Raw genomic sequence first — 117,164 nt, forward strand, 5'->3', positions numbered from 1 at the left:
GTCTGCATTCACTTCAATTATAGATGCCATCTAAACCTCCCAGGACAAGGACAGCATGGGATGACAATCAGAATAAAGCTTCCTCTACTCTTCAATTGCAAGTGAAGCTACCTCAACACTGTCCCCAACAAACACTGCCAAGACAGAGACTGCATTGGGTTAGATACAGAGTAAAACTTCCTCTACACTTCCCCATTCATACAGTCCCAGGGGAAGGACAGCAAAGGGTTAAATAAACAGTAGAGCTTCTTCCATTCTGACTGACACTTAGTCCGTACTATACCAATCCTCAAGGAAAATTCAGAACTGAGACTATTATCTGGTACTGAATTCACACATCCTAATGGGAATGACAGCAACAGAAAATCATGTCGTGACACACAGATAAAACACACACAATGTACAACAAAACTAGACTGTTATTGGGATCAAAGACATTGAAATGACAGGAGACATAGTCCCTGCAGTGATCCAAATGTGAGCTGAACAAATTTCACACTTGAACAATATTCCCTGAGAATGCAATGTCCACCTCACTGCTGTCTATTCAGTTCCTCTGCTCTCGTTCAGGGCCTAGGTGCGGCTGACCACATTGTGGCGTGGGGGTTAAGAGGTTGGACAGTTAAGGTCAACTTGGATTGAGGGCATCCTTTGTCATGCCAGTGAGGTCAAGGGTCGCTCATTTACTCAACTTATAATCGGGGACAAGGGGATGTCAGGCTGGGCTTGTATCAGTTTGAGTTTTCAAGAAACAGATGATCCAATGGAGCTGTATAACATCTGGAGAGGACTTATTGTAAATGTAATGTCAACTCAATTCTAGCCAGAGACTAGTCTCTCATTTAAGATAGGAGAGTTTTTTATTTCTCTCAAGTGTTCTCGAGTCTTTGAAATTCACTTCTTTAGAGACCAGCATGTGGTGGTGGGTAACGAACTGGTTCTGGGTTGGACGGTCAGTCAATGTTGACTCGATGGGCTGAATGGCTTACTTGCACGCAATTGGCCTATATCAATCAAGAATATGCACTTGCTTTATGGTTACCGACATCAAATTACATGAGTGGTTTTGGTTATTTCATCTCTTATTATTGTATTCAACCAACTACAGCATCTAGAAACTTGCTTAATTACTATATCCAATATCTGCAGAGTACTTTTTCTTTTTGTCAAGACCATTATCTTGAACTCCGACGTGTGACCTCCTCATTGCTGTCAAAGTTCTTTATTTGTCTCTACATTGTCATGTTTTTACTTTGTCGAATGTCCTCCTGGCATTTACAGTTAAGACCCTATATTCTGCCCTCGTCAACATTTTCCCTTACAATTCTCTACTAAGGATTTCATGACAAACCTCAGAGTGTGGTGAGACTGCGGAACTCACTACCACAGTGAATAGTTGGAGTGGAATACACTACAACTGAGGGTAAGCAACCCAATACAACTGAATGTCACTGTCACCAGATCCACAACACAGTGAAATTTAAACATGCAATGTCCCTCAATTTCTCAACTGTCCCGAACCAGACTTGATGAAGAACAGATCTTGCACATCAACATTATAATTTAAACAACAACCAAATTATAAATATGGCAAATTTTCTCGGACAAAGTTAAAGATGATAATCTCATTAATAGCAATTATTTAAACCCTTTGATCAAATCCCCCACCATCTCAGAGACAGAGACTTTAGCGGCAAATTAAGAAAGATTTTTTTTTTAAACTTACCATTTCAAGCAAACAGTTTCCAACAATGGATTGCCAAGCCTTTGTGCAATCTTTGGACTATGACTGTTTCACAGACACGTAACTGTAAATCTAATTTAAAAGTCACTGCTGAATGTGAATAGACACCCCAGTATTCAGCCATTTCTTACAGGCTGGGACTCATTCCCAGAAAGAGCCAACAATTCTTTAACTGGACAGTAGAATCTAGAGAGAACAGCTCCTGGTCTCAAAGAGCAGCAGTGCCCAATGGAAGCAAAGTTGCAGGGGTGGGGGAGCACGACCGCATAAAACAAAAAAAAAGACCGACTCTCCCATTATCAGTACTGTCAGAATGTGCAGGAGTTCAGTCCTCGCAGTGGCCCACAGCAGCTTCACCAGCAGAATCAGATTGTTGGGAGCACTGGTGTGCGCGCTGGTGCTTCTGCAAGGTGCAGAATGATGAGAACCTCCGCTTCCACTCGGGGCAGGTGAACAGCCTCTCCCCGGTATGGCCCCATCTGTGCCTCAGCAGTTGGGAGGAATTGCTGAAGGCCTTCCATCACTCTGGGCAGGGGAAGGGCCTCTCCCCCGTATGGACCCGAAGGTGGGATGCCTGGGTAAAGTCCTTCCCGCACTTGAGGCAGGAGAATGGGCTCTCCCCGGTGTGGACCCAATGTTGCCTCAGCAGGGCAGAGGTATCATTGAAGGCCTTCCCGTACTTGGAGCAGCTGAAGGGCTTCTCTAATATGTGAACCCGGCGGTGGGTCAGTAGGACAGAGGAATAGCTGAAGGTCTTCCCGCATTTGGGGCAGGAGAATGGCCTCTCGCCTGTGTGGACCCCCTGGTGGCTCTGCAGAGAGTAGGAATGCTGAAGGTCTTTCCGCACTCAGGGCAGGAGAACAGTCTCACCCCGGTGTGACTGAGCCCATGAGTCTCCAGGTCAGATGGGAAACGGAAGCCTTTCCTACATTTGCCACATTTTCATGGTTTCTCCACGGGATGGGATTCCTTGGGTTTCTCAATGACAGAAGCTTCAGCTGCACACAAACGCGTGGACAGCACCTCCCTGCCGTGAATTCCACTTCCCAGTCTGTATAAGATTTACTGGCTCCACAATCAGAGTGCTGCAACAGTCGGGTCTCTCTTTCAGTCTCACTGATGCTGAAAACGTACTGAAAGAGGAATCAAAAAGCTTGGTTCCTTTTCACAGAATCATAGTCGAAACTTGTTATAGTCCCGATGGATTCAGTGACTGCCAGACATTGACGTGAAATTGAGGACTGCAAATGCTGGAGATTCAGAGTCAAAGCACAGCAGATCAGGCAGCATCTGAGGAGCAGCAGAGTCAATGTTTCAGGCAAAGCTCTTCATCTATTGATATTGAAACGTCCATCTTCAGATCTTCAAATAATCTGTAAAAAGAGATGACAAAAGTCATTACAGTCAGTCCAGGTTATAAATTCCCAACAAGCAATTCTACTTTCTGCAGAACATTCTTTTCTTTTTCCACAAAATTGAAAGCACCATCCCACCCCCTCTCACCCCTCTATTCTCACTCCGCTCAAACTAATCCTCCCGACGGTACTGATTCAGGATCTTACAGAGACCGAAAAGTGAAAACATCAAGACAGACACCTTAGAATTTTAGATACCTCCACCTGAAAGTTAGTATCTTTCACGACATCTAGGAGTGAGTAAGTCTGATTTTGGGAAGCAAAAAAAAGTGTTAATTCAGGATGGACCTTCAATGCAGCTTCTTGAGAAACAACCAGACACGAAATGGTTAACATCTGGGGAGGTGGAAGTGGGGAGATGGAGGAAATGAGATATCAAGGCATTGACACCGACACCAGACAGAAACTGAACACACAGGCAGGGCAAACATTACGGGCAAGCCAGAGTCACAGAGATACACTGCACAGAGACAGGTCCTTCAGTCCAACTCATCCGTGCCGACCAGATAGCCTAAATTAATCTCGTCTCATTTACCAGCACTTGGCCCATATTCCTCTGAACTCTTCCTATTCATATACCCATCCAGATGCCTTTTAAATGTTATAATTGGACCTACATCCATCACTTCCTCCGGCAGATCATTCCTTACACTTGCCTCCCTCACCTCAAACATATTATCCTCCTGTTCTGGAGTTCTCCCATCCCAGGGAAATGACCTTGTCTATTTACCCTATCCATGCCTCTCATGATTCTATAAATGTCTGTAAGATCACCCCTCAGCCTCTGGTATACCGGGGAAAACAGCTCAAGCAATGCACTGCGTTTCCTTTTAGCTTCACACTCACAGAACCTTACTCCCGTGTAAAACATTGTTTCCCTCCCCCACACGGTCCATGGGAAAAGCCAAGACTGCTGAGACTCTGGAGTTGGGGGAATGCCACGTAGAATTCCTGCAATGTGGAAACACGCCATTCAGCCCAACAAGTCCTCATCGACCATCCAAAGCGTAACTCATGTGGACACATTCCCCCTATCCCATTCCACTACACTTACTGCACACTATGGGCCCATTTAGTATGGCCACTTTTCCCGAAACTGAACACCTTTAGATGTTGGGAGGAAACTAGAGCACCCGGAGGAAACCCAGCAGACCCGGCAGAGAGAATGGGCAAACTCCACACAGAGAGTCGCCCCAAGGCTGGAATGGAAAGTAGATCCCTGGCGCTGTAAGGCAGCAGTGCGAACCACTGATGCATCGTGCTGCCCATGTGTGCAGAAAGAGGTGGGGGCTGGGAACTTTGTTAATTGTACTACGCAGTGGATTGTTGTGTAAGGTTAAATCTCACGGCATCCAGGGAGAGCTAACCAACTGGGCACAAAATTTAGAAGCGCGTTGTTGGAGATGCTGGAATCCTTCCTGAAAACAACAAATGCTGGAGATCACAGTGGGTCAGGCAGCGCTGTGCTACTCTATGACTGGACAGTGTGGACGTGGAGATGATGTTTCCACTAGGAGAAGGGTTGAGGATGCCAAGTCATTGAGGGCATTTAAAACAGAGATAGGTTCTTGATTAATAAGGGGTCAAGGGTTATGAGGAGAGGGCAGCAGAATGGGATAGAGAAACATATCAGCCATGATCGACTGGTGGAGCAGACTCGATGGGCCAAATGGCCTCATCCTGCTCCTGAGTATTGTGGTCTTAAAGCTGGGCAGGTGACTTAAGGGGTTCTCACAAACTATTTCAGAATCCTGAAGAGGGGTTGTTGGAATCGAAACTTTAACTCTGCTTTCTCTCCACAGATGCTTCCAGTCCTGCTGAGTTTTTCCCGTGTTCTCAGTTTTTGTTTCAAATTTCCAGCATCCACAGTTCTTTGTCTTATTTATCACAGTCATTTCTTGCCCTTCCCAAGTGTCGGAACCTCATCTCCCTGATCTACAAACTGTTCACTTACCCTAGAAATGACCACTACCTCCTTATCAAAGTAGATCACTTTGTTGCAAAATGATTGTTCAATTCTGTGACCAAAATTATTGCATTCGTAATTACTTACACCAGGGACTCTCAATATCTCAGGCCAGAACACAGCTAGATTGTTTCAGACAGTACATTTATGTGATTTGATACAATTCCCTATTCCCGACATTACCAGCGTGTTGCAGGGAATGGAGGGTTTGAGTTAAGAAGAAGCTGGGACATTTGTCCAATGGAGCCGAGGAAGTTGACAGTTAACCTTATAGAGTTTTTTAAAATCAGAAAGGGTATAGATAAGGTCTCATTCCCAGGAGGCTCAGAATATTTTATTGCTCCAGATGGTGCAAAAGGGGGTCAAAGCTTCAACAGAAATCGAGCAGAGCTGAGAACAGACAACATTTAACTCTGTGGGAACAGGGAGATCAGAGGACACAGAAATCAGGACCTGAAATCCGAGCTGACACCAGACTACCATGTTATCAGTGCTTTGATTAGCAGTGCCCACCCTCCACCTTTACTGAGCCTCTCAGTCGACTTGAATGCCACGTATCCCCTCGATATTCCGGATCCAATCCTTGTCATTCTGAAGCCATATCTCTGTAAGGAGTCTCAGATCATAATTATTCTCTACAATGTGTGCAGTCAATTAATTCGCTTTTGTTACAATGCAGCACACATTCACAGACTGAGCTTTTAGTCTTATTTTTTGTGAAGGTTAGAATCCAGTTTTGATTGCTAGTACATTTATTCTTCTTGTCCCTTTCTCTCATTCTCTGGTGTTTGGTTTCCACATCACTCCATTGCTCACTGGCCTTGATTTGGACTGGCTGTGGTAAATTGCCCAGTGTTTAGGGATGTGCAGGTTAGGTGGGTTGGCCATGGGAAACGCAGGGTTATCGTTTCAAAGTAATTGAAGGAGTAGGCTATTTGGCCCATCGACCCTGCTCCGTCATTCATTAAAATCATGGCGGATCGATCAATCGTCTCAGCACCTCCTAATTGCATTATCCCAACTTCCCTTAATTCCCTTTCCACGCAAAAAACCCATCCAACAGTGTCTTAATGAAGCTGCCTCGACTGCTTCCTTGAGCACAGAATTCCATTAATTTACCATTAACCACATAGGTCCTGCCCTGAGTTGCCTCATCAAAATGCAACAGCTCATATTTGTCTAAATTAAACTCCATCCACTACTCCTTGGCCCATCGGCTCATCTGATCAATTATAATTTATATTAAACTTTCTTTCCTACGTTCTTCCCTAAAAGCTGAAAATCTCCACCCCACACTCTCACCCTCCATTCTCACTTTGTTGAATCTAATCACGGATGTCCTCATCCTGAAGGGTTTGGTTCATGCTGATGAACAGGCCCACATTCAAGGGGGATCTAACTGAAACGTGCAGAACATTGAACGCCCTGGACAGATTGGATATTGGGAAGATGTTTTCATTGGGAGGAGAGACTAATACCCATGGGCATAGCCTTAGCATAAAGGGAGAATGGAGATTAGGAGAAATTTCTTTAGCCAGAGAGTGGTGAATCTATGGAATTCATTGTCACAGAAAACTGTGGAGGCCAGGTCACTGAGTATGTTGAACATTGAGATAGAGATGTACAGCACAGAAACAGACTGTTTGGTCCAACTTGTCCATGCCGACTAACTATCCCAACCCAATCTAGTCCCACCTGACAGCACACGGCCCCATATCCCTCCAAACCATTCCTATTCATACACCTACCCAAATGCATTTTAAATGTTGCAATCGTACTAGCCTTCACCACTTCCTCTGGCAGATCATTCAATAAACGCACCATCCTCTGCGTGAAAAAGTTGCCTCTTAGGTCTCTTTTGTATCTTTCCCCTCTAACACGAAACCCATTCCCTCTCGGTCTGGACTCACCCACCCCAGGAAAAGACTTTGTCTATTAATCCTATCCATGCCCCTCATGTTTTTATACATGTACAGTTACAACGTTTAAAAGACATTTGGATAAGTACATGAATACGAAAGTTTCGAAGGTTTATGGGCCAAACACTGGTCGGTGGGCCGAGTTTAGTTTGAGAACATACTCAGCACGGACTAGTTGGATGAAGGGTCTGTTCAGTGCTGTCAGACTCTGTGAATGACCTGTACTGGTCTTAAAACCATTTTCTTACCTCCCCCGATAAGCATCCACTTCTTTGTTGTTCAAAACTCAGATGAACTTAGCCTTAAATATGTTCAATGACTCCACTTCTGAACTCAATTCCTCTTCGTAATATACCACTTGCCTGCTGCATCTGCCCGACAACTGGCATTGACTGGTTTGGAAGGAATCTGAGACCCCTTAGTACATCCATACATCATTCCTGATGAAGGGCTTGTTCCCGAAACGTTCCCTGTCCTTCTCCTCAGATGCTACCTGTTGTGCTTTTCCAGTGCCACATTTTTCGACTTTCACCTCCAGTCCTCACTTCCTCCACATTCCAATATGTCACCATTTCAACAATGCACTGCTTTTCTTTTAAACAGCAAAGGCTATAACTTCACATTGCCGCACTGCACTTGCCATGTGTTTGTCAATTGAGACACAGACCTGGACCAACTTCGGGAAGAGGCAAAACACTGAGTTCTGAACAAAAACCGTAGCACACTCAAAACGTCGGCTCTGTTTACCTTTCCACTGATGCTACTCGACCCGTTGGCTTTCTGCAGTATTCGCTGTGTTTGTTCGACACAAATGCTGCTTTCCATTAAAGAACTTCAATCCCTGTCCTCTGGTAACTGACCCGAGTCAGTGGCAATAGGTTCTTCTGATCATTAAGGTAAAAACAATGACTGCAGATGCTGAAAACCAAATACTGGATTAGTGGTGCTGGAAGAGCACAGCAGTTCAGGCAGCATCCAACGAGCATCGAAATCGACGTTTCGGGCAAAAGCCCTTCATCAGGAATAAAGGCAGCGAGCCTGAAGCATGGAGAGATAAGCTAGAGGAGGGTGGGGGTGAGGAGAGAGTAGCATAGAGTACAATGGGTGAGTGGGGGAGGAGATGAAGGTGACAGGTCAAGGAGGAGAGGGTGGAGTGGATAGGTGGAAAAGAAGATAGGCAGGTCGGACAAGTCAAGGAGACAGTAACTGAGCTGGAAGTTTGAAACTAGGCAAATGTGGCTGTGGTACCGAGTTTGTTTCACAACATGGTTGAAGAGCTTCAGAGCAGAGGAAATGACCTGGGAGTTGCAGTGGGAGAGGGACCCCCAGAGATTCTTGTCGAGAGAGGAGGAAAAATTCTTCAAGGCAGGCATCCTTGCAAGAGGATTCGCAGTCGGGTTTAAATCAACGAGGTAAAAACAATGACTGCAGATGCTGAAAACCAAATTAGTGGTGCTGGAAGAGCACAGCAGTTCAGGCAGCATCCAACGAGCAGCGAAAACACCACGTCTTCTCCCATCATTGACAACAGCCGCTGGAAATCTCCAGTTAACCATCTTTGCTCCAAAGAGAACATTCCCAAACTTGGGAATGTCTCCACAAAATGGAAATTGCTCATCCCTGAACATGATGCATGTGTTACAATGGGGAAGAGGTTTTGGCAAAATATTGTCAGTTAGCAGGTGGAAAAATGTTCAGGAAGTAAAACACAAATCCCAGTCTCCAGCTTTGTGAATCTTTTGAAACTCTTTGGGAAGTGGAATTCGAGGAGAATGAAGGATGAACTGTCCGACTGAGCAGAGACAGTCCAGACACCGTCCCCTTGTTTAAGAGGCCGATTGACTCTGATATTCTCCGGAGATGAACTGACCCGAGACATTGAAAGAATTCTCTGCACATCAGGAATTCAAACCCATTCTCGGCTCGGGGCCAATGAGAAAATTCGGGAAGAGGCAAAACACTGAAAGGCTTGGAGGGCGATGGCCCCGGTGTAGGAGAGCTCGTTCCTAGTGTCATGGATGTGCCTGCAGATGGTGGGATCAGGCTGTCCCCATGTCTCCATAATGAATGTCCAAGGCTTTATTATGGAAAATTAAAACTGAGAGAAGATAATGGTAATTTTGGGCGGGGCGGGTTGAATTATGAATTGAATAGTAGGTTCCTCAAAGACACTTTGCCAGCCGCGCTGGGACCTGTCTCTGTGGCGCAATTGGTCAGCGCGTTCGGCTGTTAACCGAAAGGTTGGTGGTTCGAGACCACCCAGGGACGGAGTGCTACTTGTTCTCGCTCCTACCGCTTTCTTGGCTGCGAATGTGCACGTTTTTCATGGTTTCAGGGAAATGTTTCCCAAACGGAAATCTTTTCCACTGAGGCAGCACAAACGGGTTTCTGAATTGATTGAATTTCGAACGTAAAGGACTGCGGATGCTGAGAATCCGAGACAGAAAGCGAAACTGCTGGAAAAACTCAGCAGGTTTGGCTGTACTTGGATGAGGTAAAAAACGAGTTCTGAAATGTTGTCTCTGATTCTCTTTCCACAGATGCTGCCTGACCTGCTGAGTTGCTCCTGCAATTTCTGTTTTTGACTGAACGTCCATTTCATCTTTCGGGATGAAACACCCAGACTCGCCATTTGCAGATATTTAACCCTTTCGAAAACTGTGAAGTGATTGGATTCAAACAAACTCAGCAATGATTTACTCTTTCGCAGCTCCACAGGCAGATAGACCTGGGAAATGAAGCTGTCAGTGTGGTTCTGTATTGGTGGGCCGAGTGGTGAATGCGATGGACATGAAATCCATTGCGGTTCCCACACGCAGGTGTGATCCCTGCCGACTTCAGTTGAGAAACGACATCAAAAGAAAAGGGAGATTGCTCCACGGTTTTTTTTTAAAATGCAATCAGTGGACGGGTTGAAATATTTCAATCACATTGGCACTGGTCGGGAATCTGCCTGAAAGGGTGGAACAAGCAGATACCCACAGAGCTGCTATTGAGGCGATGAGCCAAGAGTTTGGAAATGAAACTAGAACAGTGAGGGGCGTGAAGTCGTGATCGAAGTTAAGCAGGCACCTGAGGATAAAGGTGTTTTATTTCCCGGTTAAAGATACTGCTTCACAAAGTTGGGACTATGGAAGGGAAGCAGTGACGGTGATTATCTTTGGCTGTTCCTCTTGTGAATGTTCCCATTGCTGCGCATGTCCGTGTTAACGTCAGAACTCTGCAGCATGGTGGCGTTAGATACGCACAGTGCCAGGGGCGCAATGGATGACGCATCTGACTCCACCTACCTGTTTGAAATGCAGCTCACAGCTTCTTCACATACCCCAATTAATCTTTCTCATTGTCCTGAAGCCGGCACACGGTTTGAATTCCTGATCTGCAGGAACGAGACTCTTTTCACTGTCTCGCGTCGGGAAATGTCCCTGAGAACATCAGAGTCAAGTCATAGCGCTGTCAGAGGAGAGGAAGCTGAAATAGCCCCACACGCTGCTCACGGGCACATTTCACTTTCCCCAACACACTGCCCCAACCACTGCGCCTCCTGGGAGTGGAAAGGAAACAAACACCAAAACCCAGTCTCAGCTTTGTAAATCTTCAGGAAATAAGAAAACTGTTCATCCCTTCGGATCTTCCATCCTGGGCTGACAGCCTTGATTTTAAATGGATGTCCAGTCAGTGCCGACTCGTTTTGGCTGAAAAAAATCTTCCTTATCTCATCCCAGCATTTCTTGCCAGAGAGACCTGTGTGGCAGAGTTCATGTATATATTTCCTTGTATGGTATTTTGTAAATAACATTCGTTTGCTGGTTGTTTGTATCGGGTATTTCAGGTTCATTCGCCGCTGTTTAAGTGTGTTGGGAGGTTTGTGGGCTACCATGATGCTGAGAGGTTTGATTTGTCTGGACATCATTTCCCAGATGTCTTTAATGTTAAGTAATGTGCTAGGGTTTCTGTAGACGTTGTGTCTACTTGTGTCTGTTTGTTGATGTGAAATCGGCACACTGGGTTTATTGGGTAGGCAAAAGTGAGGACTGTAGATGCTGGAAACCAGAGTTTAGATCAGAGTGGTGCTGGAAAAGCACAGCAGGTCTGACAACTTCCGAGAAGCAGGAAAATCGACGTTTCGGGCAAAAGCCCTTCATCAGGAATAGAAGCAGGACGCTTCCAGGGGTGGCGAGATAAATTGGGGGGGTGCTGGGCCAAAGGTAGCAAAGAGTACAATAGGTGAATGGGGTTGGGGACGTAGGTGACAGGTCAGAGAGGAGGGTGGAGCGGATAGGTGGGAAGGGAGATTGACAGGTCCTGAGGACAGCGCTCAGATGGAAGGTTGGAACTCAGCTAAGGTGGGGGGAGTGGAAATGAGGAAACTGGTGCAGTCCACATCGATGTCCTGGGGTTGAATGTATCCGAGGCAGAAGTTGGGGCGTTCTTCCCCCAGACATCGGGTGGGGAGGGAGCGGCGATGGAGGAGGCCCAGGTCCTGCATGTCCCTGGCAGAGTGGGAGGGGAGGTTGAAATGTTGGGCCACAGGGCGATGGGGTTGATTATTGCGGGTGTCCTGGAGATGTTCCCTCAAACGCTGTGACTTGATTCTGCGACGGGGCTCCAGTCTCCCCAATGTAGGGGAGACCGCATCGGGAGCAATGGATACATGAAACAACTTTGGTGGAAGCCTTCGAACTCCCGTGACCCGGGTTCGATTTCCGGGCAGGGAAGCAATTTTCAGTAGAGAAGTCAAACTTCGCTGCCATCTCCCTGGTGGTCTAGTGGTTCGGATTCGGCGCTTTCACCGCTGCGGCCCGGGTTCGATTCCCGGTCAGGGAAGCAATGTGCAGTGTATTTTTTGGGCTGCCCATTCTCCTTAAATGCGCTGTAGAGTTACTAATTGGTCTTCGGAGTCACTGGGTGCTGCACTGTTTTGTGGTTCGTTGGAATAGTACCCTCGTTCAGATTTGTTTGTAGGTGTAGGGATGATTACTTCTGTAGCTAAGTACTTGGTTCGTGTGTGTTGCTTTCCTGCAGAGGCTGTTTTGAATTTATCATTGACTGGTCGGTCTACTGTGACATCCAGAAATGGCACTTTGTTGTTGTTCTCCTCTTTTGTGAATTTTATGCCAGGAAGGAGATTGTTGATGGTGTTGTAGGTTTCCTCTAATTTGTTTCATTTTTTGATGACAGAAGTGTTTCATGGGCGTTTCGTTGATTTGTTTGTAGGGCTTGTTACTGAATATGAAGTGGGAGGTAAGGTACAGTTCCACGAGGTTGACAGTGTTATCTTTGCAGGCTGAAGTTGGTTCTGTGTTTTTGTATTTAGTTCTTCGAGTAGTGTCTTCAGTTTTCTTTGGCGACGTTGATGTTAATGGATGTGAACAGGGCTGTTATGTCAAAGGACAACATTATTCCATCCTCTTCTGTCTTCGTGTCTTTGGTGTTCGGGAATTCTTGGATGGAGTAAATGGAGTGGAGTGAATCTTCGACTTGGTGTTTTAGTCCTCAGTGGAGGCCTTTGACTAGTCTGTATATTGGTGTTCCAAGTAGTGAGACGATGGCCTGAGGGGGGCTCCTAGTTTGAAAAAGAGGAGAACAACAATAAACTGCATTCTTAGATGTCACAGTAGAGCGAACAGTCAATGGGGAACTTCAAACTAGCATCTACAGAAAACCAACACTCAAAAACCAAATACTTAACCACAGAAGCAATCATCCCAACACCCACAAACGAAGCTGCATCAGGACATTATTTCAACGAGCCACTGACTAGTCGGTATATTGGTGTACCAAGTGGTGAGACTTTGGGTCTGAGGGGGGCTCCTGGTGTGAATTGGAGGAGAAAATTAACACAGTGCCATTTCTAGATGTCACAGTAGAGCGAACAGTCAATGGGGAACTTCAAACTAGCGTCGACAGAAAAACAACACACACAAATACTTAACCACGGAAGCAATCATCCCAACACCCACAAACGAAGATTCAACAGGACATTATTTCAACGAGCCGCGACACACTGCAGCACAGAGAAATTACGAATTACAAGAGAGAAATACGTATATAATATATTTAAGGAGAACGCGTCCCAAAAAAACCCAATCCGCCGATTTCTCAGTGATGCTTCCAAGCTCACTCTCAAAAATTCGGTTTGTCCCTCCATTCTTTCCTGTTTGTTTTTTGTGGGTTTTGAAAGCGTTCCCAAAGCGTTCCCAATCCTCTGACTGAGTATTGGAGTTGGGAAGGTAAAAACAATGACTGCAGATGCTGGAAACCAGATTCTGGATTAGTGGTGCTGGAAGAGCACAGCAGTTCAGGCAGCATCCAAGTAGCTTCGAAATCGACGTTTCGGGCAAAAGCCCTTCGTCAGGAATAAAGGCAGTGAGCCTGAAGCATGGAGAGATAAGCTTATCTCTCCATGCTTCAGGCTCACTGCCTTTGTTCCTGACGAAGAACTTTTGCCCGAAACGTCGATTTCGAAGCTGCTTGGATGCTGCCTTAATTGGAGTTGCGAAGTTATGTTGTGGCTGTATAGGACATTGGTGAGACCACTTTTAGAATATTGTGTGCAATTCTGGTGTCCCTCCAATCAGAAGGATATTGTGAAATTTGAAAGGGTTCTGAAGCACCAATGGGTCCACAGAGGGGAAGAGGCCCTTCTGCTGCCCTGAGTGTGGGAAGGCCTTCAGTGATTCCTCTGCCCTGCTGACGCACAAGTTGGTCCACACCGTGGAAGGCTGTTCTCCGGCCCCAAGTGCGAGATGGCCTTCAGCAGTTCTTCCCACCTGCTGAGACACCAGTGGGTCCACACTGAGAGGCCGTTCTTCTGCCCCACCTGCAGGAGGGGCATTGCTCTTTCCTCTGACGTACTGGCCCATTGGTGTGTCCAAATGGTAGAGAGGTCGTTCAGTTGCCCTATGTGCAGGAAGGCCTTCAGCAATTCCTCGGCCCTGCTGAGGCACCAGTCTATCCACACCGGGGAGAAGCCGTTCTCCTGCCCCGAATGTGGGAAGGTCTTTACCCACTCCTCCACACTGCTGAATCACCAGCTGGACCACACGGGGGTTTGGGGGGTGGGGGGGGGAGAGTGGCGGAGGAGGGGAGGCCATTCTGCTGCCCTAAGTGTGGGAAAGCCTTCAGCAATTCCTCCGCCCTGCTGAAGCACCAGTGTGTCCACCCTGGGGAGAGACCCTTCAGCTGGCCCGAGTGTGGGAAGAGGTTCATGTTTTCCTGCAACTTGCGGAAGTACTAGCGGGGGCAACAGCGCTCCCAGCAATCAGATCCCACCAGTGACGCTGCCTTTGGTCACCCCCCAGGACTGAATCTGCAGCCATTTCTGACAGTGGGTGCAGTGGGAGAGTAGGTGAGCTATTATTTTTTTCTGCTGGAATGCAATTGCCTCCCCTACACCACACAAACCCAACCCCAAGGTAGCTCAGGGTTAGCACTGCTGCATCATGGCACCAGGAACTCAAGAATAATTCCACCCTTGGGGTTCTGTGTGCAATTTATGGAGGGTTGGAAAATGGATCTGAGTGGGTTAGTCTTCGGAAGATCAGTGCAGATGTGTTCGGCTGAAGGACCTGTTTTTCCACATTGTGGGGGTGCTATGATTCTATGAGCTTTGCCTTCAGTGGACACTGTTGCTCATTGAGCCCGGGACTGCACATTGCCAATGAAATGATCCAGAGAAACCTAAGACCGCAAGACCATCGGAGAAGAAGTTTGGCCTTCTCTGCCATTCGTTAGTAACAAAAGTATTGGATGAGATTAGCTACAGTGTGGAAACAGGCCATTTGTCCCAACAAGTCCACACCGACCCTCCGAAGTGTAACCCATCCAGACCCATTTCCCTCTGACTAATGTACCTAACTCTATGGGCAATTAAGCATGGCCAATCCACAAGACCTGCACATCTTTGGTTTATGGAAGAAAACAGGACCACCCAGAGAAAACCCACGCAGACATTGGGAGAATGTGCACACTCCTCACAGACTGCCACCCAAGGCTGGAATAAAACCTGGGTCCCTGGCACTGTGAGGCTGCAGGTGTAACCACTGAGCCACTACATATTGCAACCCGAGTTTGGCAAGCCGGGGGTTGGGTGAATACAGCAAGCCAGGCAGCACCAGGATGTGGAGTAGTCAGCGTTTTGGGTATTAACCCTTCTTCATGACTGAAAGAGTGACTTATCTATGAGAAAAGATTTACATGAATGTTGCTGGGGGTTGGAGGGTTTGAGCTGCAGGGAGCGGCTGAATAACGTGGGGTTGTTTTCACTGGAGCATCGGAGGCAGAGAAGTGACCTAATAGCGGTTACAAAATCATGAGGGGCATGGACAGGGTAATAGACAAGGTCTTTTCCCTGGGCTGGGGGAGTCCAGAACTAGAGGGCATAGGTTTAGGGTGAGAGGCGAAATATATAAAAAGGGACGACTTCTTCATGCAGAGGGTGGTACTTATATGAAATGAGCTGCCAGAGTATGTGGGTCAGGTGTTGTCAAATGGGAGTAGATTAATTTCGGATATCAGGTCAGCATGGACAAGTTGGACCAAAGGGTCTGTTTCCATGCTGTACGTGTCTCTGACTACTGGTCCTGATGTAAGTTTAAAATAGAGTCCAAGTAACTTTGAATAGTTCAATCTTGTTGAGCTCAACTACTGAAAAGTTTCAGATGAATCCCTCTGAGAGATACTGTTTAAACATGCTGAGTTGGACAAAGTATCCCATCAAGTTCAACACAAACCCAGAGATGAAGAGGTCAGAAGTCAGAACACCAAGGGGACCAAAACTGATCACAATATTCCAGGTGCATCCTCATCAACGTCCTGTATAACTACAACATAACTTGCCAACATCTATACTCAATTCCCTAACTGATGAAGGCCAGTGTGCTGAAACCTTTCTTCACTACCTTGTGTACCGATGTTGTCAGAGATATAGGACCTACTTTAAACTGATGCAGAATCCAGCTGCTGAGAGCCCAGAAGCAGAGTAGAGCTGCGTGAGTGTGCTGGGCTTTAGATTTGGATACCACCTCTCCACACCTCTAGAGACCTCAGGTCTGTAGCTTGCCTTCTTATCTTTGAGGGTTTTCCACCTGTTTGAAACAGCCTGTCCTGCAATTAACCCCTTTATGCCAAGGCGTTCCTTCTACGGGCAGAATTAATTGTCCTTCTGTCACACAGTTATTAAACACCATTATCTCATCTGTCCAAAGGAACTGCTCATTGTTTTGCCTCCTCCTTCCCAGCGATAGTTAATGTATGTTATTTGTTAACTCCCTTGTAGCAGTTTCTCATTGGCCCTTTCGTTTCTTGGTCCAGAAAGAGTTATTGCTGACTCATGAAGTTTTCAAAGTTGTGGAGTTTACAGGACCACACCATATTCCTCTCTGCCTCCCCCAGGAATAACGATTGCTCCTGAGGTACTCACAGTTCCTGACGTTCCTTGATATCCCCAAATACAATCCATACGTCAGGAAATCACTGGTGCTGCCCTGACATAGATAGTCAATGTTTGAACAGAAGATTATGGGGAGAAAATGCAGAAATCCGAAATGCAAAGAGACTTGGGAGTTCAAGTCCAGGATTTTCTCAAAGTAAACTTGCAGGTTGAGTTGCACTTTCCCCTGCAAGTGCCGAATGTGTGACACCAGCTCATTTACCTATTCCCTCCTCGCTATCCAAGGGGCCAAACTTACATTCCAGGTGAAGTGGCCCTTTACCTGCACTTCCCACAACCCAGTCTACTGCATTTGCTGCTCACAATGTTGCCTCATCTACATTGGGGAAAACGAAGCCTAAACTGGGTGACTGCTGCACAGAACATCTACGTTCTGCCTGCAAAAAAGACCCTGAGCTTCCAGTTGCCTGCCAATTCCACACCCCACCCTGTTCCCTGGCCAACATCTCTGTCTCAGGTTTGCTGTTGTGTTCCAGCGAAGCTCAGCACCAGCAGAACGAAGAGCACCGAATATTGCACTTGGGGACCACACATCCCTCTGGTCGCAATATCCAATTCAATAATTCTAGGACATGAACTCCATAGTATCCTCGTCCCTTCCACACACACCAAACCTTGTTATCACATAGTCTGTCATTCCACACTACTTCGCCACGAACAGTCTCCATTAACAGTTATTCACCCTCTCACGCAGATCGTTATCAACTCCTTTTTCTGTCCAACAGTTCTTCCCTCGCTTTGGGCTCTGTCCTGATCTCCGCCTTCCTCCCACAATATCTCCTGCATATAAACCGACATGTTCCCAATCACCATCAGTTCTGTGGAAGGGTCACCGGCAACTCCTGTTTTTTGTTCCTGATATACAGCATCCGCAATTCTTTCAGATTTTTATTGAGAGAGAGTTGGAAATTGTTTCGAGAGACAGAAGGAGAAGGGGGAGAAACAGAACAGACATGAACGTAAAATCATTGTAGTGCGATCACTTCCCTTCAGCATGAATAAAGCGCATGGGTCATCTGTGAGCTTGTGGCGCAACGGTAACGCGTCTGACTCCACCTCAGAAGGTTGTGTCAGGATCACTACAATCAACGTCTAACATTTCCAATGAAGAAAAGAGTACGTTCACTCCGTATATCTGTTGTGTCAAAAGTTGTGGACACTTTCGATCATGCATGAATCTTTGCTGTCAGTTTGATTTGTGAACACTGTGTCAGGGAGGTGGTGTGCCTATTGTTTGGGGAAATGCTGAGCTCCCTGCAATATGACAAGTCGAACACAAACTGTTCATCACGGGATTTGAACACACAGCCGCTTCGTTCAGTTGGTGACCGCGCAGTGTGAATCACATTATACCGATACTTTTACAACAGAATCCAGAGATTTCCATCCAGGTTTTAGTCACATCAAACTGCCACGTAATGATGTTATGGCCTCAGTAAACTATAATAACGTGAAGATCGCTGGGATGATTTTCTACATCGGACTGCAATCGAAACACAGATCATTGTTTCCAGTTTTGGTGGAACAAAATACATCGTATTGGTGGATAATTACAGTTTGTGCAAACACAGCTAGCCATCGATAAATATTAATCCTGTTCACTTCAATGGCAAAATTTCAATTCAGAAACCAAGTGCACTTGGCTGTTTGTAACAGAGACAACATGACAAAATGGCTCTTAGGAGGAGAAATGGGACATTGAGGAGAAGTGAAATGTTTGCTTTTGGTCACCTCCACAATTGTTAGAAAACCAGGTTGAAAGGATTCTTAAAAGGTGGCTGAAGGAGTGGTGAGGGATAACACATCAGACAGCGCAAAGTGGAAGACCACTTTCTAGTGGAAGAAAAAGACATTCCTTATTTCTGAAAGAACTGGGAAACAGAAGAGGGGATGAAATCTGACTTGGGAGCTATTTCCTATTTTTTGAGGATGTTGCTTCATCACAGTCTTGGTTTAGAGCATAAGCTCTTCATCAGGAATAAAGGGTGGCCCAAGGGGGCTGAGAGATAAATGGGAAGGAAGTGGGGCTGGAGGGAAGGCAGCTGGGAGTGCAATAGGTAGATGGAGGTAGGGATTGATGGTGATAGGTCAGAGATGAGGGTGGAGCAAATAGGTGAGAAGCAAGGTGGACAGGTATGACAGGTCAAGAGGTTGGTGTCGAATTGGAAGGTTGGATCTGGGACAAGGTGGGGGAGAGGAAATAAGGAAACTGATGAAATCTGCATTGATACCATGTAGTTGGAGGGTCCTAAAGCAGAAGTTGAGGTGTTTTTCCTACAAGTGTCGGGTCGGAAGAGGTTGGCAGTGGAGGAGGCCCAGGACTTGCATGTCCTTGGTGGAATGGAAGGGGGAGTTAAAGTGGTAAAAACAATGACTGCAGATGCTGAAAACCAAATACTGGAATAGTGGTGCTGGAAGAGCACAGCAGTTCAGACAGCATCCAACGAGCAGCGAAATCGACGTTTCGGGCAAAAGCCCTTCATCAGGAATAAGGCAGTGAGTCTGAAACGTGGAGAGATAAGCAAGAGGAGGGTGGGATAAAGTGTTCAGCCACAGGGCGGTGTGTCGGTTAGAATTAGAGTCCAAGAGTTGTTCCCTGAAATATTCGGTTAGTTGGCATCCAGTTTCCCCACTGTGGTTGAGACCATATTGCGAGCAATGGACATGATCTTATAAATAGATTGCATAAGTCTTAGCCTGCCAGAATTATTTTCTTTTATTAAATTAAAGAAAATTTTTATTCAATTGGATGACTGCATGAAACGGTTTGTTGGTCAGATTTGAATCATCACTCCCAAATGAGACGATGCCATGAATATCAGTGAACTGCTCTTTTTGTTAAAAACCACAAGTTCTTGATTTATTTTCACAACTTACTGGTATTTACACCTGCACATTCAATGTCAAACTCTGACATCAGAAATTAAATTACAGCATTAATTTTGACTTGAAATATTCGAACAAACAAATTAATGGCACACAGTGAATCGCAAGTCTGATTAATCTGAAATTAAATTTGACCAAAAAAATATAAAATCAAGATGGGAGATAAGAAATGGGGGAATGGCAGAAGGCGAGAAATGCAGCATCATAGAAAGTGCTCCCTCAGAGTGTGCATTTTACCAACTACCACTGCTAAATATAAACACTCTGATATGATCCTTCGGTTTTAATGAACACCATAGCCCCATACAGTAGGTACCATTTAAATGAGTTAAAAATACAAGCATTGAGCAAATCCAGCTTCCAGCCTTACCCCCGCCTCCCCACCCCCCCCCCCCCCCCCCGCCCCCTCTCGCTCCTTGGAGCTTGGACCTTCCTCCAGCGCCGGGGGGTTGTTGAATTCCTGGGCTCCAGCGGCCACGCCTCCACTGAAGAAGCTTTGGGAAGCAGATGCAAAGGCAAGATGCAGGACAGAGAACCTTTGTATATGAAAGCAGCTTACAGAGACATTGAGCAACAGAATCACATGGTTTTTACCCATCGTCCTCTGGGTTATCGACCCAGCACACTCACGCAGCACTACTCTACTTCTGTGCTCCCAGCAGCTGGATCGTGGATCAGTTTAAAGTAGGTCCTATATCTCTGATTACATCAGTACACAAGGCAGTGAAGAAAGGTTTCAGCACACTGGCCTTCATCAGTTAGGGAATTGAGTATAGATGTTGGCAAGTTATGTTGTAGTTATACAGGACGTTGATGAGGCTGCACCTGGAATATTGTGATCAGTTTTGGTCCCCTTGGTGTTCTGACTTCTGACTTCTTCAACTCTGGGTTTGTGTTGAACTTGATGGGATACTTTGTCCAACTCAGCATGTTTAAACAGTATCTCTCAGAGGGATTCATCTGAAACTTTTCAGGAGGTGAGCTCAACAAGATTGAACTATTCAAAGTTACTGGGACTCTATTTTAAACTTACATCAGGACTAGTAGTCAGAGACACGTACAGCATGGAAACAGACCCTTCGGTCCAACTTGTCCATGCTGACCTGATATCCTATATTAATCTACTCCCATTTGACAGCACCTGACCCATATACTCTGGCAGCTCATTTCATATATATACCACCCTCTGCATGAAGAAGTTGTCCTTTTAATTTGTTTCGCCTCTTACCCTAAACTTATGCCCTCTAGTTCTGGACTCCCCTACCCAAGGAAAGGACATTGTCTATTACACTGTCCATGCCCCTCATGATTTTATAACCGCTATTAGGTCACTTCTCTGCCTCCGATGCTCCAGTGAAAACAACCCCATGCTATTCAGCCGCTCCCTGCAGCTCAAGCCCTCCAACCCCCAGCAACATTCATGTAAATCTTTTCTCATAGATAAGTCACTCTTTCAGTCATGAAGAAGGGTTTATACCCAAAACGCTGATTACTCCACATCCTGGTGCTGCCTGGCTTGCTGTATTCTCCCAACCCCCGGCTTGCCAACTTCGGGTTGCAATATGTAGTGGCTCAGTGATTACCACTGCAGCCTCACAGTGCTGGGGACCCAGATTTGATTCCAGCCTTGGGTGGCTGTTTGTGAGGATTTTGCACTTTCCCCCAATGTCTGAGTGAGTTTTCTCTGGGTGGTCCTGTTTTCTTCCATAAACCAAAGATGTGCAGGTCATGTGGATGGGCCATGCTTAATTGCCCATAGAGTTAGGTACATTAGTCAGAGGGAAATGTGTCTGGATGGTTTACACTTCGGAGGGTCGATGTGGACTTGTTGGAATGAATGGCCTGTTTCCACACTGTAGCTAATCTCATCCAATACTTTTGTTACTAACGAATGGCAGAGTCGGCCAAACTTCTTCTCCGATGGTCTTGCGGTCTTAGGTTTCTCTGGTTCATTTCATTAGCAATGTGCAGTCCCGGGCTCAATGAGCAACAGTGTCCACTGAAGGCAAAGCTGACAGAATCACAGAACCCCCACAATGTGGAAACAGGTCCTTCAGCCGAACACATCTGCACTGATCTTCCGAAAACTAACCCACTCAGATCCATTTTCCTACCCTCCTTAACTTGCACACAGACTCCCAAGGGTGGAATTATTCCTGGGTTCCTGGTGCCATGAGGCAGCAGTGCTAACCCTGAGCCATCATGGAGTTGTGATTGTGGGGTGTCGGGAAGGCAAAGGCAGTCCAGCAGAAGACTAAAACAGCCCACCTACTCTCCCACTGCACCCACTGTCAGAACTGGCAGGAGGTTCAGACCTGGGAGGTGACTGAAGGCATCATCACTGGTAGGATCTGATTGCTGGGAGCGCTGGTGCCCCCGCTGGTGCTTCCGCAAGTTGTAGGAAAACATGAACCTCTTCCCACACTCGGTCCAGCTGGAGGGCATCTCCCAGGTGTGGGCACATTGGTGCTTCAGGAGGGCAAAGGAATTGCTGAAGGCTTTCCCACACTTAGGGCAGCAGAATGGCCTCCCCTCCTCCGCCACTCTCCCCCCCCCCACCCCACCCCCAAACCCCCGTGTGGTCCAGCTGGAGATTCAGCAGTGTGGAGGAGCAGGTAAAGACCTTCCCACATTCGGGGCAGGAGAACGGCTTCTCCCCGGTGTGGATAGACTGGTGCCTCAGCAGGGCCGAGGAATTGCTGAAGGCCTTCCTGCACATAGGCAACTGAACGACCTCTCTACCATTTGGACACACCAATGGGCCAGTACGTCAGAGGAAAGAGCAATGCCCCTCCTGCAGTTGGGGCAGAAGAACGGCCTCTCAGTGTGGACCCACTGGTGTCTCAACAGGTGGGAATAACTGCTGAAGGCCATCTCGCACTTGGGGCCGGAGAACAGCCTTCCCTGGTGTGGACCAACTTGTGCGTCAGCAGGGCAGAGGAATCACTGAAGGCCTTCCCACACTCAGGGCAGCAGAAGGGCCTCTTCCCCTCTGTGGACCCATTGGTGCTTCAGAACCCTTTCAAATTTCACAATATCCTTCTGATTGGAGGAACACCAGAATTGCACAGAATATTCTAAAAGTGGTCTCACCAATGTCCTTTACAGCCACAACATAACTTCCCAACTCCAATTCAGGCAGCATTGAAGCAGCTTCGAAATCGACGTTTCAGGCAAAAGCCCTTCGTCAGGAATAAAGGCAGTGAGCCTGAAGCATGGAGAGATAAGCTTATCTCTCCATGCTTCAGGCTCACTGCCTTTATTCCTGACGAAGGGCTTTTCCCTGAAACGTCGATTTCGAAGCTCCTTGGATGCTGCCTGAACTGCTGTGCTCTTCCAGCACCACTAATCCAGCATCTGGTTTCCAGCATCTGCAGTCATTGTTTTTACCTTCCCAACTCCAATACTCAGTCAGAGGATTGGGAACGCTTTCAAAACCCACAAAAAACAAACAGGAAAGAATGGAGGGACAAACCGAATTTTTGAGAGTGAGCTTGGAAGCATCAGTGAGAAATCGGCGGAATGGGTTTATTGCGGACGCGTTCTCCTTAAATAGACTATATACGTATTTCTCTTGTGGTCTTCGTAGTTTCTCTGTGCTGCAGTGTGTCGTGGCTCGTTGAAATAATGTCCTGATGCAGCTTCGTTTGTGGATGTTGGGATGATTGCTTCTGTGGTTAAGTATTTGGTTTGTGTGTGTTGTTTTTATGTAGATGCTAGTTTGAAGTTCCCCATTGACTGTTCGCTCTACTGTGACATCTAAGAATGGCAGTTTATTGTTGTTCTCCTCCTTTTCAAACCAGGAGCCCCCCTCAGGCCATAGTCTCACTACTTGGAGCACCAGTATACAGACTAGTCAAAGGCCTCCACTAAGGACTAAAACACCAAGTCGAAGATTCATGCCACTCCATTTACTCCATCTAAGAATTCCTGAACACCAAAGACACGAAGATAGAAGAGGATGGAATAATGTTGTCCTTTGACATAACAGCCCTGTTCACATCCATTAACATCAACGTGGCCAAATAAAACTGAAGACACTACTCGAAGAACTAAAGACGAAAACACAGAACCAACTTCAGCAGCAAAGATAACACTGTCAACCTCGTGGAAGTGTGCCTTACCACCCACTTCATATTCAGTAACAAGCCCTACAAACAAATCAACGAAACGCCCATGAAACACTTCTGTCATCAAAAAATGAAACAAATTAGAGGAAACCTACAACACCATCAACAATCTCCTTACTGGCATAAAATTCACAAAAGAGGAGAACAACAACAAAGTGCCATTTCTGGATGTCACAGTTGACCGAACAATCAATGATAAATTCAAAACAGCATCTACAGGAAAACAGCGCACGTGAACCAAGTACTTAGCTACAGAAGTAATCATCCCTACACATACAAACAAATCTGAACAAGGACACTATTTCAACGAAACACGACGCAGTGCAGCACCCAGTAACTGCACAGCGCTTTTAAGGAGAATGGATAGCCAAGCAACACACTGAAAATTGCTTCCCTGACCGGGAATTGAACCCGGGCCGCGGCGGTGAAAGCGCCGAATCCTAACCACTAGACCACCAGGGAGACATAGGCAAAGTTTGACAGCTCTCCTGAAAATTGCTTCCCTGCCCGGAAGGCGAACCCGGGTCACGAAGTTGGAAGGCTAACACCAATGTCATTTCGTGTATCCATTGCTCCCGATGCGGTCTCTTCTACATTGGGGAGACTGGAGCCCCGCCGCAGAGTCAAGTCACAGCGTTTGAGGGAACATCTCCAGGACATCCGCAACAATCAACCCCAGCGCCCTGTGGCCCAACATTTCAACCTCCCCTTCCCACTCTGCCAGGGACATGCATGTCCTGGGCATCCTCCATCGCCGCTCCCTCCCCACCCGATGCCTTGAGGAAGAACGCCCCAACTTCTGCCTCGGATACATTCATCCCCAGAGCATCAATGTGGTCTGCACCAGTTTCCTCATTTCCCCTCCCCCCACCTTACCTCAGTTCCAACCTTCCAGCTAAGCGCTGTCCTCATGACCTGTCCTCCCTGCCAATCTCCCTCCCCAGCTATCCGCTCCACCCTCCTCTCTGATCTGTCACCTCCAACCCCACCCCCATTCACCTATTGTACTTTTTGCTACCTTCGGCCCAGCACACCCCACCCCCAATTTATCTCTCCACCCTGGAGGTGTCCTGCCTCTATTCCTGATGAAGGGCTTTTGCCCGAAACATCGACTTTCCTGCTCCTCGGAAGCTGTCTGACCTGCTGTGCTTTTCCAGCACCACTCTGATCTAAACTCTGGTTTCCAGCATCTGCAGTCCTCACTTTTGCCTACCCAATAAACCCAGTGTGCCGATTTCACATCAACAAAATGACACAAGCAGACACAACGTCTGCAGAAACCCTAGCCACATTACTTTACATTAAAGACATCTGGGAAATGATGTCCAGACAACTCAACCCTCTCAGCATCATGGTAGCCCACAAACCGCCCAACACACTTAAACAGCCTCTAATGAACCTGAAATACCCGATACAAACAAGCAGCAAACGAATGTTATTTACAAAATACCATACAAGGAAATATATACATGAACTCTGCCGCACAGTTCTCTGTAGCAAGAAATGCTATGATGAGAAAAGGAAGATTTTTTTTTAGCCAAAACGAATCGGCACTGACTGGACAGCCATTTAAAATCAACGCTGTCAGCCCAGGATGGAAGACCCGAAGGGATGTACAGTTTTCTTATTTCCTGAAGATTTATAAAGCTGAGACTGGGTTTTGGAGTTTGTTCCCTTTCCACTCCCAAGAGCCGCAGTGTTGGGGCGGTGAGTTGGGGAAAGTGAAATGTGCCCATGAGCAGCGTGTGGGACTTTTTCAGCTTCCCCTCCTCTGACAGCGCGGTGACTTGACTCTGATGTTCTCAGGGACACTTACTGACGCGACACAGTGAAAAGAGTCTCATTCCCGCAGATCAGGAATTCAAACCGTATGCCGGCTTCAGGACAATGAGAAAGATTAATTGGGGTGTGTGAAGAAGCTGTGAGCCGCATTTCAAACAGGTAGGCGGAGTCAGATGCGTCATCCATTGCGCCCCCGGCACTGTGCGGACCTGACGCCGCCATGCTGCAGAGTTCTGACGTTAACACGGACATGCGCAGCAATGGGAACATTCACAAGGTGAACAACCAAAGATAATCACCGTCACAGATTCCCTTCCATAATCCCAACTTTGTGAAGCAGTATCTTTCACTGGCAAATAAAACACCTTTGTCCTCAGGTGCCTGCTTAACTTCGATCACGACTTCACGCCCCTCACTGTTCGATCTCATTTCCAAACTCTTGGCTCATCGCCTCAATAGCAGCTCTGTGGGTCTCTGCTTGTTCCACCCCGACAGGCAGTGGGCTACAAATTCCCGACCAGTCCCAATGTGATTGAAATACTTCAACCCCTCCACTGATTTGCATCTTTAAAAAAACCGTGGAGCAATCTCCCTTTCTTTTTGACGTCGTTTCTCAACTGTAGTCGGCAGGGTTCACACCTGCGTGGGGAAACCGCAATGGATTTCATGTCCATCGCATTCACCACTCGGCCCACCAATACAGAACCACACTGACAGCTTCATTTCCCAGGACTCTCTGCCTGTGGAGCTGAGAAAAAGTGAATCCTTGCAGAGTTTGTTTGAATTCAATCACTTCTCAGGTTTCGAAAGGGTTCAATATCTGCAAATGGCGAGTCTGCGTGTTTCATCCCGGTAGATGAAATGGACGTTCAGTTAAAAACAAAAACAGAAATTGCAGGTCAGGCAGCATCTGTGGAAAGAGAATCAGAGACAACATTTCAGAACTCGTTTTTTTCCTCATCCAGGTCCAGCCAAACCTGCTGAGTTTCTCCAGCAGTTTCGCTTTCTGTCTCGGATTCTCAGCATCCGCAGTCATTTATGTTAGAAATTCAATCAATTCAGAAACCCCTTTGTGCTGCCTCAGTGGAATAGATTTCCGTTTGGGAAACATTTTCCTGACACCATTAAAAACGTGCACTTTCGCAGGCAAGAAAGCGGTAGGAGCGAGAACAAGGAACACGCCGTCCCTGGGTGGTCTCGAACCACCAACCTTTCGGTTAACAGCCGAACGCGCTGACCAATTGCGACACAGAGACAGGGGCAAGAGCTGCGTGCACAGTGTCTTTGAGGAACCTACTAATCAATTCATAATTCAACCCGCCCCGCCCAAAATTACCATTGTCTTCTATCAGTTTTACTTTCCATAATAAAGCCTTGGACATTCATTCTGGAGACATGGGGACAGCCTGATCCCACCATCTGCAGGTACATCATGTCACGAGGAACGAGCTCTCCACCACCGGGGCCATCGCCCTCCGAGCCTTTCAGTGTTTTGCCTCTTCCTGAATTTTCTCATTGGCGCCGAGCCGAGAAGGGGTTTGAATTCCTGATGTGCAGAGAATTCTTTCAATGTCTCGGGTCAGTTCAGGTCCCGAGAATATCAGAGTCAATCAGCCTCTTAAACAAGGGGATGGTGTCTGGACTGTCTCTGCTCAGTCCGTCAGTTCATCCTTCATTCTCCTCTAATTCCACTTCCCAAAGAGTTTCGAAAGATTCACAAAGCTGGAGACTGGGATTTGTGTTTTACTTCCTGAACATTTTTCCACCTGCTAACTGACGATATTTTGACAAAACCTCTTCCCCATTGTAACATTTGCATCATGTCCAGGGATGAGCAATTTCCAATCCCAAGTTTGGGAATGTTCTCTTTGGAGCAAAGAAGGTGAACTGGAGATTTCCAGGGGCTGTTGGCAATGATGGGAGAAGACCTGGTGTGAATGGGCAGGTTAATGATCAGAAGAACCTATTGCCACTGACTAGGGTCAGTTACCAGAGGACAGGGATTGAAGTTCTTTCATGGAAAGCAGCATTTGTGTCGAACAAACATAGCGAATACTGCAGAAAGCCAACGGGTCGAGCAGCATCCGTGGAAAGGGAAACAGAGCCGACGTTTTGAGTGTGCTACGGTTTTTGTTCAGAACTCAGTCTTTTGCCTCTTCCCGAAGTTGGTCCAGGTCTGTGTCTCAATTGGCAAACACATGGCAAGTGCAGTTCCGCAATGTGAAGTTATAGCCTTTGCTGTTTTAAAAAAAGCAGTGCATTGTTAAAATGATTATATATTGGAATGTGGAGAAAGTGAGGACTAGAGGTGAAAGTCGAAAAATGTGGCACTGGAAAAGCACAACAGGTCAGGCAGCATCTGAGGAACAGGACAGGGAACGTTTCGGGCACAAGTCCTTCATCAGGAATGATGTATGGATGTACTAAGGGGTCTCAGAGTCCCTCCACACCAGTCAATGCCAGCTGTCGGGCAGATGCAGCAGGCAATGAGCAAGGCAAGTGGTATATTACCAAGAGGAATTGAGTTCAGAAGTGGGGTCATTGAACATATTCAAGGCGAAGTTCATCTGAGTTTTGAACAACAAAGAAGTGGATGCTTATCGGGGGAGGTAAGAAAATGCTTTTAAGACCAGTACAGATCAGTCACAGAGTCAGACAGTACTGAACAGACCCTTCATCCAACGAGTCCATGCTGAGTATGTTCTCAAACTAAACTCGTCCCACCTACCAGTGTTTGGCCCATAACCCTTCCAACCTTTCGTATTCATGTACTTATCCAAATGTCTTTTGAACGTCGTAACTGTACGTGTATAAAATCATGAGGGGCATGGATAGGATTAATAAACAAAGTCGTTTCCTGGGGTGGGGGTGTCCAGAAGGAGAGGGCATGGGTTTCGCGTTAGAGGGGAAAGATACAAAAGAGATCTAAGGGGCAACTTTTTGACGCAGAGAATGGTACGTTTATTGAATGATCTGCCAGAGGAAGTGTTGAAGGCTAGTACGATTGCAACATTTAAAAGGCATTTGGGTAGGTGTATGAATAGGAAGGGTTTGGAGGGATATGGGGCCGTGTGCTGTCAGGTGGGACTAGATTGGGTTGTGATAGTTGGTCAGCATGGACAAGTTGGACCAAACAGTCTGTTTCTATGCTGTACATCTCTACCTCAATGTTCAACATACGCAGTGACCTGGCCTCCACAGTTTTCTGTGACAATGAATTCCATAGATTCACCACTCTCTGGCTAAAGAAGTTTCTCCTAATCTCCATTCTCCCTTTATGCTAAGGCTATGCCCATGGGTATAGCCTCCCAATGAAAGCATCTTCCCAATGTCCACTCTATCCAGGCCGTTCAATGTTCTGTACGTTTCAGTTAGATCTCCCTTGAATGTGGGCCTGTTAATCAGCATGAATCAAACCCTTCAGGATGAGGACATCCGTGATTAGACTCAACAAAGTGAGAATGGAGGGTGAGAGTGTGGGATGGAGATTTTCAGCTTTTAGGGAATAAGGTAGGAAAGAAAGTTTAATATAAATTATAATTGATCAGATGAGCCAATGGGCCAAGGAGTAGTGGATGGAGTTTAATTTAGACAAATATGAGCTGTTGCATTTTGATGAGGCAACTCAGGGCAGGACCTATGCGGTTAATGGTAAATTAATGGAATTCTGTGCTCAAAGAAGCAGTCGAGGCAGCTTCATTAAGACACTGTTGGATGGGTTTTTTTTTTTTGCGTGGTAAGGGAATTAAGGGAAGTTGGGATAATGCAATTAGGAGGAGCTGAGACTATTGATCGATCCGCCATGATTGTAATGAATGGCGGAGCAGGGTCGATGGGCCAAATGGCCTACTCCTTCTATTACTTTGAAACGATAACCCTGCGTTTCCCATGGTCAACCCACCTAACCTGCACATCCCTGGACACTAGGCAATTTAGCATAGCCAATCGAAATCAAGAGCAGTGAGCAATGTAGTGATGTGGAAACCAAACACCAGAGAATGAGAGAAAGGGACAAGGAGAATAAATGTACGAGCAATCAAAACTGGATTCTCACCATCACAAAAAATAAAACTAAAAGCTGCATTGTAAAAAAAGCGAATTAATTGACTGCACACATTGAAGAGAATAATTATGATCTGAGACTCCTTACAGAGATATGGCTTCAGAATGACAAGGATTGGATCCAGAATTTTGAGGGGATACGTGGCATTCAATTCGAGTGAGAGGCTCAGTAAAGGTAGAGGGTGGGCACTGCTAATCAAAGCACTGATAACATGGTAGTCTGGTGTCAGCTCGGATTTCAGGTCCTGATTTCTCTGTCCTCTGATCTCCCTGTTCCCACAGAGTTAAATGTTGTCTGTTCTCAGCTCTGCTCGATTTCTGTTGAAGCTTTGACCCCCTTTTACACCTTCTGGAGCAACAAAATATTCTGAGCCTCCTGGAAATGACACCTTATCTATACCTCTCCTGTTTTTAAAAATCTCGATAAAGTTATCTGTCAACTTGCTCGGCTGCGTTGGAAAAATGTCCCAGCTTCTTCTTAATTCAAACCCTCCATTCCCAGCAACACGCTGGCAAAGTAAGGAATAGGGAATTGCATCAAATCACATAAATGTACTGTCTGAAATAATCGAGCTGTGCTCTGGCCTGAGATATTGAGAGTCCCTGGTGTAAGTAATTACGAATGCAATAATTTTGGTCACAGAATTGAACAATCATTTTGCAACAAAGGGGTCTACTTTGATAAGGAGGTAGCGGTCATTTCTAGGGTAAGTGAACAGTTTGTAGATCAGGGAGATGAAGTTCCAGACACTTGTGAAGGGCTAGAATTGAATTTGATAAATAAGACAAAGAACTGTGGATGCTGGAAATCTGAAACAAAAACTGAGAACACTGGAAAAACTCAGCAGGACTGGAAGCATCTGTGGAGAGAAAGCAGAGTTAAAATTTCGAGTCCAACAACTCCTCTTCAGGATTCTGAAATAGTTAAAGCCTGGCAGTAAGTTCAGGTAACCTTTACTGCGACCCAACTTTGTTCCAGCTTCAGATCTCCACATCACAAGGCGTACAAAAAGTAGCTTTTTTTAAAAAAAAGCACCTCAAGCTCAAAGTGCGCACACTCACCCCCCACTCCCCCCACCACACTTTCTTTATTATTGGTTCGTTGAGTTGTCCCTTTATTACTGGATCCTTCGTACAGCCGGGTAAAGCATGCAGCTGGGACGACTGAGTGAATCCTTTCGCGCAACGGCAGTTTCCATCACTGAAAAGGACATGACTGAATCAGATGGGTTTTTGCCCTCTAAAAACCGGTTTCATCCTTAGATTCTGAAGTCCAGATTACTGACCGAATCCCAATTCTGCCATCTGCCGCGACGGGATTCGAACCTGGGAGTCCCCAGAGCTGGGTTATTAGCGGCGCTCGGCCATCGCTCCTTCCATCCCCCTGCGATGGCACGTGAACGCGCTGGTGCTTCCACCGGTGGGAGGAGCAGGTGAAGTCCTTCCGGCACTGACAACAGGTGAACGGCCTCTCTCCGGTGTGGACCCACTGGTGGGTCAGCAGTGCAGCTGACTGAGTGAACCCCCTCCCGTACATGGGGCACGTGAATGGCTTCTCTCACTTGTGGACCCACTGGTGCGTCTCCAGATGGCTGATCCGACTGAAGCCCTTCCTGCACACCGAGCAGGTGAATGGCCTCTCCCCGCTGTGAATACGTCTGTGGGTTTCCAACACGGATGGGGAAGGGAATCCTTTCCCTCAGTCCCCACATTTCCACAGATTCCCCATTGGGGGATCTTTCCTTGTGTTGGTCTGGGTTTGAAATTACAATCAGACCGGGGACATAGTCATTCCCACTGTGAGGGATGAGACTTTGATTCCCCAAAGCTGAGTAAATGGTGTGAAGCACTTTTCACAGTCAACGCACTGAATCTCCCTCACTCGGTGTCTCAGTATTCTTCCTGCCACACCAGTGTCCAAAATCTCTCAAGCAAACAAAAGCAACAATGTCTTCTTGATTGGAATGGCTGCTGATATTCAAGTCCCAATGAATCAAGTGGCTCTGTCAGAAGTTGATGTATCATTTGTTTTCAGATTTCTTTCGGCATGTCTTCCTGCAAAAAAAAATCACAAAATAAGTGGTCATTGTCAGTACACTTAAACGAGCATAACATAGGTGGCAGTTCGTGTAGTTTGCCAGATGCCTGGTGATCACATAATACCCAGCACACAGAAACCTGAAATCCCTCATGCAGCCAGATAGGCTCAGGTGTGTTTAGAGGAAAACTTCATTCAAATCTAATCTAATCTTAAACTAAATACGTGTACATATATATATCAATATGCCAATCCTTTCAATGCGGCTCAGTTCCATGAGAAACTACACTTTTAATTGTGAACATGAGGAAAAAAGCAATCATTTTCCAGGGTGCAAACTGCATATGTGACAAACTGAGGGAATACACAAGGAAAATACCTAAAAGGGAGATAGAAAGTATTTGAACACCTTTGCAGAATCTGCTCCCTCTCTGGATTCACTCCAGTTGCTACAAGTAAACCTCCCTGGAGGGTCAGGCAGCCCTGCATCGGGAAGCACTGGGATGGTCAACTACGACCAGTTTACATGGAGAACACATCTCCACATTAAACAGCCTCGAGGCAAACTTCCCTTCCTTCCACTTAAAGCTCAAGACCCCTCAAAGCGAAATTCCCCAGGTAAGTTTGGAAGAATTTCTTCCAGGTGTTCACTAATCATTTCTATGAGCACTTTGTTCAAGTTTGAATATTGCGAGTTTTGAAAATTAGTGATTCTTAGGGAAATCACAGTTCGAAAAACAGAATGTGGGAATTTAGACAGAGTTTATTTTTGCACATCGACGATGTGTCTGCACAACAGCATATGACACGACAGGAGTGAAGATCTCCTGACGTCATTCTCAAACGTGCCTGCCACACGCCAGATGAAAAGCTGAATACTTCTCTGGAAAAACGGCCGAACAATGCAGGAGAATGGCACAACGGGTGTGTGTTGGGACCGTAACCCAAAAGAGAGACCATTCTCTCCTATTCATTCAATGTCGTCTTTAGCAGCTTTCCCGTATAACAGCGCTCTGTTCTGCACCTTGCCTTCTCATCTGCTTCCCAAAAAAGCTTCGACATAAATATTTCACAATGATATACTGGCCCAATGTGTACAGTTGAGTTGACAACCTCTGAGTGGTCTCCTGTTCTCTGTCTCCTATGTTGAGGAGGGCAATGCTTGTCACTGGTCACTCGGGTGTCAGAGAAAAGTTTCGAAACAGTGGAGGGAGCCCGATTCCTGGGGACGGGACAAACAGCAGCAGGGAGACAGAATGAGAAGCAGCTGTTCTGGAAACTCTTCGTCACTTGCAATTCTTAGAGCAATGTCAAATGTATTTCACACTGAGGAAGTCTCAGCTGGCTCAAGAGGTGTGTGGTGGATGCGGAAAGAGCCGCTGCTTGGCTTGATGGTCTAGGGGCATGATTCCCAGGTAGAGTCTTTAATTGTGCAGACTTGGGTGCGGTCCGGGTTTCAAATCCTAGACGGGACTGCGTCTCTTGGCTTGATTTGTGCAAAAATGCCCCATTAATTTTCTCAAAAAGCACCTTCGTTAAACGAGGTTGGGCTCCCTGGAGGACCAATGGGACAGAAAGCAGCGAAGTGAAATGATTGGAGATAGCGTTGAATAAGTTGACGTGAGTGGTGCAGTGTTTGAGGGATGTCAGCGATGAGGGTCGATTGGAAATTTGCGACAGGTCTCTTCGGGGTACAGAAGTTTGAATACTGGCCCGATTGAAGCTTTTCAAGTCATGCGAAGTCTAGACAGAGAAAGTAATGTCATCAACATGTTCCCACGCCTGAAAGGATCGGCAACGATTCGCCAGAGATTTAAAGTCATGAGGAAAAAACCAAAAGTGACATCAGGAAGAATGCTTTCGTACAGGCAGTGGTTGAGGTCAGCAAATCCCTAACTGACACTGACAAAGAGGCAGATTCAGTAGACGCAAACGGGAATTCGGTGGTCATGTTTAAAGTAACAATGTGCAGAATTACATGGAGAAGGCAAGAGAATGATACGAATAGAGACCCACGTTTACTTACTGTGTCGACCCAGCAGAGCAAAGGTGGGCCGCATGGCGTCTATTCAGAGTGAAATCACAAGAGAATGTGGGAAGTTAGAAAAAGTTTACATTTACACAGCCTCCATACGTCTGCGCAACAGCTTATAAGACGACAGCAGTGGAGATCTTTGACATCAGTCTGGAACGTGCATGCCTCGCGCCAGACGAAAGGCTGAAGAGACCTGTGGAGCGGCACGCCGAGCGTAGGTGCAGAGTGGCGCAGCGGGAGAGTGCTGGGCCCATAGCCCAGAGGTCGTTGGGTCGAAACCGTCTTCTGCTGTTGTTCAGTGCCTCCTTGAGCGACCTTCCTCGGTGATGGTACTCTGTTCAGCATCTTGCCTTTCAAACGACCTCCTGAGCGTCGAAATGCCCCGTATCATCCCGAGAATGTCGCGACTCTCACACCGCTCAAGTAGCGCTTTTTTGGAGGTCTGAGTGGTCTTCTGTTCTCAGCTGCTTCGGGAGGTGGCTGTACCCATGGCTGGTGGCGCGTTAGTCTGGGATATGATTCTAGCTTTGGGTCTTCGAGCATATGCAGCCGTGTGATAGTTCCCGGGTTCCAATCCCAGGCGAACCATCATTCCTTAAATTGACCTGAGCAAAAATGCCCGATGAATTTTCTCAAAGGCCGCTTCGTTAAATAAGATCGGACTGCCTGAATTAGAGACGGCGTGGAGCTGCCATTGCAGTGAACACGGCGAAGGGAAACACGTGTTGAAAGTGAGAACAAGTATTGCAGATTTTTCGCCCACGCAATCCGTGTCTGAATGAAACCTCCACCTGTATTACGCTCAATTCTGAGGGTGATACTTTAGGAAGCGGAGAAGTGAAGTAATTGTTGAACCAGCAGATCTGAGGTGGGCTGCGTAACCTCAGTCTGCGCATTTTGTCATTCTGAGTGAAATCGGAGTTGGACCAATAGAACGTAGGAAATATGACAACGGATATATTCTGCCCAACAGGATACTCCATCACATCAATGAAGGTGTTTTGACATCATTCTCGAAGGTACATGACACAATGCAGATTCAAAACGGAGTATTCCTTTGAATCACTGAGTAATTTGTTTACAGTTATTCAGTTGAGGTGAGCGGAGTTGCGCGTTTGGAGCCACTCCAGTTGATAGTTCGAAGCCGTTTTCTCCAGTGTGATAGCCCCATCAGCACTCCAATTTGCTGTGCTTCCAGTCAGTAGATGCAGATTACTATCCCATACTGATACACAGGCCACGATGACCCAGCTGTGGTGTCAAGCTTGTGAAGGGCTGAGTGCTCTTCTCCTGTTTTCTCTCTGGCTGCTATGATCCGAATCATCAAACCTCTCTTCTCCGAGATAGGAATAAACTGGTGAAGGTGAAACACATCAGTTGTGGTATGATCCATGCGCAGGAGGCCCTGCAGTAATTCCCCCCGCTGTTTCACACAGCAGCATCCTCTCGGTGAATTACACTTGGCAAAAAAATCGATTGAACCAAATCAGTGTCCGCCATTGGATTTTCCTGACACCGTTTATAAAATTCAGGCTCACCGTTAATGTGGAGAGGGGCCGTCAGACTGTCGTTTCCGCTCCTTCTGTTGAATAAAGATAATTTTAACTGTGTCCAGTGAGAGGAAAGGATTTGCTTTTGGTGGGAAACATTTCTATCTGAACTCGCTGTCTCTCCCCTGATAGATTGAAACATAAAGCTGGGAGTCTCTGGATTATGTTGTGAAAATATCGGTATTGTGTTATTCACACCGCGCTGTCACCAACTGAACGAAGCGGCTGCCCAGAGGGAGACGGCTGTGTTTAAATCCCGTGATGAACTGGGGGAGCTGAGCATTTAGCCAAACAATGAGCACACCACCTCCCTGACACAGTGTTCACAAATCAAACTGACAGCAAAGCTTCACGTGTGATCGAAAGTTTCCGTCAAGAAGATTTGACTCAACAGGTATCCGGATTGAACGTGCTCCTTTCTTGATTTGAAACGTAAGAAGTTGACGTCAGTGAGCCTGACGTGATTCGAACACGCAACCTTCTGATCTGGAGTCAGACGCGCTACCGTTGCGCCACAAGCTCACGGATGACCTACTAGCTCTATTCATGCTTAAGGAAGGTGATCGCACTGCAATGATTTTACGTTGTGAGGAACAACGGAGATCAACAGTTCATGTCTGTTCTGTCTCTCCCCCTTCTCCTTCTGTCTCTCGAAACAATTTCCAACTCTACCTCACTAAAAAGCTGAAAGAACTGCGGATGCTGTATATCAGAAACAAAAAACAGGAGTTGCCAGTGACCCTTCCACAGAACTGATGGTGATTGGGAAAACGTTGGTTTATATGCAGGAGATATTGTGGGAGGAAGGCGGATGCAGTAAATGATAGATCAGGACAGAGCCCAAAGCGAGGGAAGAACTGTTGGACAGGAAAGGGAGTTGATAACGATCTGCGTGGGAGGGTGAATGGAGACTGTTCGTGGCCAAGAATAGGTAGTGTGTAATGACAGACTATGTGATAACAAGGCTTGGTGTGTGTGGAAGGGACGAGGATACTATGGATTTCAGGCCCTAGAATTATTGAATTCGATATTGGGACCGGAGGATGTATGGTCCCCAAGTGAAATATTCGGTGCTCTTCGTTCTGCTGGTGCTGAACTTCGCTGGAACACCATAGCAAACCTGAGACATAGATATTGGCCAGGGAACAGGGGAGGGTGTGGAACTGGCAGGCAACTGGAAGCTCAGGTTCTTTTTGCGGGCAGAACGTAGATGTTCTGTGCAGCAGTCACCCAGTTTTAGGCTTCGTTTTCCCCATTGTAGATGAGACCACACTGTGAGCAGCAAATGCAGTAGATTGGGTTGTAGGAAGAGCAGGCAAAGTGCTGCTTCACCGGGAAGGTAGGTTTGGGCCCTTGGATAGTGAGGAGGGAGCAGGTAAATGGGCTGGTGTCACACATTCGGCAGTTGCAAGGTAAAGTGCCGTTGGACTATTGGGTTAGGGTTGATAGGAATGAAGGGAGAGTTGACCCAAGGTATAACTCCTGCCCATTGACTTATCCGCCAAATAGAGAAATTTGTTAAGTGTGTACTAGGAAATTTTCTAATTCACAATGAGGATCTACATACTGGCGAGGGTGCAAAACCGAAGGGTCAGCGACCATAATTGTATTAACATTACAATAGTGATTGAAAATAATATATCAGATCTAAAGGTTGAAGTTCTAAGTTGGAGGAGGACTCAAGTATGAGGCAAGATCTTTCAAAAGCTGATTGGGGGCAGTTGTTCGCAGGTTAAAGGACTGCTGGAAAATGGGAAGCCTTCAAATATGAGATATCAAGAATCCACACACAGTATATTCCTGTTCGGGTGAAAGGAAAGGCTGGTCGGTGTAGGGCATGCTGGATGACCAGAGAAAGTGAGATTTTGGTTAAGATAAAGAAGGATGCATACGTCAGGTATCGACAGAGAGATCGAGTGAATCCTAAGAGAATAAAGGCAGAACGAGCATACTTAAGAGGGAAATCATGAGGGCAAAAAGGGGACATGAGATAGCTTTGGCAAATAGAGTTAAGGATAACCCAAAGGGTTTTTTTTATAAATACGTTAAGGACAAAAGGATAACAAGGGAGAGAATAGGTCCCCTCAAAGATCAGCAAGGCGACCTTTGTGTGGAGCTGCAGTAGATCGTGGTGGGGTGGGGGGCGGGAATACTGAACGGATATTATGCATCAGTGTTTACTGTGGAGAAGGGCATGGAAGATATAGAATGTGAGAAAGTAGATGGTGACATGTTGAAAAAATGTCCATCTGGCAGATGAGAAATTGCTAGATATCTTGAAATGCATAAAAGTGGATAAATCCCAAGTACCTGATCAGGAGAACCCTTTCACTCTATGGGAAACTGGGGAAGTGATTGCTGGGCCTCTCAATGAGATATTTGTATCATCAATAGTCACAGGTGAGGTGCCGGAAGGCTAGAGGGTGACTAACATGGTGCTACTATTTAAGAAAGGCGGTAAGGAAAAGCCAGGGAACTATAGACCGGTGAGCCAGACATCCGTGACGGGCAAGTTTTTGGAGAGAATCCTGAGAGATAGAGTTTACATGCACTTGGAAAGGGAAGAATTGATTAGGGATAGTCAGCATGGCTTTATGCTTGGGAAATCATGTCTTACGAACATGATTGAGTTTCTTGAAGAAGTACAAAGTGGATTGATGAGGGCAGAGCAATGGATGTGATCTATATGGACTTCAGGAAGGCGTTCATCAAGGTTCCTCATGGGAGACTGGTGCGCAAGGTTTAATCGCATGGCATGCAGGGACAACGAGCCATTTGGATACAGAACTGGCTAGAAGAAAGAAGACAGAGGGTGGTGATGGAAGGTTGCTTTTCAGACTGAAGGCATGTGACCAATGGTGTATCACAAGGATCGATGCTGGGTCCGCTAGTTTTTGTCAGTTATATAAATGATTTGTATGTGAACGGAGGAGGTATCGTTAGTAAGTTTGTAGATCACACCAAAATTGGAGGTGTAGTGGACAGCAAAGAAGGTTACCTCAGATTACAACGGGACGTTGATCAGATGGGCCAATGGGCTGAGAAGTGGCAGATGGAAGTTAATGTAGATAAATATGAGGTGCTGCATTTTGGAAAACCAAATCAGAGCAGGACTTTTACACTTAATGGTAAGTTCCTTGGAAGTGTTGCTGAGCAAAGAGACCTTGGAGTTCAGGTTGATAGTTCCTTAAAAGTAGAGACGCAGGCAGATTGGGTAGTAAAGAAAGCGTTTGGTGTGCGTTCCTTTGTTGGTCAGAGCATCGAGGATAGATGTTGGGAGCTCATGTTGCCACTGTACAGAACTTTGGTCAGGCCACGTTTGGAATATTGCATATAATTTTGGTCTGGTTCCTATTGGAAAGATGTTGTGAGACTAGAAAAGGTGCAGAAAAGATTTACAAGGATGTTGCCAGGATTGGAGGGTTGGACTATAGGGCGAGGCTGAATAGTCTGTTTTCTCTGGAGCGTCGGATGCTAAGGGGTGACCTTATAGAGGTTTATATAATCATGAGGGATATGGAGAGGGCAAATAGAGAAGTTCTTTTCCCTGGGATGGGGGAGTCCAGAACGACAGGGCATAGTTTTAGGGATGGGAGGGGAAAGATATAGAAGGGACTTAAGTGGCATCCTTTTCACGCAGAGGGTGATGCATGGATGGCATGAGCTGCTGGAGTAAGTGATGGAGGCTGTATCATTACAGCATTTAAAATGCATCTGGATGTGTATATGAATAGGAAGGTTTTATGGGGATTTGTGCCAAGTGCTGGCATATGGGACTAGATTAGGTTAGGATATCTGGGCTGCATGGACGAGTTGGACCGAAGGGTCTGTCTCCGTGCTGTACATCTGTGTCACTCTGTGAGACTCCATGGGATTCTCTCGGAGAAAGTCAGGACTGAAGATGCTGGAGATCAGAGCAGAAAACGTGTTCTGGAAAAGCGCCGCAGGTCATGCAGCATCCCATGAGCAGGGGAACCCACGTTTCGGGCATGAGCCCTTCTTCAGGAATTTTTAGCTATAAACTATAAACATTCCCTTAGTTAAATATTGTGAAGTGTGAAGCCATTGTTTTAGTCCCCAAGTTCGACCTGAGCTCCCCCCTCCCCCGTCCCAATAACTCTGTTGACAGCCTTCATGTCACACTTAAAACTAGGATCGCTGTGCTCTTCCAGCACCACTAATCCAGTATTTGGTTTTCAGCATCTGCAGTCATTGTTTTTACCAGATTCGTGATCAGTCGGGGGATAAACAGTTACAGGAAAAGGGCAGGAAACTGCATGTGGAGAATGTCAGATCAGCCACAATCCTATTGAATGGAGAAGCAGGCTCAAGGGGTTGAATGGAATTTTGCTGTTCCTATTTCGTATGGTTCCCGAGCCCTTACCTCTGAAACAGGGTCCTGGCTTCAGTATGTGCCATTAATGAGAATGCTGATGTTCCCTTGTGTAATATCAACAACTTAGCAGCTGCTGAAACCTCTTGCTCCTTTGTTACCTCTAAGCACAATATGCCAATGTGTCCAGGGGAGGTGATGGCTGACTTTCTTGTCACCAGACTATTCACCCAGGTAATGTTCTGGGGACCTGGGTTCAAAATCTACCACGGCAGATGGTGGAATCTGGATTCAATGTAAATCTGGAATTAAGAGTCTAATGATGAAACTGTTGTGGTTTGTTGTAAAAACTTATCTGGTTTCCTGCTGTCCGAACCTGATCTACATGTGATTTCAAGATCCACTGTCAGCTGGTTGAATCTTCACTGCCCTTTCAGTCAATTCTTAAAGCTCACCTTTTTTTTTAACTACGATGTTGCCAGAATGATTTATAGACGGCATAGGCTGGGACTTTTTTCACTGGAGTGTAGAAGGTTGAGGATGGAGGTTATGGAGGTTTATGAAGTCATCAGGGACAACGCTAAGGTGAATAACCACTGTCTTTTCCTGAAGGATAGGGGAGTTCAAAGTTTGGGAGTATATTTTTAAGATGAGAGATTTAAAAAGGACGGGGGTGGGGGCAACGTTTTTTACATTGAAGGTGGTTCGTGTGAAGAATGAACTGTCAGAGGAAGTGGTGGATGCAGGTAATGTTACATTGTTTAAAATTATTTGGATAAGTACATATGAGCCACACACAGGCAGGTGGGTCTAATCTTCCCCCAGATATTCAAAGGGACAGCCAATCAGAGGGGGGCAGGGCCACGCCTATCGTTGTTGTGTGGCATGTGTGACAGCTGCAACAAGACGTCCCAACTCATGTGCTCAATGCTCTGACCAATGAAAGCAAGCATGCCAAAAGCCTTCTTTACCACCCTGTCTGCCCACGAACCCATTTTCTAGGAGCTAATAACCCGCAACCCTAGATCTCTCTCAGTTCTGGTTCCCTTGTAGTTCTGACTTCTGACTTCTTTGTTTATGTTGAACTTGATGGGATACTTTGTCCAACTCAGCACGTTTAAACAGTATCTCTCAGAGGGATTCATCTGAAACTTTTCAGGAGATGAGCTCAACAAGATTGAACTATTCAAAGTTACTTGGACTCTATTTTAAAGTTACATCAGGACCAGTAGTCAGAGACACGTACAGCATGGAAACAGACCCTTCGGTCCAACTTGTCCATGCTGACCTGATATCCTATATTAATCTACTCCCATTTGACAGCACCTGACCCATATACTCTGACAGCTCATTTCATATATATCCCACCCTCTGCATGAAGAAGTTGTCCATGTAATATATTTTGCCTCTTACCCTAAACCTCTGCCCTCTAGTTCTGGACTCCCCCATCCCAGGGAAAAGACCTTGTCTATTACCCTGTCCATGCCCCTCATGATTTTGTAACCTCTACTAGGTCACTCCTCTGCCTCTGATGGTCCAGTGAAAACAGTCCCAGCCTATTCAGCCTCTCCCTGTAGTTCAAATCCTCCAACCCCCAGCAACATTCTCGTAAATCGTTTCTCATAGAGAAGTCAACGTTTCAGTCCTGAAGAAGGGTTAATACCCAAAACGCTGACTACTCCACATCCTGGTGCTGCCTGGCTTGCTGTATTCTCCCAACCTCTTGCTTTCCTTCTTTTGCACGCAGTATGTAGTGGCTCAGTGGTTACCACTGCAGCCTCATAGTGCCAGGGGCCCAGGTTTGATTGCAGCCTTGGGTGGCTGTATGTGAGGAGTTTGCACTTTCTCCCAGCGTCTGTGTGGGCTTTCTCTGGGTGATCCTGTTTTCTTCCATAAACCAAAGATGTGCAGGTCTTGTGGATTGGCCATGCTTAATTGCCCATAGAGTTAGGTACATTAGTCAGAGGGAAATGGGTCTCAATGGGTTACCCTTCGGAGGGTCGGTGTGGACTTGTTGAGACAAATGGCCTGTTTTCACACTGACGCTAATCTCATCTGCGCTACTTTTGTCACTAACGAATGACAGAGTTGACTCGACAGGCCGAATGGCCTAACTTCTGCTCTGATGGTCTTGCGGTCTTAGGTTCCTCTGGATCATTTCATTTGGCAATGTGCAGTCCCTGGCTCAATGAGCAGCATTGTCCACTGACAGCAAAGCTCATAGGATCGTAGAACTCCTACAATGTGGAAACAGGTCCTTCAGCCCAACACATCTGCACTGATCTTCCGAAGAGTAACCCAGTCAGATCCATTTTCCTACCCTCCCTAAATTGCACACAGATCCCGAACGGTGGAATTATTCCTGGGTTCTTGGTGCCATGAGGCAGCAGTGCAATTCGTGAGCCACCATGGGGTTGTGGTTGTGGGGTGTAGGGGAGGCAATTGCAGTCCAACAGAAAACAAAAACAGCCCACCTACTCTCCCACTGCACCCTCTGGCAGGATGATCAATCCTGGGGGGTGACCCAAGGCAGCGTAACCGGTGGGATCTGATTGCTGGGAGCGTTGGTGCCCCTGCTGGTGCTTCCACAAGTTGCAGGAAAATATGAACCTCTTCCCACACTTGGGCGAGCTGAAGGGCCTCTCCCCAGGGTGGACACACTGGTGCTTCAGCAGGGCGGAGGAATTGTTGAAGGCCTTCCCACACTCAGGGCAGCAGAAGGGCCTCTTCCCCTCTGTGGACCCATTGGTGCTTCAGAACCCTTTCAAATTTCACAATATCCTTCTGATAGGAGGGAGACCAGAATTACACACAATATTCCAAAAGTGGTCTAACCAATGTCCTGTACAGCCACAACATAACTTCACAACTCAGTCAGAGGAAGCTTTAAAAAAAACCACAAAAAATAAACAGGAAAGAATGGTGGGAAAAACCGAATTTTTGAGAGTCAGCTTGGAAGCATCAATGAGAAATGGGCGGACTGGTTTTATTGGGGATGCGTTCTCCTTAAATACACTATATACGTATTTCTCTTTTGTTCTTCGTAGTTTCTCTGTGCTGCAGAGTGTAGTGGCTCGTTGAAATAATGTCCTGATGCAGCCTCGTTTGTGGGTGTTGGGATGATTGCTTCTGTGGTTAAGTATTTGGTTTGTGTGTGTTGTTTTTCTGTAGATGCTAGTTTGAAGTTCCCCATTGACTGTTCGATCTACTGTGACATCTAGGAATGGCACTTTGTTGTTGTTCTCCTCCTTTACAAACCAGGAGCCCCCCCCCCCCCCCCCGCCCCCCAAACCCCCTCAGGCCCATAGTCTCACTACTTGGAACACCAATATACAGACTAGTCAAAGGCCTCTACTGAAGACTAAAACACCAAGTTGAAGATTCACACCACACCATTTACTCCATCCAAGAATTCCTGAACGCCAAAGACACAAAGATAGAAGGGGATGGAATAATGATGTCCTTTGACATAACAGCCCTATTCAATCCATTAACATCAACGTGGCCAAAGAAAACTGAAGACACTACTCGAAGAACCAAAGATACAAACACAGCACCAACTTCATCAGCAAAGATAGCACTGTCAATCTCGTTCAACTGTGCCTTACCATCCACTTCATATCCAGTAACAAGCCCGACAAACAAATCAACGAAACACCCATGAAACCAACAGTATCAGGATTCCTAGCAGAAGCAATAATGACTCGAACAAACAGCCCTTTCGACGATCCAACCCAAACTTTGGGACTGGTACAGCAATGACACTTTTGTCATCAAAAAATGAAACAAATTAGAGGAAACCTACAACACCATCAACAATCTCCTTACTGGCATAAAATTCACAAAAGAGGAGAACAACAACAAAGTGCCATTTCTAGATGTCACAGTAGAGCGAACAGTCAATGGTAAATTCAAAACAGCGTCTACCGGAAAACAACGCACGCGAACCAAGAACTTAACGACAGAAGCAATCATCCCGACACATACAAACAAATCTGAATTAGGACAGTATCTCAACGAGCCACGACACACTGCAGCACCCAGGAACTACGAAGATCAATAAATAACTGTGCAGCGCATTTGAGAAGAACGGGCAACCTATTAACCCCCCGAAAATTGCTTCCCAGACAGCGGCGGTAAGAGCGCCGAAGCCAAACCACGAGACCACCTCAGAGACATTCAACCGCAGGCCATCAATGCGGACTTCACCAGTTTCCTCATTTCCCCTCCACCACCTTACCTCAGTTCCAACCTTCCAGCTCAGCGTTATCCTCATGACCTGTCCTACCTGCCAATCTCCCTTCCCACCTATCCGCTCCACCCTCCTCTGACGTGTCACCTCCATCCCCACCCCCATTTCACCTATTGTACTTTTTGCTCCCTTCGGCCCAGCAACCCCCAATTTATCTCTCTACCCTGGAGGGGTCCTGCCTTTATTCCTGATGAAGGGCTTTTGCCCGAAACGTCGATTTTCCTGCTCCTCGGAAACTGTCTGACCTGCTGTGCTTTTCCAGCACCACTCTGATCTAAACTCTGGTTTCCAGCATCTGCAGTCCTCACTTTTGCCTACCCAATAAACCCAGTGTGATGATTTCACATCAACAAACTGACACAAGCAGACACAACGTCTGCAGAAAATCTAGCCACATTACTTTACGTTAAAGACATCTGGGAAATGATGTCCGGACAACTCAACCCTCTCAGCATCATGGTGGCCCACAAACCTACCAACACACTTGATCAGCGGCTAATGAACCTGAAATACACGATACAAACAACCAGCAAACGAATGTTATTTACAAAATACCATACAAGGAAATATATACATGAACTCTGCTGCACAGTTCTCTGTGGCAAGAAATGCTGGGATGAGATAAGGAAGATTTTTTTCAGCCAAAACGCAGACAGGCCGCCTACTTGCAGAACGTTTCAGAGAACACCTCTGGGACACCCGGACCAACCAACCCAACCACACCTTAGCCCAACACTTCAACTCCCACTCCCACTCCACCAAGGACATGCAGGTCCTTGGACTCCTTCATCGCCAGACCATGGCAACACGACGGTTGGAGGAAGAGCGCCTCATCTTCCGCCTGGGAACCCTCCAACCACAAGGGATGAACTCAGATTTCTCCAGTTTCCTCATTTCCCCTCGCCCCACCTTGCCTCAGTCAAATCCCTCAAACTCAGCACCGCCTTCCTAACCTGCAATCTTCTTCCTGACCTCTCCGCCCCCACCCCACTCCGGCCTATCACCCTCACCTTGACCTCCCTCCACCTATCACATTCCCAACGCCCCACCCCCAAGTCCCTCCTCCCTTCCTTTTATTTTAGCCTGCTGGACACACTTTCCTCATTCCTGAAGAAGGGCTGATGCCTGAAACGTCGATTCTCCTATTCCTTGGATGCTGCCTGACCTGCTGAGCTTTTCCAGCAACACATTTTCAGCTCTGATCTCCAGCATCTGCAGTCCTCACTTTATCCTGAAAAAACTCCCAGCCTATCCACCTGGATGCAGGTATACTCATGTCCAGTTGTGAACTGTTGAATGCTGGTGCCGACTGGAACGGCCAAATGACCTATTCCTGCTCCCAATTCTCTCCCTCTGTGTCCAGGACAACTAGAGAACATACAACATAGGTGCTGAAATTAGGACATTCAGCCCATCAGATCTACTCCACCATTCAATCACGTCAATTAAGATTTTCAGCCCCATTTTGAAATTTGGATTTTGGAAAGACAGATCAGGGCAGGATCTGCAAAGTTAATGGGGTGTGTTGTTGAATAAAGATAAGTTGGAGTGCTGCTTCATATTTTCTTGAAAGTGGAGTCGCAGGTAGACAGGCTAGCGAAGAATGTAGTATGTTATGCTTGCTTTTATAAGTCAGTGCATTTCCGTGCAGATGTTGGGAGGTCATGTTGCCCCTGTACTGGACATTGATTAGGCCACTTTTGGAATACTGTGTTCAGTTCTGGTTACCCTGCTACAGGAAAAGTGTTGTGAACCTTTGAAAGGGTTTGACAAAGATTTACAAGGCTACTGCCAGAGTTGGAGGGTTTGAGCTATATGGAGAGGCTAAATAGGTCGGGGCTGTTTTCCCTGGAGCATTGGAGGCCGAGGGGTGACTTTTAGAAGTTCATAAGGAGCATGGATAGGGTGAATAGCCAAGAGCTTTTCTACATAGTAGGGGAGTCCAAAACTAGAGGGTATAGGTTTGAGGTGAGAGGGGAAATATTTAAAAGGAACCTTATGGACAACTATCTCACACCGAGGGTGAATCGAGCATGGAATGAGCTGCCAGAAGAAGTGGTGGAGGCTGGGAGAATTACAATATTTTAAAAGGCATCTGGTAGTAGGGTGAATTGAGAGGGATACAGGCTAAGTGCTAACAAATGGAACTGTGTTAATTCGGAATATCTAGTCAGCACAGACAATTTCAACTGAAGGAAAGCAGAAATGTCGTTGTGAAGACTGGACTTTCAGAGCAACTTTCAAAGATGTTTTGCCCTTACTGGGAGCAGAAGCTACAATGAAATCTTTCATTTGTGAGACAGCAGTTGAGTGAGTGAGTGCATCTAGGATTTTGGTGGAAAATGGGAAGTTGTTGAAATGTGAGGAAGAAGTGTTTTAAGTAAAGCGTCCTGAGCCGAGTGAAGGGTTAGGTGGGTTTTTGTTTTAAACTGCTCATTGCATTCAGCCTCTACCATTATATTTCCAATGCTGTACATCAGAAGGAACAGTGAATCAGTAACTGGTATCATTAGAAGCCTTACGATTTTCAGTACTGCAGGTATTGCATTGTTTCATTAGCATTGAAAAGGTTACTGGCAGCAGCAGGAGGTGTGAGCTGTATTCACGAGAAATTATTAAGCAGTTAGATAACACACACACAAGAGGGCAGGGTGGGACTTGTCTTTCCATTTGTAGAAGGTGGGAGATTCTGGGTTTGTGATCTGGGGCACACACAACTGCGGTTAATCATAGAAGCCCTCCTGTGTGGAAACCGGCCATTCATCCCATCAAATCCACACTAACCCATCCAAAGAGCATGCCACCCAGCCCCAGTTTATCTAGTCATTTCTGCTGGTAGGTGAGACTAGGTCACAAGATTAGAGGGAGTGGAGTAGATAGAGGTGGAGAAATTCCTTTCCCAGAGAGTGGTGAAGCCATGGAATTCCTTGTCCAAGGAAGCAAGAGTAGTAACCATATTCAAGACACAGTTCGACGGGATTTTGCAAGGGAGGAATTTAGGGTAGTCGGGATAGTGCAGATAAGTGGAGCTGAGACGATGGATTGGTCATCCATGATCTTTATGAATAGTGGAGTAGGCTCAATGGGCCAAATGGCCTACTCCTGTTTCTATTCCTGTGAATGTATAAACCTGCATTTCTCATGGTCAATTCAAATCAAGGCAGGTGAGCAATGTAATGATGTGGAAAGTGAACATTAGAGAATGATAGAAAGGGACAAGGAGAGTAAATGTCCCAACTATCAAAACTGGATTGAAAAGATCACAACAATCTAAACCGAAGACTGTATGTCTGAATGTGTGCTGCATTGTAACAAAAGTGGATGAATTGACTGTACACATTGAAGAGAATATGATCTAAGACTCCTGACAGAGGCATGGCTTCAGGATGCCAAGGATTGGATCCTGAATATTGAGGGGTCACATGGTATTCAAATTGAATGGGAAGGTCTGTTAAGGTAGAGGGTTGGCCCTGCTGATCGAAGCACAGATCACAGAGTAGTATGGTGTCAGCTCAGATTTCAGATCCTGATTTCACTGTTCTCCTGTTGATCTCCCTGTTCCCACAGAGTGAAATGTCATCTGTTCTCAGCTCTGCTGGAGCCTTTGACCCCCTTTTACAGCTTCCAGAATAATAAAACATTCAGTCAATCAAGGCCCAACCCACATCTCTTAGCCTGTCAACTATCCAGGCTGAGTGAGTCATCGTAGCAGGGAATAAAACAAGGACAATGAAACAAAATTAGACATAAACGAACATTTGGTGCTCATGCTTAAAGTTTGTTCAGTCGATAGTAAACCAGAATTAGAGGTCTCCCAGGATTCTTCTTGTGCCCCAACTTGAGAAATTCCCTCTCCCTTGCATCTAAGTATTAGTACCCAGCTATGATTTATAACGATATTTACATCAACAGAAATAAAGCATCTGTTAACAAATATACATAGAGATATACAAACAGACTTTTTAATCCAACACATCTATGCTTTCCTATATAAATCTAGTGACCTCTTTGCCAGCATTTGACCCATATCCCTCCAAACCTTTCTTATTCACACACTCATCCAGATGCCTTTTAAATGTTTTAACTGTACCAGACTCCACCACTTCCTTTGGACCATTTACTCTATCCATGCCCCTTATGACTTTACGAACCTCTTTAAGGTCACCCTGAGCCTCCGACACTCCAGAGAAACAGCCCCATCCTATTCAGCCTCTCTTTATACCATAAACCCTCCAACCCTGGTGACATCCTTATCAATCGTTTCTGTGCCCTTTCAGATTTCACAACAGTTATCCTATCCTAGAGCAGGGAGACCAGAATCGAATGCAACATTCCGAAAGTAGCCGAACCAATGTCCTGTACAGCTGCAACGTGACCTCCCAACTCCTATACCCAATGCATTCAATGGGCCAAATGGCCTCTTCCTGCACTGCAGGGATTTAATTATTTGATTCTGTATCAGAGTCAATTTCAGTCACTATCTCTGGTTTATGGTGTGTCAGGGTGGGATCACTGGTACCAGAATTGTATGCAACACTCCAAACCTGGCCTAACCAATGTCTTCTACAGTCACAACATGACCTCCCAATCCTACATCCAGTGCACTGACAAAAAAAACGCAAGCATACCAAACACCTTCTGCACTGTCCTGTCTACCTGCGATTCCACTTTCAAGGAAATATGAACTTACCATCGAGTCATACAGCGTGGAAACGGACCTTTGGTCCAACCAGTCCATGCCAACCATCATCCCAATCTAAACCAATCTCTCCTGCCTGCTCCTGGCCTATATCCCTCCAAACCTTTCCTATTCATGTACTTAAACAAATGTCTTTTAATTGTACCTGTATCCTCCACTTCCTCAGGAAGTTCATCCCACACATTAGTAGTTGAATGGCAAGGATGGGTTTGAGTTGAAATGGTTCATAAAATAAACAGTTTTTACTGAACACCCTGTAGCAAATATGGTAGCAACTTCAATCCTGGAGTCTCGCAAATCAGTATTTCCATGGAGTGGAGGGAAAATAAAGTGCTGGATTCACAGAGAAGGTGGTTTTCTGTGAGTGTGAAGCTAAAATTAAATCACGTGCTTTGGTTGAACTCAAACTGCATTGACTTGGAGGAGAGCAAAGGGAGTTTGTAAGTGTCCTCCCCTCCCCACATACCTCAGCTGCAGGGCTGCGCAGGGGCAGTGTGGGCCCACTGTCGCCCCCAAACGCATCCCCTCCCCCCTTGCCATTGTGGATGTCACAACATGTAAGTAGCCCTGTCAGTTTCATAGTGAAGCCCCCGCCCTCTGGGCAACATCTGGGAGCAAAGCAATGTCTCCCCGTTTCCAATGTTTATCGGGGGGGGGTGGAGGGGGGCTAGAGAGAGTGACAGGGGGACACTATTCACTTGTGGTAACTGGAGTGAATCCAGGAAGGGAGCATACTCTCCAAAGGTGCTCAGATGCTCTCTGTCTCAAAGGTATTTTCATTGTGTATTCCCTCAGTTTGGCACATATATAGTTTGCACCCTGGAAATGGATTGCTTCTTTCCTCATGTTCACAATTAAAAGGGTAGTTTCTCATGGAACTGAGCAGATTTTAAGGGATTGGCACACTGATATAAAATGTTGACGCATGTTGCTTCATATAGTGTGTATCTGATATTGTTGGCTGTTGTAAAAGCTTTGTGGCTATGATTTTTAACATTCTAATGCAGTAATGGATTTATGCCATGTATTATTGTCATCTTTTTTATATACTAGGCCAGCAGGAAGTCATTCAGCAACTTTAGCGGCTTTCTTTTCTCAAACAGCTTTGACATTTCATTATCACATCCTTGATTCAGCTCCATTTCCAGCACCTTTGTCGGCAGCTTTGTCCAGGTCATTGTCATCTAAATGACGTTTATCTCCATTCACACCTAAGGCTATCTGGCTGCATGAGGGCTTTCTGTGTCCTGCGTAATATATGATCAGCAGGCATCTAGTAATCTACAGGTATTGCCACCGATGTTATGTTCATTTAATAGTACTGACAGTGATCAATTAATTAGTGGATTTTTTTGCAGGAAGACATGCAGAAAGAAATCTGGAAACAAATGATACATCAACTTCTGACAGAGCCACTTGATTCATTGGGACTTGAATGTCAGCAGCCATTTAATTCGAGAAGAAATGTTTGTTTTTGTCTGCTTGAGAGATTTTGGACAGTGCTGTGGCCAGAAGAATACTGAGACAGAGCTGAAAATGTGTTGCTGGAAAAGCGCAGCAGGTCAGGCAGCATCCAAGGAGCAGGAGAATCGACGTTTCGGGCACGAGCCCTTCTTCAGCAACACATTGTCAGCTCTGATCTCCCACATCTGCAGTCCTCACTTTCTCCTCGAAGAATACTGAGACACCCGAGTGAGGGAGGTTCAGTGCACTGACTGTGAAAAGTGCTTCAAACCATTTACTCAGTTTGGGGAATCAAAATCTCATCCCTCACGTTGGGGAGAGACTGTGTACCCACTCTGTTTTAAATTTCAAACCCAGAGTGAAACAAGGAAAGCTCCCTCCAAAGGGGAAACCGTGGAAATGTGGGGACTGTGGGAAATAATTCCCTTTCCCATCAGCGCTTGACACCCACAGACATGTTCACACTGGGGAGACGCCGTTCTCCTGCTCAGTGTGCGGGAAGAGTTTCAGTTGGCTGTGCAGTTCATACCAGGGAGGGGCCATTCACCTGTCATTGTGGGAAAAGATTCACTCAGTCGTCCCGGCTGCAGACACACCAGCGGGTCCACACGGGGGAGAGGCTGTTCACCTGCTCTGAGTGTGGGAAGGGATTTGTCGATTCTTACTCTCTGCGGACCCACCAGCGGGTCCACACTGGGTTCACCTGCCCCAAGTGTGGGAAGAGCTTCAGTCATGTGAGCAACGTGCGGAGGCACCAGCGGATCCACACTGGGGAGAGGCCATTCACATGCTCCGTGTGTGGGAAGGGGTTCACTCAGTCATCTACACTGCTGATCCATCAAAGGGTCCACACTGGGAAGAGGCCATCCATCTGCTCTCAGTGTGGAAAGGGCTTCACCCGGTCCTCCCACCTGCGAGTTCACGTGCCATCGCAGGGGGATTGAAGTAATGACGGCTGAGTGTCATTATCGACTTGACTTTCAACCCAATTCTGGGGACTCCCAGATTCAAATCCTGCTGTGCCAGGTTGCAGAATTGGAATTCGGTCAGAAATCTGGAGTTTAGAATCCCATGATGAAACCATTTTCGGGGGGAAAAACTCTCATCTGATTCACTCACGCCCTTTTTAGGGAAGGAAACTGCCCTTGTGGGAAAGGATTCACTCAGTCATCCCAGCTGCATCCTTTACCCGGTCTGTTCTACACGTGACTCCAGACCCACAGCTGTGTGGTTGATTCTTAACTGCCCTCCACCACCACCCCACCCCCGACATTCCCCTCCCCACCCCCCCACCCCTCCCCCCCCCCCACACACACACGGCAACTGAGTGGCAGTAATTTAGTTGGATTGAAGATGCTGAGTGAGGCAATACGTCCTTCAGCTTAAGGCTGGATCAAGGATCCAATTATAAAGGGACAGCTCAGCTGACCAACAGTAAAGGAAGTGGAGTTGGGAAGAGTGTGTGCACTTTGAGCTGCTTTTTTTCAAAAAAAAGGCTACTTTTCATACACTTTTTTGCTGGGCATATCTGAAGCTGTAACAAAGTTGGGTGGCAAAGTTGGGTTAAACAGAACTTAACCCCGGTCTCAGACTCTCATTGAAAGCTGTGAGGTCTATCAAGTTTTTGCTGAAAGCTGCTCATTTCTTTCAAACTCCTGCACTAAGTTTCCAATGTCATGTATCAGAATGAGCAGTGGATGAGTAGCTACTATTGTTAGAAATTGTAATTTTTTCCGGAGTGCAGGTACCGCATCGTTTCATTGACAGTGTAAGGTTTACTGGCAGCACCGGGGTGTGTGGGATGTACTCACAAGAAACAAAGTTAAAAATCACACAACACCAGGTTATAGTCCAACATGTTTATTTGGAAGCACTAACTTTCGGAATACTGCTCCATCATCAGGTGGTGTAGAGCAGGATCATAAGAGAATTTATAGCAAAAGGTTGCAGTTTCATGCAACAGAAATGATATATTGAACAAACCTAGATTGTTGTTAAGTCTTTTCTCTTTTAGAATGGGTTGCAGGTTTTGGTTCATTAATATGTAAATCCCAGAACTTCCTTGAAAACACAGTCTCGAGACAACTTAAGGTCTGTATATCAAACTTTAATCAGACATGTTCTATTTCCAAAGTAGAAATTTATAAAATCTCACATGGATTGACTGCCTGTAGATTGTGTGCTTTTTGAGCAAAATATAATATATCTGCAAATGTAATTCTGCAAATACAAAGTCACCCCAAAGCCTGATATGTAAGTGTGCGTGCATGAGAGGGTGAGAGTGTGTGCATGCTTGATAAAGTGTGTGTGTGTGATAGAGTATCAGCCTGTGAGAGGGTGTGAGTGTGGGGGGTATATGTGTGTGTCTGAGAGAGGGGTCTGTGTGAATGTGAGTGTATGTGCTTTGTGTGTGTGAGAGAGAGTGACAGTGAAGTGGGGTTACCTGTCATGTGACATGAACCCAAGGTCCTGGTTGAGGCCATCCTTATGGGTTCCAAACTTGGCTATCAGCCTCTGCTGGTCCACTAAAATTGGTTCAGCAGTTCCACAACACACACTGGACAGGGCAGAGTGGGACTTATCTTTCGATTTGCAGGAGGTGGGAGGTTCTGGGTGCTGGAAACTAGGGAAAACACATGCTGGAGGACCTTCGGCTCAGAGAGATGGAGCTGGAAGCCAGGCTGCAGACATGTTGGGGGAATCATAGAGCCCCGACATAGAGCCTGTGGAAACTGGCCCTTGGTGACACTTCAGTCCATTTGAGAGATTGAATTTGCTTCCACAGAGTTTCCACGGTGTAGGGGTCAGTGTGTCTTGGCAGCCTCAACGATCCAATGAAGGGCTCATCTACAGTGAGAATACCCAGTCCACATTTCGCCAAAGAGTTAAAGTTCTCTCCACAGTCAGAACCCTGGGGCACTCCCACGCAGGCTGTCTGTAATCGCGGGGCTTCCCGATGCATGTGAAGTTTGGAATAATTTACTGCAGACAAACATTTCCCCTCCTGGATTCAAATGCTGCTGATATTCAGGCCCTGAGTAAATTCTTTGTGCATGCCTGAACAGCAAATCTCTTTCTCTGCTAATACCTTGAGAGATCAGATCACTGCTGTTAGTGCAGGGCAGAAAATAAGATGAGAGAATTCTGGTTTGTACGGAACATCCTTCTCTATGTTCTACCCAAAATCTGTCTCCCAATTGCTCCACCTTTCGATAGATTCCAAACCGAATTCATCCTTCCGTCCTCCTGTTTTTGCCTAGCTCCCCTCTCTTGAAAGCGCTGACTCTCAGTTCAGTTTCTCAGCCACTTCTTCCATCCCCAGTATGTCGCCCATGTCTTTATTTAGTTTTTAAAAGAGAAAGGCGGTGGTTTGCTGATGCCAGGACATGAGGGTGACTGCGCTCAAACAGTGTTCCAGACTCTGTGTAGTGTCATTTACAAAAATCTGCACTGCACATGTACAGAGAAGTGGATCCTGGGAGTGGGGGGATGGTGGGAGTGGGTGGTATGCATTCACCACCTCCCCATTGAATCAAGACCCAATCATCCCCTCAGTGTCCCCTGTCCATTTACCCATCGCCACCAAGAGCCCCCCCCCGTCCATTCTCTCTCACTATCCCTAGCTTCCCGTCTCTTCTCTCTCTCACACACACATCCCACCCTCTGCACCCTCTTGTTTCTTACCCCACTCTCTGCAACCCCCTCCATTCTATCTCCATACCCTCTGCCCCCATCCAGTCTCTCATCTACCCTCTCTCCCCCATTCATTCCCCTTCTTTCTCCCCACCCTCTGCCTTCCTGTATCCATTCCCTCTCCCCACACTCATTCTCTCTCTCCCCCCACTCTCTTCCCCCACCCTCTCCTGCCATTCATTTTTGCTCTTTCTCCCCCCACACTCTGCAACCCCCAATTCCTCTCGCTTCACATTCTGCACCCCCCCCCCTCCATTCTCTCTCTCTGCCAAACCCTCTACCCACCAACCTGTGCACCTCCAGGCTTTCTCTATCCCCGATGGTCTGTCCCCGTGTCCATTTTCTTTTTGTCTTTCCCTCCAAGCCTCTTCCTCCTGTCCAATCTCTGACCCCACACCCCCAACCCCATCCTTTCTCCTGCCTCGAGACCTCTAAGCATAGAGAGAGAATGGATGGTAATGACTCTACCTGGGAGACAGGAGGGGTTGATTCGAGAAATAGCTGATCTTTGACATTGAGAATAGCTAAAACGATGTACTCAGAAAATCGGTAAAGTCTGAAAGCATATTCAATTGTTGAAAAAAAAAGCTGCAGCCATCTTTCTGAAATTTCCATAAAAATCTGTGTCGTTCGGCCACAGTTGAGGACAGGCTGGAAGGGTGCAAGGGCCGAATCCTAGTCTTATGAAATTGGTTTAAATTGTGTAGAAATAGAGCCATAGAGTTGCACAGCACGGAAACAAACCTTTCGGTCCACGCTGACCATATATCCTAAATTAATCTAGTGATCCATTTGCCACCATTTGGACCATATACCCCTCAACTCTTCCTATTCATATACCCATCCAAATGCCTTTTAAATGTTGGAATTGTACCAGCCTTGACCACTGCCTCTGGTAGCTCATTCCATACCTATACCACGCTCTTCGGTCCCTTTTGAACCTTTCCCCTCTCACCTTATACCTCTGCCCCTCTCGTTTTGGACTTCCTCTACTCTGGGGAAAAGACATACAAATGTTGAGCAGCCAGACAAAATGAAAAAGGAATAAAGTGTTGAGCTCCAGGGAAACAAAACAAATTGTGGCTCTAGCGTTTCTTTTTTCTGACTGGCATTTGGACACTGAAAATTTAGCAGTTACACCGGCAATTCCATTTGGCATACTGCGCATGCTTCTCGGTGTCAGCAAGCACTGCGCATGCTTCTCAGTGTCAGCAGAATACTGCGCATGCTCTTTTCTGCCAGCGGAACGACGCACGACATTGTTTTGATTGGCCAATGGAATGTGCTGGAGGACCGGAAGGAGCCTGCCCCATTGTCTGAATGCGGAAATTGGATCATGAGTTTGTGTTGGTGTCGTTGCTGCTCCTCTCTCTCTGAATGAAGATTGAGCCTTACCCCAACTGCAACTTCTTTCCTCTATCCAACATCTGTGAGTACAACACATTTTTCTCACCCCCTTTTCCATTCTCGTGTTCAACTCGACTTTCAGCAAAGTTGGTTCATGTCTGTGTCTTAATTAGCAAACACGTGGCAAATGCAGTAACACTGTGTGCAGTTGTAGCCTTTCCTGTGAAATAAAAGCAGAAATGAGATTCATTGTTTAAATGATGATATATTGGGATGTGGAGCAAGTGAGGACTGCAGATGCTGGGCTCAGAGTTGAAAAGTGTGGTCCTGGCAAAGCACAGCAGGTCAGGCACCATCCGAGGTGCAGGAGAGTCAACATTTTGGGCACAAGCACTTCATCAGGCATGATGTGTGGATGTACAAAGGTGCCTCAGCTGCCTTCTACTCGGGCTTTCTACTCCAGTCAATGCCAGTTGTCACAGAGGTGCAGCAAGCAATGACCAAGGCAAATGGTATGTTAGCAAGAGAAATTGAGTTCAGAAATGTCTCCCTGCAGTTAGGGGTCATTGAATATATTCAAAGCTGAGTTCATCTGACTTTTAAATGTCAAATATAGTTATGGGGGAAGGCAAGAATTTTTTTATTAAATATTTTATTGGAAACTTTTTCAAATCCTTTACAAAACATCTAGACACAGAAAAGAACTAAACCAAAGTCCAGAAAGATAGAGGCAATACAACAATGTCATATCACAATGCTATTAATAATGAACTACCTGCTACCCTACCAGAACAACCATATCTGCTGAGCTTAAGCTAAACTATAATCAAATTAAATAAAAATTAAATTAAACTGAATGCACATTAACTTAAATTAGATTATATCACATTACTTTATTCTATTTCACTCACCACACCTCCACTGAGGCTCCCAATCCTGGGAGCACCAGTCATTCTCTCAATATTCTTTTCCCCCAATCTCCCCCTCCCAGGACCCTACAGGTGCCCAGACTGATTCCCATGGCTGTACCACACCCCTAATTAATATTGCTGATAAGTCTGCATCAATATAATTGAGAAAGGGCACCATGTCTTGTAAAATTGTTCTGTTTTGTGGTGCACCATACTTGTGAGGTAGTCTTGGGGGAGATGCTCCATCACCAGCATATGCCACCCCATAAGACCTGGGGGCTTTTCCAATGGCCAATTCATTATAATGTGCTTCCTCGCACAGTGGGTAAGAATGTTACACAGTCTCTTCCCGTGTTCCCCCAGAGAGAGCAAATTTGGCAACCCCAAAAGAACTTCAATCCTCAGGATGTTCTTACCATGCACTCCAGTATCTCTGGACCTTACAACAGTGTGGGAGAGTGCCTATACTAATTTTACATTTGGGACACCCTGGTGACGCTCCTCTCTTAAACTTAGCTAGCCTCTCTGGCGCCAAATGAGCCCTGTGTAAAATCTTCAATTGCATGACCTCTGCTTTGTTACATATTGAAATTTTCCTTACATTTTCCCATATATCTTCCCATACTTCCAATGAAATATCCTCTCCTAGCTCCCGATTCCATGTCCTAAGGTCGATTCCAGAGTCCATCCACATCCCTAAAGCACGTCCCTTCTGTAAATGATGCAAAATACTAACTGAAAGAGCACCCGTACACCGGAGCACTCTTTTCTCCACATGTGGCCTGTAAAGCTGAGCCAGGAGCGTGGTCTTCCTCTGTATATAATCCCTTACCTGAAAGTACTGGAAAACGTTCCTATTAGACAATCCATACTTCTGACTTAGCTGGCTAAATAACATCAAGATCTCCGCCTCAAATAAGTTTCCCAGACAGGAGATTCCCTTATTCTCCCATGACTTCCAGCCCCAGATTGAAATCCTTGGGCTCCAGCCAATGGGGTAAATGGCGAGGTCTTCAGCCAATTGCCCTTGTCTTGCCTCATTATCTTCCAGGCTTTCACCGTATTTAAAATGATTGGACTCTTACACTGCTCGGTCACGGATTTCATCTTATCCATGAATAATAGATTAACTAGGGGACTTCAAAGCTTCAATGTCAAGCCAAATTGACCCTGAATCCCCCCGTGCCCAGTCACCCACATATGCTAACAAAGCACTTATTTGATATCTCCAAGTCTATAAGGTCCACTACCACCACCAACAGCCAACCCCCACCCCCCCCCCCCCTACCGTTTTATCCTCTCCAGTAATTGTACACAGTTAGCTTTATACAGCTGGTGGAAGGCAGTGGTAATAAAAATTCCCAAATACAAAAACCCTTTTGACAACCGTCTAAACAGGAACTGCATTCCATCCTTCAGATCAGGCACCTCCATTAATACCTCCCACTGGCATGGCTTCCGATTTTGTAAAGTTGATCCTGCAGCCCGAAAAACTCCAAATACATTAATTGTTTGAATCAATCGAGGAACGGACTCCTCCGGATTGGCCAAGGAGAAGTGGATGTCATCAGCTTATAGGGTGATCTTATTCCCGCCCATTCCCACCCCTGGCCCCACTATTTCAGGATCCCTCCTGATAGCCTCAGCTCATGGCTCAATTGCCAAGGGAAATAGCAACGGTGAAAGAGGACACCCCTGTCGACTACCTCTCCCAATATTAAAGTTATCTGATTTAGTGCTGTTTGTGTTGATGGTTGCCTTAGGATCATTATGCAACTCCACCACCCATCTACCAAAGGATCCCCCCAAACCAAAACGCTGTAGGATCCCAAATACGTACGGCCATTCTATCTGGTCAAACGCCTTTTCTGCGTCTAGGGAGACACCGAACCCGGGATCAATCTTTGCTGGCATACCTGCACTATGGTCAGTACCCTCCTGATATTGTTGGAGGAGCTACAGCCCTTGACAAAACCCATCTGATCATCTTTCATAATTTAGCGCAACACATTTTCCAACCTCAGGGCCAGCATCTTGGATACAATTTAAAAATTTACATTCAACAGTGAAATGGGTCTGTGTGAATCACATTCTTCGGGTTCTTTCCCCTTCTTTAAAATGAGGGAGATATTAGCCTCCCTAAGAGAGTGCAGAAGACAATCCTGTGTATATGAATAGCAATACATCCCCAGAGGCGGCTCCACGAACACATTTATGAATTCCTTATAGAATTCACTTGGGAATCCATCTGACCCCAGTGCTTTGCCAACCGTGGGATGCTTTATTGCTTCCTGCACCTCCTGTATCGTCATAGGCCCACTCAACAGGGAAACCTGTTTTGCCTTTAAACTGGGGAGGTGCAGGCTCTCAAAAAAGGACTGCATCCTCGCTGCACCGTGTTCGTCTCCCTCTGACCGATATAACTGTGCAAAGTATTCCATAAATCTACCATTGATCTTCTTCAACTCACTGGTAACTGTGCCAGCCTTCTCTCTAACAGACATAAAAGATTGGGAAGCATTTTTCTTTCTAGCCAGATATCGACTTGGCTTATCTTCAAATTCAAACAATCTTTGTTCAGCAAAGGAGACCCTTTTTTTGCCTCCTGTGTGTGCAATGAGTCGAGAGCAGTCCGGAGAGCTGCAATTTGTCCAGGGAATGCCTATTATAATATGCTTTCTCAGCTATCTGCAGCCGGGTCTCCAGCATCCGTTGTTGCTCCTCCCTCTGCCTCCTTCCATTTGTTGAATACGAAATAATCAGGCCTCATAAATATGCCTTAGTGGCCTCCCACAGTATTGCTGGATTACTGGCCGTACCTGGGTTGATATCCCAGAAGGCCTTGAACTCTCTTCTGCTGTACTCAACGGATTTGCTACCCCTTAACAGGAATGGGTCCATGTACCAGTGCTATGCATCCATTCCACCACCCTTGATTTTACCATCTAAATACACTGGCACGTGGTCCGAGACAACTATATTCCCAATTTTACAAGCCAATGTTCTGTTCAAGCAATCCAATGGCATTAAAAAATGTCAGTTCCCGTGTGGCACTTGGGTGGGTTGGAATAGAAAGTAAAGTCTCTTCCATTAGGGTGGAGATGTCTCCACACATCCACTAATCCCAACTCCTCGCACATGTCCACCAACTGCTTAGGTTGTGCAGGTGTACCTGCCTGGCCCCTTGGCACCCTGTCTACCTCGGGATGTATTAGGCGATTAAAATCTTCTCCAATGACCATGCGGCTCACCCCTAGACTTATTAATTTAGCAACTGCATCAATTAGAAATTTAAGAGGGTGCACCGGGGGACGATATACATTCAGGACGCCATACTCTTCTCCATGTGTTAGAGCTGTAAGAATGATGGACCATCCATGTTCATCCTTAATTTGCTCAATCTTTGGACAGGGAGGTTCATTCTTACCAGTATAGCCACTCCTCTACACTTGGAGCTAAAGGAGGAGAAGAATACCCATACCCCCAACGCTGCTGCAGTTTCAGATATTCCTTATCATTTCAATGTGTCTCTTGCAGCAGGGCGATGTCCACCCTTTCCTTTCTAAGGCTTAACAGCATCTTTTTAATGGGGGAATGGCTCCCTTTTACATTTCAGGTGCACCACCTGAATGAATCAGTAGCCATGGTCATCCAGGGCAGCCTGTGGTTATCCAAGAGGAGGAAGCTTATCTGAGGTGTGGTGAGCGACAAAGACATTAACTCTATAAAGTCTAAAAACTACTCCTATTAAAAACTACTATAAATAAAAATCTAACCACCACATATAACTTAAGCAAACACTCAAATAACCCCAATTATGTAGAGATCTCCCCCCTCAACTCCCCCTTCCTACTCCCCCACCCTTGCCACCATCCCGGCTCCTTCCCACTGAGGCTTTGCCCCAAGCGCCAGGCAATTCACAGATTGAAAAAAGCATGTTATTTACATTCTGATAGTTAACAATGGATGCCCATCTCCCCTTACGCCTTTTCCATACATCTTAACCATAGATATAGCCACCCCCAATCCAAAAACAAAAGGACAGCAGTGAAAAAATGGTCCCAGACAAGACCTAACTGACCGTTTTATTAAATAATTCCAGTTTTACATTAAGGCAGGGCATATAAAGCCGATAACCACAACAAAAAGAGGAGAGAGGAGAAAAAAAGGGGCAAAAAGTAGCATTGTCTGTAATGATGTCCCGCCTTCACCCCGACCTGAGTCCTTTAATTCAGAGAATTCACAAAGCCCTTCGCCTTTTCTGTTGAATGAAAATTATATACTGTCCCTCCATGAGAGAAATGCAACACGGCCAGGTACCTCAAGGAATATTGAATGTTCAGATCCCTTAATTTTCTGTTAACTTCATCAAATGCTCTTCTGTTCTTAATCCAGGCTCCTGAGAAGTCCTGAAAAGACATTATTCTTGAGCCTTTGTGCATTAAGGCCTCTGGATCTCTTACCAGTCTTCTTGCTGTTTCAATCACTAGCTGTTTTACTTTATAATGCAGGAGTTGCACTAGGACCGTGCGGGGGCGCGGGTCCGGCCCTGACCACATTTCCATCCAGTGGGCCCGCCCCACACTCAACAGACCCGACTCCGACTCCAGCCCCAGGAATCCAATGAGGTCGTCACCTTCCTTGCATTCCGGAAGACCCACGAGCTGTAAGATTTTTCTTCTACTTTTGTTTTCCAGGTCGCCCACTTGCTCCTGAAGGACCCGAACCTGGTCTTCTAGCGTTCACATCCTTCCTCCTGAGACCTCCGCCACGGTCTCCGATGCCACGGTCCTCTCCTCCGCTGCCTATTTTCTTCGGTCCAACATTTCAATTTCCTGCTCATGCTTTTCCAGCATGGCAGGTAGTGGTTCCACTGCTGCTTCAATCTTTTCTCAGAGTTTGGCAAACTCCGAGAGTAACTACTGCTGCCCCATTAAACCAAAGGGTCTGCCCTGGGAGTTTGAGCAATGGCTCCAGGCACCCCCAATGCAGTAGGGGAGTGCCCTGCCTGCTGCATCCCTGTCGGCCCCTTTCCTTCATTTGCTTTCATTCTGATCCTAACGCTGTCAAACCACAATTATAGCAGCTCCAGATGTTCAGAAATTTCTATTAGCAATTTTTTTTCTCTTACAAATGGTTAATGAGGTGGGGGGGAGGGGGTAAAGGTCCACCTTGTCGGGGGTATGGCACAGAGCCCCGCACAGCAGACCACTCAAACCACTGCAATCTTGGATTTCCAAGAAAATGGTTTTAAGACCAGTACAGAACAGCTACAGGGTCATACAGCACAGAATGGACCCTTCGGTCCAACTAGTCTATGCTGACTATGTTCTCAAACCCAACTAGTCCCATTTGCCAGTGATTGGCCCATATCCCTCTGAACTTTTCCTATTCATGTGCTTATCCAAATGTCTATGAAACATTGTAACTGTACCTGCATCCACCACTTCCTCTGGATACCCATCCACACAAACCACTCTCTGTGTGAAGAAAATGGAGCTCTTCATGTCTTTTTTAAAATCTTTCTCCTCTCCCCTTCAAAATTTGCTCCCTAATCTTGAAAGCCCCACCCTAGTAAAAGGACACCTGCCGTTCACCTCATCTGTACCCCTCATGATTTTATAATCCTCTCTAACATCACCTCTCAATCTCCTCTGCTCCACTGAAAGAAATCCCAGTCTATCCACCTGGCTGTAGGTATATTCATATCCAGTTATGATCTGTTCAATGCTGGTGCAGGCTCAAAAGACCAAATGGCCAACTCCTGCTCCCAATTCTCTCACTCTGTGTGCAGGACAGCATTGGGAGATTGGGAAAGGGGAGAGGTAGATATCTTGTATGTTTTTATTTTTAAAATGCACTTGATTCCCACAAATAAATGCAACAGGTACAAGTACAGCACATGCAGTATTCCTCATTGCAGCTTCAAGGTTTTGTGTCCTCTTCTTCCGCATTGGCTCCAGCACATTCGGCTTCCTTCCCCCCCCCCCCCCCCCCCAAGCCGTTGATGCTTCCATTGTTTATAAAAGCAAGAGAGGCATGGATAGGGTAAATAAACAAGGTCACTTCTCTGGAAATCCAGAACTAATGAATAATAGGTTTGGGGGGGTGGGGGAGATTTAAAAGGGACCTAAGGGGAAATTCATGCAGAAGATGGTGCATGTAAGGAAAGAGCTGTCAGAGGAAGTAGTGGATGCTGGTATAATCCTAACATATTTAAAGGCATCTGGATGTGTATATGAATAGGAAGGGTTTCGAAGGATATGGGCCAAACGCTGGCAAATGAGACTAGATTCGGTGAGGATATCTGGTCAGCATAGACCAGTTGGACCAAAGGGCCTTTGTCTGTGCTGTATATCTAGATGACTCTGGTTTGCCACTTCAGTCTGTTCAGTTTCTCTCTAGTATCATTGCCTTGATGTCTCATTCCAAAACTCCCCCACCCCCGTGGGGGCACGTTAACCATTTTGCGTTTGGTTGTTTGTCAAGAAGCTGAATTGCAGGTTCATCCTGAATGTACACACTTTATTTTTGCTTCCCAAAATCACTCTCAACAGTATCCCAATGTCGTGGAAGATATTAATTTTCAGGTGGAGGTATCCAAAATTCAGAGAGATGTCAGTCATGACTGTTTTGCTCTTCTGTCCCTGTCAGATCCTGAATCAGCACTTTCAGGAGAATTAGAATGGAGTGAGAACAGAGAGAGAGAGAGAGAGAGAGGGATGGTGCTTTCAGTTTTGTGGAATAACAAAAGAAAAGAATGTTCTGTAGAAAGTAGAATTGCTTGTTCTGAATTTCTACCCTGGACTGACAGTGCTGACTTTTGTAACCTCGTTTTACAGAGTATTTGAAGATCTGAAGATGAAGTTTCAAAATCAAGACATGAAGGGCTTATACCTGAACCATTGATACTCCTGCTCTTCGGATGCTGCCTGACCCATAGTTTTTGACTCTGATTCTCCAGCATTTGTGAGCCACTCAATCCATCGGGACTGCAACAATTTTCAACTATGATCCAATTGGTTCCTGTTTCAGTACGTTTTCAGCATCAGTGGGACTGGAAGAGAGACCCTACTGTTGCAGCAACGCACTGAGTGTGGAGCCTGAATCAGTTATCTGGCCTGGAAAGAGGAATTCAAGGCAGGGAGGGGACATACACGTGTTTGTGTGCAACTGTAGCTTCGGCGATGGAGAAACCATGGAAGTGTCGCGACTGCGGGAAAGGCTTCCGTGTCCCGTCTGCCCTGGAGACACATCGGCGCAGTCACACCAGGGAGAAACCATTCTCCTGTCCTGAATGCGGGAAGGCCTTCAGTGATTCCTCTGCCCTGCTGAGGCACCGACGGGTGCACACAGGGGAGAGGCCCTTCAGCTGCCCTGAGTGCAGGAAGAGCTTCAGCGATTCCTCCGCCCGACTGAGGCACTTGCGGGTTCACACAGGGGAGAGGCCCTTCAGCTGCCTCAAGTGTGAGAAGGCCTTCAATGATTCCTCTGCCCTGATGAGGCACCAGCGGGTGCACACAGGGGAGAGGCCCTTCCGCTGCCCCGATTGTGGGAAAGTGTTCACTCGCTCCTCCCACCTCGTGATTCACCGACGGGTCCATACCGGTGAGAAGCCCTTCCCCTGCCCCAAATGTGGAAAGGCCTTCAGCGATTCCTCTGACCTGCTGGCCCACCGGCGGGTCCACACCGGTGAGAGGCCATTCACCTGCTCTGTCTGCGGGAAGTGCTTTACACGCTCTTCCGACCTGCTGAAGCACCGGCGGGTCCACACTGGGGAAAGGCCCTTCAGCTGCTCTGAGTGCGGGAAGGGCTTTACCCAGGCCTCCCACCTGCTGACACACCGGTGGGTCCACACTGGGGAGAGGCCATTCACCTGCCTCGAGTGCGGGAAGGGCTTTGCTGTCTCCTCCACTCTACTGACGCACCAGCGGGTCCACACTGGGGAGAGGCCGTTTGCCTGCCCTGTATGTGGGCAGAAGTTCACAATGTCCTGCAGCTTGAACAAGCACCAGCGGAGGCACCAATGCTCCCAACAATCCGATTCTGCCGGTACCACTGCTGAGGGTCATCCCCAGGACTGAACCTCCTGCCCTTTCTGATAGTGGGTGCAGTGGGAGAGCTGATAGGCTTTTTTTGTTTTCTACTGGGGGGTGCGGGGTTGGGAGTGGTGGTGGCTCATTGGTTAGCACTGCTGCCTCATAACACCAGGGACGCAGATTTCATCCTCAGGGTGACTGTCTGTGTGGAGTTTGCACGTATTCCTCCCCTGCCCCACCCGCCCCGGCCACCAGTGTCTGTGTGCGTTTCCTCCGCGTGCTGCAGTGTCTTCCCAAAGTCCAAACATGCGCATATTTGGGCGAATTGGCCAAGCTAAATAGTCCCATAGTGTTCAGGAGTGTGTAGGTGTGGTGCATTAGTAAGGGGTAAGTGCAGAGTGATAGGATAGGAGAATGTGTCTGGGTGAGTTACTCTTCAAAGGGTCGCTCTGCGCTTGTTGGGCAGAAGGGCCCGTTTCCACACTGCAGGGATTCTATGATTCTGTGAACATTGCTTCCAGTGGGCGCTGCTGCTCATTGAGCCCAGGACCCGCACAATCCTAAGACCACAAGACCATTGGAGCAGAAGTTAGGCTATTTTGACCCATCGAATCTGCTCCACCATTTGTTAGAGACAAAATAAAAAACTGCAGATGCTGGAATCTAAAATAGACAAACAGGAGGCTGGGCACAACAGGAGTCAGCATTTCAGATATTATCCCTCAGGACTGAAGAAGGGTTCTACCCGAAACGTTGACATCTCCATCAGAAATGATTTATCAGGATGTTGTTCGAACAAGAGGGCATAGGTTTAGAGTGAGAGGGGAAAGATTTAAAAGGGACCTAAAGGGAAAACTTTTCATGCAGAGTGTGGTGCGTGTATGGAATAAGCTGCCAGAGGAAGTGGAGGAGGCTGGTTAGAATTACAGAATTTAAAAGACATTTGGTTGGGGACATGAATAGAAAGGGTTAGAGGGTTTTGGGCCAAGTGCTGGCAAATGGGACCAGATTAATTTAGACTATCTGATCAGCATGGACGGGTTGGACTGAAGGATCTGTTTCTGTGCTGTACCTCTCTGACTACCGGTCCTGATGTAAGTTTAGAATTGAGTAACTTTGAATAATTCAATCTTGTTAAATTCACCTCCGGGAAGATTTCAAATGAACCCCTCCAAGCGATATGATTTAACTACTCCGAGTTGGATAAAATATCCCATCAATTTCAACATGAATGCACAGTTGAAGAAGTCAGAAGTCACACAACCCCAGGTTACAGTCCAACAGGTTTATTTGAAATCCCAAGCTTTGGGAGCATTGCTCCTTCATCAGTGCTGCTCCTTCATCACTTCACCTGATGAAGGAACAGTGCTTCGAAAGCTCATGAGTTCAAATCAATCTATTGGGATTGTCACCTGGTGTTGTGTGACTCCTGACCGGTCCACCCCCAGCACCTCCACTTCAGAGTTGACGAATGAGATCAGATTTTATTCAGCATGATTTAGTGAGATATTCATCTGGATGTCCTTATGACTGAAACATCAATCCTCCTGCTCCTCGGGTGCTGCCTAACCTGCTGTGCTTTTCCAGCATCACACTCTCAACTCTGATCTCCAGCATTTTCAGTCCTCACTTTTTCCTGGTTCATGTGGAAACTCAACACTGTCAGAGTGACAGGAACACCAGTCATCGAGTACTATAGCACAGAGACAGGCCTTTCAGCCCAAACCGGTCCATGCTGACCAAAATGTTTGTCAACACTAACCTCATTTTCTTGCACTTGGCCCATATCCTTCTAAAGCTTTCCTATCCATGTATTTGTTGAAACACATTTTTAATGTTGTTCATGTATCTGCTTCAACCACTTCCACTGGCAGCTGTTTCCCCAGGCAAACTATACTCTGTAAATATTTTGCCCCACATCTTTTCTTCCATTTTTCTCCTCTCACCATAAAAACACGTCCTTGCTCTTGAAATCCTCCCCCGAGGGAAGAGACAGCTACCATTAAGCCAACTCTACCCCTCATGGTTTGAAAATATTGCCTCTCAACCTCCTCTGCTCCAGTGGAAAAACATCCCAGCCTAAATTCTGATTAGATAATAATGGCAGTGATGATTTTGGCTGTGTGTGTCAAGGATCTCTCATTTCTAAGGCAATGCTGTGCCTCATAAGTTCACCTGATCTTTAAATAAATGGGGTGCCATTCGTTTTAAATGCCCATTTTTTGCTGTGCAAAGTTGGTCCTGGTCAGGAAATAGGCATTGGTGTCTTATATTCCCGTAGACTTCTTGTGACCGAGTTCATAAGCTCTGTTTTGAGATGTATGAGTAAGTCTTCAGAACAAAAAATTAATGCAGCCTTTATTCATATCTCATTATTAAAAACACTTTCTCCATTTACAGATGTGATTGAGAAGCTTCTCCCAATGAATCCTTGACTGATAACAGCATTTGTCAGGCTTTTGAAAGTCACTGCAGCTCTGTCACAGCACAGGGGAGGGCTCTTTCAGACAGAACGCATCATGCAGAAAATTCTCCCACATTAGTCGAGCAAAGTTGACATCTTTTTAAGACATTGTGAAACTAAAAAAGGGTTCAGAAAAAGTTTGGAAGGATGTTGCCAGGGCTGCAAGGTTTGAGCTACAGGGAGAGGCTGAATACGCTGGTACTATTTTCCCTGAGCCTTCAGAGTCAGCCAGAAACATCTGTTGAATCAGGAAACATCTCTTCCTACAGCAGCTTCAGACAGACTGCCTGCTAAAGCCCAAACCAGGGGAAAAAAATGGGACAACTGCCCTTTCATTGTAGAAGTGTTTTAGAAAATAAAATGTCAAACCCTTTTCCCTGATTGTTGCCTTAGCCAGTATCTGTTAACCATTAGTGAAATCCTTAATCCTAGACGAATGAGAAGCTCTGCCTTTTACAACCCCTCCTGAAAATAAACCAACAACGTAATCTTCTTAAAGGAGCAGCATCATCACAACAGAAAGCACCTGAACTGAAACATTTGTATCAAAGGGCTGTACAGTTAGCAGGACAAGACAATAGGTGTTCAATTTCACCAATCAATTTAAATCAGCCCCATTGGCTACCAAAAACTTATTAAATTTAAATCCTAAAGTTTTGACAACAGGACCAATCCTATCATAAAGAATTGGTGCTCTCAGTCAGCTGTGTATTAGAGAAAGCATCATTTAGAAAAATAGAGAAGGGGATTCCTGACAGAGGAATCAGAGGAGGCATTCCCGACAGAAGATGGCACAGAATATTCCGGAAGACACATAACCTGGTTGTAATCTGAGAGATTAAATTCTAGTTTGTGTTATCTGAGTGGGACATGTATTGATTGGAACAGCATACCAGAAGAATCTTGATTTATTCCAGAATACTCAGTAGTTAAGAAGAATTTATTCAGTTTGTTAATAGTTTCGATTATTTGTTCATCGTGAGAGTTGGTTAAATAAATTGCTGATTGTTGATTTTAAAGTGTCAGGGATTTACTTTTAACACTACAGCAGGTTACACCACTTATCACACTGACTTTACAGATTAAAGGGCAATGTGCCACTCTTTGGAAGTTTCGGTTTGAGATCTTGGAGAGTTGGGGGGGGGTGGGTTCAGCCTTCGCTTTATAACAGTATTGATGACATTCTCTTGAATGCAATGGAGTCAATATTAATCCCAGCCTCATGGTGTGGTTGTGGGTGAATAACCTTAATTTGGCTCCTGACTCAGAAACCGCACAGACAATCAACTGCTGAAACAATGATTTGCACTTTATTGCACGTAACAACCACAAATAAAACCTCTCAAGTTCATTCAGCTTCACCCCCCCCCCCCCAAACTTGGCTATCACCCAGTTGATGTCTAAATTTAACTGGGTTTCCACCGACAGTGCCCATCTCTGGAAGTGTCCAGGGGTTTGATGCAGCATTATTCTTCTAAGTACTGCTGCTGCTGCATCATTCTGGAGTTGAAGTTTGGTGGTAGTTCCTCAATTTCAAATCTGTGGTGTGACTTTTTTTTAAAGACTCTAACATCACCTCACATTGCTGGAGACCTCAGGTCTGTAGTTTACCTTCTTATCCTTGAGGGTTAGCTGTCTGTTTGAAACAGCCTGCCCTGCAATTAACTCCTCTATGTCAGGGCTTTCCTTCTACAGGCAGAATTAATTATCATTTTGTCACACCAGTATTAAATAACATTATCTTACCTGTCCCAAGAAACAACTTATTGTGTTGCCTCCTCCTTCCCAGGGATGGTTAACAAGCCATTTATACTATTGAATCTGCTCTGCCATTCAATCATGGCTGATATGTTTCTTAACCCCATTCTCCCTGTAACCTTTGAGCCCCTTGACACTCAAGAATGAGTGAATGGTGGAGCAGACTCAATGGCCTGAATGGCCTAATTTCACTTCCTGTGGTGTCACACTTTCGTTTCTTGCTCCAGAAAGTGTTATTGTTGACTCGTGAAGTTGGGGAAGTTCTGGAGTTTGCAGGTGCATACCACGCTCCTCTCTGCCTCCTCCTCAGCCTTCAAGAAAAGGGAAAACCTTTTAGAACAGAGATAAGAAGAACTTCAGACAGAGAGTGAAGTATCTATGGAATTCACTGCCCCAGAAGGCTCTGGAGGCCAGATAATTGAATATATTTAAGATGGGATAACAAGGTTCTTGAGTATCAAGAGGATCAAAGGTTATGGGGAGATTGGGGTTGAGAAACTTATCAGGCATGGTTGAGCAGGCTCAATGGGCTGAATGGCATAATTTCTGCTCCTATAGTCTTATGATATGCTGATGTGTGGAGGGGTGAGGATGGGGGAAAAGAGATAAAGAGCGGAACACAATTAAGGTGAAGCTGGATACAGATACATAGGAAATACACGAATTGTACGATAAATTTCAGACCACGTTAAAGCACTAGCATACAGAGGGATCTGACCATATAGATCTCCAAAAGTGGCAACACAGGCGGGTAACGTGATCAAGAAAGCACACAGCACGTTTGCTTTGAATGTAAGAGTTGGCGAGTTATGTTAGAGCTATTTATTCCGGTCACATTCAGAATATTGCGTGCAGTTCTGGTTGCCACACTACCGGAAGGATATGGATACTGGCTATGGAGAAGGTTCACTAGGGCATTGCATGGTCTGGAGGTCTCATTATGAGAAGAGATGGGATAAACCTGGAGTATTTTCACTGTAAAGATGGAGGCGGAGGGATGACCTCAACAAAATGATGAGATACACAGATTGGCTGGACGGGGGTGGCATGGTGGCTCAATCATTAGCAGTGATGCCTCACAGCACCAGGGAAACTGGTTCGATTTCAGTCTCAGGTGACTGTCTGTGTGGAGTTTGCACATTCTCCCTGTGTCGATATGGCTTTCCTCCAGTTTCCTCTCACAATCCAAATGTGCAGGTTAGGATGCAGTGGCTATGCTAAATTACCCACTGCCCAGAGATTGGCAGGTTAAGTTGGATTGTCCGTGCTTAAATTGCGCCACAGTGTTCAGGAATGTGAAAGTTAGGTACGTTATTCAGGGGTAATTGTCGACTATTAGGGATAGGGAAATGGGTCTGTGTGGATTATTCTTTGGATGTTTGGTGTTGGGCCAGATAGTCAGTAAGATACTCAGAGGCTTCCCCCCAGGGTGGAAAAGTCAACTACAAGAGGGCACAGGTTCAAGGTGAGAGGGGGACAGTCTGGGGGAGAATTGAAAGGGAAGATTTTTCACACAGTTGGATGGTGGATGCCTGGAATGCACTGCCAGTGGATGGAGTGGAAAGAGGCACTTTAGCAACACTTACGGTGTATCTGGATGGACACATGAATGGGAGGTGAATACAGGGACTGAAACCAGGCATCAGCAATAAATAGAAGGTCTAAGTTAGGATTAAGAATTGGCACAGGCTTGGGCGGGAGTGGGGTAGGGGGTAAAGTGAACTTTCAAAAAGCAGGGGATACCTGTTTGCTGATGAAGGGGTGGGTGGACGCTCAGGTGGAGCAGAAACACTGACAGAGGCCAATTGGATCGACTGTGCTGGAGACTCAATGGGACAGAGACAAATGTATCTATTTCAGATCTACCTGCACTTCAGCCGCTTCTGTGGACTGTTTCCGTAGGGAAGGTGCAATCCCAGGCTCAGAGAGCGTCAGCCCCCACTAGCAGTAAAGTGGATGAGAGCGCGGCCAGTCAGCATATAGGAACCCCTTACTCCTCCCACTTCACCCACTAAACAGGGTTCAAGATGTGACTCTCAGCAATGGTAACAGCAGAATCCAACCCGAATCCCTGTGCCATCTCACTTGTGAAGTTGCTGGTGTCTCCCCAAGTTGCATGACTGGGTGAAGCCCTTCCCACACACTGGACAGGTGAACGGCCGCTCCTTGGTGTGGATGCGCTGGTGTTTGTGCAGGGTGGAGGAATCGCACAAGTCGTTGCTCCACACGGGACAGGTGAACGGCTTCTCCCCAGTGTGGATCCGCTGGTGCGGCAGCAGGTAGTGTGACTGGTGAAGCCCTGCCCACACATGGGGCAGATGAACGGGTTCTTGCTGGTGTGGACACACTGGTGGGCCAGGAGGGAGTGTAACTGAGTGAAGCCTTTCCTGCACTGAGTGCAGGTGAACAGCCGCTGCCTTGTGTGCAAACGCCGATGAATCTCCAGTGCAGATGGCGAAGGGAAACCATTCCCACACTCTCCACATTTCCACGGTTTCTCCATGGTGCAGGTGCCCTCATCTGTCTCAGACCTTAATCAGTTGAAAACTCGCTCACGCTCACAGCCTGTGTGTGGTGTTACTGGTTTACCCTCTGATAATTGGAACACTCTCATTCAGACTGTAAAGCATGTTACAGTCACTACTCTGGTGTATGGGTATGTGAGACTCTGAGTTTCCTGTCACACTGACATTTAAAACCTAACAAAGCAGACAAACCTTCTCCCCTTTGTTTTCAAGGCCATGAATATCCACGTCCTTGTGAATCAAGTGACTGTCAGACTGTGATGTGAGGTTTGGTCTGAGATTTCTGCCGCCAAATTCTTCTCTTGTAATATTCCTGTGAAGTGATTGCAAAGGTCATCACAGTCAGTCCATAATAGAAAATCTGAACGTAACTCTAGTTACTGTGGAACATTCTTTCCTCTCAATCCCAAAGATCTTTGTGTGGATCTATATGTAACTGTAAACCAACACGGTTATGGGGCAGACTGCATACCTCCACGAAGAGTTCATATGGACTCAAGTTGCTATATGGACCTCTGTAGTGCGGTATTGACACTCTTAATGAAGATCTACAATATGCTGCAGTACGATATTACAAGTCCAGAAACAACTGCAAATCAGACAAGGTCTTTTAAGAAGTTGGACCATGAACTTCTGAAGCTGCTGCTGCTCTTCCTCTCTCTCTGGATGAAGATTGATCTTCACCCAGACTGCAACTTCCTTCCTCTGTCCAAATATTTGTGAACACAGCCCTTTTTTTGAAGGATGGCATGTTTCCTGATCATCACAATTAAAGGCGGTCTTCCCCCTGATATGCAAAGGGACGGTCAGTCAGGGGAGGGCAGGGTCCCATCTTGTGTTGTTGTGTGGAATCTGTGACAGCTGCAACAATTCATCCCAAATCCTGTACTCAGTGCTCTGACTGATGAAAGCAAGCATTTGGTATTTTATACTGAATGCCATGACTGATGAAGGCCAGTGTGCCAAAAAAATTCTACCTGTGACTCCATTTTCAGAGAACTGTGAACCTGTACTCCAAGATCCCTCTGTTCCACTACACTCCTTAAGGTCCTGCCATTCACCATGAAATTCTTACCTTGATTTGCCTATACAAAATGTAAGACCTCACACTTATCTATATTAAACTCCATTTGCCATTAACCTTAAACCTATGCCCTCTAATTTGGGACTCCCCCACCCCAAGAGAAAAGACCTTGCCTATTTACCCTACCCATGCCCCTCATGATTTTATAAATGTCTATAATGTCACTCCTCAGCCTCCAAAGCTCCAGGAAAAATAGCCCCAGTCTATTCAGCCTCTTCCTGTAGCTCAACCCTCCAACCCTGGCAGCATCCTTGTCAATGTTTTCTGAACTCTTTCAAGTTTCACAACACCCTTCCTGTAGCAGAAAGCACAGAATTGCATGCAGTATTGCAACAATGATGAAACCAATGTCCTCTCTGAAGAGGATTTTAAAACAATATTTATAACTACAAGCAAATCAAGATAGTTGGGCATGACTTTCCCATAGCAGTTTGTTTTGGCTGTCCTTCATTAACCTATGCTTTATAATATATATGAAAATATTTTGAGGGATGGGATTGTTGCTAGCACGTCCAACATTTGCTCACTATTCCTCGTGGCCTTTGGACCGAGCAATTGGCTGCATGCTAGAAGGCAATTGAGTGTCAACCACATTGTAGTAGGTCTGGAGTCACATGATGTGAGCGTGTGCACACGTGTGTAGGGTTGTGAATGGTGGATTTCTATCCCTAAAAGAACACTTTGACGACAATCAGTAATGACTGGACAAAAGCAACAGTTATGGCTGCATCTTTGAGGAGACGACAGTGTTACTGTTTTGAGTCCGGTGGCTCTTCAAAATTAGGCTGGATTCAAAACATTAACTGTTTTCTTTCCACAGGTGCTGCCAGACCTGCTGTGTTTCCCCAGCAATTGTGCCTTTTGTTGCTGATCTCCAACATCTGCAATTCATTGTCTTAGCCAATAATGGTTTCCTAGTTGCCAGGACTGAGACAAACTCTCACTTCCAGATCTTTTTATTCATTGAAAATAAAGTCCACTAGCATCCATGATGGGATTTTAATTTTTGTTCTCAGAAGACAGATCTCTGGGCTACTTAACCAGTATCACTAGATCACAATCTTCCCGTCACTGACAGTGACATTGACAATCTTGTCCTGAATATTTTTCTTTATTCATTCATGGAACGTGACACTTTGTCTCCCAAAAAAACCAAGTGCCAATTCAGAGGGCTGTTAAGAGTCAACCACATGACTTTGGATCAAGAGTGACACATTCACCAAACTGGGAAAGGACTGAAGATTTCCTTCCTTAAAAAAATGTTATTAGTGAACAAGATTGGTGATCTTATCAATTTTCTTAAGTACCAAAGCAGCGATAAGCTTTATATTCCAGATACATAAATTGATTTCAAATTGCATCGGGGCCATAGCAGCATCAATTTGAAACTCCAGATGTTAAATCCAGTAACAATACCCAAATGCCACCAACTCCCTATAATCTCTAGGCTTCCCAACACTGACTGGTCTCTAATTGCCAGTTGTATCCTTTTCCTCATTACTAATTACTATTTAATTCAGCCCATTGAGTTGACTCTGCCATTTATTCAGATCACGATTATTCTGGTAAATATTTACTCCACTTTCCTGCCATTGTCCCATAATCCTCAATTCACTTACTGATTAAAAAAAACCAACTATCTCAGCCTTGAATGCAAATAACAACCCAGGCTCAACAGCCCTCTGTAGTATCAAGTTCCACAGATTTACTGCCCTCAGGAGAAATTCCTATCTGTCCTAAACATGCAATCTCTTATTTGGAGGTTACTTCCTCTGGTCCCAACTCACCCACTTTTCCACATCTAGCCTGTCAAGTCTCCTCAGAATCTTGTACGTGACAATAAGGTTACCTCTAATTCTTCAAACTTCTAATAAGCACAGGCCCAACCTATTCAGTTCTCCTCATAAGACATTCTTTCCATCCCTGATATCATCATGGTCAACTTTCTCTGGACTGCCTCCAATGCCAATTCTATCTTTCCTCAGGTAAAGGGCCCTAAACTGTTCACAGTATTCAGTTGCGGCCTGACTAATGCCTTACATAGGTTCACTATAACCTTCCTACATTTATACTCTATTGAAAAGGCCAACCTCCCATTTGTCTCCCTATTACTCACTGAAATTGGATGAAGAGATTCGTGGACGTGATTCCAAATCCCTCTCTTCTAAACTTTTCTCCATTTAATATTCAGTTCTTCACCTCCTGACAAACTGCATTACCTCATTTTCCCATCTGCCAAGCTTTCACTCATTTGCTGAACCTGTCTATATCCCTCTCCAGATATCTAATGTCATCCTCACCACCTGCTTTCATATCAACTATCTCTTCTGCAAACTTAGCAATAGTACATTCACTTTACTTATCCAAGTAATTCATATATATATTGTAAATAATGTTGGCCCCAGTGCTGATCCCTGTGGTACACCACTAGTTACAAGTAGCCATCCTGAACATGCCCCAGTGGTAGTTAGCCAATCCTCTACCCATGTTAACATACAGCCTCCAACACCGTGGGCTCTTTGATTATTTCATGAGATGTGAATATCATTGACTGTGCCAACAACTCTTCCCAAATTGTCCTTGAAAAGGTGGTGCTGAGCTGCCTCTTAAATTGCTTCACAAATATGATGTGGACTGCAACAATGTTCAGGAGTGAGTTCCAGCATTTTGGTCAATAACAAAGAAACAATGCGATATATCTTGTAGTCGGAATCCTGTGTTCACACTTGTCTGTTCTTGGTGGTTGAGGTCAGGGTTTGGAAGGTGCTTTTGAAGAACTACCACTCATGCAATCAAGCCAGACTGATAGATTGTGGCCCCAGACTCTGCCACTTTGATTTTCCTCATCAATCTCCATTCTTTCCAGCCATGTTTCAGTCTCAAACTGCCACACAATGCCTTCTTTTATGGCTTAAAGGTAAGAATACACAAGATAATCAATCGTATTTTGGGTTGTATAAATCTTAGCCTGCCAGAATTATTTTCTTAGACTTTAATTAAACTTTAATTAGACTTTAATTGACTGCATGAAGTGGTTTGTTGGTCAGACTTGCATCATCATGCTCAAAGGAGACAATGCCAATAATATCATTAAACTCCTCTTTTTGTTAAAAAGCACAAGTTCATGATTTATTTTCACAACTTACTGGTATTCACACCTGTACATTCAATGTCAAATTCAGACATCAGAAATGAAAATAAATCATTAATTTTGTTTTACAATAATCCAACAGATCAATTAATAATACAGTGAATACCAAGGCTGATTAATGTGAAATTAAATTTGAACGAAAATGTAAAATCAAGATGTGAGATAACAAATGGAGGAAGGGCAGAAGGCAAGAAATGCAGCATCATAGAAGGTGCTCCTCCAGGGAGTGTATTTTACCAACTACAACTGCTAAATATAAACAAACACTCTGACATGATCCTCCGGTTTTAATGTAAACCATAGCCCCATACAGTAGGTACCATTTAAATAAGTTAATAGATACAAGCCTTGAGCAAATCCAGCCTCCAGCCGGACCCCCCGCTTCTTGGAGCTCGGACCTTCCTCCAGCTCCGGGGGGTTGTTGAGCTCCTGGGCTCCGGCCGCCGCCGAAGAAGCCGCGGGCGCCGGCTCTCTCTCCTCCACCGCCGACATTTTTAATTTGTTTTCTCGTTCACCCGGTAACCGTCACCTCCCCCTTCCCGGGCCCCGGAAATTATACAAAAATAAACAATAAACCCCACACCACCGGGGACTGTCTCCTTTGCTTCACAACTTTTGTTTGAAAAGTTCCGGCTTTAATTTGAAATGTGTTTTAAAGGTATTTTCTGAGGTAAACGATGCCTGTCTGCCCCCCTCCCTCCGTCAGAAACCGCCCGCTGAGTCGATGAGAAAACCGCAGCCTCGCGCCGCCATCTTTGTTTTTCCTCTTCTTTCCGTCTCCTCCTTCAGTGACGCGCGTCATCCACGCCCCCTCCAATCAGAGCGCACCTTACTCCGTCTGACCATTGGCGGCCGGCCTTGCAGTCAAAAAGGAAGCCACAACCCGGAATGTCGCTCTCCGATTCGTCTGCCCCGACCGCAGCCTTTGGGATTGGTGGAGAGGTTCACAGGCTCTTCACTGTCCCCGCCCCTTTACTACAATGGGCTCGAGGGGTTCCGGAGGAAGGTGTTCTCACTCATTCATTCAACAGGAGATGGACTCAATTTACTGTAATGGGCTGTGGGGGTACAGTGGTCATGTCTCATGTTGAGGAGGAAGGTGTTTCCTCTCATTCAACAGAAGAGGACCTATTTACTACAGAGGTTTTTTTTGTGATGCAGCTGTAGTCTCCCAGAGAGCCCTGAGGCTCAGGTTTAAATCCCACTGCTCCAGTCTGTGTAATAACATACTCAATGTTTTTCAGTCATAAGTCACACAACTATAGTCCAACACGTCTATTTGAAATCGCACGCGCTTGGAGCGTAGCCTCTTCATCAGGTGAAGACATGGAAAACAAAACGTGCAGGAAAGAGAATTCAGAAAAATGATCAGCCATGGATGGTGATGAAAGACAGAGCATCTCAACAGTCAATTACCTATTCCCATTCCTATTTCTGATCTTCTTCATACATGACAAGTTGTATATTTTCCAAACATTAATTTTATTTCCATGGTTTAAAAATGAATATTTAAGAATGGTCAGTTTATTCTTTCTCACTTGGGCACATTGTGACCCACAACTATTTAGATACCACTGTTAATATCATAGCCCCTCTAATGAGATATCAGAGGAACAATTCATAAACAAAACTTGACACTGAGTCACTCGGGTAGACACTTGAACAGAGAAAGCACCCGACAGATATTGGGAATCTTAAGGTTATTGAAGTGAAATGTTAAGAAGAGCAGGTGAAAACCCCCAATAAGGGAACTCGCCTGACTGACCTAATTATAATCACCACAGTATCCAGTGCTACTCTTCACCGAACACTGATTACTTTCCTTTTCAGTTTAATGATCCAACTATCTTTTGAATGCCATAATTGAATCTGACTCCAACACACTCTCTCGCAGACCATTCCAAAGGTCGAAGATTTTCAATCATTAATGAAATATGTTCTGGATCTCTCCCAAAACACAATTCATATGGATCTTGCTTCAAATCATTTGCAGTAAGTTGTTCACATGGACAAATTTGCAGCTTAGAGCATTTGTTTAAATTTTATATCATATTGAGGTGGCACAGCGCTTGGCATTGTTACCTCACAGCACTAGGGACCCAGGTTCAATTCCAGCCTCAGGTGAGTGTCTGTGTGGAGTTTGCATGTTCTCCCTGTCTGCATGGGTTTCCTTTCACAGTCCAAAGATGTGCAGGTTAGGTGGATTGACCATGCAAAATTGCTCTGTGATGTGTAGGTTATGTGGCTTAGTCATACTAAATGCAGGAGAACGGGATGATCCTGGGTGGGATGGTCTTTGGTGTGTCAGTGCAGGCTCAATGGGACAAATGGCCTCTTTCTGCACTGTCGGGATTTTATGTACCTGTCTGATTTCTTGCACATGCTACTTTCTCAAAGGGACATTTTACTGTCATGTTCAGTACTGCAGTCTCTATATTTTCATACATACCTCTAAATTAGGTTTGAATGAAATCCCCCCATTTCACTGTATTTTAGCTACCATTCCCCCCCACCCCTTCCATTCCTTATTCATTTTTCCATTACCTGTGTTATGATCCCCTCCTCTTTATATATACTATTGTAGACAGGCTAAATCTAGTTACCATGTCTCTAAAATATGAGATGAAATATGATTGCATACTTTGAGTCCATTACTACAGCTTGTTAAGGTGTCTTGCCAAAGAGAACTCTTAATCCTGCATCCTTCGGTAGGATTATATTAGGATATCTGGTCAGCATGGATGAGTTGGATTAAATGGTTTGTTTCTGTCCTGTGCATCTCTATGACTATGACGATCGAATAAGGGCCAGGAGCAGGCAGGTGGGACTAGTTTAGTTGGGGCTCATGTACTGAACAGTCTGTTTCCAGCCTGTATGACTACACAGCCTCAAATGAATGGGGATCAATCCCAAAGAGATATTAAAGGTCTCGAGCACCACCTGAGGCACATGTGTGGACACCTTCCAGATAACAGAGCAGTGGGACACTGTGAAGTTCAGTACATCAGTTAGCCAGCAAGTTCTCTCCGGGAGACTTGTCTCGAGAAAGGAAGCGGTTTCCTGTCCCATCAACTGGACTGTGGATTAGTTTGGAGCAGGTCCTATATCTCTGACAACATCGGTGGACACAGTCGAGAGTGTGGTACTGGAAAAGCACAGCAGGTCAGGCAGCATCGAAGGAGCAGGAGAATTGACGTTTAGGGCATAAACCCTTCAACAGCAATGAGGCTTGTGGGCCGGGAGGGCTGAGAGATAAATGGAAGGGGGGGGTGGTGTTGGGGAGAAGGTAGCTGAGAATGTGATAAGCAGATGAAGATGATTGGTCGGAGAGGAGGGTGGGGCGGATAGATGGGAAAGGTGATGGACAGGTCAGGAGGGCGAGTGGAGGCTTGGGGCTGTGATAAGGTGGGGGGGGGGAAAGAGGAGGAGGATACATGAGGAAACTTTTGAATTCCACATTGATCCCATGTGGTTGCAGGGTCCCAAGGTGGAATAAGAGGTGTTCGTCCTCCAGGCGTCAGGTGGGAAGGGTTTGGGATGGAGACAGCCCAGGACCTCAATGATCTTGATGGAATGTGAGGGGGAGTTGAAGTGTTCAGCCACAGGGCGGTGGGCTTTGTGGGTGTCCCAGAGTGGTTCTCGGAAACAATCCACAATTTGGTGTCCTGTCTCTTCGACGTAGAGAAGCCCACATTGGATGGAATAGATACAGTGGATGACACTGGTGGAGGTCGAGGGAAATTTCTGTCAGATGTGGAAGGATCCTTTGGGACCTTGGATGGAGGTGAGAGGAGTGGTATGGACACATGTTTTACACTTCCTGTGGTGGCGGTGAAGGGTCCGGGAGTGGGGTGTGGGCTGGTTGTGGGCGCATGGACCTGACGAGGGAGTCGCAGAGGAAATGGCCTCTCTGGAATGCTGTTAGGGGTGGGGAGAGAAAAATATACCTGGTGGTGGGGTCCGTTTGTAGGTAGCAGAGGCTGATGTGATGTATCCGGAGGTTGGTGGGGTGGAAGGTGAGGACGGTTAGGGGTGGGTTCTGTCCTTGTTCCATTGGGGGGGGGGGGGGTTCAAGGGCGGTGTTGCAGGATGTGGAGGAAATGTGCTGGAGGGCATTGTCGACCACGTGGGAAGAGAAATTGCGAACTTGGAAGGAGGAGGCCCTCTGGGATTTTCTACGGTGGAATTGGTCATCCTGGGAACAGATGCAGTGGAGGAATTGGGAATATGGGATTGCGTTTTTACAGGAGGCGGGGTGGGAGGAGGCGTAATCTAGGTAGCTAGGTAGGGGGTCGGTGGGCTTGTAGTAGATGTCCACTGTTAGTCGGTAGCCAGAGATGGAGAGGTCCTGGAAAGGGAGATGGTCCAGGTGAAGTTGAGGTCGGGGTGAAAGGTGTCGATAAAGATGACAAACTGTTCAAACTCCTTATGAGAGCATGAAGTGGCACCAATATGGTCATCGATGTACCGGAGGAACAGGTGTAGCTGAGGAAAATGGACTGTTCCACGTACCCGACAAAGAGGCAGGCATAGCTGGGTCCCATGCGGGTGCCCATGGCTACCCCTTTAGTTTGGTACATTGGTTTGGATGCCATCTGAGGTTTGTGCGGATCACTTCAGAGGGAACGTGCAGTCCAGGGCTCAGTGAGCACCACTGCAAGCAAAGCTCACAGAATCCCTACAGGGAAACAGGCCCTTCAACCCAACAATTCCACACCGACCCTCTGAAGAGTAACCCACCCAGACCTATTCCCCTACCCCATTAGTCTACATTACCCCCTAAACAATACACTGCACCTACACATCCCTGAACACGTTGGGACAATTTAGCTTGGCTAATTCACTTGCTCATGTTTGGACTGTGGGAGCACCCAGAGGAAACCCTTGCAAACATGGGGGGAGAATGTGCAAACTCCACAAAGACAGTCACCCTGAGGGTGGAATCGAACCCTGGTCCTTGGCGATGTGACATAGTGGCACTAATCACTGAGCCACTGTGCCGCCCGTGAGCTAACCTGGGTTTGGAGGAAAATGGGAGGGGTGTGGGGGTGCTGTCTAGCAGAAAACAAAGACTGACGCTCCCCCTGCACCCACTGTCAGAACAGGCAGGAGGTTCAGTCCTGGGGGTGACCCACATCAGCGTCGCCGACGGAATCTGCTGGTGCCCCCTCTGGTGTCTCTGCAAGTTACTGGACGACGTGAACCTCCGCCTGCACTTGGGGCAGGCAAACGGCCTCTCCCCGGTGTGGACCCGCTGGTGCCTCAGCAGGTTGGAGGCCTGGGTAAAGCCCTTCCCGCACTGAGGACAGCTGAACGGCCTCTCCCCGGTGTGGACCCGCTGGTGGTCCAGCAGGTCAGAGGAGCGTTTAAAGCCCTTCCCACACTCAGGGCAGGGGAACGGCCTCTCCCCCGTGTGGACCCGCTGGTGCCTCAGCAGGGCAGAGGAATTACCAAAGGCCTTCCCACACTCAGAATAGCTGAAGGGCCTCTCCCCAGTGTGGACCCACCGGTGGGTCAGCAGGTTGGAGGATTTGCTGAAGGCCTTCCCGCACACAGGGCAGGGGAAGGATCTCACCCCAGTGTGGACCTGCTGGTGGGCCACGAGGGTAGAGGCCTGGGCAAAGCTCTTCTCACACTCTGGGCAGGAGACTGGTCTCTCCGCTGTGTGGACCCGCAAGTGGGCCAGCAGGTTGGAGGAGCAGGTAAAACCCTTCCTGCACTCAGGGCAGGGGAATGGCCTCTCCCCGGTGTGACTGCACCGATGAGTCTCCAGAGCAGATGCGAAACTGAAGCATTTCCCACAGTCGCCACACTTCCACGGTTTCTCCATGGGGCAGGATTCCTCAGGTTTCTCCATGGCTGAAGCTTCAGCCGCACACAAACGTGTGTATAGCCCCTCCCCGGTGTGAATTCCTCTTTCCAGGCCGTATAACTGTTTCTGGCTCCACACTCAGTGCACTGCAACAGTAGGGTCTCTCCTCCAGTCCCACTGATGTTGAAAACATTATGAAATAGGAACCAAAAAGCATTGCTCCATCTCACAGAATCAGAGTTGAAAATCTTTGCTGTCCCGATGGATTGAGTGACTGTCAGACATTGATGTGAAAATGACGACTGCAGATGCTGGAGATCAGAGTCAAAAAGTGTAGTGTTGGAAAAACACAGCAGGTCAGGCAACATCCGAGGAGCAGGAGAGTCAAGCATAAGCTGTTGATTTTGAAACTTCCGTCTTCAGATAGTCTGTAAAAAGAGATTACAAAAGTCATCATTGTCAATCCGGTGGGAGGTGGGGTCGGAATGAGACAACAAGGTGTTGACACCGACACCAGATAGAAACTGAACATAGAGATGTGGCAAACATTAGTGGCAAGCCAGAGTCAGAGAGAGACACAGCACAGAAACAGACCATTTGGTCCAACTCATCCATGTCGACCAGATATCCAAAATTAATCTAGCTCCACTTGCCAGCATTTGGCCAATAACCCTCTAAACCCCTCCTATTCATATACTTATCCAGATGCCTTTTAATGTCATAATTGTACCAGCACCCACCACTTCCTCTGGCAGCTTTGTACACACACCATCTTCTGCATGAAAAACTTGCCCCTTAGGTCCGTTTCTAACAAATTGCTCTCCATCTAAACCCGTAGGACTATGGCAATCCCAGTCTATGTTTTAAAAGTTAAAATCCCTAACAATAACCATCCTATTACTCTTACAGTTAACTCAAATCTCCATACAAATTTGTTTCTCAATTTCCCACTGACCATGAGGGTGTCTACAACACAATCCCAATAAGGTTGATCATCCCTTCCTTATTTCTCAGTTCCAACCAAATAACCTTCCTGGATGTATTCCTAGGAATATCCTCCTTAAGTCCAACAGGAATACTATCCCTTATCAAAAACACCACTCCCTCTCCTCTCTGGCCTCCCTTTCTATCCTTCCTGTAGCATTTGTATCCTGAAACATTAAGCTGCCAGTCCTGCCCATCCCTGAGCCACGTTTCTGTAATTGCTATGATACCATATCCCATCTTCCTAATCATGCCCTGAGTTCAACTGCCTTCCCTGTTAGGCCTCTTGCAATGAAGTAAATGCAGTTTAATTTGTCAGTCCTACCATGCTCTCTGCTTTGTCCCTTCCTAACCTGACTGTTTGACTCACTCTCTTTCCCAACTGTACCAGTCTCATGTTGATCTCTTTCCTCACTATTTCCCTGGGTACCTCCCCACGCACCCACCTTGCTAGTTTAATTCCTCCCGAGCAGCTGTTGCAAATTTCCCTGCCAGTATATTAGCTCTCTTCCAATACTCAGGTGCAATCTATCCTTCTTGTACAGGTCACATCTACTCCAGAAGAGATTCCAATGATCCAAAAATGTGAACCCTTCTCCCATGCACCAGCTCCTCAGCCATGCATTCATCTGCTCTATCCTCTCTATTCCAACCCTCACTAGCTCATAGCACTGGCAGTAATCCAGATTTTTCTTGACTCTAGGACCTCTTTTTTTTTAAATTTGTGCCTGACTTTCTACACTTTCCCTTCAGAATCGCATCCTTTTCCCTTCCTATGTCATTGGTTCCAATGTGTACAATGACCTCCAACCAGTCCCTCTCCCTTTTGAGAACATTCTGCACCCTCTCGGAGACATCCTTGATCCTGGCACCAGGGAGGCGACACACCATTCTGATTTTTCGCTGCTAACCACAGAAGCGTCAGTTTGTACCTCTGACGAGAGAGCCCCTTATCACAACTGATCGCTTGGAACCCGACATATGCTCTCATGCAATGAGGGGTGTCTCGAGACCAGAAACTTGGCTGTTCGTGCAACATTCCTTGAGAGACCATCACCCCCTACATTTTCCAAAACAGCAGACTTGTTTGAAATGGGGACAGCCACAGAAGACTCCTGCACTACCTGCCTACCCCTCGTACCTTTCCGGGAGTTAACCCATCTCCCTGACTGTAGCTGCGGCTTTTTTCCCTTCTGATCATTGCCAAACCATCATACCCCCAGGTCTTGTAAATTCCTCATTTGCAGCGACAGTTCGAGGTACTTATCCAAGCAATCCAATAGGATTTGCAAGCAAACACACTTACTGCAGACATAATCATCAGTAACATGATACTCTCCCTAATCTCCCACATCTGACAGGAAGAGCATATCACTCTCATAAAGGCCACCTCTGCTCCTTCACAATCTACAGACCCAGAAAATAGCAACATCTTTTTGCTCGAAAAAAGTGCTCCGGGCTAACACAGTACTTGTGGTTTATATTTTTAAAATTTAATCAAGAGACAGATGTCAGTAAAACATATAATCAAGAAAGAATCCACTCCATTCACGACTGCAGACTTACAGCTAAGTTACACGTTGAAGACTATACACTTCTCTGTTCCTGTTCTGTGAGCTCCCCCACACAGGTTCCTCCATGGTCAGCTGTGAATTTTGCTGTTCATTAACCATTCCCAGATTCACTGCAATGTCCAGTAACTGTGCAGATTCACTGCATTGTAAATTTCATTTTCTCTCTCCGTCATTTTGGACTCCAATGCATGCCCCTTATAAACCGCTATAAGGTCATCTCTCAGCCTCCTACGCTCCAGGGAAAACAGCCGCAGTCTTTTCAGCCTCACCCTATAACTCAAACCCTCCAACTCTGGAAACAGCCTTGTAAATCATTTCCAAACACTTTTAAAGTTTCACAACATCTTTCCAACATAGGAGACCAGAACTGAATGCAGTATTCTAAAAGGTGGCCAAACTAATGTCATGTGCCGCCATAACATGACTCCCAACTCCCGTACTCAATGCTCTGCTCAATAAACGCAAGCGCCACCAAACGCTTTCTTCACTACCGTGCCTACCTGTGACTCCACTTTCACAGAACTACAAATCTGCACTCCATGGTCTCTTGATGCAGGAACACTCCCCACGACCTTACCATTAAGTGTATAAATCCTGCCTTGATGTGCCTTTCCAAAATGCAACACCTCACATTAATCTAAATGAAACTTTATCTGCCACTCCTTGGCCCATCAGCCCATCCATTCAATTCTAATTTAGATTGAACTTTCTTTCCTCTCTTATTTCCTAAACGCTGAAAATCTCCATCCCCACATTCTCCCTCCATTCTCACTTTGCTGAACCTAATCCATGCTGTACCTCATCCTGAAGGGTCTGGTTTCTGCTGATTTACAGCCCACGCTTGGGGGATCTAATTGAAACATAAAGAATACTGACTGGCCTGGACAGGGTGGATGTTAGGAAGATGTTTCCATTGATAGGAGAGACGAGGTCCCAAGGGCACAGCCTTAGAGTAAAGGGAAGACCTTTTAGAACGCAGATAAAGGGGAAACCTTTGTAGCCAGAGAGTGCGAAACCTATGGAATTCATTGCCACAGAGACTGTGTTGGGCAAGTCACTGAGTATATTCAAGACAGAGATAAATAGGTTCTTGTGTATCAAGGATATTGAGGGTCGCGGGGAGAAAGCAAGAGAATGGGGTTGAGAAACTTGTCAGCCATGATTGAATGGTGGAGCAGACCTGATGGGCTGAATGGCCTAATTTCTGCTCCTTGGTCTTATGGTCTCTTGCTGTCCTGGACGTAGTGAGAGAGAACTGGGAGCAGGAGTAGGCCATTTGGTCTTTCAAGTCTGCACCAACATTGAACAGATCTGCACCAACATTGAACTGGATATGAATATACCTACATCTTGGTGGACAGGCTGGGACCTTTTTCACTGGAGCATAGTAGGTTGAGAGGTGATCTTATCAAGCTTTATAAAGTCATGAGGGGTATAGATGAGGTGAATTATGGGTTTCCTTTCCTTAGAGTAGGCGTTTCAAGATTGGGGAGCAAATTTTGAAGGTGAGTGGAGAAAGATTTTAAAAAGACAGGAGGGACACCTCTGTTTTCCCATAGAGAATGGTTCGTATGTGGAATCAATGTCCAGAGAAAGCGGGGATGCAGGTACAGTTACAACGTTTAAAAGACATTTGGATAAGGACACGAATGGGAAAGGTTTGGAGGTGTAATGGACTAGGCCAGACCACGCAAAACATTCTTAAGCAGGCAGCGCAGACCGAAACTTTGCTATTTGTTTCAGTAAGTGCACAGTGAAAATTACCCAAAGTTAGCTAGGTTGACTACCAGGATTTAAAACAGATAAATGTATTCACAAGAACACAGAATGAAACACAAAGAACAGAATATAGAATACCCACAGAACTCAGTCTGTCTAAACTCGACTTAATTGTGCTGTTCCTTTCTCCACACAGTCCACTGCTGAACTCACTCAAACAAGGCCTCAGCTTTCACAACAGATCACTTGTCTTTCATTATGCAGGTCACTTCGAAAACATAAAAGCTTGGGCCTAAAGTGTCATCTGTTGACGTGTAAACAAAAAGCCGACCAATACCCTTTTCATTTCTGTACTAAACCATCCATTTTGGAGTCCGGGGCCACTTTACCACCACTCTGAAAAAAAACAAGTACACGGTATCCTTGAGAAGAAGGACCAGCTTTTAGAAAAAGGACCAGTTTTAGGACAGAGGGATATGGGCCAAACACTGGCAGATGGGATTAGTTTAGTTTGCGAACATAGCATGAACTAGTTGGACTGAAGGGTCTATTTCTGTGCTGTATGAGTCTGTAATGGTCTCAAAACCATTTTCTTGCCTTCCCCATAACCATCCACTTCTTTGTTGTTCAAAAGTCAGATGACCTCAGCCTTGAATATATTCAATGACCACCTTTCCCCCCCCGCCCCAATTGCAGGAAGTCAACCCCATTTTTGAACTCAATTCCTTTGCCTTGCTGACTGCCTGCTGCACCTGTCTGACAACTGGTGCAGAAGGACGCTGAGGCCCCTTTGTCCATCCACACAGCATTCCTCATGAAGAGCTCGTGCCCAAAGCATCGACTCTCCTGCTCCTCGGATGCTGCCTGACCTGCTGTGTTTTTCAAGCACCACACTTGACTCTGATCTCCAGCATCTGCAGTCCTCACTTTCTCCACATACCAATATATTATCATTTAAACCATGCACCTGCTTTCTGCCTTTTTTTAAAGCAAGAGGCTTTAACTTTACATTGTGGTACTGCATTTGTTGTGCGTTTGCCAATTGAGACACAGACGTGGATCAACTTTTCCAAAGTCTGTCCCCTCCCTGGATTCACTCCCTTTCCCTTCAGTTCGTGCAAGTCATCTACTGAATCCCAGAACGAAAAAGAAATGTAAAAGTGGGTGAGAAAAGGGAGTGCCGTACCCACAGATGTTGGACAGAGTTGCAGTCTGAGGTGAAGCTCAACCTTCATTCAGGGGAGAGAGGAACAACAGCAGCTTCAGAAACTCACGACGCAACTTCCGCGTTCAGACAGAGGCGGCACTGAATGGCAGGAGGACCAGGCTCCTTCTGGTCCTCCGGGTCTCCCCATTGGTCCTTCAGAAGAAAGTCAAGCGCCGTTTCCGCGGACAGCGACGAGCATACTCAGTGCTTTTGCTGACACCGCAGTACATGCGCAGTTGTTGCTGACACCGCAGTACATGCGCAGTTGTCGCTGACACCGAGAAGCATGCGCAGTATGCTCTGTGGAGGTGCTGGCGTGACTGACAGATTTTAAGCGTCCAAATGTCAATAGGAGAAAAAAAGCTGCAGCCACAATTTTATTTTTCCCTGTGGCTCGAAATTTTATTCCTTTTGAATTTCTTCCGGCTTTGTATGTCTTTATCCCAGGGTAGAGGAAGTCCAAAACTAGACGGCATAGGTTAAGTACTGGATTAGTGGTGCTGGAAGAGCACAGCAGTTCAGGCAGCATCCAACGAGCAGCGAAATCGATGTTTCGGGCAAAAGCCCTTCATCAGGAATAAAGGCAGTGAGCCTGAAGCATAGGTTAAGGGTTAGAGGGGAAAGATTTAAAACGGTCCTAAGGGGTAACTTTCATGTAGAGTGTGGTGTGTGTATGGAATGAGCTGCCCAGAGGAAGTGGTGGAGGCTGCTACAATTACAACATTTGAAAGGCATCGGGGTCAGGATGGGTATCTGAATAGGAAGGTGTGAGAGAGATATGGGCGAAATGCTGTCAAATGGGTCACTAGATCAATTTAGGAGATCTGGAGGGGATGGGCGAGTTGGACTGAAGGATCTGTTTCTGTGCTGTATGACTCTATGCGTCTATTTTAATGCAAATTTCAGAAACATGACTGCAGCTTTTTAAAAAATAAATTAATATGCTTTTAGATGTTAAAAATGTTTCTGAATATATCATTTTAGCTGTTCTTAATTTTAAAGATCAGCCATTTCTTGCGCACCCCTGTCTTCCAGGTAGAGTCATCACTATCGATTCTCTCTCTTTCCTGAGAAAGAGATACTGCAATCAAAGAGGGCACGAGAAAGCATGGAATGGTAGAAGGGAGGGAGAATGGACAGGGGAGTGGGGGTAGAGAGAGAGAGAGAAAATGACAGGGGACAGAGGGTGGGGTGCAGAAAATGAGGGGAAGAGAGAGAAGGTGGCTGAGCACAGAGAATTGGTAGGTGCAGAGTGTGAGGAGAGAGAGTGGATGGGAACCAAAGGTTTGGGGGACTGACAGTACAAATCTCACCTTCCTCAGGACTGGTGTCAGTGTCTCATGAATTGGAACCCACTCCACCCACAGCAGACCTGAGGCAATTGTTTCTCAATAGATGCTTGGCTAATGCAGTAGAATCATATAATCCCGACAGGCCATTTGGCCCATAAAATTCAGATTGACCTTCCAAACAGTATCCCATCCAGACCCACCTGTTTTTCCTGCAGTTCCCCACGGTTAACCGACCCTCAGTTGCACATATATGGACACTATAGCAGGGCTGATCCACCCTGAACTGCACCCAGAGTTATTTCACGCAGACAGAAGGGTGAGAACATGTTAAAGTCCACACAGACAGCTGCTCAAGAATGGGACCGAACCCAAGTCCCTGACATTGTGAGTGACTGGTCTGAACCACTGAGCCACTGTGCCGCGCAGAGCTTTCGTGTTCTGCTTTGTCCCTAGTAGTTTCTAACTTCTCATGTGCCCTCAGCAGAGGCTCTCTCCTCCTGACATTGTTGGACCACACCCACTGCAACCTCCCTTTCCCACTTCTCCAGCCCTGAGCACATCGGTTCCTGAATCCTGGCACCAAACAGACACCAATGCCATCTGTGCTCCTGCTGACAACTGCAGAGAATGGAGACCATCCCTGTCACTGTTCTGTCCCTTACCACCACCTCCCCCTCCCCAATGTTGTTTTTACTCCCACTGCCCAACCAGTTAGCTCCTCCCACCTGCAGCCCTCTATCAGATCCCCTTTACCTGCCAGACCTGCACTTACACCCTCCTGACCCTGTCCACTGATGCAAACAAAAGGCTCTCTCCAGAAGGGAATGACCATCTCCCAGAATAAAGTTCCTGGTTAACTTTCCCACTTTACCCTCAACATGTCTGCAGCCTGGCTTCCAGCTCCATCTCTCTGAACAAATATCCTCCAGGATGTGTTTGCCCTAGATGACAGCATCCAGAACCTCCCACCTTCTGCAAATTGAAAGACAAGCCCCACCCTTCCCTCTCCAATGTGTGTTGTATAACTGATAGCCAAGTACGGAGCCCATGAGGATGGCCTCAACAGGGACCTTGGTTTCATGTCACACTATAAGTGACCCCACTCACACAGACTTGAACCCCATTACTCACACACGTTACCAAGCATGGTCGAATGCAAACACATGCTCTTATGCACAAACACACACGCTCTCATGCATGCACACACATCAGTTTATGGGGTGAAATTGCAATTGCAGAATTTTATTTGCAGATACATTATATTTTGCTCAAAAAGCACACAATCTTCAGTCAGTCAATCCATGTGTCATGTTATAAATCCCTACTTTGGAAACAACCAATCTGACTCAAGATTGGGTTGCAGACAGACTCCAACATGAGTGAATCAGAGGGTTTTCTTTCCCCAGAAAATGATGTCATCATTAGATTCTGAACTCCAGATTTCTGACTGAATTCCAATTCTGCCAACTGCTGTGGCAGGATTCAAACCCAGGAGTCCCGAGGAGTCCCCAGAACTGGGTTGATAATCCAGTCGATAATGGCACTCGGCCCTTGTTCCTTCAATCACCCTGTGATGGCACATGAACTACTGGTGCCTCCGCAGGTTGGAGGAGGGGGTGATGCTCTTCACGCACTGAGAGCAGGTGAGCATGCTGTGCCTGGTGTGGACCCGCGAGTGCGTCTGCAGGCTGGAAGAATTAATGAATCCCTTCCTGTGCCTGGAGCAGGTGACTAGCCATTCCCTGTTGTGGACTCGCTGGTGAACTTCTAAAATCTCAAAACATATAATCAAGAAAGAACCCACTCTATTCACTACTGCAGACTTATGGCAAGGTTACACGTTTAAAAACTATGCAGTAATCTGTTCCTGTGCTGTGAGCTCTCCTACACATGTTCCTCCAAGATCAGCTGTGAATTTTGTTGTTTGTTAATTTTTTCAAGATGTTCAGAGATATATGATTTCAAACAGCAAATGCAGTAACTATGCAGATACACTGCTGTATGCGTTAGTCGTATACGTTTCTCTCTCTCTCTCTCTCTCTCTCCCTTACAGACCATGTGCTTGCTGCCTTTGGCTGTCTTTCTCCATTTTGAAATTGCTGTTGTCTTGATTTTTTTACTCTAAAGTTCCAAAACAATGCATCAGCATATAAAACATTAATTGCTGCTCCTGGAATTCAAGGAAATCGCCTCCAACACTGAAAACACCTCAAAAAAGGAGCAGCTCTTACAGCCACAAATTTTTCAGTCCTCCATCTTGGATTAGTTCTTGGTGAACCTTCCCATCTCCTAGGTTACAGTTATTCAAATAATTTGCTTTTCTATTTTTGCTAGAAAAGTGGATAACCTCACGTTTATCCACACTAACTGCATCTGACATGCATTTGCCCACTCACTCAGACTGTCCAAATAACATTGTATCCTCCTCACAGCTCACCCTTCCACCCAGCTTCGTGTCATCTGCAATTTGTGACATATTCCAATTAGTTCCCTCATCTAAATCATTGGCACATACTGTGAATACCTGGGGTCCTCGTCCCAATCCCTGCAGTTATAAAACATCGATCTGACTGACTATACAAAATAGCAGATATTAGCTTGACGTTCACAACTGACGAAGACCTGATAAGCAATTATGAACCACTGAATTACTAAATCACAGAAGCAGGCCATTCAGCCCATCGTGTCCATGCAGCTCTCTAAATGAGCTTTCTGATGTTGTGCCATTTTCCTGACGTTTCCTTGGAAGCTGGTACATTGCTTGTCATCAAATAATTTTCCAATGCTCTTAACTGAATCTGCTTCAACCACTGTTCCATGCAATGTCTTCCAGATCTCTTTACTCACTGTGTGAAATTTCTTTCTCACAGCACATTTTCTTCCTTGTAATGGATTTGAAATCTGCATTCTTATTCTCAATGCTTTTACCATGGTGAACAGTTTTTCACTGTCTTTTCTGGGTATGATTTTTCTCATAAATTTCAAACCTTCTTTTGAATCTGACTTCAGAGATCAGTCCATGAGGCCAAGCCTCATCAACAACACAGAAACAACCGAGCATCTAAAGGCCCCTCAGTCATCGCTGTGAGCCCCATAGCAACCATTGTTACCTGGGCGGCCATGCATTCCAAACCTGCTCTCTCAACATCACTAGTATTGGCCCACAGTTTGAGAAACTGTGATTCTCGCTAGGAGTGTAAAAATTAAACTTTTGTAAAACGGTTTTTGCTGAGAAGTTTAATCCTTTCTGTCCAGTCGGAAGTCAATGATGTGTTTGAGTTTGAATGACTCAGTGAATCCCTTCCCACATGTGGAGCAAGTGGATCACCGCTCCCTGTGTGCCTGTGGGGATTACATTCCAGGTCAAACCGGGAATTGGATCTCTTCCTACAGCCTGAACATACCTCTGGTAACACTCCAGGGGGACTGTGCTTGTGTGGCACAGGTCAGATCATTGGCTGGCTTAGTCCTGCTCCTCGGATGCTGCTGGCCTGCTGTGCTTTTCCAACACCACTCTAATCTATACACTGGTTTCCAGCATCTGCAGTCCTTGTTTTCACACAGTACATAAGGAGGCCATTCACACTTTCATGTCTATAATAGTTCCTGAAACACCCACCTATTCTCCACCCCTATCCCCATCATCTTGCAACTGTCCAGCATCCTCGGTAGTGTAGTGGTTAGTATCCCCATCTGTGACTCAGGAGACTGGGGGTGCAATTCCCCGATGGGGAGGATTTGATATTTTTCTGGATGTCTTGTCACACAGAGGTAGCGACCCTAACCCTGGATCGGATTCAAGTCCTGCCCGCTCCAGAGTTCAAAAGTTCACAAATATAGGAGTAGAATTAGGCCATTCAGCCCATCAAGTCTGCCGCGTCATTCGATCAAGACTGCTCATCACCCCCATTTTCCTGCCTTGTCCCTTGAAAGGGTTCAGAAAAGATTTACACTGATGTTTCCAGAGTTGGAGCATTTGGGAGAGGCTTAATAGGCAGGAGCTGTTTTCCCTGGAGGTTCGGAGGGTGAGTGGTGACCTTAAGGAGGTTTATAAAACAATGAGAGGCATGGATAGGATAAACAGACAAGGACTTTTCGATGGGGTGGGGGAGTCCAGAACTAGTCAGCATAGATTTAGGGTGAGAGGGGAAAGACGTAAAAGGGACCTAAGGGGCAACTTTTTCATGCAGAGGGTGTGCTTGTATGGAATGAGCTGCCAGAGGAAGTGGTGGAGGCTGGTACAATTACAGCATTTAACGGGCATCTGGATGGGTAGATGAATAGGAAGGGTTTAGAGGAATATGAGTCAAGTGCTGGCAAATGGGACTAGATTAGGTTAGGATATCTTTTGACATGGTCAAGTTGGACTGAAGAGTCTGTTTCCGTGCTGCACCATCTCTATGACTCTATAACAAATGTTCAACGAACTGGTTGCAATTTCCCACATATGGCCTCCGTCCCATTCTGAATACAGGTGTTACATTAGCATTTTTCCAATCCAATGGAACCATAAGATCATACGACACAGGAGCAGAAATTAGGCCATTCAGTCCATCGAGTCTGCTCCACCATTCAATCATGGCTGAGACGTTTCTCAACTCCATTCTCCAGCTTTCTTCCCATAACCATTGATCCCCTTGACAATCAGGAACATATATATATCTCAGTCTTAAATAAATGCAATGAATCTTTCCCATGTTAAGAGATTTTTGGAATATTGTAACTAATGAGTTCACTATCTACGTTGCCACTTCCTTCAGGACCCAGGGTGTAGGCCATCAGCATCAGTGGACTTGTCTGTCCTCAATCCAAATAGTTTCCTGTGTAGCTTTACCCTCTCAACGTTGATTGTTTAAGTTCTACCCTTTCTATAGCCTTTGACTTGCCAATTCTAATAGGAATAGTTCTGTTGTCTGCCCACATAAAAACTGAGATAATCTCTGCCACTTCAATGTTCCCCCATGAACTCACAGTTTTCATCTTCCAAGGTACCACACTTAGCTCAGTGACTCTGTTCCCATGAGCATACCAACAGAAGCTTTTGCTGTCCTTTTTGATATTTAGTGCGAGGTCTCTTTTGTAAGTTAACTTACCTATTTTTATTTATAATTTTTAATATCCGTTTGTTTCTGTTTGAAACTTTCCTAATGTTTGACCCTTCCAGAGGTCCAGAATAACATTTCACAACAGGCTGAAAAGTTAAAAAAAGACGACGTTGAAACTTTTTTAAACAGCACCTTTCTGGAGGCTGGGGGCCGGCAAAACGATCGCCCCGCCCCCCTTGTCACCGATTGTTTGGTGGCCTCCCCAACCACGCCCCCTCAACCCTGGAGACGTCACAATGCTGGGCCCCGCCGCTTGTGAGCTGGCGCATGTGCAGTGCAGGTCCTGCAGCAGGACTGAGGCGGTGTTACTGAGTGTGGGAGGAGAATGGTGCCGGTGGCTAAAGTAATAAGAACCGCTGGAAAAGCTGAGCAGGTCCGGCAGCTCGTGCCGAGAGAAATCATTTCGGGTCCCGGTGATCCTCCTTCAGAACAGGACCAGGTTTCAGAAACATCCCGGGGAGGTCGCCAGGCCCGAGCGCCAAGACCTGGCTCCTGCCCCCGGGGAGAGGAGACAGTGAGACAGGGTAGGATTGGGAACCGCGGGAGGAGGGAGACTGGGGAGTTTATAAACTCCTCGGGGGAGGACTGAGGCCTCCAATAAAATCACCACAGGCCCAGTGTTTACTTCACCGGCGAAGGCGCTCTCGGGTTACCCGGGCAACCGGCCGCCATCTTTGTGAGGGTCAGGCGCATGTTGTCTTGGGACGGGGAGCGCGGGCGGCCATCTTGGTGAGGGCACCATCAACTGTCATTTCTGGGAGAGAATTCCAACCTCGTGGTAACCTCGGCCTTTGCCGAGTTTAATTCCCCAGACTGTCCAGCGATGTGCAGGTTAGGGGGGGTTCAGCCATGCTAAATTACTGATAATGCCCGAGGATGTACTTGTTAGTGTATGTTGACCATGCTAATTTACCCCCAGTGTCCAGAGATGTGCAGGTTAGAGTGGATTGGCCGAGGTAAGTGTATCCATAGTGTTCGGGGTTCTGCAGGTTAGGGTGAAGGTCTGGACTCCCTCAATCGGCTCTCGATCCGAGATCGGTCAAAGGAATCACCAGGAGTACGGTCTATTTAAAGCAAGGTGATCAGCTTAATGACATAAGGCAGCCTTGCACAAATTTGTCCAGCAACACAGGTTAAAAGCTTCTGTGTTCCGTGGCAAAATTACACAATTACATTTTAAAATTACGCATTATTTATTTTTGCGACAGCGCAGCCTGAATTACAATAAAAGACCAATAAAATGTAACAAGGTGACATGATTGACAGCAGGTTAGTCCAATGATATTTCCTGGGAAACAGATTGTTTTACGCGCAAAATCATCCCATGCTTGTTAGTTCAAGATTAGTTCGAATACCAAATTACTTATGATTCATATTATGCAAAGTCCATTGTTCTCTTTTATTTCTAAATCCAACCAACTCAGCAAAGCAGCAATTCAAGTTCAATGTCAAATCATAACCTGAAGCCATTTTGTTATATTTATTTAAAAATATTATTTAAAATTGAATTTTGTGGTTAATGAAAACCTCCATACACCTGTTGCTCCTAACAGCCTAAATTCAAATTTTAAATCCTCATCTCAATAAAGCAGCAGTTGTCTCATTATCCAAAAGGTGGAGACCACAAACGATATAAGTACGGTTTTGATGACTAATAACTCCTGAAAATGCTCCTACAGAAAAAAGTCACTGAGAGCTGCATATCCCAAAGAGTGATATTACTGTTTTGTATTTGGATTCTTCCATTCTATGCAAAACTCAGGGGAGACTATGTTCCTACAGTTACAGCACGAGGAGTACTTACCTTATTCAAAATAATAACCAGGTTTAGTGTAGGTAAGGGAGGGACCTTGCCAATAAGAGGCATGCCTGTCTTTGTGACTTCCTTGAGGCTGTTCAATAGATAGGTCTTTCGGTAAGAGATGCAGTTATTGTCCCAGAACAGTTCCACCCATCCCATAACTGGGAAGACATTGGTGTCAGTCGGGTTCAGAGTCTTTTGCTGAAGTCAGCACATAACAGACCACTTCATCCCTGCCAAATATACTATTGTGACTTTGAAGAAACAAATTGTAATCGAAAGATAACATTTCCCTATCTTCTCTTTTGCGGTGTGACCTATTTGGATGGGGCAAGGCTTACCAGGGTAGCTCATAGCACAACTGGTATAAAACTGGCACACAACACCTTGACAGGGTAAAGACCATTTAGACTTGTTCTGTAAATGAACTGTTCAATCTCTGACCACTGCAGTAGTCATTCTTGGTAATGCTCAGTCCCTCAGCAGACGAGGACATCTTCCTGGCATAGTTGGCACACAGTCTCTGGTTGCTCAGGATCGCACAGGTAAACTGTTCCTTCTTGTGCACCAATGCTGGCAATGGCAAGTCCACACAGCAGGGCAAGTTCGATCTTTATCATCTTCCCCCTTGCAAGGGGCTTGTCTGATGAGCTTGCAATGATGGAGATGAACACAGGGGGAGATGAGAATTTAAAATTTGAATTTAGGCTGTTGTTAGGAGCAACAGGTGTATGTAGATTTTTATTAACCACAAAATGACTTTTCAATTTAAAATGGCTTCAGGTTATGATTTGATCCTGTGAACTTGAATTGCTGCTTTGCTGAGTTGGTTAGCTTTGGGGAAAAGAAAACAATGGAGTTTAATAATATGAATCATATGAATTTGGTATTCAAACTCACCTTGAACTCGCAAGCACGGGATGATTTTGAGAGTAAAACAATCTGTTTCCTAGAAAATATTGGACTACCCTGCTGTCAATCATGTCACCTTATTACATTTGATTGGTCTTTTAAGGCTGTGCTTTCTCTTAAATTACACATCATTTACATGTTTTTTTCGAAAGTAATTCTGCAATTTCGCCACGGAGCTCAGAAGCTTTAACTTCTGTGTTGCTGTACAGAATTGCGTCAGACTGCCTTGCTTTATTAAACTAATAACTTTGCTTTTTACAGTCCGCATCCCGTTTGTTCTTTGACCGATCTCGAGACGGAGGGGTCCTGCCTGGGATCCAGATCTTCAAGGGTGGATTGGCCATGCTAAATTCCGTCCATAGTGTCCAGGGATGTGTAAGTTCGGTGTATGACTCTGGGATAAATGTCGGGCAATAAGGGGAGGGATATGGGTGAATTACCATTCAGAACGTTGGTTTGGACTTGTTGGGCCGAGTGGCCTGCTTCCACACTGTGAGGATTCTTTGAAGGGAAGGGATTTTTGCAAACTGCTCTCCTTCCATCTGCTGCAGAGTTCTCCTGTCGGCCTGTCCCCGCTCCCTGCCCCATTTTTGACATCACAACGCAGAAGTGGCCGTATCAGTTTCAATGTGAAACACCCTCCTCTGGGCAACTCCTCATCCTGGGACGGAGAGAGGGAGGTGGTAATCTGTTCACTTGTAGCAACTGGAGTGAATCCAAGGAGGGAATCTACTCTGCCAATTCAGGTATGTGTCTTAATTACCCGGGTGAGGAGGGATGGATGATAGCAATTGGGGAGGGGGAGATACTTTATTTTTATTTTTAAAATGCATCTGATTCCCCCAAATAAATGCATCAGGTTCAAGTACAGCACGTGCAATGATCCACATTGCAGCTTCAAGCTGGCTGCAACAGTTTTACATCCTCTGTTCTTGCTCCGTGTTGGCTGCAGCACATTTGGTTTCGTTCCCTCATCTTTCTGCAACCCCCCCCCCCGCCCCCCCCCCCCGAAGTGTTGATGCTTCCAAACTGACCCTCAAAAGTTCAGGTTATACTTCCATTCTTTCCCAGTTTTCAAAACCCACAAAATACAACTTTCCCAATCCTCTGAGTATCGGAGTTGGGAGGTTATGTTGTGGCTGTACAGGACATTGGTTAGGCCACTTTTGCTCTCGCTCCTATCAAAAGGACATTGTGAAACTTGAAAGGGTTCAGAAAAGATTTACAAGGATGCTGCCAGTGTTGGAGGGTTTGAGCTGAATTGTTTTGGGCTGTTTTCCCGAGTGTGGTAAAGGCCTTTGTATACATTTATAAAATCATGAAAGGCATGGATTGGGTAAATAGATGAGATATTGTCCCCTGGGTTTGGGGGTGTCCAGAACTAAAGTGTAATAGCTTTAGGGTGAGGTGGATGAGCAAAGATTTAAAAGAAACCTAAGGGCAACTTTTTAACTCAGAGGGTAGTGAGCGTAAAGAATGAGCTGCCAGAGGAAATGGTGGAGGCTGGCGCAATTACAGTATGTGAATGGCATCTGGATGGTTTCTGAATAGGAAGGGTTCAGAGGGATATGGGCCATGTGCTGGCATATGGGACTAGATTAATTTAGAATATCTAGTCAACATCAATGAATTAAGACCATAAGACACAGAAGTGGAAGGAAGGCCATTCAGCCCATCGAGTCCATTCTGTCATTTAATCATGGCTGATGGACATTTCAGTTCCACTTACCCCACACTCTCCCCGTAGCCCTTAATTCTTTAATCAAGAATTTATCAATCTCTGCCTTGAAGACATTTAACGTCCTGGCCTCCACTGCACTCCCTGGCAATGAATTCCACAGGCCCACATTCTCTGGCTGAAGAAATATCTCCTCATTTCTGTTTTAAATTGACCCCCTCTAATTATCAGGCTGTGTCCCTGGATCCTAGTCTCCTCCGCCTAATGGAAACAACTTCCCGGTATCCACCCTTTCTAAGCCAAGCATAATCTTGTAAGTTTCTATTAGATCTCTCCTCAACCTTCCGAACGCTAATGAATACAATCCCAGGATCATCAGCCATTCATCGTGTGTTAGGCGTACCATTCCAGGGATCAATCGTGTGAATCTCTGCTGGACTGAACGTCCTGCCCTTTCTGACAGTGGGGGTAGTGGGAGAGTTGGTAGGCTTTTTTGTTTTCTACTGGGGGAGTGGAGGGGGAAGAGGGGCGTGGTGGTGGCTCAGTGGTTAGCACTGCTGCCTCATAACGCCAGGGACCCAGATTTGATTCCATCCTCAGGGTGACTGTCTGTGTGGAGTTTGGATGTAATTCCCCCCTGTGTCTGCGTGGGTTTCCTCTGCGTGCTCCAGTGTCTTCCCAAAGTCCAAACGTTTGTGCGTATTGGACAAGCTGAATAGTCCCATAGTGTTCAGGAATGTGTAGGTGTGTTGCATTAGTTAGGGGTAAGTGCAGAGTGAGATCTGCCACAAGGGAAAAGAGATATCCAATAGTCCCACAAAAAAAGGGCATTCATAGCCCATCCTCTGCAAAGGCATTTGTCACCATCTTCCCTGTGGTACCTCACACTCAAAGGGGCAGCAGTCACTCTAACTCTGCCACTACATGCACCTCTCACCAAGGCTGATGGACTACAACTCTCACTATTGCATGAATCATGTCCACTCAAGGGTAAGAGAATGTGTCTGGGTGAGTTACTCTTCAAAGGGTCGGTCTGAACTTGTTGGGCAAAAGAGCCTGTTTCCACACTGCAGGGATTCTATGATTCTATGAACATTGCTTCCAGTGGGCGCTGCTGCTCATTGAGCCCAGGACCCGCACAAACCGAAGACCACAAGACCATTGGAGCAGAAGTTAGGATATTTTGACCCATCGAATCTGCTCCACCATTTGTTAGAGACAAAATAAAAAACTGCAGATACTGGAATCTAAAATAGACAAACAGAAGGCTGGGCACAACAAGGCAGGCTGCACCTGGAGGTGGAGAAGTCAGCATTTCAGGTATTATCCCTCAGGACTGAAGAAGGGCTCTACCCAAAACATTGACATCTCCATTAGAAATGATTTATCAGGATGTTGTTAGAACTAGAGGGCATAGGTTTAGAGTGAGAGGGGAAAGATTTAAAAGGGACCTAAAGGTAAAACTTTTCATGCAGAGTGTGGTGCGTGTATGGAATAAGCTGCCAGAGGAAGTGGAGGAGGCTGGTAGAATTACAGAATTTAAAAGACGTTTGGTTGGGGACATGAAGAGAAAGGGTTAGAGGGATTTGGGCCAAGTGCTGGCAAATGGGACTAGGTTAATTTAGAATATCTGGCTAGCGTGGACGAGTTGGACTGAAGGATCTGTTTCTTCGCTGTACCTCTCTCTGACTACCGGGCCTGATGTAAGTTTAGAATTGAGTAACTTTGAATAATTCAATCTTGTTGAATTCACCTCCGGGAAGGTTTCAAATGAACCCCTCCAAGCGATATGATTTAACTTCGCCGAGTTGGATAAAATATCCCATCAATTTTAACATGAATGCGCAGTTGAAGAAGTCAGAAGTCACACAACCCCAGGTTACAGTCCAACAGGTTTATTTGAAATCCCAAGCTTTGGGAGCATTGCTCCTTCATCAGTGCTGCTCCTTCATCACTTCACCTGATGAAGGAACAGTGCTTCGAAAGCTCATGAGTTCAAATCTATCTATTGGGATTGTCACCTCGTGTTGTGTGACTCCTGACCTGTCCACCCCCAGCACCTCTGCATCAGAGTTGACGAATGAGATCAGATTTTATTCAGCATGATTTAGTGAGATATTCATCTGGATGTCCTTATGACTGAAACATCGATCCTCCTGCTCCTCGGGTGCTGCCTAACCTGCTGTGCTTTTCTAGCATCACACTCTCAACTCTGATCTCCAGCATTTTCGGTCCTCACTTTTTCCTGGTTCATGTGGAAACTCAACACTGTCAGAGTGACAAAGAGACACCAGTCATCGATTACTATAGCACAGAGACAGGCCCTTCAGCCCATACCGGTCCATGCTGACCAAAATGTTTGTCAACACTAACCTCATTTCCCTGCACTTGGCCCATATCCTTCTAAAGCTTTCCTATCCATGTATTTGTTGAAACGCCTTTTCAATGTTGTTAATGTACCTGCTTCAACCACTTCCACTGGCAGCTGTTTCCCCAGGCGAACTACACTCTGTAAATATTTTGCCCCACATCTTTTCTTCCATCTTTCTGCTCTCACCATAAAAACGCGTCCTTGCTCTTGAAATCCTCCCCCTAGGGAAGAGACAGCTACCATTAAGCCATCTCTACCGCTCTTGGTTTGAAAATATTGCCTCAACTTCCTCTGCTCCAGTGAAAAAACATCCCAGCCTAAATTCTAATTTGATAATAATGGCAGTGATGATTTTGGCTGTGTGTGTGTCAAGGATCTCTCATTTCTAAGCCAATGCTGTGCCTCTTAAGTTCACCTGATCGTAAAACGAATGGCACCCCATTCATTGAAAATGTCCATGTTTTCTGTGCAAAGTCGGTCCTGGTCAGGAAATAGGCAGTGGTGTCTTATATTCCCGTAGACTTCTTTTTTTTAGATTAGATTAGATTACTTACAGTGTGGAAACAGGCCCTTCGGCCCAACAAGTCCACACCGCCCCGCCGAAGCGTAACCCACCCATACCCCTACATCTACATTTACCCCTTACCTAACACTATGGGCAATTTAGCATGGCCAATTCACCTGGCCTGCACATTTTTGGACTGTGGGAGGAAACCGGAGCACCCGGAGGAAACCCACGCAGACACGAGGAGAACGTGCAAACTCCACACAGTCAGTCGCCTGACCGGGTTCATATGCTCTGTTTTGAGATGTATGAGTAAATCTTCAGAACAAAAAATTAATGCATCCTTTATTCATGTCTCATTATTAAAAGCACTTTCTCCATTTACAGATGTGATTGAGAAGCTTCTCCCACTGAATCTTTGACTGATAACAGCATTTGTCAGGCTTTTGAAAGTCACTGCAGCTCTGTCACAGCACAGGGGAGGGCTCTTTCAGACAGAACGCATCATGCAGAAAATTCTCCCACAGTAGTCGAGCAAAGTTGACATCTTTTTAAGACATTGTGAAACTTGAAAGGGTTCAGAAAAGGTTTGGAAGGATGTTGCCAGGGCTGCAAGGTTTGAGCTACAGGGAGAGGCTGAATACGCTGGTACTATTTTCCCTGAAGCTTCAGAGTCAGCCAGAAACATCTGTTGAATCAGGAAACATCTCTTCCTGCAGTAGCTTCAGACAGACTGCCTGCTAAAACCCAAACCAGGGGAAAAGAATGGGACAACTGCCCTTTCAATGTAGAAGTGTTTTAGAAAATAAAATGTCAAACCCTTTTCCCTGATTGTTGCCTTAGCCAGTATCTGTTAACCATTAGCAAAATCCTTAATCCTAGACGAATGAGAAGCTCTGCCTTTTACAACCCCTCCTGAAAATAAACCAAGAACAACATAATCTTCTTAAAAGGAGCAGCATCATCACAACAGAAAGCACCTGAACTGAAACATTTGTATCAAAGGGCTGTACAGTTAGCAGGACAAGAAGACAGGTTTTCAATTTCACCAATCAATTTAAATCAGCCCCATTGGCTACCAAAAACTTATTAAATTTAAATCCTAAAGTTTTGACAACAGGACCAATCCTATCATAAAGAATTGGTGCTCTCAGTCATCTGTGTATTAGAGAAAGCATCATTTAGAAAAATAGAGAAGGGCATTCCTGACAGAGGAATCGGAGGAGGCATCCCCCACAGAAGATGGCACAGAATATTTCGGAAGACACATAACCTGGTTGTAATCTGAGAGATTAAATTCTATTTTGTGTTATTTGAGTGGGACATGTATTGATTGGAACAGCATACCAGAAGAATCTTGATTTATTCCAGAATACTCAGTAGTTAAGAAGGATTTATTCAGTTTGTTAGTAGTTTCGTTCATTTGTTCACCGTGAGAGTTGGTTAAATAAATTGCTGATTGTTGATTTTAAAGTGTCAGGGACTTACATTTAACACTACAGCAGGTTACACCACTTATCACACTGACTTTACAGATTAAAGGGCAATGTGCCACTCTTTGGAAGTTTCGGTTTGAGATCTTGGAGAGTTGGGGGGGTGGGTTCAGCCTTCGCTTTATAACAGTATTGATGACATTCTCTTGAATGCAATGGAGTCAATATTAATCCCAGCCTCATGGTGTGGTTGTGGGTGAATAACCTTAATTTGGCTCCTGACCCAGAAACCGCACAGAGAATCAACTGCTGAAACAATGATTTGCACTTTATTGCATGCAGCAACCACAAATAAAACCTCTCAAGTTCATTCAGCTTCACCCCCCCCCCCCCAAACTTGGGTATCACCCAGTTGATGGCTGAATGTAACTGGGTTTCCACCGAAAGTGCCCGTCTCTGGAAGTGTCCAGGGGTTTGATGCAGTATTATTCTTCTATTCAACTATTTCGATCCCACTGTTAATATCATAGCCACTCTCATGAGATATCAGAGGAACAATTCATAAACAAAATTTGACACTGAGTCACTCGAGTAGACACTTGAACAGAGAAAGTGCCCGACAGATATTGGGAACCTAAAGGTTATTGAAGTGAAATATTAAGAGCAGGTGAACACCCCCAATAAGGGAACTCACCTGACTGACCTAATTATAATCACCACAGTATCCAGTGCTACTCTTCACCGAACACTGATTACTTTCCTTTTCAGTTTCTTTTGAATGCCATAATTGAATCTGACTCCAACACTCTCTCTCGCAGACCATTCCAAAGGTCGAAGATTTTCAATCATTAATGAAACATGTTCTGGATCTCTCCCAAAACACAATTCATATGGATCTTGCTTCAAATCATTTGCAGTAAGTTCTTCACATGGACAGATTTGCAGCTTAGAGCATTTGTTTAAATTTTATATCATATTGAGGTGGCACAGCGCTTGGCATTGCTACCTCACAGCACTAGGGACCCAGGTTCAATTCCAGCCTCAGGTGAGTGTCTGTGTGGAGTTTGCATGTTCTCCCTCTCTGCATGGGTTTCCTTCCACAGTCCAAAGATGTGCAGGTTAGGTGGATTGACCATGCAAAATTGCTCTGTGATGTGTCGGTTATGTGGATTAGTCATACTAAATGCAGGAGAATGGGGTGATCCTGGGTGGGATAGTCTTTGGTGTGTCAGTGCAGGCTCAATGGGACAAATGGCCTCTTTCTGCACTGTCGGGATTTTATGTACCTGTCTGATTTCTTGCACATGCTACTTTCTCAAAGGGACATTTTACTGTCATGTTCAGTACTGCAGTCTCTATATTTTCATACATACCTCTAAATTAGGTTTGAATGAAATCCCCCCATTTCACTGTATTTTAGCTACCATTCCCCCCCACCCCTTCCATTCCTTATTCATTTTTCCATTACCTGTGTTATGATCCCCTCCTCTTTATATATACTATTGTAGACAGGCTAAATCTAGTTACCATGTCCCTAAAATATGAGATGAAAAATGATCGCATACTTTTGAGTCCATTACTACAGCTTGTTAAGGTCTCTTGCCAAAGAGAACTCGTAATCCTGCATCCTTCAGTAGGATTATATTAGGATATCTGGTCAGCATGGATGAGTTGGATTAAATGGTTTGTTTCCGTCCTGTGCATCTCTATGACTATGACTATCGAATAAGGGCCAGGAGCAGGCAGGTGGGACTAGTTTAGTTGGGGATCATTTACTGAAAGGTCTGTTTCCAGGCTGTATGACGACACAGCCTCAAATGAATGGGGATCAATCCCAAAGAGATATTAAAGGTCTCGAGCACCACCTTAGGCACATGTGTGGACCCCTTCCAGATAACTGAGAGCAGTAGGGCACTGTGAAGTTCAGTACATCAGTTGGCCAGCAAGTTCTCTCCGGGAGACTTGTCTCGAGAAAGGAAGCAGTTTCCTGTCCCATCAACTGGACTGTGGATTAGTTTGGAGCAGGTCCGATATCTCTGACAACATCAGTGGACAGAGTCGAGAGTATGGTGCTGGAAAAGCACAGCAGGTCAGGCAGCATCCAAGGAGGAGGGGAATTGACGTTTAGGGCATAAACCCTTCATCATCAATGAGGCTTGTGGATCGGGAGGGCTGAGAGATAAATGGAAGGGGGGGGGGGTGTTGGGGAGAAGGGAGCTGAGAATGCGATAAGCAGATGAAGATGATTGGTCGGAGAGGAGGGTGGGGTGGTTAGATGGGAAAGGTGATGGACAGGTCAGGAGGACGAGTGGAGGATTGGGGCTGTGATAAGGTGGGGGCGGGGGAAGAGGAGGAGGAGGATACATGAGGAAACTTTTGAATTCCACATTGATCCCATGTGGTTACAGGGTCCCAAGGTGGAATAAGAGGTGTTCTTCCTCCAGGCGTTAGGTGGTAAGGGTTTGGCAATGGAGACAGCCCAGGACCTCAATGATCTTGATGGAATGGGAGGGGGAGTTGAAGTGTTCAGCCACAGGGCGGTGTGGTTTGTGGGTGTCCCAGAGAGGTTCTCTGAAACAATCCACAAGTTGGCGTCCTGTCTCTCCGACGGAGAGAAGACCACATTGGATGGAATGGATACAGTGGATGACACTGGTGGAGGTCGAGGTAAATTTCTGTCAGATGTGGAAGGATCCTTTGGGGCTTTGGATGGAGGTGAGAGGAGTGGTATGGACACAGGTTTTACACTTCCTGTGGTGGTGGTGAATGGGCCGGGAGTGGGGTGTGGACTGGTTGTGGGCGCATGGACCTGACGAGGGAGTCGCAGAGGAAATGGCCTCTCTGGAATGCTGGTAGGGGTGGGGAGAGAAAAATATACCTGGTGGTGGGGTCCGTTTGTAGGGAGCAGAGGCTGATGTGATGTATCCGGAGGTTGGTGGGGTGGAAGGTGAGGACGTTTGGGGTTAGGTTCTGTCCTTGTTCCATTGGGAGGGGTGGGGTTCAAGGGCGGTGTTGCAGGATGTGGAGGAGATGTGCTGGAGAGCATTGTCGACCACGTGGGAAGAGAAATTGCGAACTTGGAAGGAGGAGGCCCTCTGGGATTTTCTACAGTGGAATTGGTCATCCTGGGAACAGATGTGGTGGAGGAATTGGGAATAAGGGATAGTGTTTTTACAGGAGGTGGGGTGAGAGGGGGCGTAATCCAGCTATCTGTGGGAGTCGGTGAGCTTGTAGTAGATGTCCACGGTTAGTCGGTAGCCAGAGATGGAGAGGTCATGGAAAGGGAGATGGTCCAGGTCAATTTGAGGTCAGGGTGAAAGGTGTTGATAAAGATGACGAACTGTTCAAACTCCTTGTGAGAGCATGAATTGGCACCAAATGGTCATCGATGTACTGGAGGAACAGGTGTAGCTGAGGAAAATGGACTGTTCCACGTACCCGACAAAGAGGCAGGCATAGCTGGGTCCCATGGCTACCCCTTTAGTTTGGTACATTGGTTTGGATGCCATCTGAGGTTTGTGCAGATCACTTCAGTGGGAACGTGCAGTCCCGGGCTCAGTGAGCAGCACTGCAAGCAAAGCTCACAGAATCCCTACAGGGAAACAGGCCCTTCAACCCAACAAGTCCACACCGACCCTCTGAACAGTAACCCACCCAGACCCATTCCCCTACCCCATTATTCTACATTACCCCCTAAACAATACACTGCACCTACACTTCCCTGAACACTCTGGGACAATTTAGCTTGGCTAATTCACTTGCTCATGTTTGGATTGTGGGAGCACCCAGAGGAAACCCTTGCAGACATGGGGGGAGAATGCGCAAACTTCACAAAGACAGTCACCCTGAGGGTGGAATCAAACCCCAGTCGCTGGTGATGTGACACAGTGGTACTAATCACTGAGTTACTGTGCCGCCCGTGATCTAACCTGGGGTTGGGGGAAGATGGGAGGGGTGTGGGGGTGCTGTCTAGCAGAAAACAAAGAGAGCTCCCACTGTACACACTGTCAGAACAGGCAGGAGGTTCAGTCCTGGGGGTGATCCACATCAGTGTCGCCGGCGGAATCTGCTGGTGCCCCCTCTGGTGTCTCTGCAAGTTACTGGACGACGTGAACCTCTGCCTGCACTTCGGGCAGGGGAACGGCCTCTCCCCGGTGTGGACCCGCTGGTGCCTCAGCAGATTGGAGGCCTGGGTAAAGTCCTTCCTACACTCAACACATCTGAACGGTCTCTCCCCGTGTGGACCCGCTGGTGCCTCAGCAAGGCAGAGGAATAACTGAAGGCATTCCCGCACTCAGGGCAGATGAAGGGCCTCTCCCCCTTGTGGACCCACCGGTGGGTCAGCAAGTAGGAGGAGCGGGTAAACTTCTTCCCACACTCAGGGCAGGGGAACGACCTCTCCCCCGTGTGGACCCGCTGGTGCCTCAGCAGGGTGGGGGAATTGCTGAAGGCCTTCCTGCACTCAGAACAGCTGAAGGGCCTCTCCCCGTTGTGGACCTGCCGGTGGGCCAGAAGGTTGGAGGATTTGCTGAAGGCCGTCCCTCACTCAGGGATAGGGAAGGATTTCACCCCAGTGTGGACCTGCTGGTGGGCCACGAGGGTAGAGGCCTGGGCAAAGCTGTTCTCACACTCGGGGCAGGAGAATGGACTCTCTGCTGTGTAGACCCGCAAGTGGGCCAGCAGGTTGGAAGAGCTGGTAAAGCCCTTCCCGCACTCGGGGCAGGTGAATGGCCTCTCCCCAGTGTGACTGCGCCGATGAGTCTCCAGGGCAGACGGGAAACTGAAGCATTTCCCATAGTTGCCACACTTCCACGGTTTCTCCATGGGGCAGGATTCCTCGGGTTTCTCCATGGCTGAAGCTTCAGCCGCACACAAACGTGTGTACAGCCCCTCCCCGGTGTGAATTCCACTTTCCAGGCCGTATAACTGTTTCTGGCTCCACACTCAGTGCACTGCAACAGTAGGGTCTCTCATCCAGTCCCACTGATGCTGAAAACGTTATGAAACAGGAACCAAAAAGCATTGCTCCATCTCACAGAATCAGAGTTGAAAATCTTTGCTGTCCCGATGGATTGAGTGACTGTCAGACATCGATGTGAAAATGATGACTGCAGATGCTGGAGATCAGAGTCGAAAAGTGTAGTGTTGGAAAAACACAGCAGGTCAGGCAGCATCCGAGGAACAGGAGAGTCAAGCATAAGCTGTTGATTTTGAAACTTCCGTCTTCAGATAATCTGTAAAAAGAGATTACAAAAGTCAGCATTGTCAATCTGGGGGGAGGTGGGGTCGGAATGAAACAACAAGGTATTGACACCGACACCAGAAAGAAACTGACCATAGAGACGTGGCAAACATTAGTGGCAAGCCAGAGTCAGAGAGAGACACAGCACAGAAACATACCCTTTGGTCCAACTCATCCATGTCGACCAGATATCCAAAATTAATCTAGCTCCATTTGCCAGCATTTGGCCAATAACCCTCTAAACCCCTCCTATTCATATACCTTTTAAATGTCATAATTGTACCAGCACCCACCACTTCCTCTGGCAAATTTGTACACGCACCACCTTCTGCATGAAAACTTTCCCCTTAGGTCCGTTTCTAACAAATTGCTCTCCATCTAAACCCGTAGCACTATGGCAATCCCAGTCAATGTTTGAAAAGTTAAAATCCCTAACAATAACCATCCTATTACTCTGACAGGTAACACAAATCTCCATACAAATTTGTTTCTCAATTTCCCACTGACCATGAGGGTGTCTACAACACAATCCCAATAAGGTGATCATCCCTTCCTTATTTCTTAGTTCCAATCAAATAACCTTCCTGGATGTATTCCTAGGAATATCCTCCTTAAGTTCAACAGGAATACTATCCCTTATCAAAAACACCACTCCCCCTCCTCTCTTGCCTCCCTTTCTATCCTTCCTGTAGCATTTGTATCCTGGAACATTAAGCTGCCAGTCCTGTCCATCCCTGAGCCACATCTCTGTAATTGCTATGATATCATATCCCATCTTCCTAATCATGCCCTGAGTTCAACTGCCTTTCCTGTTAGTCCTCTTGCAATGAAGTAAATGCAGTTTAATTTGTTAGTCCTACCTTGCTCTCTGCTTTGTCTCTTCCTGATCTGACTGTTTGACTCACTCCCTTTCCCAACTGTACCAGTCTCAGATTGATCTCTTTCCTCACTATTTCCCTGGGTACCTCCCCACGCACCCACCTTGCTAGGTTAATTCCTCCCGAGCAGCTCTTGCAAATTTCCCAGCCAGTATATTAGCTCTCTTCCAATACTCAGGTGCAATCTATCCTTCTTGTACAGGTCATATCTACCCCAGAAGAAATTCCAATGATCCAAAAATGTGAACCCTTCTCCCATGCACCAACTCCTTAGCCATGCATTCATCTGCTCTATCCTCTCTATTCCAACTCTCACTAGCTCGTAGTACTGGCAGTAATCCAGATTTTCCTAGATTCGAGGACCTCTTTTTTTAAAAAATTCGTGCCTGACTTTCTACACTTTCCCTTCAGAACCGCATCCTTTTCCCTTCCTATGTCAGTGGTTCCAATGTGTACAATGACCTCCAACCGGTCCCTCTCCCTTTTGAGAACATTCTGCACCCTCTCGGAGACATCCTTGATCCTGGCACCAGGGAGGCGACACACCATTCTGATTTTTCGCTGCTAACCACAGAAGCGTCAGTTTGTACCACTGACTAGAGAGCCCCTTATCACAATTGATCACTTGGAACCCGACGTACCCCTCATTGCATGAGAGCATGTCTCGAGACCAGAAACTTGGCTGTTCGTGCTACATTCCCTGAGAGACCATCACCCCCTACATTTTCCAAAACAGCAGACTTGTTTGAAATGGGGACAGCCACAGAAGACTCCTGCACTACCTGCCTACCTTTCCTGGAGTTAACCCATCTCTCTGATTATAGCTGCGGCTTTTCTCCCTGCCTATCATTGCCAAACCATCATACCCCCAGGTCTTGTAAATTGCTCATTACCTCGAACTGTCGCTGCAACTTATCCACGCGATCCAATAGGATTTGCAACCAAACACACTTACTGCAGACATAATCACCAGTAACATGGATACTCTCCCTAATCTCCCACATCTGACAGGAAGAGCATATCACTCTCATAAAGGCCACCTTTGCTCCTTCACAATCTACAGACCCAGAAAATAGCACCGTCTTTTTGCTCTAAAAAAGTGCTCCGGGCTAACACAGTACTTGTGGTTTATATTTTTAAAATTTAATCAAGAGATAGATGTCAGTAAAACATATAATCAAGAAAGAATCCACTCCATTCACGACTGCAGACTTACAGCTAAGTTACACATTAAAGACTATACACTTCTCTGTTCCTGTTCTGTGAGCTCCCCCACACAGGTTCCTCCATGGTCAGCTGTGAAGTTTGCTGTTCATTAACCTTTCCCAGATGCACTGCAATGTCCAGTAACTGTGCAGATTCACTGCAATGTAAATTTCTTTTTCTCTCTCCCTTGTTTTGGACTCCTATCCATGCCCCTTATAAACCTCTATAAGGTCATCTCTCAGCCTCCTCCGCTCCAGGGAAAACAGCCGCAGTCTTTTCAGCCTCTCCCTATAACTCAAACCCTCCAACTCTGGCAACAGCCTTGTAAATTATTTCCAAACTCTTTTAAAGTTTCACAACATCTTTCTAACATAGGAGACCAGAACTGAATGCAGTATTCCAAAAGTGGCCTAAGTAATGTCATGTACAGCCATAACATGACTCCCAACTCATGTACTCAATGCTCTGATCAATAAAGGCAAGCGCCACCAAACGCTTTCTTCACTACCATGTCTACCTGTGACTCCACTTTCACAGAACTACAAATCTGTACTCCATGGTCTCTTGATGCAGGAACACTCTCCACGGCCTTACCATTAAGTGTGTAAATCCTGCCTTGATGTGCCTTTCCAAGATGCAACACCTCACATTTATCTAAATGAAACTTTATCTGCCACTCCTCGACCCATCAGCCCATCCATTCAATTCTAATTTAGATTGAACTTTCTTTCCTCTCTTATTTCCTAAACGCTGAAAATCTCCATCCCACATACTCTCCCTCCATTCTCACTTTGATGAACCTAATCCGTGCTGTACCTCATCCTGAAGGGTCTGATTTACGCTGATTTACAGCCCACACTTGGGGGATCTAATTGAAACGTACAGAATACTGACTGGCCTGGACAGGGTGGATGTTGGGAAGATGTTTCCATTGGAAGGAGAGACTGGGTCCTAAGGGCACAGCCTTAGAGTAAAGGGAAGACCTTTTAGAATGCACATAAAGGGGAAACCTTTGTAGTCAGAGAGTGCGAAATCTATGGAATTCATTGCCACAGAGGCTGTGTTGGGCAAGTCACTGAGTATATTCAGGACAGAGATAAATAGGTTCTTGTGTATCAAAGATATTGAGTGTTGCGGGGAGAAAGCAAGAGAATGGGGTTGAGAAACTTGTCAGCCATGATTGAATGGTGGAGCAGACCTGATTGGCTGAATGGCCTAATTTCTGCTCCTAGGTTTTATGGTCTCTTGCTGTCCTGGACATAGTGAGAGAGAACTGGGAGCAGGAGTAGGCCATTTGGTCTTTCAAGTCTGCACCAACATTGAACAGATCTGCACCAACACTGAACTGGATATGAATATACCTACATCTTGGTGGATAGGCTGGGACCTTTTTCACTGGAGCATAGGAGGTTGAGAGGTGATCTTATCAAGCTTTATAAAGTCATGAGGGGTATAGATGAGGTGAATGATGGGTCTCCTTTCCTTAGAGTGGGGGTTTCAAGGTTAGGGAGCAAATTTTGAAGGTGAGTGGAGAAAGATTTTAAAAAGACATGAGAGACATCTTTGTTTTCCCGTAGAGAATGGTTTGTGTGTGGAATGAATGTCCAGAGGAAGCGGGGATGCAGGTACAGTTACAACATTTAAAAGACATTTGGATAAGGACATGAATGGGAAAGGTTTGGACGTGTTATGGACTAGGCCAGACCACTCAAAACATTCTTAAGCAGGCAGTCCAGACCGTAACTTTGCTATTTGTTTCAGTAAGTGCACAGTGAAAATTACCCAAGGTTAGCTAGGTTGACTACCAGGATTTAAAACAGATAAATGTATTCACAAGAATACAGAATGAAACACAAAGAACAGAATATAGAATACCCACAGAACTCAGTCTGTCTAAACTAGATTTAATTATGCTGTTCCAAATGTACACAACTGTCCCAATAAACAAACCTCTTAAACATACAGTAAAACTGAAACAGAGGCTGACAGGTCAAAGTTAGAAGGGCAGAAGGAGAGAGAGTTTAACAACCTTTCTCCACACAGTCCACTGCTGAACTCACTGAAACAAGGCCTCAGCTTTCACAACAGATCACTTGTCTTTCATTATGCAGGTCACTTCGAAAACATAAAAGCTTGGGCCTAAAGTCTCAACTGTTGACGTGTAAACAAAAAAGCCGACCAATACCCTTTTCATTTCTGTATTAAACCATCCATTTTGGAGCCCAGGGCCATTTTACCACCACTCTGAAAAAAACCAAGGACACAGTATCCTTGAGAAGAAGGACCAGCTTTGTGACAGGGGGATATGGGCCAAACACTGGCAGATGGGATTAGTTTATGCGAACATAGCATGGACTAGTTGAACTGAAGTGTCTATTTCTGTGCTGTATGATTCTGTAATGGTCTCAAAACCATTTTCTTGCCTTCCCCTATAACCATCCACTTCTTTGTTGTTCAAAAGTCAGATGACCTCAGCCTTGAATATATTCAATGACCACCCCACCCCCCAATTGCAGGAAGTCAACCCCATTTTCAACTCAATTCCTATTGCCTTGCTGACTGCTTGCTGCATCTGACAACTAGTGCAGAAGGACGGTGAGGTCCATTTGTACATCCACACATCATTCCTGATGAAGGGCTCGTGCCCAAAACATCGACTCTCCTGCTCCTCGGATGCTGCCTGATCTGCTGTGTTTTTCAAGCACCACACTTGACTCTGATCTCCAGCATCTGCCGTCCTCACTTTCTCCACATACCAATATATTATTCATTTAAACCATGCACCTACTTTCTGCCTTTTTTAAAATAGGCTTTAACTTTACATTGTGGTACTGCATTTGCTGTGCGTTTGCCAAATGAGACACAGACGTGGACCAACTTTTCCAAGGTCTGTCCCCTCCCTGGATTCACTCCCTTTCCCTTCAGTTCGTGCAAGTCAGTAACTGAATCCCAGAATGAAAAAGTGGGTGAGAAAAGAGAGTACCGTACCCACAGATGTTGGACAGAGTTGCAGTCTGGGGGTGAAGCTCAACCTTCATTCAAAGGGAGAGAGAAACAAACGCATCTTGAGAAACTCTGAACAACTTCCGCATTCAGACAAAGAGGCTGTTCTGAATGGCCGGAGGACCAGGCTCCTTCTGGTCCTCCGGGTCTCACCATTGGTCCTTCAGGAGGAAGTCAAGCACCGTTTCCGCGGACAGCAAAGAGCATGCTCAGTATTTTTGCTGACACCGCAGTACATGCGCAGTTGTTGCTGACACCGCTGCACATGCGCAGATGTCGCTGACACCGAGAAGCATGTGCAGTATGCTCTGTGGAGGTGCTGGCGTTACTGACAGATTTTAAGCGCCCAAATGTCAATAGGAGAAAAAAAGCTGCAGCCACAATTTTATTTTTTCCTGTGGCTTGACATTTTTTTCCTTTTGAATTTCGTCCGGCTTTGTATGTCTTTTCCCCAGGGTAGAGGAAGTCCAAAACTAGACGGCATAGGTTAAGGGTGAGAGGGGAAAGATTTAAAACTGTCCTAAGGGGTAACTTTCATGTAGAGTGTGGTGTGTGTATGGAATGAGCTGCCCAGAGGAAGTGGTGGAGGCTGCTACAATTACAACATTTGAAAGGCACCAGGGTCAGGATGGGTATCTGAATAGGAAGGTGTGAGAGAGATATGGGCGAAATGCTGTCAAATGGGTCACTAGATCAATTTAGGAGATCTGGAGGGCATGGGCGAGTTGGACTGAAGGATCTGTTTCTGTGCTGTATGACTCTATGCGTTTATTTCAATGCACGTTTCAGAAACATGACTGCAGCTTTTAAAAAATAAATTAATATGCTTTTAGATGTTAACAATGTTTCTGAATCTATCATTTTAGCTGTTCTTAATTTTAAAGATCAGCCATTTCTTGTGCACCCCTGTCTTCCAGGTAGAGTCATCACTATCGATTCTCTCTCTTTCCTGAGAAAGAGATACATCAATCAAAGAGGGCACGAGAAAGTATGGAATGGTAGAAGGGAGGGAGAATGGACAGGGGAGTGAGGGTAGAGAGAGAGAAAATGACAGGGGACAGAGGGTGGGGTGCAGAAAATGAGGGGAAGAAAGAGAAGGCGGCTGAGCACAGAGAATTGGTAGGTGCAGAGTGTGAGGAGAGAGAGTGGATGAGGACCAAAAGTTTGGGGGACTGACAGCACAAATCCCACCTTCCTCAGGACTGATGTCAGTGTCTCATGGATTGGAACCCACTCCACCCACAGCAGACCTGAGGCAATTGTTTCTCAATAGATGCTTGGCTAATGCAGTAGAATCATATAATCCTGACAGGCCATTTGGCCCATAAAATTCAGACTGACCTTCCAAACAGTATCCCATCCAGACCCACCCGTTTTTCCTGCAGTTCCCCATGGTTAACCGACCCTCAGTTGCACATATGTGGACACTTTAGCACGGCTGATCCACTCTGAACTGCACCAAGAGTTAACTCACGCAGACAGAAGGGTGAGAACGTGTTAAAGACCACACAGACAGCTGCTCAAGAGTGGGACCAAACCCAGGTCCCTGACATTGTGAGTGATTGGTCTGAACCACTGAGCCACCGTGCAACTCAGAGCTTTGATGTTCTGCTTTGTCCCAGTAGTTTCTAACTTCTCATGTGCCCTCAGCAGAGGCTCTCGCCTCCTGACATTGTTGGACCACACCCACTGCAACCTCCCTTTCCCACTTCTCCAGCTCTGAACACATCGGTTCCTGAATCCTGGCAAAAAAACAGTCACCAATGCCATCTGTGCTCCTGCTGACAACTGCAGAGAAGGGAGACCATCCCTGTCACTGTTCTGTGCCTTACCACCACCTCCCCCTCCCCAATGTTGTTTTTACTCCCACTGCCCAACCAGTTAGCTCCTACCACCTGCAGCCCTCTCTCAGATCCCCTTTACCTGCCAGACCTGCACTTACACCCTCCTCACCCTGTCCACTGATGCAAACAAAAGGCTCTCTCCAGAAGGGAATCACTGTCTCCCAGAATAAAGTGCTTGGTTAACTTTCTCACTTTACCCTCAACATGTCTGCAGCCTGGCTTCCAGCTCCATCTCTCTGAACGAATGTCCTCCAGGATGCATTTGCCCTGGATCACAGCATCCAGAGCCTCCCACCTACTGCAAATTGAAAGACAAGCCCCACCCTGCCCTCTCCAATGTGTGTTGTATAACTGATAGCCAAGTATGGAACCCATGAGGATGGCCTCAACAGGGACCTTGGTTTCATGTCACACTACAAGTGACCCCACTCGCACAGGCTTGTACCCCATTACTCACACACGTTACCAAGCATGGTCGAATGTAAACACATGCTCTTATGCACAAACACACACGCTCTCATGCATGTACACACATCAGTTTATGGGGTGAAATTGCAATTGCAAGAATTTTATTTGCAGATATATTATATTTTGCTCAAAAAGCACACAATCTTCAGGCAGTCAATCCATGTGTCATGTTATAAATCCCTACTTTGGAAACAGAACCAATCTGACTCAAGATTGGGTTGCAGACAGACTCTAACATGAGTGAATCACAGGGCTTTCTTTCCCCAGAAAGTGATTTCATCATTAGATTCTGAACTCCAGATTTCTGACTGAATTCCAATTCCACCATCTGCTGTGGCGGGATTCAAACCCAGGGGTCCCCAGAACTGGGTTGATAGTCCAGTCGATAATGGCACTCAGCCCTTGTTCCTTCAATCACCCTGTGATGGCACATGAACTCACTGGTGCCTCCGCAAGTGGGAGGAGGGGGGTGATGCCCTTCCCGCACTGAGAGCAGGTGAGCATGCTGTGCCTGGTGTGGACCCGCTAATGCGTCTGCAGGCTGGAAGAATTGATGAATCCCTTCCTGTGCTTGGAGCAGGTGATTAGCCGTTCCCTGTTGTGGACTCGCTGGTGAACCTCTAAAATCTCAAAACATATCATCAAGAAAAACCCCACTCCATTTACTACTGTAGACTTACGGCAAGGTTACACATTAAAAACTATGCAGTATTCTGTTCCTGTGCTGTGAGCTCTCCTACACATTTTCCTCCACGATCAGCTGTGAATTTTGCTGTTTGTTAATTTTTTCAAGATGTCCAGAGATACATGATTTCAAACAGCAAAGGCAGTAACTATGCAGATTCACTGCTGTAACCGTTAGTAGTATATGTTTCTTTCTCTCTCTCTCTCTGTCCCTGACAGACCATGTGCTTGCTGCCTTTCGCTGTCTTCTCCATTTTGAAATTGCTGTTATCTTGATTCTTTTACTCTAAAGTTCCAAGACAATGCATCAGCATACAAAACATTAATTGCTGCTCCTGGAATTCAAGGAAATCGCCTCCAACACTGAAAATACCTCAAAAAAGGAGCAGCTCTTACAGCCACAAATTTTCCAGTCCTCCATCTTGGATTAGTTCTTGGTGAACCTTCCCATCTCCCAGGTTACAGTTATTCAAATAATTTGCTTTTCTATTTTTGCTAGAAAAGTGGATAACCTCACGTTTATCCACACTAACTGCATCTGACATACATTTGCCCACTCACTCAGACTGTCCAAATAACATTGTATCCTCCTCACAGCTCACCCTTCCACCCAGCTTCATGTCATCTGCAATTTGTGACACATTCCAATTAGTTCCCTCATCGAAATCACTGACACATACTGTGAATACCTGGGGTCCTCGTCCCAATCCCTGCAGTTATAAAACATCGATCTGACTGACCATACAAAATAACAGATGTTAGCTTGACGTTCACAACTGATGAAGACCTGATAAGCAATTATGAACCACTGAATTACTAAATCACAGAAGCAGGCCATTCAGCCCATCGTGTCCATGCAGCTCTCTAAATGAGCTTTCTGATGTTGTGCAATTTTCCTGACGTTTCCTTGGAAACTGGTACATTGCTTGTCATCAAATAATTTTCCAATCCTCTTACCTGAATCTGCTTCAACCACTGTTCCATGCAATGTCTTCCAGATCTATTTACTCACTGTGTGAAATTTCTTTCTCGCATCACATTTTCTTCCTTGTAATGGATTTGAAATCTGCATTCTTATTCTCAATGCTTTTACCATGGTGAACAGTTTTTCACTGTCTTTTCTGGGTCTGATTTTTCTCATAATTTTCAAAACTTATTTTGAATCTGACTTCAGAGATCAGTCCATGAGGCCAAGCCTCATCAACAGAAACAACCGAGCAGCTAAAGGGACGGCCCCTCAGTCATCACCGTGAGTCCCATAGCAACCATTATTACCTGGGTGGCCATGCATTCCAAACCCGGTCTCTCAACATCACTGGTATTGGCCCACAGTTTGAGAAACTGTGATTCTCGCTACGATTATAAAAATGGATTTTTTTTTAAAAGCGGTTGTTGCTGAGAAGTTTAATCCTTTCTGTCCAGTAGGAAGTCAATGATGTGTTTGAATTTGAATGACTCAGTGAATCCCTTCCCACATGTGGAGCAAGTGGATCACCGCTCCCTGTGTGTCTGTGGGGATTACATTCCAGGTCAAACTGGGAATTGGATCTCTTCCTACAGCCTGAACATACTCCTGGTAACTCTCCAGGAGGACTGTGCTTGTGTGGCACAGGTCAGATCATTGGCTGGCTTAGTCCTGCTCCTCGGATGCTGCTGGCCTGCTGTGATTTTCCAGCACCACTCTAATCTAGATTCTGGTTTCCAGCATCTGCTCTCCTTGTTTTGACACAGCACATAAGGATGCCATTCACACTTTCATGTCTATAATAGTTCTTGAAACACCCACCTATTCTCCACCCCTATCCCCATCATCTTGCAACTGTCCAGCATCCTCGGTAGTGTAGTGGTTAGTATCCCCATCTGTGACTCAGGAAAGTGGGGGTGCAATTCCCCGATGGGGAGGATTTGATATTTTTATGGATGTCTTATTGCACAAAGGTAGTGACCCTAACCCTGGATCGGGTTCAAGTCCTGCCTGCTCCAGACTTCAAAAGTTCACAAATCTAGGAGCAGAATTAGGCCATTCAGCCTATCAAGACTGTTGTGCCGTTCGATCAAGACTGCTCATCACCCCCATTTTCCTGCCTGATCCCTTGAAAAGGTTCAGAAAAGACTTACACTGATGTTTCCAGAGTTGGAGCATTTGGGAGAGGCTTAATAGGCAGGGGCTGTTTTCCCTGGAGGTTCGGAGGGTGAGGGGTGACCTTATGGAGGTTTATAAAACAATGAGAGACATGGATACGATAAACAGACAAGGTCTTTTCGATGGGGTGGGGGAGTTCAGAACTAGTTGGGTTAGATTTAGGGTGAGAGGGGAAAGATGTAAAAGGGACCTAAGGGGCAACTTTTTCATGCAGAGGGTGTGCTTGTATGGAATGAGCTGCCAGAGGAAGTGGTGGAGGCTGGTACAATTGCAACATTTAAAAGACATTTGGATGGGTAGATGAATAGGAAGGGTTTAGATGGATATCAGTCAAGTGCTGGCAAATGGGACTAGATTAGGTTAGGATATCTTTTGGCATGGTCAAGTTGGACTGAAGGGTCTGTTTTCGTGCTGCACATCTCTATGACTCTATAACAAATGTTCAACGAACTGGTCTGCAATTTCCCACATATGGCCTCCGTCCCATTCTGAATACAGGTGTTACATTAGCATTTTTCCAATCCAATGGAACCATAAGATCATACGACACAGGAGCAGAAATTAGACCATTCAGTCCATCGAGTCTGCTCCACCATTCAATC

At 46.1% G+C, this 117,164-nt stretch overlaps 2 protein-coding genes, 2 long non-coding RNA genes and 5 other non-coding genes across 12 annotated transcripts; 3 read left to right on the forward strand and 6 right to left on the reverse strand.

Moving 5' to 3' along the window:
* The first annotated feature begins 9,238 nt into the window (after positions 1 to 9,238).
* trnan-guu (transfer RNA asparagine (anticodon GUU)) lies at positions 9,239 to 9,312 on the forward strand. Its single transcript has one exon. It is a non-coding gene; the product is annotated as a tRNA-Asn (tRNA).
* Positions 9,313 to 11,799: 2,487 nt separating this feature from the next.
* Positions 11,800 to 11,871, forward strand: trnae-uuc (transfer RNA glutamic acid (anticodon UUC)). Its single transcript has one exon. It is a non-coding gene; the product is annotated as a tRNA-Glu (tRNA).
* Positions 11,872 to 23,904: 12,033 nt separating this feature from the next.
* Positions 23,905 to 23,976, reverse strand: trnae-uuc (transfer RNA glutamic acid (anticodon UUC)). The gene has a single exon. It is a non-coding gene; the product is annotated as a tRNA-Glu (tRNA).
* A 2,502-nt stretch (positions 23,977 to 26,478) lies between these two features.
* On the reverse strand, positions 26,479 to 26,552 carry trnan-guu (transfer RNA asparagine (anticodon GUU)). Its single transcript has one exon. It is a non-coding gene; the product is annotated as a tRNA-Asn (tRNA).
* An 8,879-nt stretch (positions 26,553 to 35,431) lies between these two features.
* Positions 35,432 to 35,503, reverse strand: trnaw-cca (transfer RNA tryptophan (anticodon CCA)). Its single transcript has one exon. It is a non-coding gene; the product is annotated as a tRNA-Trp (tRNA).
* Positions 35,504 to 54,745: 19,242 nt separating this feature from the next.
* On the forward strand, positions 54,746 to 67,195 carry LOC140460578 (uncharacterized). Of its 4 annotated transcripts, XM_072555191.1 has the most exons (4): positions 54,759 to 54,851; positions 59,297 to 59,375; positions 60,192 to 60,346; positions 62,523 to 67,195. In XM_072555191.1, the coding sequence occupies exon 4, from the start codon at positions 62,868 to 62,870 to the stop codon at positions 63,762 to 63,764; it is 897 nt and encodes a 298-aa protein (XP_072411292.1). In that variant the 5' UTR covers positions 54,759 to 54,851; positions 59,297 to 59,375; positions 60,192 to 60,346; positions 62,523 to 62,867; the 3' UTR covers positions 63,765 to 67,195. The 4 variants fall into 4 exon arrangements, 3 of the variants coding, with proteins under 3 accessions (XP_072411291.1, XP_072411293.1, XP_072411292.1); XR_011954201.1 differs by lacking the exon at positions 59,297 to 59,375 and having other exon boundaries at positions 54,746 to 54,851; positions 66,120 to 67,195; XM_072555190.1 differs by lacking the exon at positions 59,297 to 59,375 and having other exon boundaries at positions 54,746 to 54,851.
* A 279-nt stretch (positions 67,196 to 67,474) lies between these two features.
* LOC140460582 (uncharacterized) lies at positions 67,475 to 74,273 on the reverse strand. Its single transcript, XR_011954205.1, has 2 exons — positions 70,659 to 74,273; positions 67,475 to 68,252 (listed from the first exon to the last, which is right to left on the reverse strand). It is a non-coding gene; the product is annotated as an uncharacterized lncRNA (long non-coding RNA).
* A 1,886-nt stretch (positions 74,274 to 76,159) lies between these two features.
* LOC140460576 (uncharacterized) lies at positions 76,160 to 86,087 on the reverse strand. The gene is made up of 2 exons (XM_072555184.1): positions 85,977 to 86,087; positions 76,160 to 80,941 (listed from the first exon to the last, which is right to left on the reverse strand). Exon 2 carries the CDS (start codon positions 80,556 to 80,558, stop codon positions 79,542 to 79,544), a length of 1,017 nt encoding a protein of 338 aa, XP_072411285.1. The 5' UTR covers positions 80,559 to 80,941; positions 85,977 to 86,087; the 3' UTR covers positions 76,160 to 79,541.
* A 20,131-nt stretch (positions 86,088 to 106,218) lies between these two features.
* On the reverse strand, positions 106,219 to 111,554 carry LOC140460581 (uncharacterized). The gene is made up of 2 exons (XR_011954204.1): positions 111,409 to 111,554; positions 106,219 to 106,328 (listed from the first exon to the last, which is right to left on the reverse strand). It is a non-coding gene; the product is annotated as an uncharacterized lncRNA (long non-coding RNA).
* Positions 111,555 to 117,164: the final 5,610 nt, after the last annotated feature.

This window comes from Chiloscyllium punctatum, chromosome 36 (assembly GCF_047496795.1).
Source record: "Chiloscyllium punctatum isolate Juve2018m chromosome 36, sChiPun1.3, whole genome shotgun sequence".
In the NCBI taxonomy this organism is placed as follows: Eukaryota; Metazoa; Chordata; class Chondrichthyes; order Orectolobiformes; family Hemiscylliidae; genus Chiloscyllium; species Chiloscyllium punctatum.

What these genes read in the sequence shown, in the direction of transcription:
- LOC140460578 (XM_072555190.1), top strand. Translation starts at nt 62,868, where the DNA reads ATGGAGAAACCATGGAAGTGTCGCGACTGCGGGAAAGGCTTCCGTGTC.
- LOC140460576 (XM_072555184.1), bottom strand. Translation starts at nt 80,558, where the DNA reads ATGGAGAAACCTGAGGAATCCTGCCCCATGGAGAAACCGTGGAAGTGT.